Source organism: Ambystoma mexicanum, chromosome 3p, assembly GCF_040938575.1.
Source record: "Ambystoma mexicanum isolate Mex_15411 chromosome 3p, UKY_AmexF1_1, whole genome shotgun sequence".
NCBI lineage: Eukaryota > Metazoa > Chordata > Amphibia > Caudata > Ambystomatidae > Ambystoma > Ambystoma mexicanum.
This window is the reverse complement of record NC_090925.1, coordinates 1,051,063,835-1,051,208,013: the sequence shown is the minus strand read 5'-3', so window position 1 is coordinate 1,051,208,013 and position 144,179 is coordinate 1,051,063,835. Positions and strand designations below refer to the sequence as shown.

Below are 144,179 nucleotides of genomic sequence, written 5' to 3'. Positions count from 1 at the left end.
ATACCCGAGAGGTTTCTAAGCGCGGACCCGCTGTGTTGCTCAGCACCAGCTTGCTTCCAAGGCCAACGCGTTGCCCCGGAGCTATCCTCCTGATTCAGGAAAAAGTGCTCTGTTCATATGATGTGCAGCAGCGTGGAAACGGTCCAAGTGTAGCCAGGGAGATATCAAGTTGTTCTATGGCCGCTGTCAGTAGCTCGTTCAGCTATTTGCCTTGAACTTCTCCCTTCATAATAGTACATGCATCAGAAAGACAGGAAAAAGCAGGTTTGGGTGAAGCACTCACACCGCCAATGAGACAGCTTGGGGATCCTTTTCATTCATGAGGCGGATCGGAAAAAATAGCCATAAATGCGATTGCCCCATAAATTTGTAAGGCCGAGTTCGGCAGCGAGGAGAATACATCATATCCGCCCTCATATCCCACTCTCCCTTACAAATTCGGGTGCATGAAGGCCAGCATGGATTTTCATGCTAGCGGTAAAGCAATGGATTCCTGTGAAATCTTGCTGACTTTACCACCTAGAAACTGCAGGCCAATTTCATAGGAATCCATTGTACTTGCCTACCACAGTCATTAAATGCAGGGGGTGTTTACACTTTTCCACCATGTAATGGAAAAGTGAAGTGTACATGACGGCAATGCCTTTCTTACTCCTTACTTTTCCACTATGTGGTGAATATGTGGACTATTGCACGGAGGGGATTTTTTCCCCCAAAATGGCAAACGGAGGCGGTCCCCTACGCGCAATATTCGGTGAATCAAAATGGCCGACCTTGAGATCACATGGGCAGAACTGCCCACTCGCAGTTACATAACAGTTCAAATTAAAACTATGCTTTCAAAATAATTGTTTCATTTCAGTTTAAGCGAACTCTGCAGTGCTATGTGTGATTTAATAGCCACAATGTTCCGTAATAAATGTAAAACGTATAAAATAAATAAAAGCACCCATATGTAATGGACAAAGGGTCCGACTCTCGGAATTTTTTGCACGGTGCAAAGTAACCTTGCACTGTCAACAAACACCCTGATTCATGGACCACTGCAAATTGTATTTTTACAGTGCAGTCACTTGCACTGTGCAAAAGATTCCATGAATCAGGCCCAGAATATATTGGGCCTGATTCACAGATCGTTTTCCCATAGGATTGCACCATTATAAAATGCTTCATTGAATCAGGGCCATTATCTCCCCATATTATCTATAACAAAAATAAAATATTCTATAATGTTTTAAAGCACATTGCCCTTGTTGGGAATGGAAAAGCATGGGAGTATGCGCAGTTGACATAGTATTAAAGTGTGGTTTAGAATACCTGATAGCTGGGGGCAGTGGGGGGGGGGGGGGTATTCAATCACAAGCAGACATGGCTGTGTCCTCTGCGAGGCCGCTTGGCATGTCCCCCTCAGTACTCTCGACAGGCGGTTGCCCTGAGCTGGGAATGCATCCAGGCCCTCTCAGCGCCACTAACATTAATTAGATGGGAAAACTCGAGCCTAAAGGACTTGAAGGAGCCACTTCGACGGAGCAAAGTGCTGCGTCCCTCTGGCACTTTGGGAAGGACTTTGGTCCTAATTCTGCAGGAGCGCGCCGGGTTCCATTGGTGCACAACTAACTACCTCTAGATCAGGGGTGCAACGAAATCTACATTTCGGGGGGGGCTAACTGGTGATGGGAGGGGCCATTTCTAAAAACAGGGTGGGGATAAGTTGAAGGCTCCACCCCCTCTGTTCTACCCCCAAGAGTCGTCTGGTGTGGGGACCAAGTATCAAATAGTAAATTTTAAAGCACAATATGCCAGTAAGAATAAAAACGTTATTGGATTTAAAGACAACACACATGTAGTTGCTTTGATAATTTGTATATGCCATGGACAGCAACTTTTGAAAAACATTCTTGAGATAAAAAAGTAAATTGTACACCATAACACTTGCACATATAAGGACAGGCCACAGTGAGAAATGACTAGACTGGCTGCACCAAAATACCACCATAGCCATTTAATGACAGATGCCGTACCTACCGTATTATAGTTTCCCATTAAACATAAAAATAAAGAAATATATAATGTTATGCCACAGTTATAAGTGACTAGGCTGACTACCAAAATGCTATTCTAGCCACATAAAACATATGCCGAAGAAAAAGAAAGTGTGCACATAAGTAAGACCCCCCTACCCTCGGATGTCAAAGTACAAATAGGGCCTCATTACGACTTTGGAGGCAGCCATGGCGCTATTAGCGCTGCCTCCAAAATCGTGTCCGGGTTCCCTGAATGGTGAATTACCGGGCCATCCTGAGTTTGGAGGGCCCGGTAATTCCTCCTTCAGGGAACCCGGGCCTGGTCCATCCCCATTCCCATTTGAGCCCCCATAGGGCTCAATGGGAATGGGGAGGGAGCTAACAACGGGCCCACTCATAATGGGCCCGTTGTTAGCTCCCTGGTTCCCTCGAGGAACCCGCTATGGACGTCTGGATAAACCAGACATCCACAGTGGGTCCCGCGAAGGAACCTCGTAATAGTGCAGAGTGGGTTTAACAGCGCTGGCACCATTACTGGTGCCGTTAAACCAATTCCGCACATCTCATAATGAGGCCAATAATGTGGCTATATGGTGTCTCGCATCCGTGTGGAGAGGGATGATGTGAGCATCTGATTTTGTTCAGGCAGCTGGGCGATGGAAGTCATGAAAGTAGCAGATTTAATGTTTCCCTGCGTTTGTGCAAGTACATTTTTCTGATTCTGCACAGGCACAGTAACACTTTAATGCCGCCAGTTTCAGGAAAGGCTTCCCTCCTCACCTCTCTGCCAACAGTAAGTGCGCACATCAGCCTCTTCCAGGGATGCCTCTCGGTTAAGATTTCTGGGGTGGAGGGGCTAACCCTTCAAATGTTTAAATGCTGGGGCCAGCGATAACTTCAGAGAACGTGGTGGAGGGGAAAACGTACTTGTGTGGGGGGCATCTAACTACTTTACACATTCCAATGAGACTATTCTGGTGAAGCTTCAGCGTTAAAAGCAGCAAACTCTGTCCGTTACCTCTGAAAGCACCCACTTAAGGACTGCTGTGAGAATGAGTGGTCTCCTGTCCCCTCTACACCCTTCCAATCATTCACCCTGGCATTTAAGTGCTAACCCCACATCACAATTTCAATTGCCTAAAAATGTATGCATATGAATGCAGGTGCTGACAGTGAAATGTTTTATGTTACTAATTGCAGGGACTTGGTTAACAGCGAAGCCCAGGCACTGTTTAATGTCTGTGTCCTGTTCTGTCCGCCCAATGGATCTGTATGTCCGCCAGGTCGAGTCAACATAGCCCACATTTATGGGAGGGGACGGGCTAGAGCTGGTCAGCTCAATGATGTTGTGCCACTGCTCTAACTGCAGCAAAGCTGGGACGGGCAGCTCCTAGCGTCAAAGTAGAAAAGGTGGCAGCATAGTGCTCCCTAGTGTGGCTTCAGGAGCCTTCTAATTTGTGCTCTGTCCCCCCCTTTGGTGACGTCATAAAACTTCTCTGAACGACAAGCAATTACGTTTCTACAGACTATTTGCTTAACTTAAGGCTCTCTTTTGTTGCGATCTGCATCAGACATCATATATAAGGGATGTTTGGGCCATTATCAGCATGCAGGCTCTGGTTGGCCTACAGAGCAATAGGGCATTCCCTTAACCAAAAACGCAAAATGCTGGTGTGGGCCCGTTTTTTTTGGTCAAAGTGGGCCACTTTTTTGGCCAGTGTGGGCCACTTTATTTATTTATTTGAATTTGTATAGCGCACTTACAGCCCAGAGGCATCGAGGCGCTGTTACGTGAGATTGTAGGAAGTTTTGATTCACATGCTGACGGGCGACCAGGAGGTCTCTTGGTTAAGAGTACAAACTACATGAAAAACAGGTGTGATCAGAGTTACATGCACATAATTAATACAATGAAGTCATTTTTTCATAGTGATCATTGACAGTATACTTTCAGACAAAAAGCTTGGTTTTGATTAGTTTGATAAGTTACTTCACCATGCAGCTAATAGTTTTGACCAGTGTTGCTGAAAAAATATTCTTTAAATTACACAATTTGCACTACATTGTATCAAAAAACTCCCCTTTGGGTCCTATTCAAACAGTCTCCCACAAAAGTAATGAATTGCCATGTGTAACTGTGTGACACTTTTTCATTGGTGCCCGAGACAATTTTATTCCCCAGTCGCATCATGCTCACCACCCCCAAACCCTCCGTTTTCAGGGGTTGTATAGACCATAGCATACACTTTACTATACTGTGAATTCTCCCTTTATCAAAGCAGCTCATGTTTAAAAATTGACGTTGTCGCAAAAAACACTACCTGCCTATTTTCTGTGCTGTCTACTTTTCTTTTCAAACGGAGGGGACCTGGTCCACGGAGCGTTCTTCAATGGATTGCGCATTCTAAAAAGCTTTTGTTAGAGTCTGCGCAATTTCCAACTTTACTCTTCGACATGTTTACACAAAACGCGCTGTCGCGTGTATTTCGAGTCATCTCTTTTTAAATACGCAGGCCGGAAGCCCCTTGGGACGGTCAGAGTCTCCATTATAAGAACGCAAAGAAACGTGAAGCGAGTTGCCTGGGCGTCTGCTGACCTTTGGCCTCTCGGATTGTTCGCTCTCGTTTTCCGGGTATGGGAGTTGTTGATCCCCAGCCCGCGCTTCTTCCGACGGTCACGCGATCTTTTAATTGAGGGACTAATTTCGCCAAATCCCGCGCGGAAGAATCCTGCGAAGGGGGCCGGGGTGCGGCCTGCTGAGCGCTGCAGCTGCCTCCGAGCCGTCAGTGGCGCAGCAACTCTCCGCGCCCAGCACTAGGCCGCAAAGGAAGGCCTATGAAACGCGAGCCGCGGGCCCGAAAGAAATAACTTAATGCCCACTTGAAGCTGTCCCGATGTGTGCAAGCACCATAAGATCCCGCAAACAGCTGGGGGCGTCTTTTGCTAGCTACGTCCCCTAAGAAATGATACCCCCAGCTGTTTTTTGGGAGAAAGGTTAATCTGCTTAAGTCAAAAACATGACCGACCTCTCAACCAGTCAACCTCGTGTCCAGCGTCGATGGAAAGTATGCTGAAAGAATGATGTCAACCCCTGCAATTGCTATTGTGTGAAGTGAGACGCTGTCCCTGCCCTACACCTTTAAACACCCTCGACAAAAGATATTTTGTTATCACGTTATCCACCCCTAAACAGAGCGTGGTATTCATTTTATCACAATAATGAAGGATGATTGGTTAAGGCCAGGTTGTTTCGTGGGGCCAAACGGCAGGTGTAGGATTTGCGAGGCTCTGTGCAGCAAAAGACTGCGCCCCCATCATGATTTGCATACGTATTGACATCAGGGAATGTCAATCTCAAGGGCATCACGGGAAGTTACATCACAAGAAATTACCCGGACTAAAAAAAGGCAAATAACTTTGTGGGGTGCAACATTCAAAGTCAACTGAATAGTATGTATGCATGTATGTTATAATCTTTTTAACCATGATTGAGGCTTATGTTTCATAAAATAATGTACAATGTGGACATTAATTTTTAGGGCCTTCCCATTGTTTCAGACAAGGCACCGTGAGACAGATTGATGAGCTCAGGATAACACACTTACCTCAATAGTGAAGCCAGTGTTTGGCCCCTGTCTGAAATGTTTGCACTTCTAGCTCTGGGTGTTACAACTATGCGTTAATAACTGAAACCCTACCTTTAGTTCATTCATGAATGTTTATTTTAGACAATACTATCCATAAAACCACTACAAAAATGCATTACTAAAAATGATGGTGTTTGAGAGATGACTTGAAAAGTATACAAGTCGCATTCTAAACCAAATGCACAAAACCGTGAAAAGAAATATTGAAGCATTGTGTAAGATTACAGTTATATTGTTCCACTCAAATAAATAAAACTATTTGGAAAAGTAAAGCAAGCTTTAAAAACTTGTGGTTTAAAAAAGTGCTTCAAGCACTCGAAGGCTCACACTAAAACAATAGTGTTAGTTATCCGTTTATAGTAATTGTTTGGCACAGCCATGCAGAATGTTACTATGCACATTTAAGTCTTACAAAAAGCAACAGCTTGTGTGCATGCAACCAAGCATACATCACTGAAATAAATAAGCAAGTTGGTTTAAAAAAAGAGGGTTTATTTTGTGGCTTAGTATAAATGTCTAAGAGAAGGCACGTAGTTCAGTGGCTTACTGCAACTGTGCCTGTTAGGGGTTTGCGATGCAAATACTAGCACGGCTGTTAACACCCAGCATTCACATCTTCTTGGAGTTAAGTTGACTCCCCACCTACCCCCAAGGCCCTGCAAGTCACATGTGTTTTAGGAAGTGCATTTAAATGAACCTCCAGGACATCTCGCAAGGAGTTCGGAGAGAGTTAGCAGGGCCTCTAGTGAAAACGAGTCACACAGTTTGAAGCCTCCATACTCCACTCTCCAGGCCAGCTACTACAATATACAGGAGCAACAGCATGGGGCCCTGGATGACCTCACTGATTGCCCATGCCTAGGGCTGGCCCTGCACACATAGAGTCTAGACCGACTTCCAGACTCATACTGGAGTTCTGTACTGGTTTATCATTTGTATTTAGCATTTTAAGCACAAAGAAACCAACAAGGCAGTACCACGTCATACACTGGAGTTTGCCAGTCTTTTTTTAAAAAAATTTTTATCGTTGAAGTGTGTAAAATGGAAAGAGATTATTTGTAGATGGCTGCAGACAAAACAGTGAGTGGGTGATTGTGAGTAACTATGCTGTTTGTCATGGCCCCCTACGAAGTGTGACATTTGGTTCAATAGAAAGGAGATGCGTGCATGACAAGCTAGATGCTGCATAAAACCATGACTACAAGTAGATGACCGCATCATGCATTTCCTTTTGCTGTATATCCAAGTCTTTAAAGTAAAGTTGTAAAATCCAGGGGCGACATTTTTAGGCTGGCATTACTTTTCATGCTGGTACTAGTTGTATTCTGGTTAGGAAAGGGTAGGGGGGGGGGAGTTACAATCATACTCTTTTTTTGCTTATAAGAATGTATATATTGTCCGGATGGTTTATTATGCGATTGCTGTACTTTTCAAGTCTTCTCCACAAACTGTAATGTTATTGGTGATTTTTAAAAACAAACATTAACAAATATTTGCACCAACTAGCATTTGCAAATTATTTGGTTAGGTACCTAAAATGCCATCTGAGCGAACATCCGGGCTTTACCACCTTAACCAAAGTATGTGATTCTAGGCATATAATTTATCTCACTGTGCCTTAAAATGTGGAAATTGGGAGTCCCTACACGGGATTCAGTTCGTAGAATATGCAATTAAAAAGATACTTCACTCGTGGTCTACTAGCTTATAGTGTAACATTGACTAAGCCAAGCATTATGGCTTGTGGATAGTGAAAATGTGTTGTATATTTGCTATGCAAAGAAGCATGTGTTGTTTCCAAATGTGAGGGTGGCCTTGAGGAACTTTGTTACATTACTGGTTTTTGTAACTGATTGACAAGAGAAGCTTTTGTAAATAAAAACCTATTAAATTATTTTAAGGGCTGAAGAGAGGCTTTTGGATCATGTTATAGTTTTATTTGAGAAGAAAATAATTGCATACGTAGGCAACGTAACATGAATAAACACTTTTTTGGAAACAAAATCTAGGAGAGGAGCTTTATTTAGACAATAAGTCTACATCAGATAATGAAAGTGAATACGTTTTTGCAATGTTGTCTAAATTGCTGATTCTACGTATTACTTTTATGTAAAACCAGTATTTGTAAATATTGCAATTATTTTAAAATATTGCGACAGGGGTCATTCTAGTAGTTCACTGCTCCCTATATTGTCTATAAAAATGTCCTGGTTGGCCAGCTCAGTGTGGGTTCGAGTTAGAGTATGGGACCTGCAGATCGCCACAGATCTCCCAGCAGGTGCTCAGCCCACCAAGCTAGCTTACAAGAGAAAGGCACTATTTTACTATAGCAACAGGAACATCAATTTCCATTACACATGCTGGACTACAAATCCCAGAATGCAAAGAAAAAATCAAGCATCATTGGGCTACTCGGTAATTACACTTTAATGTAGGCATCACTGTGAAAACCTGGGGGAAATTGAAATATCGTCGCAGGTGTGAAATTGTATGGGAAGGATTCTTGATATAATAATGTAATACATAAATGTGTTTTTTTTAAAAAAAAGACTACCATATGATATAACGCAATGAAGAAAGTTCATGCCTACACAAATCTTTTATCAACAATATATTATATGGGAGTTTCAAATGAAGAAGAATGACAAGCCGTAGATCTGGATGCACTGTCTTCCTGCGGCAGAACACGCAACGCCGCCCGGTAGCATTGGCGTCCACTGTGGGCTGCAAAGCCATCGGGCGGCCTATGGTGTCCTGCGTCACCATTCCTCCTTCTTCTTAATTATCAGATGCATGGGCGGACCCACGCAGGCGCTTCCCCATCCTATAGGATGATGTGCACCAGACCCACCAATCAGTACTTAGCTCACATAATCTCACAACTCCTCCCACCGCCCAGTCTGCCTCACAAAATCCAACATCACACTGTTCCTTCTCCTGCCTCTCACCCCGTCACCTCCCAGCAAAGCCTTCCCACTCAGCTCAGCCGCACGCAGCGCAGACAACCGAACCCTCATCAATTCTCTCTCCTCAACATGTCTCTCACACCTAAGCAGAAAATGTCCCACAGTCTCAGGCACCCCACACACCGCATAATCCCTCAACTCACGCTTCCCTACTCGAAACAGACAGTCATTCAGCCCCACATGCCCTATCCTCAACCGATTCTGCATCACCTCCTCCCCCCTCCTCCATTCCAGGCTCCCCGCATCCACCTTCACCGACACTTTCCCACGAACACCGAACTTCCACCTGCCCTTCACCCCACTTTCCCACCTCTCCTGCCACTCTTCCATGACCCGTCTCACCACCACACCATTTACCTCATCCACACTCAAAGGCAGCCTCACATCAATCGCTCTCCTTCTCATACCCTCACCCGCCGCCGGATCCACCAACTCATTACCCAAAATGCCACTGTGACTGGGAACCCACGCCAACTCCAAATCCATTCCCCCATGCACACACCGATCAATCTTCCTCCTGATGTCCATAATCACATCCTTCCTATCACCATCCCCTGCCACAATCGCCTGCAACCCACTCAATGAATCTGAAAACATCACCACCTTCTCTAACCCCAACTCGCGCACCCTATCAATCGCCAATGTAATTGCCACCAACTCAGCCGTACAAATCGACACATCATTCGTCAATCGTCCCACTTTATACTCCCCAGTGCTTTCCAGATAATACGTGCGGACCGCGGTTTTCACCACAAGCGACTTACTCGCGTCACACCCCCGCGCCGCTTGACCTGCACGTAACGCACTTGCATCAGAAGACACGCGACGCCATGGACTGCCATTACATCATATGGTGCACAGGGAAGATGCCCGATGCGCCTTCAGAACCCTACGAGAGGCGACGCTTGATTTAGGGGTGCAGGCTCCTTTTCGTACCTCTCAGATTAATTCAAGACAGTGCATCCATACCAATGGTTGGATCCTGAAACTAGCGCGTTGGAGTCTTCACATTATTTGGAACCGGCATACTCATGCGAAGCAAGATTAATGCTGGTCTCAGCCATCAGAATGATGTTTTTGGTGATACAAAGTAATGCCAGAATTGGTTAGAACATGATTGTCATTCTTATCTATCTGCATGTTTTTGGCAATACCGAGTTACGCCATAAAGGGTTTGAATATTGCTGCCATCCTTATTAATTTGAAAATCTTACATATTGTTGATATAAGATGTAAACATGTATATTGTATTCATGAACCCCTTAACTGTCAGGCGATTATGCAAGTCTATGCAAAAAGAACGAGCATACTCGTCCTTGGCACTAGAGACTTCATATGTCACACGCTTTTTGGCAGGATTTCTGGGGTTATGTGTTTACATTTTTTAATTGTTGATATAAATAATAGTTGTTTGTAGGCATGAGTTCTCTATATCATTCTATCACATGGCAGTTCTTTTTGGAAAACACATTCATGGATTGCATATTGCTATATGAATAATCCCTCCCGTAGACTTCCACACTTCTGATGATCATTGAGCTACTCACCACGCATGACAAGCGACCATATGACTGCTCTGTGTTCGGTACCAGTTAAATGAGGCTGCACCCAACCCAGTCCCTAAATGGCATAAGCGCTCATTGTAGAAAACCTACTTCTGAAAACAGGCACCAAGAAATTGTGTTTATGGTAGAGCACTTAAATGACCACGAACAGCATTAAAATGTTAATTTAGGGGTACTCATTTTATCAACCCAGGAGAGATGAAAGACAGCACGCAGAGGTATGTTTAATTTTCCAGTTGGCGTGCTTTAACTCACCAAGCTACTTTTCTAGATTATTACTTTTACTGGTGAGTGACCTCTGAGTCACTTTTGTGCATGAACCGCATCTCATCCTTTCCACCATAAAGGCTTCTTCCAAAAAGCCAGGGGCCAGGTAAATGTTTTTGTTTCTATTTAATGCCCAATTTCTTGTAGTAGTTTTGTTGGTGTTATGTTTGCTGGCTACATTTTGGAATGGGGGAATACAAAACATTCAACTATGACTGAAATTCAGTCTACACTTACCAAGATGGTCAACCCAAATCGTTTAATTTTGGGGGTCTATTTTTTTTGGGCGTGCATTAGAGAGGTTAATCATTGAAAGGGTTCTGTACTGCTGGTAGTGGTAACGCCATGTAGAAGCCATGTCGGATTTACTTGAGAAAAGTAATTCAACTACCTAATTCTCTGTCACGCCAGTCCGCGAGGATTCCGCGTGACAAAGTTTACTGGACTATCACATCCAGAAAGTGTCTCTAAACAAGTAGCATGCATTGTCTAAAGATCCAAAGAAAAGTCTTTTTGAAGAATATTTAGAAATGCACTTCCCTACAGGAGAATTAAGTAGTCGAATTAATTTTCTCAAGTAAATCCTGCTGAAGAGCCACTGGAGAAGTGGCAAAAAACGTGTAGAGTTTGAGTTTTTCGTGAAGTTTTAGAAGAAAAAAAAACAACAATGTATATTTTGAAGTTCTTACAAACCTAAGTGGAGAATGAACACATTGGGATTACCAAAGACCTATTGCAAATCAATTGAATAAACAAATTGCTAAATAATTAACGTTACAAACAAGATCTACTAGTCGCTTTTTGTCAACCCAACCTTTTGATGTTCAACTTTTTCAGTAATGGGAAGACACAATTATTTTCAGCAGGTACATGACAAGTGACAGGAGAACCACAATTTCCCCCAAATTATCGCCAAAGGATAACATATGTCTGCAAATGTCCAGTTTTTGTCTTCTAGCCAAACCCGGATTTAAGGGATTGCAGCTCCCTAAGTAGTTTCACACGGATTCTGAAGACATACCTCTTTGTTGAAAGAACTTGTCACGCATTTTTGTGTGCTGATGCCGTGATTTGGTATTGGATAAGAATGTAGCCTTTCTGTTATTTGTGGTTTATCTTGTGAGCGCTGTGATCCCCCCGGGCTGGCTTGGTCTTTGGCAATATACAAATAAATAAATAAATGAATGAATAAATGCACGTGGTTGGTTGCATTCCTTTGCACACCTTCGCAGTTCACACTGGACTGCCTCTTCAGATGGCAGGATCAATACTTATTGGTGGTCCTATTCTGTAATGGCAAATGGATTGAAACACGGTAATAAGGAAGGCTTCCCAGATCAAGTGTGTGTGTGTATATATATATATATTCAGTGAAAAAACTTTGTTAAAGGGACGTTATGGTTAAGTTGCGCTACTAAAAAACCTAGGAAATTCAGTGAAAAAACTTTGTTAAAGGGACGTTATGGTTCCAAGTAAAACCGAAAAACCCTTGAAATTCGCCAGTTATGGTAAGCTAAGCAACCATAACTCGTGCCACCACCGTGCACTGCTAAGACTAACACCCACGACATCAAAGATGACATCACAAATGTCATTGATGACATCACATGTGTATGTACTTTTCATGAAATGTGTGTACAAGGGATTCTTATTATAGTGTTGCGAAAAATGTGTCAAGGATCATTGCAATAAATATCATGCCCTAATTAGCGCATTGAACGATTCATTGATATAAATAGCTTTCTATTATGGGGTTCTATCTAGTATACTAAGCTACTCATGCAGAAACATAGCATTGTGTGCAGCGTACAAGATGAAGGTATAATATTCATAATGTTAATATGTTGAATAATGAAATAATTGTTTTAATAGATTTTTGTGTACTGTGAAATATGTAATAAGTGCTAATAAAACCCATGTATTACATAATTGCATTACTATAGACAAGAGACAAGAACACATCCCAATATGGGTATATACAGGGAAAGTGAAGTTAGCAAAAAAGCACAAGTAGTAGCAGAAACAATTCATAACGTAACTGATTATTTTCGTGCAAATAAATGATTGCTCTGTTTCAAAGCTGCTATTTACCCTATGTATATGTATCACTTGATGTGATTGGACCCTAAGGAAAGTAGTGTGAGTACAATGTATACAAATATGACCATATACAGGGAAAGTACAGCCATAAAAAAACAACAGAACTATCAGAAAGTGCCGATAAGTCCATTGATTATCTTTATGCACAAAAAGGATTGCTGTCTTTCAAGCTTGTGACTTCCCCTATGTATATGTTTCCTATGATGTGACTGGACTCTAAGGGAATTACTTTAAGAACCTACTTGAAGGATAACCTACGTCTACAAATAAAATAACATTTTTAGTTTATGACTGTTACTGAAGAAAACCATGTGGCCCAGATATGTCAGCAAAAGAAAAGAGTGAGCCAGACATGTGATGTCATCAGTGATGTCATCAATGACATTTGTGATGTCATCTTTGATATCGTGGGTGTTAGTCTTAGCAGTGCACGGTGGTGGCGCGAGTTATGGTTGCTTAGCTTACCATAACTGGCAAATTTCAAGGATTTTTCGGTTTTACTTGGAACCATAACGTCCCTTTAACAACGTTTTTTCATTGAATTTCATCGGTTTTTATTAGTGCAACTTAACCATAACGCCCCTTTAAGAAAGTTTTTTCATTGACTTTCATAGGTTTTTATTAGTGCAACTTAACCATAACGTCCCTGTAACACATTTTTTTTAACTGCATTTCATAGGTTTTTATTAGTGCAACGTCACCATAACACCCTTTTCAATAGATGAAGACCACTAGCATCTTAGGTCCTCAAAGTGGGAACCCCGGGTGGTGTAAAAAAAGATTTTTCTTCCCAAACGAAGGAAAATCTTTTACGAAGATGGCCACCATGGAAAGGGAAAGCGGGGTGTATAAAGAGAACACAACAGGGCTTGAGCGGGGGGAACAGGGCACACACGGGGGGTGGGGAGGAACAGGGGAGACACGGGGCATGAGCAGGGGGTGGGGAGAACAGGGAAAACACGGGGCATGAGCGGGGGTAGGGGGGAATGGGAGGGAGACACAGGGCATGAGCAGGAGGTGTGGGGGAAAGGATGGAGACATGGGCATGAGCAGGGGGTGGGGTGGAACAGGGGAGACACGGGGCATGAGTGGGGGGGAACAGGGGAGACACGGGGCATGAGCGGGGGTGGGGGGGAGACACGGGGCATGAGCAGGGGTGGGGGGAGACACGGAGCATGAGCTGGGGTGGGGGGGAAGGAGAGAGACACGGGCATGAGCAGGGGGTGGGGACACACGAGGGAGACAAGGGGCATGAGCAGGGGGTGGGGGCAACAGGAGACACATGGGACATGAGCGGGGGTTGGGGGGTACACGCGGAAGACACGGGGCATGAGCGGGGGTGGGGTGGTACACAAGGAAGACACGGGGCATGAGCGGGTGGTGAGGAGAACAGGAGGGAGACGCGGGGGGTGGGGGGAACAGGAGGGAGACACGGGGCATGAGCGGGGGGTGGGGGGTAACACGAGGGAGATACGTGGCATGAGCGGGCGGTGGGGGAGGAACAGGGGAGACACGGGGCATGAGCAGGGGGTGGGGTGCACAGGAGGGAGACACGGGGCATGAGTGGGGGGTGGGGGGAACAGGAGGGAGAGACATAGGGCATGAGCAGGGGGTGGGGGGGCAAGAGAGAGACACAGGGCATGAGCAGGGGGTGGGGGGGAACAGGGGAGAGACACAGGGCATGAGCAGGGGGTGGGGGGAAACAGGGGAGACACGGGGCATGAGCGGGGGGTGGGGGGAACAGGAGAGAGATATGGGGCATGAGCGGGGGTGGGGGGCAACAGGAGAGAGACACAGGGCATGAGCGGGGGGTGGGGGATAACAGGAGGGAGACACGGGGCATGAGCGGGGGGTGGGGGAGGTATAGGAGAGAGACATGGGGCATGAGCGGGAGGTGGGGGGAACAGGGGAGACACGGGCATGAGCGGGGGGTGGGGGGAATAGAGGAGACAAGGCATGAGCAGGGGGTGGGGTGAAAAGGAGGGAGACACGGGGCATGAGCGGGGGGTGGGGGGAGCAGGGGAGACACGGGGCATGAGCGGGGGTTTGGGGGGAAAACGAGGGAGACACGGGGCATGAGCAGGGGTAGGGAGGAACAGGGGAGACACGGGGGCATGAGCGGGGGGTGGGGGGAACAGGGGAGACACAGGGCATGAGCGGGGTTGGGGGCAACAGGAAGCAGACACGGGGCATGAGCGGAGGGTGGGGGGGTAACACGAGAGAGACACGGGGCATGAGCGGGGGAGTGGGGGGGAACAGGAAGGAGACACGGGGCATGAGCGGGGGGTGGGGGGAGCAGGAGAGAGACACGGGGCATGAGCGGGGGTGGGAGGTAACACGAAGGAGACACGGGGCATGAGCGGGGGGTTGGGGGGAACAGGGCAGACACGGGGCATGAGCGGGGGGCGGGGGGCAAAAGGAGGGAGACACGCGGCATGACCGTGGGGTGGGGGGTGGGGGGGAAAGGAGGGAGACACGGGGCATGAGCGGGGGGTTGGGGGGGAACAGGGGAGACACAGGGCATGAGCGGGGTGGGGGCAACAGGAGGGAGACACGGGGCATGAGCGGGGTGGGGGCAACAGGAGGGAGACACGGGGCATGAGTGGGGGAGTGGGGGAACAGGAGGGAGACACGGGGCATGAGCAGGGGGTGGGGGGAACAGGAGGGAGACAGGGGGCATGAGCAGGGGGTGGGAGGTAACACAAGGGAGACACGGTGCATGAGCGGGGTGTTGGGGGGAACAGGGCAGACACGGGGCATTAGCGGGGGGCGGGGGGAACAGGGCAGACACGGGGCATGAGCGGGGGTGGGGGAACAGGGCAGACACGGGGCATGAGTGGGGGTGGGGGGAACAGGGCAGACACGGGGAATAAGCAGGGGGTGGTAACATGAGGGAGACACGGGGCATGAGCGGAGGTGGGGCAACACGAGGGAGACACAGGGCATGAGCGGGGGTGGGGGCAACACGAGGAAGACATGGGACATGAGCTACGGGTGGGGGGCAGCAAGAGGGAGACACGGGGCATGGGTGGGGGAACAGGAGGGAGACACGGGGCATGAGCGGGGGGTGGGGGTAACAGGAGGGAGACGGGGCATGAGCGGGGGGGTGGGGAGCAACAGGAGAGAGACACAGGGCATGAGCGGGGGGTGGGGGAACAGGAGGAAGACACGAAGCATGAGCGGGGGTGGGGGGAACAGGAGAGAGACACAGGGCATGAGCGGGAGGTGGGGGGGAACAGGAGAGAGACACGGGGCATGAGCGGGGGTTGGGGGGAACAGGGGAGAGACACGGGACATGAGCGGGGGGTGGGGCAACGGGAGAGACACGAGGCATGAGCAGGGGGTGGGGGAACAGGGGAGACACGGGGCATGAGCTGGGGTTGGGGGAACAGGAGAGAGACACGGGGCATGAGCGGGGGTGGGGGAGCAACAGGAGAGAGACAAGGGGCATGAGCGGGGGGTGGGGGGGAACAGGGGAGACACGGGGCATGAGCGGGGGGTGGGGGGAACAGAGGAGACAAGGCATGAGCAGGGGGTGGGGGCAACACGAGGGAGACACGGGACATGAGCTGGGGGTGGGGGGCAGCAAGAGGGAGACACGGGGCATGGGTGGGGGGAACAGGGGAGACACGGGGCATGATCGCGGGGTGGGGGGAACAGGGGAGACACGGAGCGGGGGGTGGGGGGAAAGGAGGGAGACACGGGGCATGAGCGGAGGGTAGGGAGGAACAAGGGAGACACGGGGCATGAGCGGGGGTGGGGGGGACAGGGGAGACACAGGGCATGAGTGAGGGGTGGGGGCAACAGGAGGGAGACACGGGGCATGAGTGAGGGGTGGGGGCAACAGGAGGGAGACACGGGGCATGAGCGGGGGTGGGGGGTAACACGAGGGAGACACGGGGCATGAGCGGGGGGTGGGAGGTAACAGGGCAGACACGGGGCATGAGCGGGGGTTGGGGGTACAGGAGGGAGACACGGGACATGAGCGGGGGGTGGGGAGTACAGGAGGGAGACACGGCATGAGCGGGGGGTGGGGGTACAGGAGGGAGACACGGGGCATGAGCGGGGGAGGGTGGGGGGCAACACAAGGGAGACACGGGGCATGAGCAGGGTGTGGGGGGCAACACGAGGGAGACACAGATCATGAGCAGGGGGTGGGGGGAACACGAGGGAAACACGGGGCATGAGCGGGGGTGCGGGGAACAGGAGGGAGACACGGGGCATGAGCGGGGGTGGGGGGTAACATGAGGGAAACACAGGGCATGAGTGGGGGGTGGGGGGGAACAGGGGAGACATGGGGCATGAGCGGGGGGTGGGGGTACAGGAGGGAGACACAGGGCATGAGCGGGGTTGGGGGCAACAGGAAGCAGACACGGGGCATGAGCGGAGGGTGGGTGGTAACACGAGAGAGACACGGGGCATGAGCGGGGGAGTGGGGGAACAGGAAGGAGACACGGGGCATGAGCGGGGGGTGGGGGGAACAGGAGAGAGACACGGGGCATGAGCGGGGGTGGGAGGTAACACGAGGGAGACACGGGGCATGAGCGGGGGGTTGGGGGGGAACAGGGCAGACACGGGGCATGAGCGGGGGGTGGGGGGCAAAAGGAGGGAGACACGCGGCATGACCGTGGGGTGGGGGGTGGGGGGGAAAGGAGGGAGACACGGGGCATGAGCGGGGGTAGGGAGGAACAGGGGAGACACGGGGCATGAGCAGGGGGTGGGGGGAACAGGGGAGACACAGGGCATGAGCGGGGTGGGGGCAACAGGAGGGAGACACGGGGCATGAGTGGGGGAGTGGGGGAACAGGAGGGAGACACGGGGCATGAGCAGGGGGTGGGGGGAACAGGAGGGAGACAGGGGGCATGAGCAGGGGGTGGGAGGTAACACGAGGGAGACACGGGGCATGAGCGGGGTGTTGGGGGGAACAGGGCAGACACGGGGCATAAGCGGGGGGCGGGGGGAACAGGGCAGACACGGGGCATGAGCGGGGGGTGGGGGTAACAGGAGGGAGACACGGGGCATGAGCGGGGGGGTGGGGAGCAACAGGAGAGAGACACAGGGCATGAGCGGGGGGTGGGGGAACAGGAGGAAGACACGAAGCATGAGCGGGGGTCGGGGGAACAGGAGAGAGACACGGGGCATGAGCGGGAGGTGGGGGGGAACAGGAGAGAGACACGGGGCATGAGCGGGGGTTGGGGGGAACAGGGGAGAGACACGGGACATGAGCGGGGGGTGGGGCAACAGGGGAGAGACACGAGGCAGGGGGTGGGGGAACAGGGGAGACACGGGGCATGAGCTGGGGTTGGGGGAACAGGAGAGAGACACGGGGCATGAGCGGGGGAGCAACAGGAGAGAGACAAGGGGCATGAGCGGGGGGTGGGGGGGAACAGGGGAGACACGGGGCATGAGCGGGGGGTGGGGGGAACAGAGGAGACAAGGGGCATGAGCAGGGGGTGGGGGCAACACAAGGGAGACACGGGACATGAGCTGGGGGTGGGGGGCAGCAAGAGGGAGACACGGGGCATGGGTGGGGGGAACAGGGGAGACACGGGGCATGATCGCGGGGTGGGGGGAAGAGGGGAGACACAGAGCGGGGGGTGGGGGGAAAGGAGGGAGACACGGGGCATGAGCGGAGGGTAGGGAGGAACAAGGGAGACACGGGGCATGAGCGGGGGTGGCGGGGACAGGGGAGACACAGGGCATGAGTGAGGGGTGGGGGCAACAGGAGGGAGACACGGGGCATGAGCGGGGGTGGGGGGTAACACGAGGGAGACACGGGGCATGAGCGGGGGTGGGAGGTAACAGGGCAGACACGGGGCATGAGCGGGGGGTGGGGGTACAGGAGGGAGACACGGGACATGAGCGGGGGGTGGGGAGTACAGGAGGGAGACACGGCATGAGCGGGGGGTGGGGGTACAGGAGGGAGACACGGGGCATGAGCGGGGGGGCAACACGAGGGAGACACGGGGCATGAGCAGGGTGTGGGGGGCAACACGAGGGAGACACAGATCATGAGCAGGGGGTGGGGGGAACACGAGGGAAACACGGGGCATGAGCGGGGGTGCGGGGAACAGGAGGGAGACACGGGGCATGAGCGGGGGTGGGGGGTAACATGAGGGAAACACAGGGCATGAGTGGGGGGTGGGGGGGGAACAGGGGAGACATGGGGCATGAGCGGGGGGTGGGGGTACAGGAGGGAGACACAGGGCATGAGCGGGGTTGGGGGCAACAGGAAGCAGACACGGGGCATGAGCGGAGGGTGGGTGGTAACACGAGAGAGACACGGGGCATGAGCGGGGGAGTGGGGGGAACAGGAAGGAGACACGGGGCATGAGCGGGGGGTGGGGGGAACAGGAGAGAGACACGGGGCATGAGCGGGGGTGGGAGGTAACACGAGGGAGACACGGGGCATGAGCGGGGGGTTGGGGGGGAACAGGGCAGACACGGGGCATGAGCGGGGGGTGGGGGGCAAAAGGAGGGAGACACGCGGCATGACCATGGGGTGGGGGGTGGGGGGAAAGGAGGGAGACACGGGGCATGAGCGGGGGTAGGGAGGAACAGGGGAGACACGGGGCATGAGCAGGGGGTGGGGGGAACAGGGGAGACACAGGGCATGAGCGGGGTGGGGGCAACAGGAGGGAGACACGGGGCATGAGTGGGGGAGTGGGGGAACAGGAGGGAGACACGGGGCATGAGCAGGGGGTGCGGGGAACAGGAGGGAGACAGGGGGCATGAGCAGGGGGTGGGAGGTAACACGAGGGAGACACGGGGCATGAGCAGGGTGTTGGGGGGGGAACAGGGCAGACACGGGGCATAAGCGGGGGGCGGGGGGAACAGGGCAGACACGGGGCATGAGCGGGGGTGGGGGAACAGGGCAGACACGGGGCATGAGCGGGGGTGGGGGGAACAGGGCAGACACGGGGCATAAGCAGGGGGTGGGGGTAACATGAGGGAGACACGGGGCATGAGCGGAGGTGGGGCAACACGAGGGAGACACGGGGCATGAGCGGGGGTGGGGGCAACACGAGGGAGACATGGGACATGAGCTAGGAGTGGGGGGCAGCAAGAGGGAGACACGGGGCATGGGTGGGGGAACAGGAGGGAGACACGGGGCATGAGCAGGGGGGTGGGGGGTAACAGGAGGGAGACACGGGGCATGAGCGGGGGGGGTGGGGAGCAACAGGAGAGAGACACAGGGCATGATCGGGGGGTGGGGGAACAGGAGGAAGACACGAAGCATGAGCAGGGGGTGGGGTGCACAGGAGGGAGACACGAGGCATGAGCGGGGCTGGGGGGAACAGGAGAGAGACACGGGGCATGAGCGGGAGGTGGGGGGAACAGGAGAGAGACACGGGGCATGAGCGGGGGTTGGGGGGAACAGGGGAGAGACACGGGACATGAGCAGGGGGTGGGGGCAACAGGGGAGAGACACGAGGCATGAGCAGGGGGTGGGGGAACAGGGGAGACACGGAGCATGAGCGGGGGTTGGGGGAACAGGAGAGAGATACGGGGCATGAGCGGGGGTGGGGGAGCAACAGGAGAGAGACAAGGGGCATGAGCGGGGGGTGGGGGGAACAGGGGAGACACGGGGCATGAGCGGGGGTGGGGGGAACAGAGGAGACAAGGTGCATGAGCAGGGGGTGGGGGCAACACGAGGGAGACACGGGACATGAGCTGGGGGTGGGGGGCAGCAAGAGGGAGACACGGGGCATGGGTGGGGGGAACGGGAGACACGGGGCATGATCGCGGGGTGGGGGGGAACAGGGGAGACACGGAGCGGGGGTGGGGGGAAAGGAGGGAGACACGGGGCATGAGCGGAGGGTAGGGAGGAACAAGGGAGACACGGGGCATGAGCGGGGGTGGGGGGGACAGGGGAGACACAGGGCATGAGTGAGGGGTGGGGGCAACAGGAGGGAGACACGGGGCATGAGCGGGGGTGGGGGGTAACACGAGGGAGACACGGGGCATGAGCGGGGGGTGGGAGGTAACAGGGCAGACACGGGGCATGAGCGGGGGGTGGGGGTACAGGAGGGAGACACGGGACATGAGCGGGGGGTGGGGAGTACAGGAGGGAGACACGGCATGAGCGGGGGGTGGGGGTACAGGAGGGAGACACGGGGCATGAGCGGGGGTGGGGGGCAACACGAGGGAGACACGGGGCATGAGCAGGGTGTGGGGGGCAACACAAGGAGACACAGATCATGAGCAGGGGGTGGGGGGAACACGAGGGAAACACGGGGCATGAGCGGGGGTGCAGGGAACAGGAGGGAGACACGGGGCATGAGCGGGGGTGGGGGTAACATGAGGGAAACACGGGGCATGAGTGGGGGGTGGGGGGGAACAGGGGAGACATGGGGCATGAGCGGGGGTTGGGGGTACAGGAGGGAGACACGGGGCATGAGCGGGGGTGGGGGGTAACATGAGGAAGACACAGGGCATGAGCGGGGGGTGGGGGGCAACACGAGGGAGACATGGGGCATGAGCGGGTGGTGGGGGCAACACGAGGGAGACACGGAGCATGAGCGGGGTGTGGGGGCAACATGAGGGAGACACGGGGCGGGTGTGGGGGAACAGGGCAGACACAGGGCATGAGCGGGGGGTGGAGGGGTAACACGAGGGAGACACGGGGCATGAGCAAGGGGGTGGGGCAACAGGAGGGAGACACGGGGCATGAGCAGGGGGTGGGGGGGCAACACGAGGGAGACACAGGGCATGAGCAGGGGCTGGGGGCAACACGAGGGAGACACGGGGCATGAGCGGGGGTGGGGGAACAGGGCAGACACGGGGCATGAATGGGGGTGGGGTGCAACAGGAGGGAGACACGGGGCAGGACCGGGAGGGTGGGGGGAAACAGAACAGACACGGGGCATGAGCGGGGGTGGGGGAACAGGGCAGACACGGGGCATGAATGGGGGTGGGGTGCAACAGGAGGGAGACACGGGGCAGGACCGGGAGGGTGGGGGGGAACAGAACAGACACGGAGCATGAGCGGGGGGTGGGAGGAACAGGGCAGACACGCGGCATGAGCGGGGGGTGGGGGGGCAACACGAGGGAGACACGGGGCATGAGCGGGAGGTGGGGGGGGCAACAAGAGGGAGACACGTGGCATGAGCGGGGGTGGGGGCAACATGAGGGAGACACGGGCCATGAGCAGGGGGCGGGGGCAACACGAGGGAGACACGGGGCATGAGCGGGGGGTGGGGGCAACACAAGGGAGACACGGGGCATGAGCAGGGGTGGGGGGAACAGGGCAGACATGGGGCATGAGCGGGGGGTGGGGGGCAACACGAGGGAGACAGGGCATGAGCGGGGTGGGGGGCAACACGAGAGAGACACGGGGCATGAGTGGGGGGTGGGGGGCAACACGAGGGAGACACGGGGCATGAGCGGGGAGTGGGGGCAACATGAGGGAGACACGGGGCATTTGCGGGGGTTGGGGGCAACACGAGGGAGACACGGGGCATGAGCGGGGGTGGGGGGAACAGGGCAGACACGGGGCATGAGCGGGGGGTGGGGGGCAACAGGAGGGAGACACGGGGCATGACCAGGGGGGTGGGGGAACAGGAGAGACATGGGGCATGACCGGGGGGTGGGGGGGACAGGAGGGAGACACGGGGCATGAGCGGGGGTGGGGGGAACAGGAGGAAGACACGGGGCATGAGTGGGGGGGTAACACGAGGGAGACATGGGGCAAGAGTGGGGGGTGGGGGGAACAGGGCAGACACGGGGCATGAGCGGGGGGTGGGGGTACAGGAGGGAGACATGGGACATGAGCGGGGGTGGGGGGTACAGGAGGGTGACACGGGGCATGAGCGGAGGTGGGGGTACAGGAGGGAGACACGGGGAATGAGCGGGCGGTGGGGGGCAACACGAGGGAGACACAGGGCATGAGCAGGGGGTGGGGGGCAACACGAGGGAGAAACAGGGTATGAGCGGGGGTGGGGGTAACACGAGGGAGACACGGGTCATGAGCGGGGTGTGGGGGGCAACACGAGTGAGACACGGGTCATGAGCGGGGGTTGGGGTGAACAGGAGGGAGACACGGGGCATGAGCGGGAGGTGGGAGGTAACACGAGGGAGACACGGGGCATGAGCGGGGGGTGGGGGGAACAGGGGAGACATGGGGCATGAGCAGGGGTGGGGGGGACCAGGGCATGAGCGGGGGGTGGGGGGCAACACGAGGGAGACACGGGGCATGAGCAGGGGGTGGGGGGCAACAGGAGGGAGACACGGGGCATGACCGGGGTGGTGGGGAGAACAGGGAAGACACGGGGCATGAGTGGGGATTAGGGGGGATCGTGAGGGAGACACGAGGCATGAGCGGGGGGTGGGGAGACATGGGGCATGAGCGGGGGGTGGGGTGGACAGGAGGGAGACATGGGGTATGAGCAGGGGGGTGGGGGGACAGGAGGGAGACTCGGGGCATGAGCGGGGGTGGGGGGATCGTGAGGGAGACGCGGGGAGTGTGGGGGAACAAGGGAGACACAGGTCATGAGCGGGGGTGGGGGGGAACAGGGGAGACATGGGGCATGAGGGGATCGTGAGGGAGATACGGGGGATGAGCGGGGGGTGAGGGATTGTGAGGGATATACGGGGCATGAGCGGGGGCTGGGGTGGACAGGGGAGACACGGGGCATGAGCAGGGGGTGGGGGAGAACAGGAGGAAAACATGGACATAAGCTTAGTGTGCAGGCGGCAGATCCCACTCCTCGGCCCTCTGCAGGGCACCGTGTGCCGATGGCGTGAGCGGGGGCTGTAGGAACAGGGGAGACACGGGGCAGGGGTGGGAGGACAGGAAGGAGACACGGGGCATGAGCGGGGGTGGGGGGAACGGGAGGAAGACACGGGCATGAGCGGGGGTTGGGTGAACGGGTGGAAGACACGGGCATGACCTTACTAGCAGGCGGCAGATCCCGCTCCTCGGGATAAACAAAGATGCCGGGCGTCTTTCAAAATAGACGCACTGCACGTTGCACCGCAGCCAATGGGAAAGCACGTAACATGTCTGTGGACACCACGCAAGCCGCTTGCCCAATCCCTGTCCTGTCCGCGGAGCGAACAGGGAAGTGTGTCCGCGAAGCGGACACCGATATCAAAAAAAATGTCTGACCTACTTATTGGTCATTTTTTTAAAAAACTACTGGACGGATTTTCACCAAATTTGCAAAAGCACGCTTTCTGGACCAAGCCGCTGATCCTGGTGCAAATTTGGTGAAAATCCGTCCAGCGGTTTGATCTGTAGGCGTGAGCAAAGTTTTTTTCCAATTCAGTCTATGGGAAAAAAAAAAATTGGGACCCCCCTATAACTTGCCACCCCGGACCAAACCTCACCAAACTTTGCAAAACAATTCAGAGTGGGCCATACACCTTTTTTTGCAAAGTTTGGTGTGGATTCGTCCAGGGGGAACGAAGTTATAAGCCGCCCAAAAAGTGCTCTTCCTATGGAAACAGCAACTTAACCATAACTACATGGCCACTACCGTGGACATGTAATTAATATATATATATATATATATATAGGTTGTGATAAATGTAAAGCTTTCCATCCGTCAAGCAGCTTTAATTTGAGTATTCTTTCACCTCAAAATTAAATTTCTCAAGTACCAACTTCATTTTTTTAATCCTCATAGAGCATTTGAATATAAACACTAAGGTACCAACGTTGCTTGAAGCATTTACTGGAGAAGTCAGTGTGCCAGCTGCAGGTCACACACGTGTATCCCGATGATCTTGCAAAGCAGGTCATCCTCCAGAAGCTAATGAAATGACTAGCATTAAGTCGGCTCATGCCCTTCTGTCTGGAGATGGGCAGTGACCAGAGGCACTGCTAGCGGGCATAGGCCCTCAGTTACCTTTCCTGCGCCCCGAAGAGGCACACTTACTGCAGCAGGTGGCACACACATGCAGTGGATGCTGGGAAAGAGGGGAGGAAAAACTAAAGCAACGTGCTGCAAGTGGGAATTCGCAGGTCTAATTTGTATTTCATTTTATATAGCGCCTTACGCCAAAGCTCTGTACATAGAATTAAAAACAGTACAAAAAGTGAAGTCAATATTTAAAAAACAGTATTTCAATAATTGCAATAATCAAGCAACCCCCCCATGCCAAAGACCCTTGTGCCCCCTCATCGGCCCGCTCGCAAACTGGGTAGCAAAGGGGATCGCGCGGGCAAAGCTACTAAGTTGGTTAAGGGGCATTTATTTAATTTTTCTTTGAGAACCGTGCTCACAAGTAATAATACGATGAGCAAGCTAAAGGACAATTCACTTTGTGGTGTGCACAATCAAAACGAATATAGGAATAAGCTCCCACTCTGGGGGCCTCACTGGGAGGTAACGGTCCTGGGCACCAAGATAGAAGCCTGAGTGAAGAGAGAGACTTCATGCTGGGCCCTGCCGTCGTTACCAACCCATGAACATGAAGCCACCAGAGTGGAGGCTTATTGCTAGTAGTACCCACAGGGTGCTGACAGCAATTTCGTTAGTGTGACACAACGGGTCGCAATGATAGTGCAACCCATTGATTCATACAAATGCATCATCACCCAACATGGCCGCCACGGACATAGAAGGTGAGGCTCCATGCAGAGCCCCCCTTTCATATCCATAGTGGTCACGAGGAAGGGGAGGTGCAGTGTGGCAGAGCCATATGACGTGAATGGGGGCTGGCAGATGAGGGAAAGGGAGGACAAGGGGCGGAGGTGCCTCCCCTGCTCGGGTTGCTTAGAACCCTGTGGTTCAATCGTTGGATTCAGCCCTGGTTTTGAGCAACCTGATTGGTTGACACACCCACAGAGGGCGCTAATACAATTATATATGGAGAATATATTTATAGTCTACTAAAACACGTATTAGAGGCATTTCGTGTAGTGCACAATAAAGAGAATCCCTCCAGGTTATCCCAAGTTTGGCAGGCAAACAAAACGATCCGCCCAGGATCACATAGTTTAGTCAAGTGGGAAAGCCTGAATGGGAGGCCGTTTTTTCTGGTGGTACTTTGCAATTGTTTAAACTCTAGACTACACATACAAATGACAACATTGCACAATACAAATCCCAGTAACCTCACATACTGCAACTTCAATGTCACAGTGGGGGAGGTATCAGGGGACCCCACATTAAAAGAAACAAAGCCTACAACCAAAGGGAGCCGAACTAAAGCTCTACTCGGTTAGTGTGGTTGATGAAACCAGATGAAACCCAACTCAAGATGCCTTTAACGTCTCTCCTGGTGATTGGAGAGTGTCTCACCAGCTCGTAGTAATTGTTTCATGTAGTCATGCCTTTTAAAAATGAAGCATAATGTTTATATAAATTGCACTGCCCAAAAATACTAAACATACAGTCATTTATGGAAATACAGTGGTGGTTTAAATTTTAAGAATATGATTTCACTTTGTAACAGGCAAGTTTAAAGGTTTGGAATATTGTGTTAGCAAAAAAACAGCAGATGTTCTTGTGGAGATTATATGACTTGCGATACAATTGTAAGCCCCTGCTTGAGCAAGTAACAGTGTGCTTCATCAAGAGGGAATTACACTTCATGCTATTTATTGAAGTGGTGTTCAGGGGATGAGGGAGGGGAGGTGATCTGCTTTTTTTTCTGGGGGGTGAACAGTGGTGGACCGGGAACCAAAAGAGGCTCTGGAAATAATTTTCTAAGTGGCCCCATATTACACATTTTCAGCAAGCCCAACCCTTTTCCTAGAAGAAGATTTGTAAATAAAATAGATTACCACACAAAATAGGCCTTCCGGGAAACCTCCAGAGTTCGCTATAGGCCAGTCCACCACTGGGGGTGAAAGCATTTACACCTCCCTCACATAAACGGCTCCACTGTCTCAGGCACAAAACCCTATAACGTGCAAAGTGAGATCAGGATGAAAGAGCCTCTGCTGGATTTGAGCTCTATTCCTGGATGTGGGGTGGAAAGTAAAAATACCCCAAAAGTACAGACACTGAATTTCAGAAAGCATGCAGAGACATGGGTAGTGGGGTTGGCCTGGGGTTTCTTCTGCCAGTACCTCCTATGAATCCTTGCAAACAAAGTTTGTGTCTGGTTTGATCTTGCCGTTTTGAAGTGTGTGGAGGATTCTTAGTTCTTTGTAGCGGCGACACAATACAGATACAGAAAACATAACAGGTGTATTTTGTGGGGTGAAAAGACAGCCCCATAGCAACAGGGATGGAGAGGACATGCTAGGCCCCTATTGTGAGAATGAAGTTGGCTAATTTGGAGTTCCATTGAAATATAAAAGCCCATACAAAACAGTGATTTTGACATGTGGCCCAGTGAAATGGAAAGAAATAATGTAAAACAGCAGCAGTGCACGTGGAAAAAAAAAACACCTTTGAACCACTATGCATTTGGAAGATAAAAAGGCGGAATGATGCCTGACATTTAATAAATAAATTCAAGTGACAGATTGCGTTTATCAGGAATAAAGAGACTTAATTTCCATCATATAAAACAACAGCCTGTAAAGAGAAAATCCTACTTCGTTTTTGTAAAAGTAAACACTGGTTTCCTATGTTAACTGTGGCCTATCTGTGTGCATTAGATTAATAATGAATCTACCTCTGTTGTAATATAGTAGAAAAGAAAGAATGTATTTATGAAAAGCAGGCCTAGCTATAATGCTAAAATTGTACATGTAAGCACATCTTGTCGATTTGAAGCTGTATTGTCTGGATCATGGATGCAGCTGGTGTTTTCCCCACTGAACAGAAAGATCTGTGCCTTTGAACATCAGACCTCAATACCTTTGGCTGAAGACCTATAGGAGAAGCAGGTCTGATTTTCAGTTTAAATGCTAAAATAAACAGAGAAGTAGATACAAATTATGGTATTTGGAGATAACACAGCCAGCAGAAATGACCTTTAAGGTGCTATCTCCCCATTAACTGTGCATTAGCTTCGAACAAAAACCTTTGAAGCCCAGGAGGGGAGGGCATGATCACATGGGCCAGTCAGATGCCCTGATCAGGTCATAGAAGAGAAATGTGTAGTAAGGAACAAGTTACTTACCTGTAACTGTTGTTCTCCAGCATGGGTCTGGCATGGATTCACATGCTCATGAATATTCCCCGTCGTCAGGCTGGGAATCCTCGGTAAAGAAAAAACCAGTATCAGTTTCGTTTCTGATCTGTCTTTCGTAGTAATAACCAATCACTGGTCTCTGCGTCATACTGACCACAGCCAATGACTGCCCTCTACCTAAGCACCGCCTCTGGCAGCCATCTTCAGATTTGGAAGCACGTGAAGTGGCAGTATGACCAAGTGAAGAGCCGCAGAGGGGTAGGCGGGAGGGTTCGCATGTGAATCCATGCCAGACCCATGCTGGAGAACAACAGTTACAGGTAAGTAACTTGTTCCTTCTCCAGCATGGGGTCTGGCATGGATTCACATGCTCATGAATAAAGAATACATAGCAGTACACCCATGCACAACCACGGGAGGTGGCAAAGGCTCAACATTAAGCATCACATCAACTCAACATTAAGCATCTTACCTCCTCACCAGGCTCACCTCAGGCGAACAGGTTGCGCAGCACTGCTTGGCCGACCCTGGACTCCTCCCTGGAATCCCGGTCGACGCAGTAGAATTTCGTGAAGGTGTGCGTCGACCTCCACGTAGCAGCCCTGCATATGTCCAGCAGGGGCACACCAGATAGGAACGCCGTGGTAGCTGCGATCGCTCTGGTGGAATGGGCTCTCGGACGGCCAGGCAGCGGTCGGTTTGCCAACCGGTGACAGCACATGATACAGCCGGAGAGCCATCTGGAGATGGAAGCCTTCGAGAGAGCCTTCCCCTGATTGACAGGTCCAAAGTTCACAAAGAGTTGTGACGTCTTCCGAAAACCCTTCGTGCGGTCCACGTAGAACTTCAGCGCTCTAGCTACATCCAGCGAGTGCAAAGTCCTCTCAGCCGGCGACGAAGGCGACGGGAAGAACACAGGTAACACCAAGGGTTCGTTGAGATGGAAGTCCGACGGTACCTTGGGCATGAAGGAGGGGTGCGTCCTGAGCACTACCCTCGTGTCGTGGAAAGTCAAGTACGGGGCCTTGCAGGAAAGGGCCTGGATCTCTCCCACTCGTCGTGCGGAGGTGATGGCCACAAGAAAAGCTGTTTTCCACGATAGAAACTTCAACGGGGCCGAGTGCAGAGGCTCGAACGGAGGTCCCATGAGCTTGGTCAGCACCACGTTGAGCTCCCACGCCGGGGCCGGAGCCTTCACCGGCGGGAACGATCTGAACAGTCCCTTCATGAACTCTTTCACCAGACGATGAGACCACAAGGACGTCCGGCCCGTGGTTCTGGTGTATCGGGAGATCGCAGCAAGATGAATCTTGATGGACGCATGTGCCAGACCAGCTTTGGCCAGCGTCAGCAGGTACGGCAGTACTTGGGGAGCCGTAATCCGTAGAGGGTTAATCTTCTGTGCGTGGCACCAGACAGAGAACCTCTTCCATTTGTGTCCATAGCATTTAAGAGTCGAGGACGCCCTGGCCTTTGCAAGAACCTCTCTGCAATCGGCCGGTATGTCGTATCCTCCAAACTCTAGTGCTGCAGGAGCCAGGCCTGCAAGTTCAGCGACTTCGGGTCGTGGTGGAGGATGGCGCCTCCTTCCCTGGAGAGTAGATCCGCGTCCGCCGGCAGCTTGATCGGCGGGGACGCTGACAAGTCCAGAAGGTCCGGGAACCATATCTGCCTCGGCCACGCAGGTGCGACGAGGATCATCCTGCACCGTGACCTCTTGAGCTGGTTGACGAGCCGGATTAGCAGAGGCAAGGGAGGGAACGCGTAGAGGAACAGGCCCTCCCAGGGGAACGAGAAAGCATCGCCCATGCTCCTCGTCTGGGGAAACCTGCTGGCGAACCTCCGGCACTTGGCGTTCGTCGCCGTCGCGAACAGGTCGATCTGGGGTGTGCCCCACCGTCGGAAGAGGCGATCCACCAGATCCTGCCGTAGTTCCCACTCGTGGCACGAGCGCAGCTCCCTGCTGAGTGAGTCGGCGATGGTGTTTTTTATCCCTGCCAGATGAAACGGCACCAGAAAAATCCCTTGGGCGACGGCCCAATGCCACAGGTCCTGCGCCTCCTTGGACAGCGCTGGGGACCTGGTTCCGCCCTGTTTCCTGATGTAAAACATGGTGGTGGTGTTGTCGGTGAAGATCCTCACCACCTTGCCCTTGAGGGACGGAAGGAAGGACCTGAGGGCCCAAAACACTGCACGGAGCTCCAGGACGTTGATATGTAGGGACTTCTCCGTCGGGAGCCAGAGTCCCCTTGCGTGCAGATTTTCGGTGTGCGCTCCCCACCCTTCCAGGGAGGCATCCGTGGTCACAGTCTCCTGGTGGGCTGGGGTCTGGAAGTCCATGCCCGCCGTCAGATGCGCGCGGGTGCCCCACCACCGTATCGCTCGTCGGAAACTCTCGTCGAGCTTGATCCTTTCCTCGAAGCTGCCCGTCGTCTGGATCCAGCGCGCATCCAGGAATTCTTGCAACGGGCGCATCCGGAGCCTGCACATGGGAATGAGGTAGATGCAGGAAGACATCATCCCGAGGAGGGACTTGATGGACCTCACTTTGGCCGCGTCGGCCACCAACATCCGTTGCACCTTGCCCACCAACATCCGTTGCACCTTGCCCAAGATGGTCCTGGTCCTCTCCTCCGACGGGGAGGCCAGAAGGGACACTGTGTCGAGCCTCGCTCCCAGAAACAGTGCGACTTGCGCGGGCACCAGGTGGGATTTGGCGTAGTTCACGGAGAATCCCAGGTCCGTGAGGAGTTGGACGGTCCTTGCCGTGTGGACCACGGCGAGCTCCCTCGTCTTGGCGCGGATGAGCCAGTCGTCCAGGTAGGGGTAGACGTGGATCCCCTCGCGGCGCAGCTGCGCCGCCACCGGTGCAAAGCACTTGGTGAATACCCTGGGTGCCGACCGTAGTCCGAAGGGAAGGGCTTTGAACTGGTAAGCCCCGAAGCCTCTTTGGGACGAGTTCGATGGCGCCCTTTCTGAGCATCGCCTTTACCTCCAGGAGAAGTTGAGGGACGTGAAGTTCTTTCCTGGCCACGGGGGGGGACGCGCGGGCACCTTCTTTGAAACTCGAGCGCGTGGCCCCGGGCCAGGGCGTCCAGCACCCAACGGTCGGTGGAGATGGACTCCCACACGCTGACGAAGCCCGCCAGCCGGCCTCCCACCGGGGTGCTTCGGTGGGGGCCCGACCCCAAGGCCGGTTCAATCCTGCTTGGACGCGGCCTTGCCGCCTTGACCTCCTTGGCGACGACGGCGGGGTCCGCTAGACTTGCCTCGTCCTCTGTAGGCCTCTTGCGACGACGAGCGGGCCGCTTGACGGTAGGAAGCGAAACCGCCGCCGGAACCTTTGGAGGCGCCCTTGCCTCCGCCGCTCCGAAAGGGCGTCCGTCGTTGCAGGACTCCAAGGGCCCGGGCCGTCTCAGTATCCGCCTTGATGGCCTGAAGGGAATCGTCCACTGTCTTCCCAAACAGGTTGTTCCCGTCGAAGGGCATGTCCAGGACTCTGGTCTGGACGTCCTGCCGGAAGTCCGTAGCTTTGAGCCATCCACGACGTCGAAGGCAAACACCGTTGCCCAGCTGGCGGAATCCAGTGTCGGCGATGTCCGTCGCCACGGTGATGGCGTGGTCCGAGGCCACCTCACCTTCCTGCAGGATCTCAAGGGCCTCCGCCCTCTTGTCGTCCGGCAGAAAATCCAGCAGAGGAGCCATCTTGTACCAGAGCTCCCTGTCGTAGCGGGCCACGATAGCCAAGGCGTTGGCCGCTTTAATCGTCGTCGCTGCCGACGAGATGACTCTACGCCCCATAGTATCCAATTTCTTTCCCTCGCCGTCCGGCGGGGAAGTCGATGTGGAGGCCGCACCCCCCCCCCGCTTTCTTCCTGGCTGCCGCGGAGACGACGGAGTCCGGGGTAGGCTGCGCCCGGAGGCATAGGGGGGCCGTGTCCGGGACCCGGTACTTTTTCTCGTACCGGTCTCTTCTAGCTGGCGTCGTGGAAGGGTTCTTGAGGAGGGAAAGGCCCTCATCCCAAATGTCGTCCAACAGAGGCACTGCGAGGACCGTCTTCCTCTTGGCCTCGCGCCGCTGATAAAGGAAGCCTTCCTTTTTCTTCTCCTCAGGGCAGAGTTGGAAAAGCTCGGAAGCCCTGGAGATCATGGAGTGTGGTGGGAGGCGACGACGGAAAATCCTCGTCGTATGCCTCGTCGTCCGTACCCGTCGCTGCCGTGTCAGTCCCCGTATCATCCCCTCGGGTGGACGGGGAGGAGGGCTGGAAGGGGCGCGACGGTTGAAAAGGAGGTGGTGGATGGATCCTTCTTTTCTTGGTAGGGGGAACACCAGAAGGTCCCGGTTCTGGATCCCCCGACGGGAGAGGTTCCTCCGTCGGTAACGGTAGCCTCGTCCTTATCTCGGAGCATAAGGACTGTATGGCCAACAAAATGGCCGCCGAGTTGTCTTGCGGCGCTGGCAGAGGGGAATCCGACGGGCGAGCAGGGGCCCCGTCGGTATCCTCGACGATGTCGTCGTCGTCACCTGCGTCGGGGTCCATTCCGACGGGCTGGCCTTCTTCCACGCCTAGGCCGTGGCTTAAGACCTCGATCAGTTCCTCTTCTGAGGTTGAGGCCGACTCTACGACGACGCCCTGCCCCCCCTTCTTCTTCCCCACGGAGGGTTTCACGGGGGTCCTATCGATGGGCACAAAGGAAGACTCCCTCCGAGGAGGCAGGGAGATTCTGGGCCCTGAGGTCGCCACCACTGGTGCAGCCACCACAGGCTGAGCCAGGGCCGCCGCGACCGTTTCGATAGAGGGCTTGGTCGGATGGATCAAGGCCTTCACCACCTTAGGTGCGCTCACCGCCTTATCCTTGAGGGAGGGGGCACTGCCACGCTCCTCCTCTGCCTTAGAGCTCGACCGGGGCCTCTCCAGGAGCTTCGCCGGGTGCTCGGCCTTCCTCTTACCCGACCCAGAGCGTTGGCTCGTGGTTGATGGTGCCGGGGAGGGTGCGCCCTGCCTGGCGCCCGTAGAGCCCGACCGTTCGGCGCTCCCGGTGCCAGCGGACTCGCGGTGCTTGGCCTTATGTTGGGCCCCCGTCGCCGGGGCGCCCTCAAAGGTCTTAGAAGACCGCTCGGATTTCTTCTTCTTCTCGCCAGACGGGCTCTTACCCTCCAGCCAGTTGGCGAGACGTTGATGGCGGTCCTTCATGGTTCGTTCCGACATGTTGCCGCAAAACGCACAGTCCTTCTCCACGTGCGTCTTGTCCTCATGAAGGCAGTAAAGGCAGAAAGAGTGTTCGTCCTCCTTGAAGACGTTCTGCAGCTGGCATCCAGGGCAGACCCTGAACAGCTTTCCGGGCGTCGAGCTTCCCTTCTCCTGGGCCATCTCCGAGACAGGGCCTGAGAAGCTTCTGGAGTCCTCCGAAGTGTAGCTCGACGAAATCTTCACCCTTGAGGGGCACAGATGAATCCGACACGGGTCCCCGTTGATCGGATGTAGGATCGGTGGAGCTTGAGGCTCTTTTGACCGAAAGAATCGAAGTTTTTGTAAAAAGCGCGAAAAAATAGCACTAACGCTCGAGAGCAATAGCACGAGGATCCCAACACATGAACGTGCGGTAAAAATCCGAAGATGGCTGCCAGAGGCGGTGCTTAGGTAGAGGGCAGTCATTGGCTGTGGTCAGTATGACGCAGAGACCAGTGATTGGTTATTACTACGAAAGACAGATCAGAAACGAAACTGATACTGGTTTTTTCTTTACCGAGGATTCCCAGCCTGACGACGGGGAATATTCATGAGCATGTGAATCCATGCCAGACCCCATGCTGGAGAATGAAGACCTCCGGTACTCCAGGTAAGTTCATAGGTTCTTTATTGTCCTTGTCCTGTACTCCTCAACAAGACAAGGGGATGGTAGGGGACACAAGATCACAAGGGAAACACCAGGCTCACCCCCACACCCATCTTCTCTGCTCACAGCTTTCTCTCTCTGACCTACCGTCACCTAGCTGAACACTTCCAACCAAACATTCCACTAGCAGATGACCTCACACGCACTGCTACAGACAGCTACTCTGTAAGCCAGATTACTACAAAATGCAACCTAAGAATTGGAGGGGGCTATGTGAAACTGAGGGACTTGAGGTGCATTGCCATTGACTAACATCGAATACATTTTCTGGAATAAAAAGTGCATCTTATGTCCCAGTGAGCTCATCCCGGTCTCATATTCAAGGGGATACAAAGCCTGTCTGGACCAGGTAAAAACACATTTTGTATGATGGATACAACTTGAGTTATGAGAAAACTTATGATATGATTCTGGCCTTCTCGTACTTCAGAGGGAATAGAAAGTTGTTGTGATGATAGCTTATGGAAGTAAGGTTTGAATCAGGAAGGGGCAGATTTGTGACTATTTCGGGTCAGGAGCAAATCGTGGAAAATGGTAGCTCCGCCCAGGAAGGGCGTGCTGAAATAAAATTAGTATTTTCTGACTCGCCATAAAATATAGAACTCAAAAATATATGTGTCTGTAATTATCAGAAAAAGTGGGGTAGCTGTCATGTTGTTAGATTTTAAGGATACTGAAGAAGTTAAACCCACTTATGTTGGGATGATGAATCTTTCTCCTCCCTCAGCCTCCATTATTCATACCCCCTAACTCCTTGTCCTATAAGCAGGCAGTGGGCGTATTGGGGGGAGGGATAGGGAGAGAGCTGGCCAATCCGTCACATGGAAAATATGGTAATAATGGAGTGTATCACCAGCCCTATAAGAGATCAGTTTTCTATCTGAGAGGGACTTACTTGCAAATCTTTCTTTGACTTTTTGACTCTTGGGACTTTTCTTTGGACTTTTGATTTTTCCCTTGACTTGCCAACTCCATTGCTAGAGGTAGACTGCTTCTGGACTCTTGCAAAGAACAAGCATAGGGACCGGAAGATCTACCAAGGCCTTTAACAATGCGTAGGAGACAGAGACTGGGACCTGCCATTTGAGGAAGTCTGGGTGCTGACCAGATCTGTGCTGTCATCAGAGGAGCCCTGCTGTTTCCCTGGATGCCCTATAATCAGGGCCTCGCATGTAAGTAGATTAATCTGAATGCCAAAAAAAGCGCGGGGGGGGTCTGCCAGTCTTAATCTCCATCTTGCATAGCGGGTAGGAGGGTGGAACTGGGAAGACCCTTGGCATATTTTATTAAATCTACTGCAATTTAATTTCACTATAGAAAATTACCCTATCCATTTCAATTGAATTGTGTTGGGAACTACCTCCCTTAATCCTTTCCAGTAAAATTGTGGGAAGAGGGGAGGCTGTGTAGATTCTTAGCATATTGAATTGATGTTAAATCAATTAATTCTCATATAGAAAATCACAGGATGAGTGCTGTTAGAGTTTGAAACTAACAAAGTTCATGCCCAGTGTGTTAGAGCCGGTATAGACAATAAAGTACTTGGGTGACTCTCCCTTTATGAAACCCCTGTCTTCTGTACCAAAGGGGGTGTCAATAATTCCCAAATAAGTAACCCTAAAATGCTCCTATTCAATTGAATGCAGAGGGTGAAAAACAATATTTCCCATTTATTTACTTGCATCCCAAAACGATTTTCCCAAAGCCCTGCATTTCATTGCCAAGATTTTCCCATTGAGTTCCTTTCTTGACTTTGCCTTTCAAATAGAAACCCCAAAACCATTTTGCTACCGTATTCCCACTACCTGTACCTTGCCTTCAAATCAGAGGGGTTATATCCAATTGATGCCTGGAGTTTGGAGGTTGCCGGGAGAAAGGAGTATTGTCCCAAACTAAGCAATCACTGTGTGTTTTGTATGTTTCCTACTGGTTAATTTGCAAGACATCTGATGTAAATTGTGACTGCCCCCTTCTGTGTCATATCACAACTGAAAGTCCTTTAAACCTGTGTTAGTCCATTTGTGCAGGAAATTTGAATTGGTGATATTGTGTAGTGCCACAGTATTGGTGGCTGATGTTTTGGTTGCTATTACATTTTGTCAAACCTTAAATAAATATATATTCTTACTATACACCAGCCTGGTTCCTAGCTCATTGGTGGTACAGAGGGTATTTGTTGGGGTGGTGCGTGACGGGTTGGAGGCCTCACTAAAGTTGAATCTGTATAAGTGCTTTGGGTGTGCGCCACCTTGCTTGGGGAGGGTTGGGGGGGAGGGGCGGAACTCCCTGAGTTGAGAGTGACCGCCTGATATATCCTGACAAAGCAGAGAACGCACCTTCAACCCAGTGAGATGTTTTGGAGCAGATGAGAGATGTGTACCAAACTCAATGATTCTCCTTTCATCCTGCTAGGATTCGAGCCTGTGACCATCAGGTCAAACACAGATAACTGATTGTGTAGGAGATGCTTTAGTCCACTGTGCCAAAGATCCATCTAACATAATATACTGACTGCTGTCAGAGGACTTTTGATGTGTAAGATCGTAAAAAAGGTTGGTGTGCTGAAGCGCCCAGAGATACGCAGAAGCAATTTTTGGAGCTGGCACAATACAGACAATGGGTCAGAGTTTATTTCCAGGGGTAGCCTTCACCGACTCCATTAGAACATCAGCATCTCTCATCGGAACCCCAAGCTAAGGAATTTGTTGGGGCCACTGAGGGTCAGAACTGATCATTTCTTGGGACAATTTCCCAAAATGTTTAGTGCATCTCAATAGCAAATTATGTTGGGTTTTGCAAAGAAACAAAAACATTGGCCATGTCCTCTGTGATGACAGCACCCAGTTAAATTCTCAGGAATAGCCACACAAGGAACATCCAAAATGTTAGGTCTTTATTAGGGAAGCGTTATGCTTGGAAAACCCATGATTGAAAATAATATCTTTATTTTATATCACAGATACTGTAAATTCAAACACTTAGTTTGAATATGGTTTGTGGTTATTTGTATTCTCTTATTGTTATGTCGGGATTGTATTTCCATCTGCTCCTCTCCAGACATGGAGTCTCACCTCCTCGATACTTAGACCATCATGTTGCCCCCGACTCGCTAGACACTGTCTGTCCCTCTCGTCCCTACCACCCTTTACAGCTGTACCCATCTCAGTGCCCCATTGTATCGCTGTTCCATTGTTACCTATGAAAAGAGCTCTGGTATGCATCTGTACTGTTGTATACCTCTTTAAAGCCTGTGTTGCTCCTCAAAGCTAGGTCAGCACTGAATAAATACCATAATATATTTTGGCTCACTGGACACGGTTTTAGATAATTTCCACCCCGATTATTTCGACCCCACAATTAAAGTTTTATTTTATAGAATAAGTTTGAAAATAAAACAGCCCAAGTAGAGCAGAGATACGGAAGAGATTGCTACTCCTTTCCCACCGTTTACTTTGATATATTTTAATTCTAGCTCTAAATGTCCCCCCAAGCTACTTTATATCTAAACTCACTATGTCACGTTTAAAGGGACAATTGGAAGCCCTATTTAGCCTCTGGAAATAAAAAAAAAACAAGTAATGCCCAGCATTACCAACACACATGGAATGTTCCGTCAGCAGCAAAGAAATTCAAAAGAAGTCAGCAGAGCTCCAGAATAACGTTTGCCCAAGGAGCCATAGCTTCCGTGGGCATACACATTGTGCAACACCTGTTTAGTAGCCAGCTTAACAACGAAGTAAAATTGACAAAAACACATCAGTACATGCAAAAGCTTTGACAAACCCAAAAACAAACTAAACAGATTTGCACATACTATTTTATTGCCTCAAATGTAGGCTGTGCACTTCCTCGGAGTGGGGCTGGCTTATGATTCACACAGTATGCCCTAGCAAACTGATCACTTACAGCTGTAATTTGCTTTCTCCAACAGTTTCAACATCCAAACGGATTCTGTTCCCCAATTAATTAACTTAGCAATGCAACTGTATCAGTGTCTCTGCAGTTGGACACACGAGCCTTTAGACAAAACTTCAATCTCCTTAATAACCTGGGCACAGCACGTTAATGACTCTACTACTTTACTGGACATACTAGGAATCTTCTGTGAATCAAACTGAGCAGAGTTCCTAAATTCATTTTAGGCTCCCTCTGGAATGATGGGCTTTGATCAAGGTTGTGCAAATCCATCACCTTGCTGAATTAAGGAACAACAACAAAAGGGGTGGCTTGTGTTCCATGTCTGCTACAGCTCAGTGTTAGCAACTATTTTAACTCCTGGCTAAATTGCAACTTCGAACATTTAAATACGGCTATATTCATTCAGACGCAACAGGTAATTGTCACAAATTGTAAAATCACTTGTCCATGATTTGTAATTTGGAGTTCAAATCTTTTTACCTGATGTAATCCATCAGGCACAAAATAATTGTATTCCTACAAGAAGCCAGATACACTACACACCTTGTATTTAATTATGATTTGTACAGAAAGAATCCATTTTGCATATTGAGCAGCCGATAAGCAGAGATTAACAGAATTGTCACTGACTGAGGTACATGTTTAAAATCTGTGGATTAATTTAATAGCAAAACTAAGAGCAGTTTTGAAAGTTTTAATTTGATTATCATTATCATTTTTATGGATGGATATTGTCCTGATCCCCTTTTTAATTGCTTTTCAAGGGAGCCCAAAATGATCACCTTTTTGGGGTCAAAATATGAATTAAAAAAACTAATTCAGTGATGTGGATAGACACCAGAGTAAAGATACTCTGAAGCCCCACTTGGATATGCAACTCATCAAGCATTTTAAAAACATCCAATTAGCAGCTTAGGTCCCCGCGTTCTGCTAAACTAGAAGAATCTCCACACATTTTACACTTGGGACTGTTAAATTAGGTCAGAATGTTTCTTCAAATGGAGCGTGGCCAAGATGGCAGGGGTGGAGCGCACCTTGTAAGCGCTGACGCACACCAGCCTCAAATCCTCACTCCCAGTATAAGTGGAGTGCCTATTATGCAAACCAGTAGGATATTTGTATCCCTTAGAGAACCCAGCTCTTCAGTTACAGCCGAGTTCCGCGACGGCCAGGACCAGCGGAGAAGCTCTGAACACCACTAGACACAGCGGTTGCAAAACCTGCTAACTCAACAGCGCTTGGGAGCCTTGCTGTTGGTAGCCGTGGGGAGCATGCATTGCACAGATGGATCACACACTAATGCAGTTAATACTGCTGATGCGTTTGACCCCTTCCCACAGCTAAGCTTGCTCATCTAGGTTAAGAGGGAGATCAGCGGATACATGAATTGTGAGGCTCGGGTGACAATCTGTATTAATTAAGGAGGCATATATAGCGGGCAATCCCCTGTGATACGTACCTGCTGATGAGCTCCGCTTGCCTAGAAACAAGAGATTGATTGTCCCTGCCTACGGCACACTTCTCTCTCGGAGGGGTATGTTTGCACCTCCACTGGCTCAGAGTGACGAAGGCACTGCTTCTTTATGAGGCCGTCAGAGGATGATAAGTTAGGGCAGGCAAATTTACTTAAACAAATGTGCTGTTCCAGAATCACAACAGTGATCTTGCTTTTAGTCCACAGGCAAAGCTAGCAAAGACGGAACTGCGCGTATCCAAAATCTTTGGCAGAGGAATATCAAGGGAGGTCGTCGGGACCATGTGGCACCTGCTGTTACAGTTCATCTACCCAACGCGAGGACAGGGAACAATGGAGGCCTCTCTAAATGCCTTGAAGGAAGACTTTAAAATTACTCTGCACACTGAAATGCAACTTCTGAAAGCACATCTCCCTATGGCCATAACAGAAAACAAAAATGAAATCGAACATCTGAGAAACCAGATCAATCAGTGAAATCTACTTTCTGACGGAACAAGAGTTGGTAGCATTGTCATCCTAAACTGTAGAAACACAAACAACCTCTATAAGTGTGAGATTTAAAGAACAGCTTTCACCATGAGAAAATCCAGATGGACCAAATATCTTAAAGAGGGTTCCAAACTAAAAGATGCAAATGGATGTTTACAGGCACAGTTTTATAATCTGATGGCACAAGTCCTGTGCAATGAGATATGGATTGATAGAGCACATAGGGTTGATCGACCACAACAAAATCCCGGAGCAGTACCAAGAGCCCTCTGGGTGAAATTACATAACTTCTTGGTCGAGGAAAGGAATGTCAGCGGCCTGCAAGAAAAACAGTATTTTTGGACAGCAATGTAAGTCATGTTAAAGGTAATCGAGTAGCGCGGAGGTCCCAGCGGTATCAAAGTACCTAGTTGATGAATAACATAACACAGGTGAGAAAACATTAAAAAAACAAAAAGGTTAAGCAGTTTCTTAACAGGCTAAAAATGCAAAGAGATTTTAACTGTAGGAGGTGGTGATTGCAATCGAAAGCATTCTAGACGGCAAATATTCAACCTCCAGAGAACATCACATTATGTTTGGGAATAGTCAAATGGGGTAAATTTGCTGATCTTGGATTCCTACTGGGAAAATATAAGAGAAACACATTTGTGTGTAGTACATTTGTATACTGACATTAAACCAGCCATGTTTACGTATGCTTAAGAAACTTAGGGCCCGATTCATGGAAGTATTTTAAAATGGCACAATCCCATTGGGAAATGCTCTGTGAATCAAGCCCTTGGTCTGAGAAAACAAAAGGAAAATTAAGTGGGAAATAGTTCCTCAGACAGCTAACATTAAATTAGTGCGGCCTACTTTAGGCAAACAGTTCTTACAAATCGTTATCTCACCATAAGTCATTCCACTTTCCCCGATCAACAAATGACTTGAGAAAATGCACATCCTTTGCTCATAAATGAGTGCTTTTATTGCCTTCACAGGTCAAATAAAGGAACAAAACCTGTGCATGCCAGAAAGTCAGCCAGGCGTTCAGAGGGCACTTGCCTCTGGTTTCTGAAGTAAATAAATGAGTTGGCAATGGATTTTTGTTTTTCTGGGCATTGCTCTGAAAATAGCGCCAATTAAATAGGGTTTGCAATATTAGAGCATGTAGATTATAGCACATTGCCTGCCACACAAAAAGTCCCAGTCCTGTTTACAAAGTAAGTTAATATTCACTAAAGAGAGGGAGGTTAAAATGAATTATAAAACATTCTTATACATTTACTTATATTCTGGGTTGATATTTAAAATTTGAAGAAAAAATACAAATAGTGTTTCCTCAAGTTCTCCTGGGAACATGATGTTCAGAAAATGACCAAAATCGGGATAGGACACTGTAAATGGCAACCCACCGCCAATCATTTCAAGATAATCAGCCAAGATACAAACCAACATGTTTCAGAGGATTGAAAATGGTCGGAGTGTCCTAGGTTAGACAACTATCACCCAAGAATCCTTAAATGTACATTACAATGCTGTTGAAAACATAGTTGGTTATAGATGGGACTGCGCTGTCTTTATGGAAGGCTTGACAAAAAAATTCCCATTCTAGTTGAGCGTTAGCAAAAATTGTAAATAGACAATGAAAATCACATAATTTAATGTGATGGATTGTATAAATGTACTAACTGACCTGAAAAGAGATAGGACACCATCTATTTTTATGGCACATGCAGGTACACAGAAGGCTGCCTCCATGGCAGAGTTGATCATATTAGGGTTTTTGTGAACTCAGAAAGCAGAGAGTTCTGATGAAGTTCACAGTCACTTTTTAACTAAGATGTATCCTGCGGCCAGAGCACTTGAACATTTCATATTTAACAAAAACAGCAAATAGTATGAAAGATTTGCAATTCGATTCAACAATAGAAAAAATGCTGGATACTGTCATGTAGTAGTTTAATAACTGAATGCATTCAATGAAACATGTTCAGAGGATTTTGATTTATTGATTTCAGTTATATTTTAAGTTCTGCAACTCACCTCAGATGCTGATCAAATAGAACCATCTCCTGATCAAATGGTGATAAACATGTGTATACACGTATCTTACATAAGTGTCAATAATGCCCCTGGAGAAGTTTTCATGGGTGACAGGGAGGTGTGCTGCTGGGTGTGGGCATGGGAGATAGAGTGAAGCTGAAGAATCCAACTGAATGATGGAGGAGGAAGCATGTGTTGCCATAGATTTAGAAATGGTTTATATGGTGGATTAAAAACATATATGAAGGTACACCGAACTGCTTAAACGAAAACCAAACAAACAAGGATGGGAAATCAAAAAGGGCTATGGCTGGTAGGATACAAGTGCTACAGGAATACACTCCTGAAAGAACTAGTCGCTAGCAGTGGTATGTGCTTGGAGAAATGCACCATTCATTTGCGAGAGTCCCCAAACCTGGTTCACATTGGTCATTCTGGATGATTGTTACATAGATTAAAAAAAAATAGTTTAGAGATCCAGTTCTAACATGCTCCACGAGTTACAGCTGAATAAGAAGTCCTGGGAAATAATGGTGTCTGCCCAAAGCGCACACCGCCAGCATCCAAGACATTAACTCTGGGTTCCAGACAAATTGTGCCACCCAAGAGAAACACATCTGGTCCTGCTGCATTACTATTGAACCCCTTAACTCATACAAATACTGGATAATATCCACTGTCGAAAGAGACTTGTGTTTCTTTTTATACTTGAGAAGCAAAGTCCCCAACATTGCCAACCACCTGTCTCCTCCATGTAGGCAAAGACATCTCCCGATTGAACAAACACCTACAAAGCCACTCTTGTCAATATTGGAGTCAGTCTGGCCACCTGCAGCTGCCATGCCCATAATCCGATCTGTTCAAAAAGTCCATCTACTCAGCTGTGGGATACAGACTTGTTTCTCCAGCTTAATGGCAGCAACAAGCAAGAACCTCCTTCGATAAAAGGGAATGACAATCCTCTTTATAGGTTCCATGCCTCACTCCAAACAGCTCATGAGATGTTCCAAGGCTCCTGACAAAACAAATTCCAATCCCACCACATAGTGTGTGTATGTGGTGCTTCATGAGGATGCTGCTGCGGATTTGCCATGGTCAGGTTGCAACTGAGCAAACCACTGCCCCAGGGTCTTCTGAACAAGGAATCAAGCCAAGGATTAGAGTTACCAAAAAGGAAAAAGCCTTTTCTTCAGGATGTACAAAACAGTCGAAAGAAAGAGAGCCAGGGCTAGGAATATCAGCAGTTTATCAGTCAGTTCCCGGCGGTTGTATTTCGTGATGAGTTTCCGTCCCAGCTGGATTGTTCCCGACATGGACTTAAACTCTTCGTTGGCCTCCAGGATGGTCCTTGAAGAAGTGGCTGCAAGGAGAAAAGGAGTTCTCAGATCAACGGTTATAACAAGACAGAATAACTGCATTTCTATCATCAAAGCCTCCATTTGTGAATCAGACAAAATGTCAAGTTTCAAGCTATTAGCCAGGCATACAAAGTCACTCGCCACCTCAACGCCACACTTACACATCTACCAAGAGTCAATTATCACTAGCCAGTGGAGAGTGTACATTTTCAGCACTTCTAGCAGTGATAGGAAGGATTCCAAAAGGGAATATAATTCAGATTCACTGGTCAGGTGTTTGGAGCAAAGTACGGCAGGTATGTTTGGTCCATCCTGTTCAATCACCTAATTTTTTCAAAGGTGTGGCAAACCAATGCATCAGTGGAATGTTTGGGTATTTCATGCAACATTTTGTCAACAGATAAACAGAGTTACGTTTTCTCTGCAGTTCTCGATGTCTTCTCTCTGGGAGGATATTAAGTGATTACATACGCCATTGCAGATGTGACTAAATCAGGGAATGTGTGCCTTGTCCCAGAGGAACCAGGGAGGTGAGGCCACTACGCACAACCCTCCCCTAGGTACAGAGCAAGCAGGGTCCCACTGGGGGTGACTGCCCCCTTTTGGGGACAAGGAATGCCCGATCAGAAACATCCGCCCTCACTTCACAGTCTGACCTATTTGTTGAATACATGGGAACTAACCAGGGCAACTATGGACAGGGCCCTTAAGGTGGGAGGCTTGGTTTCTGACCTGTACCTGTCGCCGTATTTTGATGGAAGCAAGGACCAATCACATTCTCCCTTCCATTCCAGGAAGGAACTTAAAAGTGCAGATGTTCAGAACGGAGGAGAGAATATGCTGTGGCCCATGAAGCGCAGGCATGCCGAGCCATGCAGAGGAGTCGTCGTGTGGCACAGACACTGAGGTGGGTGGAGACAGTGCGAAGGACACTGTAGTTTCAACGAAGGTGCAGACCCCAAATGCTGTGAGACCGCTGAGGCATGAAGCACCGCCACTGGAGAAGGAGAGGGGCGCCAGCATCCAGAATTGCAGACGTCGCCGCTTCCAGCAGGGGAAAGCCACCAGGAGCTGCAGTCTGTGTCAAGCCTGAGAGGGAAAGACGCAGATCTGAGATAGCTATAGAAGTCCATAGCCCTGAAGGAGCAACCCGAAGACAAACCCAAAGCACTCACAGAGCTAGAGAAGTCCATACCCCGCAGAGGCACGCCAAAAGACCAAAAAGGCAGTAGGCTGCAAAGGGCTAACAAAAGCATCGACAGACTCAAAAAGCCCGAAGCCCAGGAGGTGCTAGTCTAAGCAGTAACCCACAGAGAGGTGAACAAACTCGAGAACCATACAGAACCATACAGTGTGGAAGACACCCATAACCCACCCTGGGCTGGAAGGGGGTCCGCCCTGCGAAGAACCAGAGAGAACCCGAATTGGGCTGAAGAAGCACACCGCCGATTCAAGGACACCCCATGAGAGAACCCAGGAAGGTTCAGGAGAAAAAATAATTGGACGTGGGAATACTGAGCACCCCAGGTCAGGTTGACTTCTTCCTGGCGGACGGATACAAACCTGAATAAGAGAATGTTTTGAGAGAACTTTTGAAGACATTTTCTTTTTGGAGAAATCATAACCTTTTTCTTTCTTTGAGAGACATTTTCTCTTTTTTTGCTTTGGGAAAACCCATTCACTCGAACTCCCTGGGACTTTAATTACTAGGTGGGCAGGGAATGGAGGGGGGGTGCAGAAATCAGCAACCACTAAGTTCCCTGGGTAAAGCAACCCTAAAATAAGCATAAATCTTAGGATTTGTTTCCATCGTCTTCATTTCTTTAGCGTTACGTTAGTGATAGGCCAGCATAGGATTTGGACAGAGGACTGGACTTTTTTGTGAGATATCTTGATGAGCACCCCGTTATTGTTTTTAGTGTGGGGAGCGCATCTTAGTGCTAGGGCTTAGAGGAGGTATTTATTTGAGTTTACCAATAAAGGTTGATTGAACAGATCTGGGTTGTCTGCCCACAAATGTTTTGTTCATGGCTGGACTGCCCGCAGTGCAACTGCTCGGGCCCCCGTTTTGACCATTCATTAAATGCAAGCTATCCATCATTAACAGAAAATACTTTTTTGTTGCAACGAGGTAATTTGAGTTGTTTATTGTTTTACGTTAGTGTGAGGAGGTCAAAGAGGCAATGGAGAAAAAAGACGACACCAAAAGGTTAAACCAACAGGGCAAAGTCAAACTACATGTCCCATAACCCACCACGAGAAATGGAACCAAGGTGGGGGAAAGGACAGAATGAACAAAGGGAAGCATTATAGGTACAGTCCAGTCATACGGTATAGTGGCCAGTACACCCAGAGAAGTACAGGGCGGGACGGCCAAACAGGACATGGAATGGGGTGGAGGGGGGAAGGCAAACTGACTGCAGGTGTGGTAAGTGGGTGGGAAAGGCGGGTGGAGGCTGAATGGAGGGGAGGAACAGAGCATGGGTTAAAAGAAGCCCCAGGGAACTCACCAGGTGTCTTATTACAGCAGCAGCCCTGGCCGGCGACCACAGAGGAGTGGGAGGAATCCCCAGGTGCTGTACATTGGGCGTACTAGAAGGCTGAAAGAGCGGCATCGCAGAGATCCTCATCAAGAGGCAGACTCGCTGCCCAGAAAGGCTCGAGGAGCAGCATCAAAGAAATCCACACCCGAGGTGGACTCACTGACAAGGAACACCCGGCCGTAAAGCCAGTTCACAGTTTGTTTGTTTGGTTGAAAACCCAGTTGGGGGACGGCTGGCGAAGGAACGGAAAGCTAGAGCCCGAGAAAAGGAATTTATGCAAACTGTTTATTTACTCATTCCAAGAGGCGAGAAGCCTGAGAGAACATTCCTACAAACTCTGAATTGATTAACCCTTCACACCGCAACCCGGCTGAGCTAAAAATAAGCATGTTTTGTTGTTTATACTGAAGGGCTGGTGGAAAGGTTAAAGCAGCAATAAATCTTAACTGTTAACCCAGTATTCGACTACCGCCTACTACTTTACAGTTAGTCATATATAATTGCTTTTATAGAGTATTGCTTTTGTTTAACAGAAGGAATCATCGTAGACATTGACAATGTATATTTTGGTTTTACCACTCTTTTTTGCTGGTTTAGTTTTGGTTCCAACTATACATTATAGGTTTGACTTGGTGTTTCAGTTTCTTCAGTCGCTAATGTTCCTTACTTTGTAGACCTAAGTTAAGGCTGATTCATAATGTTTGTTCAAGTGATATGTAGAAGTATAGATTTTATGGAATGATATTTTTTATCTTATGGCTTGTACAAAAAATTTTGAACAAAGTATGTGTAAAAAAGATTTTTTTAAAACTGAAATGCACAATAAATAAAAAAATAAAATGCACTTTGCATCGGATCCTGAGTTGTGTTGGGGTAAATCCCCATTCCCCAGTGTACCCAATGTGGGGGTTCTTGGCGTTATTAATGCCGGCACAATTAGCACTGCGCTAATAGCGCTGAAAACGGGCAGAAATTGTGATTTTTACCTCCAGCTTAAAACTCCCATTTCCGCCCAACTCGAGAATGGGCGGATTGTTAAATGCAGCAGTAATAGCATTACCGTCGCAACTCACCACTCCGCCCGACTTGTGATGAGGCCCATTGTCAGTAGAAGAAATGATTAGATGACTGATGATATATTTATAAAATCTTTATTTTTAATACAGGATTTTTAAGTGAAGCAGGGGCTCAGTACCACTCTCATTGAAAAAATAGTTTAGAGCCAGGACTCATTAAATTGACATACATTTTAAAGGTTTTTTTAATGAGATATATCAGTAATAATTGTGTTTGAGTAGAGGATGTCAGTTTTAGTTTGATTTAACACCACCAGTTGAAGGAATTCGAGATTGGATGTTTTTAAAAGGAGAAAAAGAGATTTTATTGTTGTTATGTGTTATGTTGTGATGGTGCCCTGGGGAGGCCTTTGATAGATATCTATGGGATTGTAGGGTATATGGACCCCTGTTTTTTTAAGAGACTATATTTTCGAGTATTTTTGTTTTGGCCAAAAGGTTATGTATGATTAACCATGTTTGGAGCACATTTTGTCACTCTAGAATGTTTACCCATTCATTACCCATATATGGATCAGATTGGCCTCATTAGATAATTTGTTTTAAAATTACACAAGCCACTTCCCATTTTAAGGTTTTACTAGTTATTTTTGATTTTTGGGAGCTATGCCAGATACTTTTTTTTTTTAAGAACCTGATCATAGACATTATATTATTATCACATTAAAGCCCCGAATTTTCTTTAATTCCATTTAAAGAGTGCAGGTATCTTTATTAGTAATAGATGGGGCATTTCTAAAAGTGTGCACGTTGAGCAATGGAAAGAAAGCATTTTTAGGCACAATACTGTAAAGTAATTTGGAAAAGGGAACAGTGCATTGCCCAATGGGTTTACAACATATACTGAATGAGCACAGGGTGGTGCCTCACACCCTTGTATTAAGTAGCATAGAGATGACTGCAACAACTGGAAGGGTCTTACATGCGTAACCACATTATCAAAAGGAAGAGCAGATGCACACAGTTTATTTTGATAGAATTTGTAACAATAAGAAGGTTAGGAAGTACATCAGAAGAGGGAAATGAGAAAGTGATCGAGGAAGGAGAGGGAGAGAAATGGTGGTGAGAAAGGAAACATGGGGGAACAAAAGGGAAATAGAGATCGAAATGAGGGCACAGGAGAGTGCTACACTGGTCAGAAGAGTAACTAAGGACAGAACGACGGGGGACAGCATATCCCCCAATGCATAGTAAAGAATCATTGAAATAATATTCCCACGATCACACATGCGCCGAGAATAAAAGTACAATTATAAATGAAAATTATACAACAGAGAAGATTAATGCAATAGCAAGTGACACCAGATCAGGCACGGCAAACACTGAGTACATCAGGAATTAACAAAATTATAAGCACTTTTTGGAGTAACACCATGAAATGCGCATTGACACAAACATTTGTATTCAGAATGGGGGGGGTAATCATAATGAGTGGGAGCACTCTCACCAGCCCAAGACTGAAGTTACATATACTATATAGGGGACCACGATCTTTGTATACCATTATTACATTTTTTGTAACATATTAACAGATATATTGGGGAGAGATTTGAGTAAGTGATAGGGGATAACATGCACTATTTTAGGGATTAATTATCTAATTACACAAGGAATCACATTAGTATTTTAAGGCCGGGAACATAAAGGGGTGTGCCATTAGGGCAAAGAAGGATTTTTTATGGAGCACGCACCCCGATAAGCATGGTTTTCAAGAATAAAGGGTAGATTGTTCAGATTACTTATAGAGTTTTTATTTAGATAAAACATACTCATAGATGAGAAAGAAGGACCAACGAGTGCAAGCAAGCTAGGAGCTGTAGAAATGAGGCAATACAACTCAAGAATAGTAATGGCTCTTTGTGAGGAATAAGGATAGATTAATGTGACAAACAAAGAGTTGTTCAATGGAAGTTTATTCACCTTTTAAGGATTGCAAACAGGAATATGGAGGATTTAGCACAAGCACTGAGCAGGTTATGGACCAGTAATAATTATGATGAGTGATTTATTAGAAGAAGTGAAGAGGAGGGGAACTTGGAGATGTGGAAAGAGAGGACATCATGCACGAGTTTGGGAAAACATAGGGATATTAGGTTGGGTTTTGTCATGTTATGGCCATAAAGAGGGGGGAGCGACACACACAGAACATTAGATATACACACATATATATATATATATACACATACACACATATATACACATACACACACCACCCCCCACAATAGTAGTCAATATTTCCACAATGCAAGTATAGCACCAACTCAATCAATAGTAACCCCATGTCTTGCTAAACACAACATAGGAGAACATAAAGTGCATATCATTTTGTAGTATATTTGGAGCATATTTTAAATTATAGGGGAGTGGTCACAAGATATTAATGAACACACAGTAACATCCAACTGGCAGGTTAAGGAAGAAGGGGTTATGAGAAAAAACAATCAGAGCACTCCTGCCAGTGCACAGAACCGATGGCAGTAAGTAAGACATTTCTTTTTAAAATATATATATTATTAATTTTTGGAGCACAGGAGGAATTTTGATATGGCCTTAGTGGAGTATAGTGATACCCTTTCCTATAATGTTTCTTCTAATTGTAAGTAGTAATGGATGAAAGAGGGAGATGAATAACGAGAGAAAAGGTAGGTGGGATCTCCTCATTGATTATTATTAGAAGAAAGAGGTTTCAAACTGATAGCATTTCTCCTAAGTAGAGTGTAGTAGGTGTAGATAAAGTATAGAATATGTACAAGTATTGCCATATCTAGTGAAGAAGGTAGAGAAGACTCGTGGTTGTAAGGTGGAGTAACCCTTTTATGATAATGTCAATGAAAAGTATTGAAAATATGTTCGATATATGTTGTGTTTTAGTAAAGAAGAAAGAAATAATGGGTCATGAAAATGGTGGGCAAACATTGTATGCATATATGTCACACTTGCATTCATTTAAACAGTGAAAACGCCTTTCAGCGTCATGAGTAGGCATATTAGAGTAAGAAGGGCAACACTAAGTGCTAATTGTAGTTTTCTCCAAAATAAACACAGTAAAGAAAGAAGAGACGGTGGTCCGGCGACATCAGGAGGACTACAGAAAGAAGAGTACAGAGAAGATGTTCGGCAAAACAAAGAACGCTAAAAGCAGGCCTGCCAACAAATCTACATAAAACAGATAAAGCATAGTGCACCATTGCCTCCACTTTAAAAAGATGCGATTGCATTCTTCCTGGCCATGGACGTAAAGCGATGATCCCCCAGCATCATCACATTAATGAAATACACAGCGGCAAGGCCAATGGCCTACATGCAAAGAAAGGAGAAAACAAACGAAAAGTAAAGTACTGTGTAATTTGTTAGTATATCATGACATTTACCTCCATTTGGTTTCTACAGGAAGTGAAAGACATTTTATCCATGGATGCGCCAAGAAGAAAAAGAGTGGCTGAAGTAGACTGTTCCGTTAGTGTCATTGTTGGTCTCGTGTATGTTTCGTGTTTTATTTTTATGGTTACAAAAAAAAAGTGGGGGGGTCAACTTGATCGCAGGAGTGTTAATAATGACAAATCTGTGTCCAATAAGTTATATTAAGAATAGAGGAGAAATGTTTCCTTTATCAACTAAGAGAAGTGTTTGGAGATGATGTTTGAGCTCAGCACAGCACAAAGAATGACAACATGGGGCATGAACCTATGAAGAGCGTGGGGCAAGTGAGGGTAAAACAACATTTATGTGTTTGCTTTTTGGTCCTACGTTACAGGCACCCTCGGGTATAAGCATAGATGAACACAGGTGACACTAAGGTAAGAACAAGAGGGTGGGGAAGCAGTCATTCAATTAAATTAAAGAAGAGGACATTTAGAAGCAAGTGTTTTAGGAGTTAGGAGTACTTAAACAAAATAGAAGCATTCAAGTAGTGATGTTAAGGTTTTAGGAAGAAGTTTTGATAATAAAATGCACTTATTTTCCAGGAAACACACTCAGTTTTTTATATTTCAGATGCACAGAGAACACCTGCACTTCAAGTGACCTACAAGCAGAGAGAAATGCCCTAACTGTCATAGAAAAAAGGCTTAGGGGACCCAGCCAGATGCCCACTGCTGTTGAATTGAAGGAAACAAGAAGAGGAAACAATGCTCTTTATGGACTCCACCATTCCTATGTCCCCAACTATGACAATGTTCCCTTCACTGACTATTTTACTGAAGAAGACAATGTGTCCTACAGCATGGCCCTTATATGAACTAAGGGGCCCCTGAACATGCTGCAAGGCAGCCAGAACAAGCAATAATGGACTGATGAAAGATCTGTGAACCCGATATGGAGAAGAAAAGAGAACCTGATGGAAGATGTTCTAACAGAGGTTAAGTGAGATGATGGCCAGAAAACTCCAAGCAGCTGGTAAATGGGACAGGGACAAAGGAAATGTTGGGGGGTGGGGGAAGGTGGGTGTACAAATGTATACTTAATAACCTACTACTTAGAGGAAGAAAAGAGGAAAAGTGTAGAGGAGAAAAAAAAAGAATGAGCTGCTGGGTCCCCTCAGGAGAAAATATATAAATGTTGTTTAACGACATCTCCCGATTCTCGTAGTAGCAGAGTCACTCGCAGTGCATGTAAAATGAACGTTTAATTGGATAACAGGGGTGGAATCAAAATGGAAGTAAAGAATGTTACTTTCTGGGGATACATATAGGGCAAAATATGCTACATCTTTGAAAAAAGAATACACGTAAAATAGATTAGAAGAATATAACATGATTGGAGACACTATTGATTCTTTAGGAGGGTCTTTCAAGTTACCTCCCATATTTGAGATAGAGCACAGAGTTGAGGGGGTGACTGAGATAGGGATGCATAGGTACATTGCATGTGGAGAAGGGTAAATAACAATTATGCGGTTGAATACATCGACCATAGGGTGGAATGAAAAGGAGTAGATCCTCCCCCTCTTTGGTGACAGACAGGTGAAAATGTCATTCAGGACATGTGCCCCGCCTTCCTGTCTAACATTATAAAAGTGAGAAGCATTGTTCATTGAGACAGCCAGGCTGCCCTTATTATAGGCACTGCACAAATTCATTTAGGACAACATAAAAACAAAGGAATGCTTACATTGCGGACAACATACAAAATATAGACCACAGTTCCCTCTTACATATTACCCACACTCAGTCATTAGAAAAACATACTAGAATAAGGCCCATAATGATAGAAAAAGAATCCATTCCTTTCAACATGAATACCATGGTATGTATTATAGATGGCTACAGGCCTCAAAGCCCCATGAAAATTTAAAGTGTTGAATAAATAAGATAATATAGTGCTGTGTGCAACTCAGAAAGGGAGTGCTTGGGCAGAAGCCAATATGCAGCGATTCAGCAGTTTAAATAGCAGAATATATCATTATTTCAACAGTGTTGCTTATAAATGAAGCTGGCATAAAAATCATAGAAAAGATAAACCAGGAGGGGTAACCAATGAAAATGTGGCAGATAATCTATGACCTTGGGCACAATGTGCTAAAAGGTCTGAGGTAAATAAGTCATTCTGCAAACTGCTTTTTTTCTGGCTTGAGGGTCAAAATATATCTCGTGTTCACTGAAATAGAATGAGTCATTGCGACATGGAATAATAATGTCAGTAAATGGATGGGGAAGTTTCCATCTGTTTACCCAATGAGAAATGGTAATGCATTTCATGAATAGGAGTTTGACCAATGAAATTATAGAAGTTATATGAGGACAGAAATTATGTATTGTGTTTTGCCACACTAAAAGTGTTGTCTAAAATGTAAGAAAAGCTGAGATAATCTTTTTTTGAGCCTGTAAGAAGGGTGATTAAAACAAAATACTCTCGGCTAGTCGTTATCTTTGTCTGTCTTTTGCACATTGTGGGTTCCCTCCCATGGAGGCTGGCAACAGGAAATTATCCTAAGAAAGGACTTCTTTAACACAGATGTATTGTGATTTTTAATTGATTATGAACGGCTTTTTGTGTGAAAAGAAGCAGATGAATTACAATTTCTAATTGTTTTTGGAAAGGCTTTTTTTGTGAATACATTTATGAATTACACAATTGAAATTTTTTTAAGATCAAGTGTATGTATGTGCTATATTTATATATATATTACCGTATATTCCGGCATATAAGACTACTTTTTAACCCAGGAAAATCTTCTCAAAAGTTGGGGGTCGTCTTATACGCCGGGTGTGTTTTTTTTATAGGGCGGGTATATCCCAAACTCTATATTTTAACTGGAAATGTTGGGGGTCGTCTTATACGCCCAGTCGTCTTATACGCCGAAATATACGGTATGTATACATAGGAAAAGTTACAGATAGAATTCTTTGGAAATTAGGTAAAGGAATGATACATTTTGTCCAACAAAGATTAGTTGAAAATATATAAAATTATACGTAGATTGCTTGTAATTAATATGAATTCCTTTTTGCACAATTGTTATCTTGATTCTATCCCGAAAAGTTGGTTTCCCAGATATACCTCGGGTCATGGGGAGAACTTATTTCTAGGTATTTCAACTGCATAGACAAACAGGCGCAAGACGATATGGTTTGCAACTGAATACAATGGTGTTTAGTAATTATATCTCCCAAACTAACAGTGTTGAGTCCAACAATATTTTTTATTGCAGTAAACGGCAATCTCAACATAGTCTAGGACAAATGTAATTATATAATCAAACTCCAGCCCTAGAATATCCAGAGAAAATGCTGCATGGTGGGAGAAAGAAAACACTGTTTCCCAACAATATTATGACTGGATACAAATTATAACTGCCTCAAGTCAGAGGGCTAAGGAGGGGGTAGGAGGCGGGTGCTTTTGCATTTTTCTGTGGAGAGGTCCCATCTTCTCAAACAACAGCCTGGTCACTAGTGGATTCCTTGGCTAAAGCTGAATCGAGTAGGAAAGGTAGACTATTTAGAAAGACTTGCCAATTATATAACACGCACTGGAAACATCATTATCTTTTCCCTCGACTATTACATGTTTTATCCAAGCGAGTAGTACCGATTTTATTTATTGACCCAGTAGGGATTAAAAAGCTGTCCAGGCCTGACAGGATTTAAATCTACAAGATGATCACTTTAAAGCAGGACTGAGCCCTGCAGGTGAGTATGGAAGAGGGGAGCGGACAGAGGAAGCAGAACTTGCAGTGACTGCCACCATTTCTTCAGCATCCAATTTAAGAGCTTCAGCCACTATTAGGAGAGCACCTTCCTCAAGATAACTCTCCTGTTGGGGAATACTGTGTAAAATCTGCAAGTACGCAGAAACAACCACAGTGAGTAGATGAAACATTTTTTTCCTCCCAAGGATGATACAATGAGTATCACTTAAATTGGTAATGTCTTCTGTTATTTACAGAGCCACTAAAGTGTGGCAGCAAGCTTTTGACAAAAACATATTGCATTCACTGCAGCATTTCTTAAAAATAGCAAAGCCACAAAGAGACTCTTTACGGTTTAAATAGTTTGTTTTTGTTAATCTGTTTTTTTTTTTAAACTTGATTGTTCACTTCTCTTCCATATCTTTACATATTAGCTCATGCATTAGACACATTTGTTTGTACGGTAAATACAAACCGTATATATACGTTTTTATCTTCAAATGCTAAGACATGCCAATCTTTGAAATACACAGATGTACATTTAATGTTCATTCCCCAATATCATTTTAAAGAAATACATAAACAACTTCGTTTTGAAAAGAATAGCCTCCAACTAACAATCTACAGTGTGCTTTTGATGAAATGTTAAGGATGCCACCGCTACAAAAGAACACGAAAATAATGACGAAACTAGCACCAAACTTCAATAACACCCATTATGTACTTCTACCAATGCTTAAAGGGAGTACAGAGCACCTTGATTTTGCTTTGTGACATTTAGATTGTCTTCTTCAAAACAATTCACGGTATGACACAACATTAAAACTTCAATATGTACATTGCACATCTAGACACAGTTCAGTGAGGGGATGAGCAGTCAGCAAAAAATAAATAATAGGAATACAAAGTACAACTGAGAAATAAGTAAGCTAGTTGTGGATAAATAGCAGAATGCAGGAGTGCTACTTTGGCAATTAAAAGTTTTTTCTTTGGAAGGCAGAGCCAGGTCGGGTTCAAGATGGCCATGTTATCTTAAATCTCCAGCGCTGGCTCCCTGTGGGACATTCACACTGCGCTCTTGCATGAGGTTCTGACCCTATGAGCAAGGAATGAGATAATAAATTAGTAGTGCACAAGGTGTATGCTCTGCGAGTTCCACAGACACCTCATGGCCTGGAAATAGGGGTATACATTTTCCCCAATCCTGAGGGTTGATGGATCCTTTGAGTGACATTAACCATGGGGAGCTGGAGTAATGGCCAGCGAATGCGTGATTGAGATGAGATTCCCACAAGAGGTCCTGTAGGGTACAGGCATCGCAGGAAGCAGCGGTGGGTGGGTAGAGGCACAAGCTGTAGCTCAAGGGCAGCCCCCAAGCATGTGGTGCAAGGAGCCGCAGAGCACACGGACCAGAGTGCCCCTGGTGGAGCAACACAGGGAGCACCTAGAAAATAGATTCACCAGACAAAACATTGTAATCACAAAGACTGATCTATCTGAAGAAAGGGTTTGAAATTGTTGGGAACTATTTAGCTCCTAGTTACAGCCAAAGGGAACCAGGTTAACTTGAAACCAATAACTACCAGGGAGCTTCTTTTGACTCCTGTGGCAAGTGGTGCCATACAAACCTAGCTATGTGATATTAACTGTGTATGTTTGGCAATGTATATCGAGGAGAATGCCTTAGAGACATTTAGAGCATATTAGTACCCGGCGAGGATCAATGAGCTTGTAAAACGCAATCTCATTTGCCCTCGCCTGGACTTTACCTGCCCTAGAAGGCCCAGATCTCTGCACGGCCCGGAGTACTTCCCGTGACTGGTCGCCATGCAAATGGAGACTACGCTTGGGCCTGTAACTATGGACCCCAGGGGCATTACCTTATGTGGTAATGGCCCACAGTCTCGGGGCATATTGCCTAAATATAAAATGGACAAAAAGTTAGAGTTTGCATCTTACGCAAAGTTAGATTTGCTGCACACTAGCACCTGGTTCCCCACTGGTAGCTCCTGCCCCACTGACTATCCCGATACCCAGGAGCTCCTTTTTTCTCCTGGTGAACAAATCCCAATTTCGATCCCTGTGAAGATGAGAGTGAGAGCCTGGATTTGCAAGACAGAAGCCACAGGGTCACACAAATGTCTTCTATGGAGGGTTTTTCTATGAAGTTAACCATAGTGGCAAAAGAGATCATCAATCTAGAAGCAAAGGTGTTGATTTGTGAAGTTGGGAATAAAGAAACCTTGGAAGCCAAGGTACCCCCATTTTCTTTCATGCTTTCCAGGACGATGTGGATGGGTTCATCTTATACATGGAGAGCAGGATTTAATTGCTTCAGAATGGGACAAGGAAAGGAAAACTGAGGATCCAGGGAATACATCCAGCACTCTTAATGTCTGCCCTTTCTTTCTTCTTTTCTTTCTAATCTTGTTCTTACTCATCCTCCTCCAGGACCTCCAGCCTGTGCACCTCACATCACTCTACCTCTGTGCGAAACTCCAAAGTTTGGGGACATGGAGTGAGGGGCTTGGACAACTGCGTGTCAGGTCCCACAGCCCTGGATGTGAACCAGGACAGTGTGGTACAGCTGGAGGGTGGCCAACTGCTCGCAATTTCCCACTAGTGGTTTCTTTACTTCTCCCTTTCTTCTAGACAGCTCATACCCCAATCCTCTGGTCCTCATGTTCTCTCAACCAGAAATAGCTCAGCTCCCCATGTAATCTTATCCCAGCTACTCACACCTCTATCTCCGTTAGGAAAGATTTCTCTGAATGCAATTTTCCCTCCATAATTATGCACAGTTACATTACATTACATTACATTTCATTTGTTATGCGCGCTATTGACCCTAGGGCATAAAGGCGCAGACAACGAAAAGACATACAACACAAATGAGGACAGGCTTAGAGGTGAGGATCAAAGCATCCTCTGTAAATTATTCCACTATTCCCTGTAGTATGATGCAGTCTATTGGAGAAATCCACGAGTACAGTAGATCAAACAAATAATAAAGTCTTCAGTTCCTTCTTGAAAGATGCGAGGGAATAGTGACTCCTCAAGCTGATAGGAAGATTATTCCACATCGCGGGGGCCTTCACCATAAATGCTCCCTTTTTCCACCTTCATTGTTTTACATCTTGGCTGTATGATTTGATTAGTGAGGTCAGATCTCAGAGATCTTACATTACTCTTTGAAATTATGTGCTGTTGTAAATATTCAGGCATTACTTGTAGCCGGCATTTGAAAACTATAACCAGTACTCAATTAATCCTGGCTTCAATAGGTAGCCAGTGTAATGAGCGTCTGGCCACAGTTACATGGCTATGCCTTGGGAGTCTAAGAACAACTCTGACCGCCCAATTCTGTGCTACCTGCAATCTTTGCAGTTCTCTTTTGTTGATGCCCAGCAGGAGGCTACAACAATAGTCCAATTTAGCACCTATAATTGCCCTGGCTATGGTCTCAGCGCTTTCCTGCGAGATCATTGGCCTCAAATGTGCCAAGAGTCTGATATAATAGACTACCCCTGCCACCACTGATGAGACATGTGCTTTCATGCTTAAAGTCGAGTCGAGAGTTACTCCTAAAATTTTGTTTTTGATAAGGGAATAATGATGTCCTCCCCCAATTTAAAGGAGCTATATTCTTGACTCAACTTACTAATCGCCTTAGAGCTGCCGACTATTAGCAGCTCAGTCTTACTGCGATTAAGAGCTAGAAAATTATCCAACATCCATTTTTCAATGAGGGCAAAAACTCTATTCACCTCTGCCTCATCCTTTTTGTGATGTCCTGATAACTTGATAGCACATTGAGTGTCGTCTGCATAATTAGAGAACAAGACCCCCTTCTCCTGTAACAAAGAAGAATGGGGTCATGAACAGGTTATACAGACATGGGGACAAACTTGCCCCTTCTGGGACCCCATAAAGAACGGAAAGTGGACTAGCTTCAGCGGAGGCCGAGCAAACTCTACTTGTTCTATTCTCCAGGAAAGAGGCGATCCACCGGGCTGCTGAGTCTGAGAGGTTAGCCACCTCTTGTAGTCTTGGAATTAAGATCCAAAGGTTTGGTATTTGTGTCAGTATCCTGACCTGACCTTTTACAGTGGAGCACAGCCTTCAGCTGCACTCCACTGGGCTTTTGCTTGTTGTTACAGGGAAACCGACACGTCCTTCTCTCTTAGTCTTTCGACTTTGTTGCCACTTTTTGGTAACATTTAATCATTGTGCGGAGTACATTACTGTGCAGCGCAATGCGGTCCATGTGTTTTCTGGCCCTAGTCACCCTCTAAGGATTTTTTGGTGAGTGTCCAAGTGTGTCTAGGAACAAATTGATGGCAGTAGTATATGTTTCTCGTAGTTTTACTACTTTCTACCGAGCCACACCACACTTACTGCATTTGGCTCCTGACTGAAGCTAGTGTCCAACATGGCCATGCCACAAGGTATTTTCTTTGTTTCTTTGGCCATCAGGTCCCTTGGCCATCTCCCTGGTCTACCTGACCTGGGACTTCCTTATATGGGCATGCAGTCACCCGCGAAAACCGATCCTTTTGCGGGCTCCTGCAGGTCATGGGTGTAGATGTTAGGAAAGATTTCATTTATGTCCAATTTTCCCTCCATAAATGGACACCCCAATCATTGTTCTGCCTGTCGCATATGTGTGCCCAGGAAGAGGGCTGGAACTGTCTAGTTGCAATCCACACTGCTGGTGCCAGGAGGTCTGGACTGCCTGAATGACAGACCACTGTGGGTCGTGAATGGTCCACATCTGGGATGCCTGCAAGAGAGCAGATCTTCTATTGGAAGTCCTCAATTTTGACCCAAAGCTAATCTTGGATAAGAGAAGGGGCTCTACAACCATACCAGGTGGATCACCTGTGTTCTCACCGAACTACAGAAGGAGCCAAGTCTCCTACATGAAGAAACAGACTTGTGAAACCGCCGGAGACGCTTTGGAAGATTTTGGCACCCTTCGCCCTCTGCTGTCCCGTCGGACACCTGCTTTCTTTTTCGATCAAGAAGCCCCTCTGCTTACCACCGAACAAGCCCCTTCGGAAGTGCTCTGCTCGCGGGTGCGGCTAGGCCCGCCAGGCCAGTCCTGGCGGGCGGGAATGCACCCGCGAACAGAACTTGTAGTTTGCCGGTCCGGTAACTACAGTACTGGCAAGCTTATCGGTACCGTAGTTACCTGACCGGCAAACTTGTAATGAGGCTCTTCGTCTTGACTGCCTGCAAAGCTACCTAGATTCGTCTGGCTTGTCCAGAAGGTTCCCCTGTTTCACTAAACCAGAGGGTGGCCTCCCAAACTTCTGCCCACCAGGTCACAGTTTAGAAATCCATCTGAACAGTAGGTAACCAGGAAATGGGCTGGGACTGTCTGGTCCCAATCCAAACTACTGGTACCCGGGTGTCTGGTGTGCACGAGAGCATGACAACCCCAGTGGCCCCTGATTGGACCTCTGCTGGTGTGCATGCATGGGGCAGATCTTCTCATTGGTGGACTAGGTGACAGCCCTCACCTGACTTTGGATATAAGGAGAGGTCCTGCATCCATTCCAGTAGATCAGCAGTAGGTCAGATCTGAACTGCAGAAGGAGCCAAGTATCCCGAAGAGTCGAGCAGGCCCGAGAACCATTCTGAGACACACTGGAGCGGTCTGGCACCCGAAGCCCACTGTTGTCCCGGTGGAGCCCTGCTTTGCGCTTGATCTCTGAAGACCTGTGAAGGTGATCGTAACCCTTGGAGTGGTGGTTGCCTCTTGGTTTCCTGCCAAAAGAGCCTGTTCGGAAGTGTTTCTGGGCCATCGAGTGAACTGTCCAGCTCTCCCCGTGGTTACCGTGCAGGAGCGTCACCATTTCTAGTTTCGGCTTGCCAAATTTCACCAGCCTAGTCCCATTGGGTCGTGTGAGGGAGGCATGGTATCACAAGTGGACACTGACAAGAGCTGCAAGTTTCAAAACCTTTATTGATGGTTTAAAAGGGGTTGGTATTCTCGACCATCAAACAAAAAGAAAATGCAGTCCTTCGTCAAAATAAAATGGCCTACACTAATAAACCTAATGCCTGTCCCCTTTCTAATACAATACATGTGTAAAGGTAATGTGTAATGCAAAAAGGAAAATCAGTGTTCAAAAGAAATGTCAGTATGGCTGAGTAAACTCCCTTCCCCACGTTTTGTAGCATGGGGTAAGGTGGCACACTTGGACCATGTGACACACTCTGGCTTCGGCCACAAGGATGCAGTTTGTTTCGTGGACTAGGACCCACTTAACCTACAACGAAAAATCACTAGTTTACAGTACAACGCTGGTTACCACAATTCAGTACAGGTTTCCCTCTGCCGGGCTCAAACCTTTCAATCACAATTTGTGGGGGTTCCCTTCCCCAAGCTCCAATCACACCTTCATAGACTTTCCTCCATTGGCTCAAGCCTCCTTTCACTTTCCTTCTGCTGTCAAAGACTTTCCAAACTGCAAGGCTTTTGCTCTTACCTTGGCAGGACCACTTCGACCACCTTTCCCTATACGTCACTTTTTTCTCCTACACCAAGGCCTCTTGGTAAATTTAGTTTCGAGCACAGTACTTATTTGAAAGTTCAAAAATATCTCTCACATCCCGGTTTCCCTCTGCCGGGATCAAACCTAAGAGGTCAAAGACATCTGTCACATCCAGGCTTCCCTCTGCCAGGATCAAACCTTACACCAGTTCAAATCTTGTATCTCAGTTTCTTTCTCTTCCCACCACTTCTACTGCATTAGACATTTCAAAGAGACTTTTGATTGGGCAATCTTCTTTCGCCGGAACACTCTGTTACTTTGAATCGTCAATTTACAGTTCTTTACAACGGTTTTCTTTCTCTCACGTCTTATCGGCACATGCGCAACCTTCATTCATCCGATATAGTTGCCATCAAGTTTCATTTAACACAGACCAACTTTCATTGCTTTCATCAACTCACCAGCTGTGTTAATTAATTTCCGTCTTTTGCGGCTTTGATCCTTAAGTCAAGGATGATACCACAACTGCTGCTGCACCCCCCCAACTCTGCCGTTCACCCGGGAGGGTGGATGGTATCCTTGAAACACAAAAGAGGTTTGTCTCTTCTCTCTGGCTGGGCTTCCTTGCCCAACCTTCAAGGCCCTTCGGAGGCAACGATCTCTCACTGGGGTGTCCAAGGTTTCTCTGTACCTCGGTTCCGTCCCTCGGCCTGTCGCTCTGCTCCGCCTGGTTCGCTCTGGCCCTGGAAGAACTCCTTCTCTTGCATCGCCTTGCTCAGAGTGCATCTCAGTGTTCCACATTTAACCATATGGGGAGAACTAATAAGTACCAGGTGTTTGCAATTAGGATAAAGTGCCTGACCCTGCTGATCTTATTAGTGGGACATGTCCAATGTATTGCATGGATGGTGCTCCTTTTAGCCTCAGATCTCCTCTTCCTCGGCTCAGTGTTTGTGTATGAAAGGGGGTGGGGGGGTTCAAGGAAGTTGGAATATGCTACAAAATAGGATGGCACAAGGGTATTTGGAAAGGGGGATTCCATGTCCTCCCCCCCACTCCCTGAGGACCCCTCACCCAATGATCCTCCCGCACTTGTCCACCCCCTGGGTCTGCAAGGGTACGCAAGGGTGGCAAAGGTATGGCCAAACGCAATGGCCGTACCCTGGCCAGCCGAGTAAGGGATCCCCGGGGTCTAGGCAGTAAAACATCCTCTGGTTTTTCAGTCGCAAGATAGGAAACTGCGTCATACCGCGAGCGTTGGTGGCCCCTGCTGTGATATTTGGAAGGCGGGTTTCCCACATTCTCTCCTGCGCCCTGAGTCCAGCTGCACCTGGGATTTCTTTGTTCTTCAACCGAGACGGGAATTGTAGCTCTTGCTCCATACCTGACCTGAGTCTTCACACACAGCGCCTGAGAGCCAGAACGCTGAATCAATGGCGGGAAATTGAACCTCCAGCAACTACTCGCAAATCTGCCAAGTTTGGTCTTAATCCGAATTAAGGGCGGTGAGTACTGAATCTACTTACCGGTGGCCCCTAGTTCATCCATTAACTTTTACGCATCAAGGCTTGCTTTTGGTCCTCTCCTTGACTTTAGTGGCAACCGCTTCCTAAAGTTCTCTCAAAGTCAGGAACAGGTTTGTTCATTGCAGTAGATCCCCCTCCTGATGATTGGAACTTGTTCATCCCTTCAGAATCCTTGCTCTACCTTTTCCAGCTTCCTAAAGGAGGTACTTTGTGACTTTTACGCACAACCAGGCAATTTTACATGGACATTGTACATTGAGCACATGGCTCCACTCTTCGTAGGGCTGGACTTCTAAAGTTAGGTTTTCCATCTCTGATGGTTGTCGATGCTCTAAAAGTTGATAACCCTGCCTTATCTTGGAGGTCGTGCTTGAGATATTAACTTTTCGCATTGACTACAGTGATTGTATATATGGTACATAGTGTCTTGTCTCGTATTGCTGATTTGGTTATTTGTGTTTAATAATGGGCCTAAAAATTCTTGGTGTTTCACTGTGTGTGGTCATTGTGGACCTCTGATCACTTTCCCTCCTCTTGAGACTTAGCCTTGACTGGTCTTCAAGCTACCTTGAATTTGTCTGGCTAACTTCCCTGAAGTGTCCCCTGTTTCACTAACAACGGTGGCCTCCTAGAAATCTGTCCACCAGCCCAGAGTTTAGAAATCCATTCTAACAATCTCTTGACTAAATTCCCAATTACACCCGATTCTCCTCATGTTCTTTTGATCATTATCCTACACACATCTTCCTTTATCACCTCCTGTACCAGCTCTGCCCTTTCCTTCCAGTTCCTTCTCCCTTTGTGACCATCTCTCAACCCTCTATGTTCCTTACCAATCTTGCTCTTCTTCGTCTTCTTCATCCTTTTTAGCACCCTCCTTGCCCAATCCGAGATCTCTAAATGACCACTATCTCTTCCAGCTTCTTTAACTTCTTACCCCTTCTGGCACCTTCATCTTTGAGATCAAGGTTCCCTAGGTGTTTGCAATCTCTCCCTCCTTTGTTGCCCTTCTGGGCACCACCGCTATCCTTTGTGATCTCCTCTGACTCAATATAGCTTTTGATAACTTCTTCACCCTTCTTGCGACTCACCCTTCTCAATGATATTCTCCAATTCCAAACTACTTCTTGTACTTTCTTCACCCCCTAACAAACCCATCAATCCAACATCTTATTAGGACAATTAGTGCAAGACCCACAATGTTAAAAGAGGCACTCCTCCCAACCTGCTGTGTGGGTGATAGAAAATAAAGAATGTTGTAGCAGTGAGAGGAGCGAGAGAGGCAGAAGGAAAGTAGAGAAGATAACTAAGCCTTAGAGCCCAATCCTTTAGAGGGGAAAGGGAAATGAGCCTGCTGGGGCTTTGAGCAAGTAGCTGGATGGAGTAAGAGGATCTGGAAAAGGAGCAAAGAGAAGAGCCAGCTGGGGGTCATAGACCAAATCCTGGTGATAGTTTCAAGGCTGCCAAGCGGACCTGAAGAGAGTGTGTGTGGACCGGCTGGGTCTGGAACTTGGTAAGTGTTTGCAACCATAAGAACCTGACGAGAGCCTGCAGCAGGGGGAAAAGCCCAGGAGGACAACCCTTGGCTTTATAATTACTTCAGATGGAAAAGAACCAAAGTGTGGTGTGGTGCGTCCCATCCAGCGAGGGCCCATAGGGCAGGATGGGAAAACAACTGCACAGTTTTTCCCTGGTTATAGTTCAGAGTCCGCCTGGGCAAATGAGGGGTCGTACCATATACATTTTCATGCATGGAAAGAGTGTGAGCTAAGGCTAAATATACCTGGAGGATGAATTCTCTTCTGGACCTTTACCAAGCAAAGACACATTTTAAATATCCTGCGATTAAGTGCATCGATGGACAGCGATCCTGGGCGTGACGACCTTGGCATCTTGTGGTTCATAATAGGAAATTGGATTTAGGGCATGGAGTCCTTTTCCCTCGGGCCCCATTGCATGCTGAAGTAGTACTGTAGGAGCTCTGTCACCCTGCCCTGATCCTTGTACCTGGGCTAAGGTCCAAGAATCATAGTGTAAAGTGTATTGCCATGTACACTACCTTTACTAGGAAACCCTTTATTTTAACCTCATTGCACAGTCCTAGCTTTATCATACACCACTTTACATGTAAACATCCACCCTTTGTTCAAGTAAGAATAAAAGCAGACATATTCCAATTGGCACATGTTTTAAGTGCCCTCTTCCTCTTGACATGTGGTGTGCACAAACGCGTATCTGTTTGAAATCAACTAAGACACATTTTGAGTCAGCTTTCCACCAACAAAAGTTCCTGTAAATTTCCCATCCTTTTATTGTGCTATGCATGAAACTCACGATCAAACATGGACTTACAAATAAAGTCTAAATATCGAAAAATAATCCACATTTGTGTATGACACCGTAGTAAATATTTTTGATGCTATTTGAACGTTTATCCTACTGCCATTCACCAATTCTCCCCCGTTATTTTGGCTGCTAGGCAGATCAAATGGGTGGCAGAAAGAGTATGGAGAAAAAATCCAGATAGCTGCTTCCTTATAAAGGGTTAATAATAATAATAATTTAGCATTTATATAGCACTACGAACCCTCAGGTATCTGAGCGCTGCTTATTATTACCCACTGTGGGTGGTGCTCATTTATCGACCTCGGAAGGATGAAAGGCTGAGTTTGGCCCTGCCGGGATTCCAACCTGTGTCAGCAGGCTCTGCACGATGTCAAAGCGAGCTCTCTACTCGCTGTGCCACTTGACCGGCTGAGTTTCTAAGTCATATAAAGATGCTATCCTGGCTGCAAAAATAGCCATCCTGGAAGAGCGTATTCTTGGAGCCAAATCAAGCACCAGAGAGCTACTTAGAATCCTGAATGAGCTAAAAAGACAAAAACAAGAACCACAGTTAATCATGGACGACACTTGGTGTCAAAAGCTGCATGATAGCATGGCTCAAAAAGTTAGACAACATCTAGACAGTATCCCGATCAATACTCAAACTCCTCAGGTGGCGAGTGTAGATACTGGGACTCTCGACTCAAAGATGCTGAGTGCCTCCTCATTCAAACATGTCTCAGTTGGTGAATTGACTGCGTTGGTCGCCAACATTAAACCCACCCAATGCAAAGGCGATGTTTTTCCATCAACAAGGTGTCATGATGCCTACCTCTAAGGAGCCAGGCCGGGCCCAGCAACCCCAGAGGCAGACATCATTTTCCCCAGGGAAGTCTCAGCGGGCCCAAGTCGGGGCCCTTTGGACTCAGTCCTGGCGCCTTAGGCGCCAGGCTCATAGCGGACCCCAGTCCTGGCGCCTTAGGCGCCAGGCTCATAGAAGAGGATATGTGTTTAAGTGCTTGGGTGCACACTTACCTGATGCAGACCTTGCTGCTTCATCCAGGCCCTCTTGAGGCCTGAATGGGACTACTTAACCTGTAGGACTACTTCACCACCCGGGTGTGGTCGGGGAAGGATACATACCTGATTGGTGGAAGGATACATACCAGGAACTTCTTCCAAGGCTATTTAAACCCCACCCGAACAGCCACACATGCTTCGCGTTGTTCTGCACCTAGCAGCTGGACGCTCACCGTGTCAGCTCCTGCATCCTGACTTCAGCCACGCCTGCCAGCACCCTGGAACACCTGCAAGGGGAGAAAGTAAGAGAATAGGAGAAGAAAAGCCCTTACCTGCTAAATCTGCATCCCGGAGTCATTTCTCCAACGGCCCTGAAAAGGAAGACATCATTTTAAAGGCATTTCGTTTCGATCGCTGCAGCGCTGCATTTTACTCACCTTTGCAAGGCGCTTCCATCTTCAGCAGCGATCTTCCGGATTCAGCTACGCCCCGGCGCCTAGAGGAAAAAAGACAAGAACAAAGGTGAGAGGGAGAAAAGGAATAAGGAAAGCTCAGTTTCCTTCTAAGTCTTACCTGTTGGATTATTCCCACTGCATTTCGGGTCCTGCCGCTTCCTGGCATCTCCGGACCCCGGCCCCTATGGGGAAAAAAGACAAAGACATTGAATGAGCGAATGCAAAGACATTACCTGAGCGCTCATCCAGAACTGTTTCACTTCGGGTCGGCGCCATATCTCCGGCACTCCGAACCCCGGCCCCTAAGGGGAAAAAGACATAAGCATTAGCGCTTGCTGCAATTAGACAACGAACATTATTATTAAGCTTGAACTTTTGAACAGAACTTTTACAGCGCCTTACCTGAACAGTCAAGTTTACCTGAACTCCCATCAATCCTCAATCCAGTGAAGTAACTGGGTTTCAACGCGCCCCTGCATCAGAAGCAGGATGGAGAGCTCATCCTTCCAAACCCTAAGGTGAGGCTTCACAGGGAATCGTGGAGGAGGTATCGTGGAGGGTTGGAAGGGAGTGGGAGGCTTGAGCATTGTTCCACAGTTGGTAATACTCCCTTTTCACGCACAGGAGGGTATCCAACAAGCCAGGGAAGCCAGAATAGAGGGGCCCTTCCTGTCCATCTTCAGAGTCCTGCGCCTTCGACGCCGCGCCTCCGTGGGAACCAGGTGAGCGTTACAGAACGCGAAGCCTTACCACAATTTCCCACCTGGGCGCTATGGAGACTTCCGAGACAGATCAGCTGGCCCATCTTTTAGGGGAATTACGGGCAGAAGTGCACTCAGCCCGCCAGGAGACTAATGCTCTCAGAAGGGAACTAATCCTATCCAAGGAAAGAACTGATGATCTGGCCAAAAGGTTATTGCAGGGCCAGGCAGAGCACACTCCTTTACCTGTTTCCGGAGATATTTCTACAACAATGGGTTCGAATAACCCGGTACAAATCAATCTACCTGGACACATGCCTTTGGCCCCGCCGGAACGTTTTGCGGGGGATCCCAAGAAATATGCCGTTTTTATGAACCAATGCCGTTTACACTTTTTATGCAGGCCCGGGGCCTTCCCCAACGACCAGACCAAAGTAGCCTTTGTACTATCTTACCTCAGTGGCTGTGCTGCCGATTGGTCTATTCCATTGGTAAATCAGGATGATCCCCTTCTCCGGGATTTCCAGGGCTTCCAGGCCAGCATGGAAAGATTGTTCGCTCGACACTCGCAGGGACAGGCCCTTGACAACGAACTGCTATCCTTACGACAAGGTAATCAGGATCTTTTGTCCTATATCGCCACCTTTAATAGACTAGTTGTGGAAACCGGATGGCCTGAAAATAAAAGGATCACATTGTTTCATCGAGGCCTGCGCGGAGAGCTTAAAGATGTTATAGCTCAGATAGTAGATCCACCCCAGGCCTGCGCAGACTACATAGACTTAGTGGTTCAACTTGATCACAGACTTCAAAATAGAAAAGCAGATCGGCTCAAGTATGAAACCAGAGTACCTATCAAGACCCACGTTAACTCCAAGAGTACTGACGTTTCCGAACCTATGCAAATTGGCAGTGTTAAAGGACCATTAACGCAGACCGAACGAGAGAGAAGGCGACAAATGCAACTTTGTCTGTATTGCGGAACATCCGGTCACTTTCTTCAAAGTTGTCCAGTTAAACCACCCAAGAAGGTGGTTGGAGCCACTGATAACGAGTTATTGACACCTGGTTCGGGAAACGACCTAGCCCGACAAGCGTAGGGGTCCGCTTGCCGAGCTTGAAAACAAACTCTTTGACCTCGCATTTTGTCATGCCAATGGTGCTTGTGAACCCAAAACAGCCTCAGCAGTTGCATGCTATAAAAGCATACATAGACAGTGGAGCTATTGGAAATTACATAGACCGTGAATTGGCTTCCTGGATTAAGCTTCCTCTCCGCCCGAAAGTAACCCAAGATGTAATTACTACAGTTGATGGAACCGAAATAGCCTCAGGGCCTGTAACGCATTCCACAGTTGAAATCACTCTGGTGGGTCAGGACGGACATCGGGAAGCAATCGTGTTTGATGTGATCAAGGCCCCACAATTTCAAGTACTTCTTGGAATCCCTTGGTTAGAAACACATAATCCGAGAATAGACTGGCGAGCAAAGAAGATAACTTTTCCTGATTGTGAACCAACCTGTTACCCAAGGAATCCAGCTATGGGTCTAGCCTCTGTAACTTCCACCCCTGTACAGCTACCATCTGAATACCAAGAATTCCAAGGCGTTTTTCAGAAAGAGCAGGCTAACACCTTACCTCCCCATCGATCTTACGATTGCCAAATCGACTTGGTACCCAATGCACAACTACCTTGTAGTAGGATTTATGCTCTTACTGAACCTGAGAACCTGCATTTGCGCCAGTATTTGGATGAATACCTGGCCAATGGTTTCATTCGCCCATCAAAGTCACCAGTCTCTTCCGCTTTGTTCTTCGTACCTAAAAAGGAAGGAGACCTTAGGGCCTGTACTGACTACCGCGCCCTAAATCAGATAACGATTAAGAATCGTTACCCTTTGCCCCTGATACCTGAGCTTATCGACCAAGTAAAAGATGCTCGTGTGTACACCAAGCTAGATCTCCGAGGAGCTTACCACCTGGTACGTATAAAAGAGGGCGACGAGTGGAAGACTGCATTCCGCACCAAATTTGGGCTCTTCGAATATCAAGTAATGCCCTTCGGTTTGTGCAACGCACCTGCCGCCTTTCAGTACTTCATGAATGATGTTCTTCGGGAACTTATCGATGTTTGTGTCATTGTTTATATTGACGACATCCTGGTGTATTCCTCCTCAGAATCTGATCACAGAAACCATGTTAGGGCAGTTCTTGAGAAATTGCGCCAGCACAAATTATTTGCCAAGCTCGAAAAATGCGTTTTTCATACCACAGAAGTGGAGTTTCTCGGATTCATCCTAACACCTCAAGGAATCCGAATGGACTCGCGGAAAGTGGACGCCATTCTCAAATGGCCATCTCCTAGCTCTGTGAAGGGAGTGCAAAGCATGCTTGGCTTTGCCAATTTCTATCGAAGGTTCATCCCGGAATTTTCTCGAACTGTTCAACCCATCACAGCTCTCCTAAAGAAAAATAAACGCTTTGAATGGACTCTTGAGGCTGAACAAGCCTTTCAGGACCTGAAAACCAAATTCACCTCTGCACCTGTATTGAAGCACCCGCGCCCAGATCTCCCTTACATCGTGGAAACCGATGCATCCAGTTCGGCCATGGGAGCTGTTCTGTCGCAAAGAGACCCAGAAACTAACCAACTACACCCTGTAGCCTTTTGGTCCAGAAAATTCTCTCCACCTGAACTCAATTACGCAATTACCGACAAAGAACTACTGGCTATTAAATCAGCTTTCAAGGCTTGGCGTCACTATCTTCTCGGTGCAAGACACACCATCACCGTAATTACGGACCACAGAAATTTGCAGTATTTAAAGACGGCCAAAGCTCAATCTTCGCGACAACTCCGATGGGCTTTATTCTTTGCGGAATTTGATTTTGTAATTACCTATCGCCCTGGCTGCAAGAATGGTAAGGCAGATGCCTTATCCCGGATAGGCATGGAAGAACCCAATTCGAGTTTAGAACCTGTGCCAATCATACCGGAACAAAGAATTCTGGGCTTGACTTCATTGCAAACCATTGAGGACATCCAAGCTCAAGTAAAACAGCTTTTTGACTCTTCTGCCTTACTGGAATGGAGTCAAAAGGGTCCTCACTACACCGTTAAGGATGATTTACCCTACTTCCAAGAGCGGTTATTTCTGCCAAGTAAAGAATTGCAGGAACTTGTCATTACCCGTCATCATGAATCATTAATGGAAGGACACCCCGGTATCGCGAAAACAGAACAAAAGATCAAACGCCACTTCTGGTGGCCTTCTTGGAGAAAAGACAAAGTCATTTGTGTTGTCTTGCGGAATCTGTGCCCAAAATAAGAGTCAAAAGAAAAGGCCAGCCGGCCTACTTCAACCTTTGGACATTCCACCAGCACCTTGGCACACCTTGTCAATGGACTTTATAACTGACCTGCCTCCTTGTGGTGGTTACAACACGATTCTCGTAATAGTGGATCTATTCTCCAAAATGGCCCATTTTATCCCTTTAAAAGGATTGCCGTCAGCTTCCACCTTGGCCAAGGAATTTATGGAAAATATAGTGCGGTTACATGGTTTCCCTTCCATATTAGTCTCAGACCGTGGAAGTCAATTTATCTCCCACTTTTGGAAGAAATGTTGCCAACTAGCACAAATAGACGTGCGGTTATCCACCAGCCACCACCCCCAGACCGACGGACAAACCGAGAGAACCAATCAGACTCTCGAGCAATATCTGCGGTGCATGTTACACCAATCCGAATTGAATTGGAAGGACATCCTTTGGATTGCAGAATATGCATACAACAATTCATTGCATTCTGGAACCGGACAGACTCCTTTTTATACCCTGTATGGTCACCATCCTCGGACCTCTGACCTAGATCCACCTCTGACCCTGGAGATGCCTGCAGTAAATCACCTACATTCCACAATAACCCAAGCCTTCAAAGAAGCTACAACCCACTTACAGCAAGCCAAGAAAAAGTATAAAGAAAACGCTGATTTGCACCGAAGTAAAACTCCTCCTTACCAAGTAGGAGATCAGGTATGGCTAGCAACTAAACATCTACCCCTCAAGGGTCAGCGAACTTTTAATCCCAGATTCATTGGGCCTTACCCCATCAAAGCTATTATCAACCCAGTGGCCTTTAAACTCGATTTACCATCCAACATGCGGATTCATCCCGTTTTTCACGCATCTCTTCTAAAACCAGTACAACCTGGAACCAGACTGTCTGAGCCCCCAGGCCCTGTCCAAATTGATGGAGAATTAGAATTCGAAGTGAAAGACATTTTAGATTCCAAGATAGTTAAGTCGAAACTCTTCTATCTTGTTGATTGGAAAGGATATGGACCTCAGGAAAGATCTTGGGAACCCAGTAACTATGTTCACGCACCACGATTAATTCAAAGATTCCATCGAAGATTCCCGCACAAACCAAAACCCCTGGAGGAAAAGACCTTGGGAGGGGCCTTGAGGGGGGGTACTGTCATGATGCCTACCTCTAAGGAGCCAGGCCGGGCCCAGCAACCCCAGAGGCAGACATCATTTTCCCCAGGGAAGTCTCAGCGGGCCCAAGTCGGGGCCCTTTGGACTCAGTCCTGGCGCCTTAGGCGCCAGGCTCATAGCGGGTGCCAGGCTCATAGAAGAGGATATGTGTTTAAGTGCTTGGGTGCACACTTACCTGATGCAGACCTTGCTGCTTCATCCAGGCCCTCTTGAGGCCTGAATGGGACTACTTAACCTGTAGGACTACTTCACCACCCGGGTGTGGTCGGGGAAGGATACATACCTGATTGGTGGAAGGATACATACCAGGAACTTCTTCCAAGGCTATTTAAACCCCACCCGAACAGCCAAACATGCTTCGCGTTGTTCTGCAGCTAGCAGCTGGACGCTCACCGTGTCGGCTCCTGCATCCTGACTTCAGCCACGCCTGCCAGCACCCTGGAACACCTGCAAGGGGAGAAAGTAAGAGAATAGGAGAAGAAAAGCCCTTACCTGCTAAATCTGCATCCCGGAGTCATTTCTCCAACGGCCCTGAAAAGGAAGACATCATTTTAAAGGCATTTCGTTTCGATCGCTGCAGCGCTGCATTTTACTCACCTTTGCATGGCGCTTCCATCTTCAGCAGCGATCTTCCGGATTCAGCTACGCCCCGGCGCCTAGAGGAAAAAAGACAAGAACAAAGGTGAGAGGGAGAAAAGGAATAAGGAAAGCTCAGTTTCCTTCTAAGTCTTACCTGTTGGATTATTCCCACTGCATTTCGGGTCCTGCCGCTTCCTGGCATCTCCGGAACCCGGCCCCTATGGGGAAAAAAGACAAAGACATTGAATGAGCGAATGCAAAGACATTACCTGAGCGCTCATCCAGAACTGTTTCACTTCGGGTCGGCGCCATATCTCCGGCACTCCGAACCCCGGCCCCTAAGGGGAAAAAGACATAAGCATTAGCGCTTGCTGCAATTAGACAACGAACATTATTATTAAGCTTGAACTTTTGAACAGAACTTTTACAGCGCCTTACCTGAACAGTCAAGCTTACCTGAACTCCCATCAATCCTCAATCCAGTGAAGTAACTGGGTTTCAACGCGCCCCTGCATCAGAAGCAGGATGGAGAGCTCATCCTTCCAAACCCTAAGGTGAGGCTTCACAGGGAATCGTGGAGGAGGTATCGTGGAGGGTTGGAAGGGAGTGGGAGGCTTGAGCATTGTTCCACAGTTGGTAATACTCCCTTTTCACGCACAGGAGGGTATCCAACAAGCCAGGGAAGCCAGAATAGAGGGGCCTTTCCTGTCCATCTTCAGAGTCCTGCGCCTTCGACGCCGCGCCTCCGTGGGAACCAGGTGAGCGTTACACAAGGTTTAAGGAATTCTTCTCTAGTATTGCCATACCAGTGAAGGCTCTTTTGAATCTGTCCTTCCAGGAGGGAAATGTTCCAGACTGCATAAAGGAGGTCTGGATCAACCCCTTACTAAAAAAGGAGTGTTTAGATCCTATGGGCCCCCTTAATTACCATCCCGTTCCTGGTAAAAATCTTTGACAGGGTAGCTTGTACTCAGTACAACACATTTGTCGATGAAAGGGACCTTTTGTCTACCAGTCAGTCCGGATTTAGAGAAAATCACAGAACTGAAACAGCCTTGGTGGAAGTTAGAGCTATCATTGCTGAAATTGTTTACCAAGGCAGATTAGTTATGCTGCGGTTGTTAGACCTGTCCGCCGCATATGATCTTGTGGATCATGATAAGCTTGCGGACAGGCTAACTAAAGACAGAAAATGCACCAAACTAGCGGCTAATTGGCTTAGATCTTTCTCGGGTCGTAGGAGAGCCAAACTAGCCGTGGGGGACTAAGTCTCAAGAAGTCCTCCTCTGCTGTGGTGTTCCGCAGGGGTCTAGTGTATCATCTCTGCTATATAATATCTATTCCAAGTCTTTTTTTGATTTATTGGACAGTACGGGTGTTAAACACGCAAATCACACTGACAATACCCAAATTGTCCTGGAACTATCAGGCCACTATTAGGCAGATTTGCTTTTCAGTAGGGTGTTTGACACTATCAAAGACTGGATGGGAGAAAAACTCCATGGCACTGAACAAAAAAAACTGAGCTTCTAATTGTTGGAAGTCCAGTTAAACTTAAGCTACTAGGTCCTCAATATGAGGCCTTTCTTATTGGAGGGGACAGAATTCAGGTTTTCTAGCCAGGATAAAACCCTGGAAGTGATTTCTGACTGCCACCTTGATTTCAAGAAACATGTCTCCTATGTGACCTCCAACTGTACATATATGACCTAGCTCCGGTGGCAGATTAGGCCATACTTGTCGGAAGACAATAGGGTCAGTTATCCTCAGCAACTAATAATTCCAGGATGACTATTGCAATGGTCTTCTGGTGGGTACCACACAGGCTAATGTCAAGAAATTGCAAGTTCCTCAGAAAGGGGCCTTTAGAGTCATCTGTGGCATCAGACGACGAGATCCCGTCCCGGATGCCCGGAATGAAATGCACTGGCTGCTGATACAGCAGAGGGTTCTTTTTAAAGCGTTCTGCATGGTCTATAAATGCCTTGCTGTGAATGCTCCTGGTTAACTCAAATCTCGAATTTGCTGATTGCTGTGCAGACGGGCACTGCGGTCAAACAACAGGGACCCACTCTTGCATCCTCGCACCAAACTTAAAAGGTTTGGAGACCTGAGCCTCAATGCCTGGGGTCCAGGAGTTTGGAACAACCTACTCCTACCAATCAGACAGCTCCCCTCGCTGGCACAGTTCAAAAAAGCTCTCAAAACTAATTTGTTCAATGGTTGAGGAATCTAACACCATCCTCGTTTGTATATTACATTGACTCAGTCCTAAGGCCCTCTACTGTATTCTCTTATTGTTTTATGTCTGCATAGTCTGTAAGCACTCTGAGGCCTGCGGGCGAGTTGGCGCTTTTACAAAAATTCTATAGAATAGAAAGAAGGGGTGACCTACACAAAAATATAAATTCTAGATGCACCAGATTATGAGACTGGTGATAGAAACCTTAGTGTCCGCCTTTCTGTGTACATGAAATAATTGTGACTTGAACTTAACAGGAAGAACAAAAAACATGGGGCACCATTAGTGCAAATTCTTACGACCCGTACTCAGATTGAGTTTAAGTGACCCACACACTGGGCAATGGGGATCCCCTTAATCCTCCTATTAGCAAACTTGGAAGAGAAGTAAAGAAAAGCCATTAGGAGGCATGCAGACAGAACACATATTACAATCAATAAGGGTATCTCCAATCTAGTACACAATCTACTTCCCCCCCCCCCAAAGGCATTACCATACCTAGTGTCTGCACAGTCTCTTCACTCTGGCGAACCTGTTGTGACATCATCTTACTGATACTCATCAGACTTTCAGTAATATCGCTGGCTGCATCGGCCAGGTTTTCTTTTGTTGTTTTCCTAATAATTAAGATGAACAAACAGGGAATGGTGTGTTATTTGAATAGAAAAAGAGAATCTAGAACATTACAGCAGAGTAAGGCTACTGAACAGGTAGAAGAAGCAGCATATAGGGGTGAATAAAGGAACCAAGTAAAAGATATAGCGAAAGGTTGAAGAGGGAATGACAGGAGTGTGGTAAGGAAGAGTGAAGCTAAGACGAGAGAAGGGGGAAACAGGAAGGTTGGTTTTGGAGTAAAGAATGTGCATGTTTTAAGGGAAAACAGAAGAAAAGCAAGGGAGAGGAAATGGACAACAGCGAAAGAAGGCAAATAAAGGCCCACATGGAGAGTTAAGCACTAGCCCATAGGGAAGAGTGGGTAAGAGTGAACAGAGAGGAGGGTGATGGGAGAGGGCACAGAGGTACAAGCTAAGAATACACAGTAGGGAGCTGAGTTAATGCAGCAGAAATTGACTGAGTACAAAGAGGGTGAAAGGGGGAATGGGAAAGAGTAGAGAGCATAGGCAGAAGGGTAGAGAGTAGAGGAGTGAGCGGGCAGAGACAGACAGAGAAGGGAGCAGGTGGGGGAGAGAGGAGGGAGCAGGAGGGAGAGAGGGATGACCAGGCAGGAAGGGGGCAAGGTGGGAGCAGGCAGGGGCACAGGGAAACAAGGAAAGAAAGGAGAGGAAGCAGCCAGGGGCAAGAGGGGGAGAGAGAAGCCAGGGGTGTGGGTTGAGGGGGGGGAGAGAAAAGAGTGAGCTGCAGAGGGGTAGGGGGAACAAAAGAGTGAGCGGCAGGGGGAGATAGGAAAAAGTGTGCAGGGGGCGTGAGAAGACTGTGGGAAGGGGGAGAGAGAGGAAAGCAGGCACAGGGGCAGAGGAGAGAGCAGGCATGGGAGAGTGAAGAAGAATGGAAATGGCAGAAGGTGGAGAGGGCGTGTAAAGTTGGCCCAGTTTGTACGCAAAGTGAACAGAGCCAGGAGCTGACAGTGGGGAAAATAGAGAAACGAAGGTTTGAGGCAATGTAGAGCATCTACAATGAGAGGGGGCCAGTAGAGAGAGCGCAAGGGGGAAAGTCACAAGCACATGGAGGCAGTCACAAGCGCATGAGGGGGCAGTCACGGGGCAAGGGCAGCAAGTCATGAACGAGAAAGGGCAGCAAATCATGATTACATTGAAGGGGAGAAACTGAGGTTCCAGAGTGGAAGGGGACTCAAAGGACCATGCCGGGGTTGAGAGAAAGTCAAGACACCACAGGCGTGTGAGGGATGCTGAGAGAACACACCGGGTGTGGGGAGCTGAGAGAGCTCAAGCAAGCAAATTGAAAAGTCAAGAGATAGTTCAGAAATCACAGAAGACGTCAAAAGAGTACAGGGGAGTGGGGAAATGAGAGGGCACATAGTGGTGTGGGGGATTTAGAGAGCATTGTAGGATTTGAGAGAAAATTGAAAGAGCGCATGGGTAGCCAAAAGGGCTTGGAGATAATGAGGGATATGCAGGTGGAGTCAAGACAGCCTGATGGTATAGAGTCAAGAGCCAAGGAGCAGCTTGAATGAGGTCAAGAGTGGGTAGAAAGATGAAATGGCAGACAAAGGAGCGAGAGACAGAGGGGAAGATTAGACAAGGGTGGCCATACAATAAGGTGAAGTAGGAGGGGAGAGACGTTTTTTAAAAGAATGTGCCAAAAACATACTCTCATTACAGATTTAGAGGACCATGCATATGCTCTGAAATAGACATTTCAAAATTACAACCAAAGTCATATACTGGGCTTTGTTTATGGCACCAGGCTATTGTGCCGGCCTGTTACAATACCTAAATTCATCACATTTGCACACTGGTCTTTCTCAAAACAACTTATGCATTAATCATCTTCTGCCGTGTCCTACACAAACAACTTTATCTTCATTTGCACACAAATGATCATTTCAGATCCCTACACACCCAATCTGCAGCATAACAACTCTCGCTGAAGGACCCTCACTACGTGCCCTAACAGTTCTAGTAACAAAGTACTGCAACCTGAAAAAAATAGGGGGATCAATCAAATTTCATAATAACAAATCTTTAAAAGATTTTCGATTTCAGGAATATGGGTTGAAGCACAACATATGCATGGTTGTTCCTTTAAAGCAATCCTCCGATTATTTACTCTGCTGCTGCACTTTGCATTATGAAAAATCTTTAAGGTCAAGAGCTATGTATAAGGTCAAGAGAAATGACACTGTCTTGATGCATTACATAGCAGTGCCCCTCTCTGCAGTGTGCTATACCTCTTACAGAGGTATCATCAGTGAGTACAGTAATCCCTTCACAAGATTTTAATAGCAGCACAATAATAGCAGCACAAACAGATTCTCACCTCTGCCTGACAAAATCACCACCTTGCAGCAATTCGTCTTTCTCTGAGTTGTCAATGGCATTCTTGCAAGCTAAATTTGCCTTCCTCCACACAGTTTGATTGCTGAAATTGAAAGAAGAAATTGTATTTTAATCAATCATTGCACTTCATTTAGACCCTTAAGGCTAAAACAATTCATCAGCTTTTACATTAAGAACCATTTTATTTCAACAAGACCACTTAGTCCCTGGAGCTGCAGAACTTTACTGGTGGTTCCCTCCATTTTCTCCTTAAATGCTATGGTTAGCCCTGGTGCTGCCCCTAAATTAAGGGTGCAGCTACCATTGTGATGTCACTTCTGAAAGACCAGTCCTTAAGGTCGCGATTGCACAGGTGCCCAAAAATTACAACAAATACGGCTACAATACACAAAACTATTATTCCATTCTTCAGGAAAAGATAACTAAACAAAGAAAAACACAAAATAACACCACACACAAGGGAATATTTACACTTAAAACCATCTATGGTCTGGATTTGACCCCAATCGTAAGCACATAAAAGAAACTGACTTTGTATTTTAAAAACAAAAAATTGTATTGTTTTAGCAACTTCTGAAGCATGAAAAGCTGCACCAGCCGAGCCATGATTCGAGCTTATGGTCAGCAGGTTACTCTCATACTTCTAGAGAAATAGTTCAGTTCACTGACCAATCGTGTCGGTACTTAGTCAATCACTTTGACCAATACCCAACATGTTAGGTGCAAGATGCTACACACGCAATAGAAATAAGTTACTAACCATGACAATTTAACCCACTGCACAATTTATCCATGGATGCACACTATTTAACCTATGGCTCTTAGTAAGAAAGAACCCTCACCCCTTACAAAAAAAAGACAAAACAAAGCATATAGAATATCTCTACACTGAAATCCTATGGGAAATATTCATGCCACACTGTCCTTTCATATTAAAAATTGCCTTGCACAGGGGGACGCATGGATGACAGCAAACGGACTAAAACGCAAATCTAGCAAAACAGAACTGATGCTCTGTAATACTACAGGTTCTACCTCCATCACAATGCTTGGCCTGACGAGATGGGCCCTTACTGAAACCCATCAACCACAGCAAGGAATCGTGGAACGACAATAGACAACACCCTTACTCTTGATCCACATGTGAAATGCATCGTCAGAAGCGGTTTTCTCCCAGCTGGGAATTCTACGACGCATCCTGATGCCTCAATGCCTTTGGGTTGTTTGTGCACTTTATAAATGAAAAAAAAAATAATAATCTGGTCTTAATTAGCATTAAACCACAGGGCCATTCCCTCTTACACTATGCAAACAGCCTCCATCTCAAACTCCCAGATTACCCAATGAGGAAACTTGAAAGAGTTCAAAATGCAGCAGCAAGACTACTTTTCAGAATGAAGTGATTTGAACATATCACACCAGCATTACATATTTTCCACCGGATACCAAAAAAATAATAATAATTACATTAAAAGGCTTGTGCATCACCCATTGTTCAAGCCCCAGAGGGGGCACTCCCTCGTTCAGAATAGGTTTCAACAGGACACTCCTTCCAGAATATTTGGGTCCAGAAATGCTGCACTAGTCCCCAATTTCAACATGAAACGTCAAGGAGGAACCCCTTTTTCAGTTATTAGTGTAACACTATCCCCATGACACAACTGCGCAAAAGCTAATGTTAAAAATCATAAGCTTTACAGTTGCAATGTGGATGTTGACGTAACACCAACGTGTTATAATTGCATATAAAAGTGTAATATCAAGGTCACAAACTATCTAAACCACCAGTCAACACTTGTTTCGACCCTTTCTGGGTTCATTTCAAGGCCGGCAACTGATTTGCATTTTATATATAATGTCTACTCTTGGGAATAAACAGTCAGTATAGTAGTGGAACCTCCGTTAGGGCTTTGAAGTCCACTATGCCAGGGGGACACTCCCCTTCCCTGATTTTTCCAAATGCCAAGGGAAAAACCCCCTTGCCCTGGTATTTCCCTTTCCCAGAAAGCTGTTACCAGACCGGCAAACTATGAGTTCTGCGAGCGTGTGCCTTTAAACCCGGTCTGACCTGGCGGGGAGGATGGCACCCGCTCGCAGACCTTGACGGTAGCACCGGCACCATTATCAACAGTGCCGGTGCTACCATCATCCCCATTCCCATAGAGCCTTATGGGACTCGAATTGGAATAGGGAGTCATTTTTTACGGCAATCGGGACTTACCGGGACCGCCAGAGCTGGAATGCCCCGGTAATTCCCCAATGCCGGAAAAAACGACCCTGGCGACACCGGCACGACTACCGCCAGGGTCGTAATGAGACCCTTTGTGTGGGAATAAATGGATTTTTGAACCTTTTTTAATTTACAAAGCTCTGTTCTCCTCCCACCAACGTACCTCTTAATATCGCTGCCGCAGCCCGGTTCTCCTTCCTGTTTGCGGCGTCTCGCTCTTCCCCAGGGAGACTGTTGGCTTTTCCTGGCCCCCTTGTTTATGGTCCTCCTGCGCTTCCTACTGCTGGCAGATACACCATATACTGAAAGGCAACTCTGCAGGGCTCTCTACATCATGAGCGCTACTCACGTTCACAGTAGCTTCTTGCACCTCGGATGTATTGCTGACCGCTCTAGTTAAAGTTACAGTCTTCATTCAAACGGCCAGGTTGCTACTTCGGCATACAATACTTGCTTGTTGTCGGGCATTCACAAGTTCTCGCTAGCTCTAAAGTCAATCCGGCTTTTCTTATGAATGTGAAATTCATGGGGTTCTGTAACCAATTTTGTGAGAGCTGTGCAACACTTGCTCTATCATTTCCATTTTCGGGGGGGCCACTTCCTACCTCTTTTGCACTCACGTTGTTACTGGAGAACAAGCACCCTTGGAAATACAGTGTCCTTCTATGCTGCTTTGTGATACCGCGCCACCACCATAAGGAGCTCATGCTCCAGCACCACGCGGACACCGACCTTCTGACACTAAAGGGTGCCACATCTCAGTGTCATGGAAACCTGAGGTGTTTCTCCCATGCTATTCCCGGGGATCCCTGATTCAGGTGGCCAGGGAAGGGCCATCGCTCCTGGATCCCAACCCTGAGGGAGGACAAGTGAGTGAGGATCACCTGGGAAGGGGACCCTTGGAGACTGTTGGAGGATCACCTCTGGGCGAGACACAGTATTCCCCCTGTTCCAGTACATCCTTACCAGACATTCCCTCTGTCATTTCATTATGAGATATTATTGACAGAAACCCATGTGTTCATAACACTACACTTATCCCCTTCACCCTGACAAAAACCCACATGGTTTTTCCATGATCCCTCAGAGAAACAATTCCCATAATCCCTCCACACTGCTTTTTCCTAAAACAACTCAGACGACGAAGAGGCAAACCAGAGCCATGATGATTACCCATAGGCATCAATGTACCATGAGTTCCTATGGGCAATCTCCATTTTGTCCCGTTAATGAGGCCAGGCAACGTCAGGCCTCCCTTTACAATCATTCCCACCTGAAATCTGTTAAACTTCCAAGTCAGTATAAAAGGCAGAGCACACAGGCACTGGTGCACAGAAGCCAGGAGGAGCAAATTCCAGCTGAAGAGACCCTGGAAGGCCTGGAGGAAGGAGGGCTGCCTACTTGCTAGGCCTGTGAGTACAGGGAAGGCTGCAGTATGGAGAGGAAGCTGTGACTCCAGGCACCCAAACCAGGGGCAGCTGGTGCCTACCTGGCAGCACCTAAGCCAGAGCTCCTCCCCTGGGCACATAACTAAAGTCCAGGCCTTTGAGGGGCATGTGATGAGACCCTGGCATTTATTCTGTGAACTTCGAAAGGGGACCGAGCTCGAGAGGCCCAACGTTGGAGACTGCAACGTGTGGAAAAGACACGAAGGCAAGGAGCCTCCTGACACGACCGATGAGTCAAGAGAGCACAATGAAAGTCCGGTCTGTGTGTTGGGAGTGCTTGCAACAGCTACCGAGAAGTGAAGGTTACCTGCAAGATAATAAGAGGCAACAGAAAGAGAGCCCATTGTTGTGAACTATAAATCACAAATGCGAACTATCAGAGTGATCCAGCAGATAATGTATGCCCAATCGAAAGTCTCTGAGAAAGGTTGTGAAGCTGCAAGGCAGCGAGAAAGCTTGATGGGTCCAAGCCCAACTGAGGGAGACACACAAATGTTTGGTTGAACTTTTGCTTTGAATGGTCCAAGTCCAACAGAGGGAGACCAATTGTGAACTTTTGCTTTAAGAGGTCCGAGACCGACAGAGGGAGCCCATGGTGAACAGTGAACCCGAAAACATATGAACATGAAACCCCTAAAGAAAAAAGGAACTTTGTTGTTGTGTGCGTCCAAGGCCTTCTACGAACAAGAGACTTTTGAATGGTATCGCACGAGGCCCTGGCTTATGTACCGAACTGCATCCTTGTGCCAGAGAAGCCTGAGTGTGTTCAAAGCTTGAGTGTGCCACCTTGTCCCATGGTCAAAAAATGGGAAAGGGACCCTCACTGTTCAGTAATCCTGATACATTAATTTAGAACATGGTTTTCTTTTACATACATATTTTCCCAGCACATATTTGCTAAAGTAGTGTAAGGGCAGGCAATAGGTTTTGTTATTATAGGCCATTGTGTTTTGACAGACATCACGAGGACAGTTTTATTTATTAGTTTATGGCTCAGCGTGCTCCCATCTTCAGATATAGGGCCGGATGGGCGTTTTTCTAACCCATACTGTTCAATAAACACCCTTGAACTGTGCATCATTTGTGCCTGTCTTCACTAATCATACTATGTCTTCATTACAGCGTATGCAGACTTCTTGCCTGCGCCTCACCTCCAAATTGCTGTCTGTTCTGCTACTACCTGCTACTACTTCCCCTTCCTCAAAACCAGGGCTACTGCGTCTGTTATCCCCACTCTGGTTGTTTCCTCTGCTACTACCACACTTACTCTGATGGCCTTCCCGTCCTTCCCTCTTGTCGTCAGGCTTTTTGATGGAAATAAAAAGAGGACTAAAATGTTGGGGCTGAGAATCTACTCCTTGTCTCTCTATATGCAGTTTCCTTGTCCCTGTAGCCGGAAAGGGTGTTGTTGCTTTACATACATGCATATACCCACAAGGTATATCTGGGTTTAACTTGCAAGAAGAGTTGGGATTTTGTAGGAATTTGGGGGGTTTTGGCATTAGAATTCTGTTTCTTCTCCTTGATTCTGGGACGAGATCATCCGATTTGTCACAGAAAGCCTAAAAAAGAACATGGCTTTTCAAAGCCACACAACACTAGTTACAAAGTCAGGCATGTACACATTGAGACTTTGCTGTGATTGAGCAACATAGGGCACCACTGTATAAGGCTGCCTTCGTCAGAGTCCGTTGAAGTTAATACCTGTGTACAGTAACATATCTAATTTGAAGATACTGAATGCTCAACATACTGATGCAACAGCAAATCTAAAACAGAATGCGTCTCTAAAACACATATATTCAATGGCATATGTCCAAAAACATCCTCAACAAAAAATGTGGGTTTAGCAGATGCTGGTCCGTGACAAAAGAATCCAGAAGTAAAGATCGAAGCAAAGCAAGTTGCACTAGTCTCTCTTCAACACATGTTAATGTTAAAGTTACCTTCTAATCAACCACAAAAACATGCAAATCCACTGAAACACCCAGCATGGAAAATTCTAAAGAACCCCCTATGGGTATAATAATGCGAGCTATCTCACATGCACGTTTGAAAGTTTTTAAGTTCACAGTACACATTGGTAAGTGCAGGCTCCACAGTCCATCAGTCTAAAAGTCACGTGGCATAATGCCTGTAATAAGAAAAAACGCATTTCAGTTTGATTCAGAGGTGTATAATACACGCAGCAAATTCGAAATGATGGCAACAGGAGGGTGCTTTCTTGTTTGAATGTTGGCCATGGTGATAGTTGCGGGCCATATTGCAGAGTGAAAAACACTGGATGAGCACCGTCCAGAATCTACAGCACATCTATATACGTGTCTGAGTCATAAAGTGCCTGTAGTAAGTCTAGTAGTCTCTAGTAGTAAAAGCACCTATGTTTTAGCCCAAATAGAGTGTGTAATTATAGTGGACACACAAGGGTGCTGTGCGAAAACACACCCAAAGTCGAACGTACTTATTTAAATGTGTTCCACGGTGTGGGTGACACGGTCAGGATCACCAGCACTGCTATAAACGGAGCAAAATGGTAGTTCCAGACCAAACGTGGCAGCGGAAAACACTTTTGCTGCATTGTGGGCCTTAAATGAGCAAGGCCCAAGTGTGTGCCATCTTGTATTGAGTAAACCAGTGCGAATAAAGGTGGAGTGTGATCTGGAGAGAGCCTGTCCGGGAGCACTGCACGTCACCAATGATCATAATAATGCCAGAAAGATACTGCATATGGACCAGGTACATAAAAGATAAGAAATGCAGAAAACTAAATGTGCATTGTGAAACACTACTAAAGACAAGTGCGGACATCTTAGAAAATAGGTCTAAATAAGCGATGCATATATATTAATGTATACAATTATGGATATGTGGAATCACTGACCAACCGAGCTAGGCGGTAATTAAAAAGAATAAAACACATAAAAAACATGAAACCAGCCATGTCAACGCTGGAAACTAAGGAAGAAAAATACATGTAAAGGTCAAAAAAGTAGTGACCAGTTCATGATGTCACTGAGTCCAATTATATGGCTCTGGGTCCCCAAAATCCAGTTCTAGTCCAGTCTGCTGAAGTGGTGGTGCATGGAGCTACATTGTTCTCCACTTTTTGAAGTACCACCTATACAATGGGCTTCATTACGATCCAGGCGGTAAGGGGTTAACGGCGCCGTAAAAGGTGTCGGCGCCGTTAAACCCTTACCGCCTAATTACGAGGTTCCTTTGCTGGTCCCGACCTTAACGGCTGGTTTTACCAGGAAGGAACCTGCAAAGGGACTTTCGAGGTAATTACGGTACCGCAATTTGCAGTACCGTAATTACCGGCTTCCCCATTCCCATTGAGCCCTATGGGGGCAAAAATGGGAATGGGGAAGGGCCAATGGTGAATGGGAAATTACCGCCCCGCCAACCTTGGAATGGGTCGGTAATTCCGCCATTCACCATGGTGGAGTTGGTAAAATACCGGCATCAACCATGGCACTAATAGCGCCATGGTTAGCGCCAGGGTCGTAATGAGGCCCAATGTCCTTAGTTCCATACAATGGGCAACTAAAGGTGCGTTTAAGGTACTGGAACGGATCCTTGAGTGGTGCTCTCCAATTCTAGTGGCAGCTTTGCGGCTTGTCATGCTTATGTATCTCTTGTCACATGGACATGAAATCATATAGATGCAGTTTTTGTCCGACAGTTGGTGAAGTTTTTAATTCTCCATGTAAAGTGTACAAATATGACCCGACTATGTTTCTTTGTGAATGCACATGGTACACAATTGCCACATGGGAAATGGCCAATCACAGGATTCATACCACATGCTGCCGTGACAATGGTGGAGGAAGTCAGACCTCTATTTAGTGCATGAACTAGATTGTCTCTGATGTGTGTGCCCTGCGTGAATGCAAACCAGGGTTTCTCCCATTCTGGGAATCTAGTTTGTACCATCTCCCATGCTTTGTTGATGGTGTTCGCACTTTATGTCTAAAGCGATTGTATGTGGATACACAAACAATGCGCTGGCATGGTTAATTGGTTTGTAAATGTGATAACAATACCTCACGGTCATAATAGTGTGCTCACCTTTGAGATCCTTTAATTAGCTTGTGCGGGTATCCATGATCTCTTAATTGCCTGGCTTACATTGATACGGCATCTTCGTAATCTGAGACTGGAGTGCAGCTCCTGCAGTTTCAGAGAAATTGTCAGAAGGGCAAATTATCTCGCAAAGCGTGTGGTTGTTGACTTTTATACATCAACAGGGAATTAAGGTCCACTGGTTTGCTGTAGACGGACGCAAGTCATTTCCCCGATTCATGCTTAATAATGAGGTCTAGAAATGCTGACTGGCATTTGTTATGAACGGGTTTGAATACCGTGTTGGAATGACATGTGTTTATCCAAGTGACACATTCTTGGAGATAGAATGTCATCTATAAAGCTGTGCCAATGGCAGATGCACTCAAGGAACGGGTTGTAAGCAAACAGATGAATAGTTTTGAATTTGGACATGTATTGGTTGGCTAGGTTCGAGGGCTGGGGGGAGGTGTGCATCCATAGTCATACCGTCATACCCTTGATCTGCTTGTACAGGGGGCCGTTGAATATGAACTCGTTTTGGGATATACTTATGTCCAGTATTTCTACAAAAAAAATCTGTATGTACTTCAGTCAGAAATTCACAGTTAAGTAACGCCTCACTGCCCACTAGAAGCGCTTAATTCTGTGGTATATTTGTGTATAACGCTGTGCTATGCATTAACACGAACAATTCAGTCTTACGGTTGAAATCATATTTGTTAAGTGGTTCCAAAACTGAGCCATTGGCAGAAACGTTAGGCCTCCCTGGTGGATTTATTGCGTTTTTGTGCATTTTGGGGAGGGCATATAATGATGGAATTTTGGACCCATGCAGTTCAGAAATGTGTGTTCCTACGAACTCAAGAACCCTTGCCAGAGATCAATATTGGTCAGCTGCTCGACCATTTCTAGGATGGCCTTTGTAGGATCTTCTTTCAGAAGAGAATAGTGAGTGTTGTTCTGTAATAGATCATCTCCCATACTCATATTTCCCTAGGCTCATGACAACTATTCCTCCGCCCTTGTCTGCTTGCTTTATATTCAAGGAGTTGCTTGCTTTGATCTGTTGTAGTGTTTTCCTTTCTCCTTAATGAAACATAGGGTCTGAAAAATGTCCATCACTTTATTTAGTACCACATTTCCAAATGTCAGCCGTTCTGCTGGGGTCTCTGTCAATGGGACAGAAAGTGGAGACTTGTCAGAGTCCTGTGGCAGAATTTTCTGGTTCACTATGGTGTTTCTCAAAATATGATCTGACGCATCTTCCTGAAAAATTGCTGGAGTTCCATCTCTGTATATGTAAATGTACTGAACTGGGTTGGTACAAAGGTCAATCCCTTGTTCAATAATGATAATGTACTACTGTCTAGGGTCTTACTCAACAAATTGAACAATGGGGCTTGTTTGTTATCAGAACGTGAGTCCCTAGAATCAGAAAAAGTTACTCTTGTTGTATCTCCTGTTGTAGGGGTTATACAGCCAATTCACTGGAACACAATGTTGGGATACTCCCCTCGTACGATGAACAATCCCATTGTACTCCTAATTTACTGTAACACAATTCCAGAGTATTCCAGGTTTACAAAATGTAAGCATGTATCCAGTCTCCACAATCCCATTACTTGCCCAGATAGAGAATCCCAGAATATTCCGAGGTTGGCAACACAGTATACTGTTCATTTGACATTTCCAACAGTACTTCTGCTTTGCAATATGGTAGTAGTTTTCAGCATTTACAATATGGCAGGTATCCAATTTATCAACTCACAGAATACTCATTTTGCCCATCCATAAGTATGTTTCGATTTTGCACAGTAACCAAGTATACACAATTCCATCATGTTCAAGTACTCCTACCAATAGTTTCCCAATTTCACATTCCCAGTATATTTCCAATGGGACAACACCAATATATTCCCATTTTGCACCACCCCATGCTAGATTAACAAACCAGTATATTCCCGGTTTGTCAATCCCAGTTTAGCGTCTGTTCACTGGGCGCTATATGCCTGTGTCATTTGTGGAAAAAGTCTGCAGTCTTACACCAGTTCTTAGTGACACTGGGTACAATTCATAATCACATTCACACTAGCAACATTGTATCAGCCTACACATAAAGGATTACACGTACAATACCTTGAAATCCACCAAAGCAAGGTTTGGGCAAAATGGTAAAAAAAGAATGGTCAAGGAGTAGAATGCAGAGGGCAGGGTTCTGTCTGCATCGTGTACAACGTGATTAAATCAAGGATCCCCGTCTTCAGAGATCAAAAGTATGCTTTTTTTCCAAGTACATATATTAACACAAAGTCCATTGTACTGTTCTACCCAACCACAGCAGCTCAAAAAGGGGCGCCACACAAACTCTTAATATTTATACCAATCAAAGGGCCATTTCCCACCTGAGCATTTGTTTCCGGTGGTTCTCCACTTCTTTCAGTAGGGCCTGCTTCTCAGATTCTTTATCCTGTTCCTTGGCCATCTGCTCCAGTTCCTTGAAACATTCAAACAACAACGACTGAGTAACAGCATTTGCCAATGCAGTCAATAGATGCCAGCGTCCACTGCCTACACAGTAAATGCTTGTGCATACAAAGGAACTAAACAGTTCTTTAATGTGGTTATGTTGGCATTGCTTCAAACCTAGCAATGAGTCCCATCTTCCCATGTGCATCAAGGTTAAAAGGAGTGCTGTGGTGCATAATGTTTTTAGAAAGTTATGAAGGAATCATCAGTAGCACCTTCATGAATGACAAACTACATGTAAATGTGTACATTTGTCCCCAAGATGTCTCCAGCGGGCGGGAAGTCAGTCATTTTAGAAAGGCCCTGCTATGCTGCAACAATGGTTACAAAGAAGATTGATTTTTACAAGTTACGCTTATTACGAGTTTGGCAGAAAGTTCAAACGGGTTTACCGTTGCCACTACTTGGTCTATGGATGCAGGGATCGAAATTAAGATTGGATAAGCACGAGCCAAAAACAGCTGCTGGCTATCCAGCATTAACCAGTGGCCAGGAGCTACCACACCAGGACACGAAGCTAGTATCTAGAGTTCCGCAAATCTAACTTCCACATAAGATGCAAAAATATCATTGTGTACAGTATTTATGACCCCTTATGCTTTAAATTTTGTATAGATGTGTCCTAATGTTTATTTATTGTTTTTCCCAAACGGAGACAGTTAAATTCACAGAGACGTGTTTGTTCTGCATCAGTTGGCCTGGGGACACTCTTGCCTTCATTCACTCTTTCCTTGTGCCTCCTCATTCCGTAGAACTCTAGCCATCCCACCCCTCAGCTCTGCAATGGTATCCCTTCTCTTTACACTCTGCATCACCACCATCTCCTCTCTTTCTGCTTCTCTCCCTGTAATCTCAAAGGCCATTTTCTTTAAACCCATCACCTTTTAATGCCTCTATACCCTCAATGCCTCTTAATGGCTTGCGTGCCTTTCAGGCAGTTTATTCTTATGGCAGGGGTTTGCGACTCTCCACATTTTTGGACTACAACTCCCACCAGACCTAGTGGCTTAATCAATAGTGTAGGTTCATGAGAATAGTAGTCTATAACATCGGTCGAGGCGCAGTATGTAGACCCTTGCCTTATGTCTTCCAGGCATTTTAAAACTTTGTGTGACTAACAATTTTAAGAATGCCTACATTGTGAAGTGCAGATCAGTCTGTAATGTATGTTAATCGTTGTGCTATACTGGCAAATGCAGTATATACTTTGGTGCACTTGAATGTTTTGCCCACAGTACATTTAACGAGGTGTGGGCCTCCAAAACGCACATATTCGCTTTAGCCGCAGTACCAAGTATCCTTCCATGGGATACTGTGACTACACAGTCGTATATGCATCCGAATCTAGAAACTGACCAAGTAAACCAAATAGAACACCCTGCAAATACGCTCATTCTCTCCTGTCACAGTCAAGAGAAAGTCCTGTCAAATGGATCACGCAATGACTTGTGGATTCCAGCAGAACCCAAGCACAGAGTGGTTGAAATGCATATCAGCCTGCAATGTAAGTATGAAATGCAAGAATGGATTTCTGAACTCTGCTCTGGGGAACAGGTGTTCAGGAGGCCAACCTAGTTTAGTGAAACAGGGAACACTTCTGCGAAGCTAGCCAGGACAATTCAAGGTAGCTTGGAGAGCAGTCAGGGCTAAGTCTGAGGAGTATTGGAGGTTCTCTGAGGTCCTGGATGAGCACACAGAGTAGGACACAAGAATTACTCTTATACAGTAGTATAGTAAAAATATACAATTTATTAGGCCCTTAACAAACACACGTGAATAATGAGGATCACAGTAATAGCAGAGTATGTAAAATATATGCACAGTCACTTTTTGGTCAATGCAGGAAAGTGCGGATTCTCGCCAAAACCTGTAAGGCTGGAAAGCACAAAACTTTAACACAATGGCCACCTCCAGAAATGTATATCCCTACCTTAAGAAGTCCAGCCATACGAAGATTGGAGACTTATGCTCAATGTTACGTTCGTCCGTAAAAGCACCCGTCGATGCATAAAGCTCATGAGGGATAAACTTCAATGAGAAGGAGAAGTTGGAAGAGGACACTGGATTGTAAGGAATTCGGTTCCAAGTCAGAGGCGGGTCTGCTACGGAGAAAAAAGCTGTCCCCAACTTTCGGGCCACTATAGGAAGCAAGAGCCAGCCAAGTCAACACCAAGACCACAAGGGATCCTTTGTGTGTAAAAACGGTATGGATGAACTAGGGGCCACCGGTGAGTGGTGCGATTACTCACCGCCCTTAGCTCACTCCGGGCTCAAACCTGGCAGGTTTGGAGAAGGTTGCCTGGACTACGAAATCCCCTCCTTGGTTACACTTCAAAGTGCACACGTGCTGCGGGTGCAGATGGGGTCCGATTTAGATCAGTAGCTGTATCTCTCATCACAAATACAAGACAAAGAAAGCACTGATGCACCTGGTCTCAGGACACTTGAAGAAAGACGGGAAAGTCGTCAGCAGCGACTGCCATGTTTGCACAGTGACGCAGGAGCACCAAAGTCTCGCGGACTGGCGCACGATTCTCTCTCATGGCCCAAAGCAGTAGGGGCGAAGGTGCCTTGCAGTGCAGACTAGAGTTCTTCCAAAGCTCGAGCCGAAACTCGATGTAGCAACGCTCCAGCATGGGTGCCAAGGGACAAGCTGGTCAATCCATGAGGGCCCAAGGACACATCCGAGAAGGCTTGGTTGCAGGGCACCAAGGAGACACAGATTGATTGGTCCCACCACTCAGAAGGGTTGAAGCACCTGTGCACGTCTTCAGAGATCTACCGGGACAACAGTGGGCTCAGGGTGCCAAACCTTCTCTGCGCAGTTCCAGACAGTCCTTGGATCTACTTCGCTTCACAGGATACTTGGCTCTGTGTAGCGGTCGATTCAGACCTCAGGGTGATCAGCAGGTCTGCACTTAGAGTTCCTCCTCATATCCTAAAGTCCAGTGAGTGCTCTCAACGCAGCTGGCCAATGAGGAGATCTGCCCCACTCATGCACACTAGCAGTGGTCCAATCAGGGACCGCTGCAGCTCTCATACTCTCGTGCGCACCAGACATCCTGGCACCAGTAGTGTGGATTGGGACCAGGCAGTCGCAGCCCACTTCCAGGGTATCCACACATGTGAAATGCATTAGCCAACACAAAGGGCCAGCCTTTACAGGTGAATGCATGGCCAAATAAGAACTCCCTGGGTCATGAAAAGCAAGGGGAAGGCCAAACGGACGAAATGGCCAAAGGAGAAGAAAAAAGACCTTGAGGCACGGCCATGACGGACACTAGCCAGAGTCATGAGCTAATCGCTGTAAGCGTGTTATGGCTCGGTAAAAGTTACTATAAATACATGAAAAGCTTTTGCTGCCACCAGTCTACTCCTAGGCACATTGTCCAGTTACCAAAAAATAGGGCCCAAATACGCAAGGACCCCAGTGTGAGGTACAGTAATGTACTTTGCTCACTGAAATACAGTTACCAAAAGGTGCAACTAAGTCATAGGACTAAGGGAAACAATGTTTCACAGTACTGACTGACAGAAGGACAAGTCAGTTTCCCCAGAACAGTGAGCGAAAGCCATGTGGAGCGCAGCTGAAGGCAGTGCTTCACTGGCAGAAAGTCAGGTCAGGAGGCTGAAACAAAAAGCAAAACGTTGGGGGGGTAGGAGGGTCTACAAATATAGGAGGTAAAACCGCAGTAAGTTAAATTTTACCCAACAGTGAGGTCTCTTGAAATCACAGAATAGTTCAAGTCTAAAACCCGACAGCCCCCAAGGCTGCTAAGCCATACCAATGACAGATGAGTGCATTCCAAATGACTTGTAACAGTAACAGAGGAAATTCCATGCTAGTATTCCGAGTTTAAAGAACTGAAGAATAGACCCTAAAGTGTACCATATGGCCCACTCTCGTTTAACAGATTGCAGGGGAGAAGGTCCTCTTTGGATCACTTCCATGAGTCTCTTCAAATTCTGCTTGTTTTTTATGTTGCATTGGACGTTTTTTTCTGAGTGTGGTCCATCCATATCTCGTTATTGACACACGTCTTATTTGTTGCCCTGTGGGGAGCCCTCTGGCCACCTAAGGTGGTGGCTAAAGTCAAGGTGTCCCTTAGCTTCCCTAGATCAGTATTCGGACCCAGACACTTGTAACAGTTTTGGTTGATTGAAAAATACTTTCATATAAGGCTGCACATGAAGGTAGCCCTTTTGGCTTTCAGGAAGCCTCATTTTCCTAAAGCTCCGGAAATGGAGTCTCTAGTGTTGTACAGTCCAGAATCCAGGCAAATGCACTTGGTTGCCCTTGAATGTGATAAGAGTGGAGACCAGGAATTACTATTTAGTGTCCCTTTACTGAGGAGAGCTCAGGTAAGGTACTCATAAGAGATGTGCAGGGATATCATAAAGTGACTGCAAAGGGATGCATGTCTGGGATTACTAAGGATCCAAATCGCATTCCCATCTCCAACACTCGTCCCGCCGCTGAGTTTGCCAAGGAGAATACCTGCTACGGTTAGTGTTTGGGGGCAAGCATGGACTAGCTGTGCGACAAATGTTTGAATGGTGAGTGTGTGTATGACTGCAGTTTAGCGTCACCCTTTGCTCTTTGGTTTAGCACAGAAGCTGACGCTCTGCTCCGGTTACGCTCACCTGGTCTCTGCGGGGACATTGGGGCAAGGTTGCAGCACTCCCTGGAAGTAGATCACCCTGGTCAGGCTTCTTCCCCTGCACATATGCTGTGGGCTGCTACAATTGGTAACACTGCTCCTGCGTGGATATGAGAGATCGTGAGAATGCTGCTATGTGACTGTTGTCTCTCTCAAACCCTTCTTCCCAAACTGTGGCGAGCATGCGCCGAACCATATAGGCTCACCTGTTGATTAATGATGATGAGCTCTCCGTCCTGCTTCTCATGCAGCGGGGCTTCTTGATGGACTGAGTTCCTTCACTGGCCCATTGTACGTGGCAGCCCAGACCAGCTGTGGCTTAGGCACTCCTGATGGTAAGTGTCTTATGGCTTTAAAATATTGTGATGTTGATTCCCGATTATTGTCTGTGTCTTTTAATGATGTCTTTCTTCTGCTTTCTCCCAAAAGGTGAAATTGCGGCCCTGCAGTAGTTGCAGTGCATGAAGCGAGGCCAAAATGGAAGAGAACGGAGCCCACGATGCTCCGACAGCAGGGGAGTGTTGGTTTAAGTTTGAGCGCGAAGATTTGTCAAAAGCGCGACCTTAAACGTAATATATTTGTGAATTCTAACCTTGTCTATCTTTTTCTCTTGCAGGTGCCGTCTTCGGATGAATTGCTCACCATGCCGCGATGTCGGGGTTGGAGTGCTGCTGTCCGGTGGTCTTGAGATGGATGATGAATGCCAGAGTCAGCGTTGATGCGTGCTGACGAAAGCAGGTTCCAAGGTAAGATGCGGAGGCTGGTAGCTGGAAAAAGGTAAGATGCTGAGGCTGGTAGCTGGAAACAAAGGTAAGATGCGCTCAGGCGACGGTGACCGTTACGCTGCCATCAGTGCAGAATAACGCAAAGCGCTTGCATGAAGGCTGGGCGGGCTTATATAGTCTAGCTCTGGCCACGCCCATTAGCCATGGCTCACTGGCCCCACCCTGCCACTCCTAAAGGATGCTGCACATGCAATCCAGCTTTCCCCATGAGCCACGCCCGAATAAATGCACGTGGAAGTTCCTGCAGGTACAATAAAGTACTTTGCAGCAAACAAAGTGTGTCAGTTTACATTTGTTCATGAGCCTGGCGCCAAAGACGCCAGGACTGAATCCAGATGGCCCCTCTATGCTGTATTGTCCCAAAGGGACAATTAAAATGTGTGTTACCCCTTGCCTTCGTCCCCCGATGGTGCGGGGTCTGTGTTTCCAGGCCAGTGGCCACGACAGCTCCAAGGTATTTGTCAACTGGTACGATTCCATTCTGAAGCATTCACGAGAGACACAAACCCTAAGAAAGATGACAGAAGATATCCTTAAGCTCCTTTTGAACTCTGCAAATCCTGAGGGTGACACTCTGCCCCTTTCCTGACCAGAAAGAACAGGGTCCAGTGCACCTTCCCCCTAATCCAGCGGGGAAAGCTGGATCCATTGCTCCGACAGGGTTTTGAGGTCTATACAACTTCAAAGGCTTGCCAATGCGGCTTGATCCCTGAAACCTGACATTTGCACATGTGCTTATTTGCACAGACCTGCAACAGGCTCAGTTCAGTCATAGAACTTTGCAAATTAGTGTGACTATATCCCGCATAACTGGAGGAGGAAAGAGAAAAAGACTTTCTCTGTTGATTAAGTGGCTATCGTACACCTGCACCTGCAATAGCATTTTTTTTTTTTTTTTTGTTAGGCGCTTATACAGTACGTAAAATACTGTTTCAAAGTGCCCACAGGGCAGGGGGGTGGGGGGGCAAGGGGATGAAATGCATTACAAAACACAATATATAAGAGTAGTGACGGGACAGAGGAAGAAAGGACAAACCTACTATGCCTTGTGAGTAACGTGCAGCAAGAGCAAGGAAGAGGGCAAAGGTGCTGGGGAGTCCAAGCTCATGCGAGAGCCATAGATGAAGTGCTTGGGTTGTTGAGTGCTATATGGCATGGGTCCACGATAGAAGTAAGTGCGAATCTCAAGGGCGGAGCGTGTGCCAAGGCAAGTGCTGAGGGTAGACAGAGCTGGGCTAATTGGGTGTGGGAGGTCAAGGGGCCCAAGGATGCATAAGGGCCCCCAGACACCAATCACAGCAACTGTGGGATTAGCAGAGGAGAACAGGGAAGGAGGAGGTAAATAGGAAAGTCTTGAGGAGCTTTTGAAATTTAATAAAGTCCTGCTCAAGGCGTAGAGGCAGAGGGAGGCTGTTCCATAAGAGGGAGCCAGCAGAAGAAAGTGATCGACCACCTACCCTCTATGAACCTTAAATCCTGTGGTTCTTACACCATTTTGCACATCCTCACATTTTGAATAGATTTTCATTGTTTGCACAGACTCCGAAGAGACTAGTTAAAGATCCCTCTAAGTGGGTTAATTTTATGGAGTATCTTGCATAATCTGCTTCTTAAGTAATAGGGAAAAGCGACTCACCCTATCTCTCCGGCCAAAGGCTAGAAGAAACTGTTTAAACTTTTTCAGCCGATAAATGAACTAAACGTCCAGACGGCGATATAGAGGCAATTAATGCTAATGGCATAAACAAAGGAAACGTTGCACCTGTAATTGTGCACCTGAAAAACTTCCCTGAGCAACACACTGCAGTGTCAATTTTAGTGCTCCACATCTAACAATCCAGCCGACCCCCTGGAGACTGGTTGTGCGGGTGCCTCAGCCATACTGGTAACAAAAGGACACCCTAGGAGTTTGGGCACCAAGTGGGGGGAATAGAAAAGTAAATCCTCTAGATGTGGTCAAGGTAACAAACCCCCCTATTCAACTATGAAATCCCGGTCCAGCTTGGGGAGTTGCGACCGGCAAGGGGACCTGTAGAATGCCATCCTATCCCATGTAACATCTATAACGGGAGAGGGTACTCTAACCCCACTAAAGAGGGGGAGCAGGTGGTAATACAATCTCCCAAAGTGGGAAAGGGAGCGGTCACCCCCCAAATTATATATGAAGACCACCCTTGGTGCCCACAGCTGCCTATTCCAGCTCCAGGCGATCAGCCAGCCAGCGCCTTATGACAGGCGGTTGCTGGACAGACTGACTCCTCCCTAACTGATGCCCCCCAAGTGTGTGATATCTCCCTCTAAAACGGTTTTGTTAATTTGAGTGGGGAGGACACGTGGGAAGAAGATAATCAAGGTTGAGTTAAGGGAGGGAATAAAAGGGGGGAAAGAAGTGTGGGGGAAAAGTGAGCCGTCATGCGGTGGCCTAAGCCCAGTCAAACTCATGGGGGTTTGCGGGGTGACACTGATTTGGTTGAAGTCAAAATGCAAACTATTGACGAGTAAGACTGAAAAAACTAACTGCAAGTGTCATGGTGAAATAATGGCTGCTTTAGGTAACATCAGCAAAGAAAAGAATTATCTGAAAAATGGAGTTGCTAGATTGGTCACAAATGCAGCGGATGGGATGACTGACCCTGTTCAAAGAGCCCCAACCTATGGTACAGTAGCCCAATCGTCTGCCCCGAAGTCTGTAATAGGAAAGAATACATCTTACAGTAACCCTAATTCGAATGCCAATGAGCCTAGAGCTACAGTTCCCAAAGGGGCTGGCAGGCCGGTTAGACCAGAAAATAGTGGAGTTGGCAGAGCTCTAAAACCTGTGCTGGCTATACCCCCAGACCTGATCTATAGGAACAAGGAAATGGCCTGTCCTCCCTATATCGCTGTTGGCAATATCAGCTGCGGCAGACAACCACAAGGAATTTGAAGAAATACTGTGACTCACAGGGGGGTTGGGGGGGATTTGAAGAACACAATATAATAGCCGCTCAGCAGTCCGGCTTCCGACCAAATCACGGGACTGAGACCCCACTGTTAGCCTTGAAAATCATATATTGCTGGCATTGTCTATGAGGGTAACACAGCATTGTTGTTGCTTTTGGATCTGTCCGCCGCGTTCAACCTTGTTGATCATCAACTTCTGGCGTACAGATTAATCTCGGTTGGTAAATGCACCAAAGAGGCAACGGCCTGGTTTAAATCTTTTTGGGTCCACGGAATATGAGAGTAACTAAGGACAATGCCTTTTCTATTGTCTCTATTTTACTATGTGGTGTTCCCCAAGGGTCGTGTCTTTCGCCTTTACTTTTTAACATTTATTCAACGACTTCTCTGTGCTCTTCTGTCAGCCATGGGCATATATTTTGCCAATTATGCCGACGCTACGCAGATTGTCATCAAACTCACTGGCGAGTATCATAAAGACTTAGAGCGGTATCAATCACATTTTTGCAGAAATCCAGAATCGGATGCTATGAATTCTCTGGCTCTTAACAATGGCAAAACCGAGTTGCTTGTTTTGGGCACTCAGCTGCGGCTTAAGAAGCTGGATGTAAAATACGAGCATTTTCTGATTGGCCAACATGTTATTCAAGTATCAAAAACTGATCAAACCCTCAGGGTCTTTTTCAACCCTCAACTGTCTTTTAACCGGCAGACCAACTACCTCAAATCTTCCTGCCATTTTTACATTCAGCTTCTTTGGCAGATTCGGCCTTATCTGTCAAAAGAAAATCTTGCTCTGATTCCTGCTGCAATTGCGAACTGCAAGCTGGATTACTGTAACAGCCTCCTAATTGGTACGTCCCAGGCTAATCTTAAAACGTTGCAGGTGTTCCAGAATAGTGCAGTGTGTGCTGTGCTTGGTCTCAAGCGCAATTTGCACGTTTCTGAGGCTAGGCGCAGGCTGCACTGGTTGCCTGTTGAACAGTGGTTGCAGCATAAGGGTTTCTCTATTGTGTACAAATGCCTGCAGGGTGATGCCCAGTCTTATCCTACTGCTAGGATCAAAAAGAAACCCGTTTCCCGGAAGACGCAATCAAAGGGACGATGGAGAAAGCGGTCGAAGACCTTTTGCGCGTGCTACTAGGTGATCCGGGGTGGTCCCCGATGTTCCTAGTGGAGAGGGCACACAGATCACTGGCCCCGAAGCCCAAGCCCGGGGCATACCCAAGACCGATCACTACACGCATATTGAACTACAGAGACAGGGATCTGATCTTACGAACCTCCAGAGAGAAACAAGAGCTAAGATGGGAGGCTAACATCATACGCATCTACCCAGACTTTACACTGGCGGTCCAACAGGAAAGGAAGCTCTTTACTGGGGTCAAGAAGATGCTCCGCAATCGACAAGTGCAGTATGCAATCCCGTTAGACTTAAAATCCAGCATCAGAATAAAACATATTTCTTCAAGTTCCCTGAGGAAGCATTGAACTTTGTAGAAACACATATCCCCCCGAACAACGGACAACTCTAGAAGATGGTGATTAAGTAAGCTGTGGGCCACATCATTCCCAACGCGCCAATGACACAAGATGAATAGCAACGGGAAAGGCTCCCTATAGAAACCCACGTCCGGAAGCAACGAAACGTAATCTTCAAACGCACAGACACAACAATTGTAGACATCGCAATGTGTGAGAGGAATGAGACAGAACCGGTAATGACACTTGGACCCGATATCGGCACACGCACTGGAAACGCCGTAGCCCTCCCCCCCTGCAGCAGGAGCTTAAGGCATTGATGGGTGGGGAGGGTTGGACATCTGACTGCACAGTTGAAGTTTGGGGAACTGTGAGGGAGGGGGACCAGGGGATTGTTGGGGGTTTGATTTGCATTGAAGGTTGATAAAAGAAAAAACACACAGGTGGTAAACACGAAGGCGCTAAAGCATACAACGGATGATTATTGGTGCACAAACATATGCAACTACCACATAGATAATGGGTAACAAAGGTAGAGACGATATCAATTTGTTAAGTTGGAATGTAAGGGGCCTTGGCTCCAAAATAAAGAAAAGGAAGATTATGGCATATCTCAACAGGCAATCTGCTAAGATTTTATTCCTGCAAGAGACGCATATGGGTCCCAGTCAGTCCGAACAATTGATACCCAATTGGGGGGCTTTTCAATATTTCACAACATCCTCCAGACGGGCTAGAGGCGTCGCAATACTGCTACATAAAACACTACCGTTCCAACTCATAAAAGTTGACAATGATACAGAAGGGAGATATATGCTGCTCCATGGTAGCCTTTGCGACAAAGAAATAGTCTTCCTTAATATATATGGCCCAAACACGAATCAACAAGATTTCTACTCTTCGATCTTTGAGAAATTAGTGGGCTTCCCAACGGCTCAAGTGATTTGCGGAGGGGACTTTAATACCATTTTGAATGTACAACTTGATCGCACATCTGCCCAATCCAGAACATTGACAAAAGCAGCGCAGGCAATACTCATACATATGTCAGACCTGAATCTGAAGGATGCTTGGAGAACATTACACCCGCGCACGAGAGAATATACATACTACTCTTCAGTGCACGACATGCACTCCAGAATTGATCTATGGCTAATAGATACGGATAGCATGGCATGGGTCGTGGATTCCCGCAAACACCCTAGGACATACTCGGACCACTCCCCGATACAACTAACACTAACAATCCCTGACAGGCCAAATGAACGACCACTATGGAGATATAAGCCGGCAGCGGTAAGAGACCTGGTTTATAAAAATTCAATGGAACAATACATACAAGGATATTTTGATATAAACGAAAATTCGGTCTCAAACCAGGCTATACTATGGCAAGCGTTTAAGGTATGCGTCAGGGGACACTCGATATCCATAGAGGGAGGAATTCTGAAAGATATTAGGGGTAGACTAACCCGATTAGAGACACAAATAGCAACCCTATAGTCCCAATACACGCTCTCCTCCTCACTCCAGCTCAGCAATAAAGACCAAGCTTGAGGAATACATTGAAGCGGCGGATCAGGAGGTCAGATACTTCAATAGACCTGTTGCAGCGAGGAGATATGGGGAGGGGGAACGTCCCGGGAGGTTATTGGCTAGAACTCTGCGTGGTGAAAGGGGCCCTACGACCATACCCTGCATATTCTCAACGGATGGTAAAATAACCACCGACCAGGTGAAATTGAAAGATACATTTTACGCATTCTACAAAGACTTATACTCCTCAAAGAGCACCATCACAGAACCCGAAATAGAACATTATCTCTCCCAAATACCCACAACCCTTACAGCAGACGCCATTAGAGATGTGTTGGCGGAACCCATCACTGAAGCTGAGATTACTGAAGCAATCAAAGCACTACCCAACAGGAAATCCCTGGGCACGGATGGGCTGGGAGCTGAGTTCTATAAAGAATTTAGTCATATACTGGCGCCCAGACTACACGCGGTGTGGAAAGAGGCAGTGAAAAAAGGGGAGCTCCCAGAAACCACAAGAGAGACAATAATCACTTCTGCTGAAGACAGGGAAGCCCCCTGAGGACTGCGGGTCATATCGACCGTTATCCCTAATAAACACAGATGCTAAGATCTTAGCGAAGATCCTAGCTCTTAGACTTACACCGTTGATGCCCTATATGGTTCATGAGGATCAAGCAGGGTTTATAATGGGAAGATCCACAGCAACTAATATTAGACAATGCCACCAAATCATTGCTTCAAATCTCCCCCCCCCCCCCCCCCCCGAGACCCAAGGAGTGGCAGCCTCCCTAGATATGCGGAAAGCATTTGACACAGTCTCCTGGCCCTTTCTCTTCGGGGTGTTGCGTAATTATGGGTTCGGCCCACAATTTATAAAATGGATTAAAATTCTATACACATGATCCCAAGCGAAGATTAGAGTCAACGGATCATTTACAGATGTATTAGAACTGTTGGGAGGTGCAAGACAGGGCTGCCCGCTATCTCCGCTCCTCTTTGCTTTAATCATAGAACCACTTGCAGACATTCTCAGATCACGCTTGAGCACATTCGGGATCCAGACGGATGGTAGACTTCAAATTATAACATTGTATGCAGACGATATCCTATTATACCTAAGAGATCTGGACCACACACTCGGGAGGGTCCTGGCAGAAGTGGAAAAGTTCGGCGAATACTCAGGCCTACACCTTAACCCCAATAAGTCGGAGATATTCCCGCTGACTGACAACACAATTCAACCCCGTAACCTACATGGCCTCATATGGAGCCCGGTCCAAATCATATAGCTAGGACCGCTCAACTGTCCCGCTCCTTGAATTACAGTACACTGGCAGAAGCACTATGCATCAAAATGAAGCGATGGAGTGCCCTACTCATATCATTGATGGGGAGGATAGCGCTGCTTAAAATGATAATACTCCAGAAACTCTTCTACCTTTTTAGTACAGTTCCAGTGTGGCCTGGCCGTGCTATGTTTTCCAAAATCAATAGTGCCTGCATAGCTTTCGTCTGGGGTGGACATCCTAGATTAAGCTGGAGGGTCCTATCCGACACGTACCCCAGGGGGGGACTGATGGCACCTGACATGGAATTATACTATCTTGCGGCGCAGGCACATTACACTGCAAGCTGGGCCACATCCTTCATCAACCCAGGCCCTCCACTCCCCTCTACAGGGAGCGCACAGCGGTGTTGGCATTACAGAGGTTGACTAGGCCTACTCCCAAGCACTGCAAAAAGATAAATCCCACTAAGGTCACGATCACAGCATGGTCCAAAATCGCTGACATCTTCAATGCTAGTAAGCTATACCATCCAAGTATGGCTATCTGGGGCGACCCGCAAACACCTCTATCCAGTGAGGGTGAAGTGGCAATGCACTGGACCACGAGAGGTGTTACACAATGGGGACAACTATACTCAGAAAAAAACTTCATACCTTGGGAAGACATCAAGAACATAGTGCGAAACACGAATGTATATAAACAACAATATGACCAGGTGGCAGCCAGTGCACGCCGTATGTTTCCATCATTTCCGAGTGAACCTGTAGTCAATATGGCACTAGGATACATTTATACAGGGGGGACTCAGAAAATAACAGCCTCCACCTTGTATAAAATTATAGTACAGACACGACCGGAGGTGGTCCATGCAACCAAGGGCAGGTGGGAGCACTATTTGGGGCAACTGATAGAAGATCAAGAATGGTCCCTGATATGCTCACTAACCAAGCAGATATCATTCAACTCAAGATTTAAGCTGATTCATTATAAGATAACACATGGGACACACTACTCCCCGGCTAAGCTTAAGAAAATATACCCCACCATGCCCGGAACCTGCCCAAGATGCCACAGTGAAAATGCTAACATATTTCATATGTTGTGGGACTGTACAGAACTGAAACAATATTGGTCTGAGGTCTGCGGAGCACTGGATATGATGGCAGATCAACCAGTCGAGTGGTCTCCGCGAATATGCATGCTAGGGGCGGTGGGGAAAATGAGCCCGACGTGGCGTAGATTGTTAAATTTGAGTCTATTGATAGCCAAAAGGGCCATATTGATGAGGTGGAAGAATGTTCAACCGCCGACAATAGAAGACTGGAACAAAGACATGATGTGGGCTAACAATAACGAGGAACTGTATATCGACTCAGTGTTGCCTCCCTCCAAACCCAGGAACATATGGGCAAGGTATAAACAATACTTGACAGAATTAGCAGAACGGGAATGCCAGACATTAGAAGGAAACGAATTGGTGTAAGTTGTATGACCACTGAAAAAAATCGCCACAAATGTATGTGTATAACCTGTGTGCAAATATAAATATAAAGTTGTTAAAAAAAAAAAAAGGAAGAAACACGTTGGACGCCTTTTACGATCTAGCTGTAATATTTCTCTGGTCCAACCCCTGTCCACTTTGAAGAGAATTGGTGGAGCTAATTTCAATCTTTGGGCTCCTGCCCTATGGAACTCGATGCCAACTGAAAGCAGTTCATTAACTGTTTTCAAGAAACAACTAAAAACCTTCCTATTTGATATAGATTATGGGTAATCCCTCATTTTTTGCTTTGACATTCATCTCTACATCGCCATATTCTTGTAACATCTACTGATTTCTTCTTCTGTTGGCTTGTAGGAGGATTTCCGCTCTTTTTCCTGTCTCTTCTGGATTATTTGTTTTTGTTGTCTGTCTTTTTTTCCCCGCCGCCTTTGAGATAGATAGATAGATAGATAGATAGATAGATAGATAGATAGATAGATAGATAGATAGATAGATAGATAGATAGATAGATAGATAGATAGATAGATAGATAGATAGATAGATAGATAGATAGATAGATATGCTGTACAAGGACGCTTGGTGGGCCCACTGCCTTCAAACCATCAGTAATGTTCTCAACAAAGCCGCACCAGCCCTATTTGGAACATAAATGAGTGATCGACTCATAACAACCAACAAATCCTTGAAGTATACGGAGGACAAATACACCTTAGGCCGTCTGACATTATGGCCACACTAGGTCACCACATGGTTCGATCCTACCACCTATATAAACGACACCTATATAAACATATATACCACCTATATAAACATATATAGGAAACATCTACACAATGGTAAAAAGAAACATTGTCACAACAAGGATGTGACTTTTGCGCACTAGCATGTTTTCAGTACCTTCACATAAACCAGTGGGCTGGACAAATCTAGGACCACACCTCCCCAGCCCTTTAGCTTCAAGGCAACTAGGATACAGAACACCTACCTCAAAACTCCCCCCACGCATGCGCATAGTTGCTGTATGCCCCAACCACCATGGCAACTGAAAGGACGCCAGACTGTCTGACCCTTCCCCATACATCAGACTGCAACTAACAAATCCTTGAAAATAAGTGGGGTTACAGACAGCCATCTTCTTTATATATAACTCACCCAAAGGAGCTAATGCGTCCTTAAGATAATAATGGGGACAAAAGCGCATGCGTGTTAGTAAAGCATCACTCTGCGATCCACGATACAAGCGCGAAGCTAAGATATCTACTTAGTTACCCCGGCAACCGTCGCACAACAGGGGGCGCGCTGATCCGCTAAAGGTAACGAGACGGCTATAGACACGCTGGTAAGATCTTTTGATCCTAAATGTCTGCAATATTCATGACACTCAGGCTGAAGAACAGTCACTGACCTCCCGCTCGTATAGTCTCTCCTACAGAGCGACAGAGACCACAATCAAATACTAGGTAGCCCCTAAGCGATGTACAGGATGACGTGCGACACGCTAAGGTAATCTCACGGTAGTTCAGTTGTAGGTATTTGTCACACACCGATACCACATCACAACATTAAATGTGCAAAATATTGATCAAGGTTGTCTTCCAACTCTTTCCCACCCTTCTTGTCTCTCCAGCCTCAATCTCTACAGAGTATCGCCCGCCCTCAACACTGTTCAATGGTGTTCTCAAACTGTCTTAGAACAGTGGTCTATGCTCCAATTCTGACCTGCTCCCAGTAAGGTAATGTCTCAAAAGTCAGTGTGCAGCAGGGGACAGTACAAGCCCCAAAACATTTTAACCTTCACCAGCCAGCTGGTCAGGTTTTTAGCTTTACGTTTTTACACCCATAATAGGAAGACTACTAAGGCTGTACGCCGTAATTACGTACTACCCCATCCTTTTCCCATAACAGGGATACCCAATCCACGGTTCATATGAAGGCAGCTCCATTCTTTGCTCTGCCGAAACGGCACTGTACAAGGACAAGCCACACCAGCTCTAGCTCCTGACCACAATTGCAGCCAATTACTAGAGACGTCGACCCAGGATTGGTTATTTTGAGCATTATAACAAAATTCAAAAAAGGAATGCTAAATGATTGACTAGATACTCTTTGAACAAGTTGCCAAAAAAAGCACTGCGGGATAAGCACTGAAATATTTTTTTTTACCATTGTTCTTCTTGATGTCTTTTTTGTTGTTCTTGTTGTGAAAAGCCTAAATTAGGAGGCCAACACAGTAGTTCAAAATCAAGAATGTGCCTATGCAACATTTTGTCTTATATGTATATGTCAATGTACCATGAAGAATAAGCAAGGTATTATTCTTAATAACCTTTCCAGTACGACCACCACGTAAATGTCCATGTAATTGTCTGTTCGCCTAAAAACACAGCGCCTTGAGAAATAATCAGAGTAATATTCAAATATTTCCGCAACCTCTGCAACACTCTCTCCCTTTCCATTCTGCCCTCTAGCCCAACACACTCTGCCGGACATACTTTGGATGTTCTCATCACCTCAGACATCCACCTCTCTAACCCTCTCACTACTCCTAACTATTGGACTGACCACTTTCTACTCTCCACTCATCTGAAACTCTCAATCCGTCAAGCAAAGCCCCCCACCCCCATCACTGCCACCTACCTTCTCGGTCATTCGGCCCATGAAGCGTGTGTCAGTGGATGTCTTTGCCCCTACTTTCTCTGCTGCTCCTACTCCTGCAGCTGACACACATCCTGACAGAGCGCTTTCTAATCTGCATCTTTCTATTTCCAACACCTGGACATCCTCGACCCAGCCATGAGAATTCGGCTGAAACCTACCTCCACGTGCAACTCTTGGTATGATTCCGCCCTCGCCGTCCTGAAACGCAAGTGCAGGGTGGCTAAGAGGAAGTGGAGGGCCTCGGGCGCATTCTCTGACAAACTGACGTGCCGCCTGCTCCGAAGGCAATACAGGCGGCGTCCTATCCAAGAAGACAGCACACATTCAAGCCTGCGTCTCTGTGGCCTAACAACACAGCCAAACTCTATAAAATCTGCAACGGAACTGGCCAATCCTGTTGTAGTCTCTACCTCTCCTGTTCCCTCCCAGATCCTCTGTACAAGTCTGGCCTCTCACTTCTCCACTAATACTCAGGACATCCTGTCCTCTATCTCCTCTTCCTCTCTCGCCCCCCCCTTTGGCCATCCCTCCCTCTCCTCCTCCTTTCTCCTCTTTCTCTCTGACAACACCTGACAAGGTTTCTAGACAAGTCTGATCTATGAAAGTGTTGTCCAAACAGGTGCTCCCCTGCTCCTCCAGAACCATCAAGGACCATATTTACACCCTCCTTCCAGCCATGGCCCCCTTCTCAAGTAGCCATCTGCTGATCCTATATGCCCGGCAAACTATTGCCCCATCTCCATCATCCCTTTCCTGGGAAAACCCTTGGAAATGCTGGCCATCTCCCAGTTTACACTACACACTAATCTGTTGGTTGCCTCCATGACCATCAGTCTGGCTTCAGAGCTGCCAGAGGCATGGAAACGACTCTCTTGAACACCCCATGAAGATCTGCTCTCTGACCTTGATTCCAGGATTCATTCTTTCCTCATCCTCCTCGATCTGTCCTCTGCTTTTGACACGGTCAACCTCGCCATCCTGATCAATTAACTCCATGAGAACCTGGGCATCACGGATCAGGCCATGGAGTGACTGACCTCCTTCCTCTTGCACCGCTCCTCCCAGGTACAACTTGGTCCCCTTTTCTCTGCCACCTCTCTCTCTACCTGTGGCATTCCCCAGGGCTCTATCCTCTCACCCTGGTTTTTCAACCTCTACTTGGCACCTTTGGACCACTTGAGCTCTACCTGCCTTAATGCCAGTAAGACAGAGAGCCTTCTCACTGGGACCCCTGCCTTTCCTCTCTCACTCTGGCCGCCCGTCTTGGGCCTTCTTCCTTCGATACCTGGACCTATGCCAGGACCTATGCCAGAGGCGATCCTACCACAGAGATACCACAGAGATAAGGAGAGGGAGTCCCTAACGTCCTTGAGTGTGTCTTGTTCATTCAATCTCCCAATGCCTACCGGGCCTATGTTCTGGTCAGAATGTTCTTCTTCCACTTGCAGGACTGCGAGATCCAGTATTCACCACAGCATCAATAAGATAAACAGAAGAAAAAAGATGCCACAAAGAAGGAAAGCCAGATGACCAACAAATGCTAACGTGGCCATAGTGCCGAGACTGCACAAATAACAACACATGAAAAAGGACCGGGCCTAACAGGGTATTTAAACCGATGTACTGTGATAGCCTAGCCCCAGTGAAAACCTCAAGGAAAGAACTAGTAATATCAGAGGTGACAAAGGAGGAGAGAGCAGCGACGAGAGACAGAGAACGAAGAGTGTGGGGGGGTCAGGTGTCCTCCTAAAAATCACTGATCACATTGTGGGGCATCAGAAGATTAGAGAACTCTTACAAAGTCCTGGAGGGAGCAAGATGGAGAAGGCTACTGCCTTTATGCTCTAACCAATAGGATAGGACATATTAGACACTAAAAGGTTACCAATCAATAGTTGAATTGCATCACGGGGGGAAATTAGTGAAGCTTGGGGCAGCGTGAGGGAGCCCACGGGTGGTCAATGGACTAGTTAGGGATCTCCCATAGTTGAACCACTCTGCAGTCTGATAAATCAGAAAAAATAAAACCCTTGAACTATTTTCCTGATTTAGTGAAATTATTCAAGCCATCCGTGACACATGGGAATTTCACAGTTGTCACGTTCTACTTCCATACAGGCGGCCACTTTGGCTACCAAATACATATCCTGTCACTTTTGCTCAGTTATTCAAGCTAACAATTGTGCTTTAATTGACTATCAAAGACGCTAAGCATTGGGTCCAATTATGGAGTATGTTCAACTTTACCAATTCTTTTGGGCTGGGTTTCGGTGATGAAGGAAGTTAAAGGATGTAGATCAAACAAGCCAGGCAAGAAATGGCCACGACACATTCAGTGATCAAATAGAAGGTTGTGAACCTAACTTTGAACTTTATAAGTTTTCAAAATTGCAATGAGCTACCTATGCTCTATGTATATTTTAAATGGCAGGGGCTGACAGTTCAATTTAGAGCGCAGTCACAGAGCGGTCTTTCTAAGTCGATCTTTTTTGTTTTAGGTCTATTGAAAACGATGTTTTCACTTAGTATGGTTTTAAATTCAACAGACCAGTGGCACTTTGATGACTTTCATAATACGTAAGACGAGTCACTTGAAGTGACAGCCCCCTAACTGGAAAACTGCAGACTCAAATATGACCGTAGCTGAGCAAGAATGCAATGATCACCAGGATATGTATTTATGCAGGACAAGCGCTTCTCACAAAAGTTGAGAGTGAAGTGCGTTTGTGATCAGGGCAGGAAAACAAAAATAAATTAATAAGGAGCCTCTAAATAGCCCAAAATGTCCTTAGAAAAACGGAGATCAATAGCTCTCACCCATTTTATCTTTGACTCCTATGTATTTTTATCGATAACTTTAAGACAAAACTATTGGTGTGGAATACTATGTAGTAGAGTGGCACTCTAACAGCATTTGATACATTAGGTCCGACAAAGCAGGCTCAGTTATCTCCATCACGTGTTCTTTTGACAGGCAGTTCTACCTGTAAAAACAAAGGTTTGTCTGAAAAGTAACTGGCCAACATAATCAGAAGATCACAGATATCAAACTGCTTCTGCTGTAGTAAAACTTCCTAAACACGTGTGCCTTCAGGAACTTGATTTTGAAGCAATATAGCAACACAGCGCAGAGACATGAATTAAAGCACCAAAATGGTATTTTTTGTACCGAAAATGCAAAGCTAGTAATAACACATTATTGTTTTGTTCTGTAAAGAAAGGGTCAACATCAATAGTAACATGCTATTTGCTGCATTGGGGTAATTTGTAGAAAATGATGTAAAAAGTTGCAATGTAAAAAAAAACATCTGAATCCGGGCGAGCAGGGGAGGGACGGTGGACACATGTCTGCCTATAGAAAAGCCAAAACTGCAGAAGCGTTGGACCCACCTGGAGTTTGAGCCGAAGATGCTGAAACTTCTCCTTCATATTGGCATTTAATTCTGTGAGCATGGTCATAGGCCCTGGACAGTCCCGGATATCCTGCAAGGTGATACAAGCAAAGTCAGCCTCGTCTGGGATACTCGCCATGAACGGCACATACAGTTATAATGCACACAGTGTGACATGGGAATAGAACAGTGAAGTGGAGTACATTTCTCTCTCTGAGTGTGGTGATCCATTTGAAATCCCGGGAAGCGACCGATTGCCAGTTCAAATGGCAACTTAGTAGCCGATTCCACGACAGGTCTGTGATGCCCACTTAACGTGGCAAGTTCTTTACAGCTACAGTCTGCCATTTTTTGAACAGTGGGAAGGAACTGCACAATCGACAGCAAGTGCATATGGTGCGCAAGGTCCAAACAACTGAACGAGAGTGGAAGGGGTTGGGGGTGTTGGGGAGTGGTACGGGCAGACTCACAGTAAAGCTCTAATGAGCCTAGATTTGCCATTTCAGAGAGGCTAGGTTCCGGCTGGGGACTCTAAATGGGCGATTCTTGCTTCTGCTCCGGAGGAGTGCCATCTGCCCACAGCAATCACTTGTGCCAGCCTGATCTCATGAGCAAACTGCTGATTATGTCTCTCTTTTCTAACATGCCTCCATCTTCTTAATGCATAAAATCCAGTCACAACTCAGTTCCCTTTTCTTTTCATTATTGATCGCTTCGTGATCTCTTTCTAACCTTTGTTTCTACATTTTTTAATTTAGATTGTGTTTTTGTACCTGTTTTCTTTGTTGAATATCAGCCAGGAACTCCCATTGGTAATATGATCTTGGGTCCAGGCCAGGCCCCGCTTTGCACACCTGGCCTGCCCCTGGCAACCCATCGCACCTGGGGACTGTTTTTCTGTATCCCTACAGTCCCCCTACCAGCAATTATTTCTGCTCTTACCCTGCACTTGCCACCATCTGGCCGCTTTTATTTATCTTATTTATTCTTCTATCCCTTGCACTACACTTTTTCCCTCTCCCTTCCCCCAGGCACTTGCCCTTTCTCCCTACCCATGCACTTGCGCTATCTGAATGACACATGGCCTAGTAGGATCGTTGTCTGTTTCCCACTGTTTCCCCTCCCTTGCCTCGTCACGCCCTAAAACACTTGTGTATGGGCGCGTTATAAATGTCATATATCATATTATATCACTACACGTGCAACCATCTTATCACAGACATGTTTTTTGATCGTGAAAATGTTGATCTAGAAGCTCCCTGACAGCTACCTCACTCAGCCCTTCCTTCCCCTCGCACGTGAAAATGCCTTCACAAAGAGGGGAAAACACAATGAGGTGCTCACATTAAAGCATAGAGAAGAGGAAGAACAAAAGAGAGTAAGTGAGCTGGAGTGAAAGAGTGCTGGATCAGTGTATGATACACCAGGTAGAGCTAATTTTATGCATTTGTCTATGTATAGTGATGAGGTTTTCTTGTGCTGAGCCACATTACTCCATGAAGCAAGAGAGTATTTTATACAATGTATGTGTTGTGTCACTGGGTCTAGCTGTGTGATTTTGGGTGGGTTAGAGCGAGCAGAGAAGGGGTTGCTATTGGATTGGATGTGTGAACTAACCTGCGAGTTGGTGTTGGTGTTCAGTGTGTGTTTGGCATGCAGGTCCAGTGGCAGGGATATTTTCATCCAAATCCATTAGGTTCTACATGATTGAAACAACCCTCATTAGGACCTTTGACATTTGGTCGACTTATTTTGAGCAACCTTGGCCAATCCCCCTTTTTCTTTTATGGGGTGTCACAGTCACAGATATATGTATTTGGTCGACTCGCTCAAAATGATTCGACCAAATAGTACAACTACCAAATTTGGTCATTTTAATTCACTGCACATCCAAAATATGTAGATTGTGTTTGGGCTGTTGAGGATTAACACAAATTGGTGTTAAAGGGCTAACCAGTACATATTTGTTCTGGGTCCCAATCATGGAGTCTAAAGAAAATTGCGCAATTCTAAACAAAACCCCTGATAATCCTGTGCCTCTGCCTACTTATCTGGCCAAATTGGGCCATCATAGTGACAATGACGACCTTCAGAAGTCCTATAAAATAATAAAACACATTTAACTATGCCATTTTGTTGTGCCTGGAAGCCTTTAGGTATGGTTCAGCTTGCAGTGTTGGTCTAATTATACTGGCTAATCCTCCTCATTAGACTAGGCCTCCTCCGTAATCACTAATGAATTTTAGTAGCACTTTCAGACCATATAGCAAATCTGCCTATACTTTGTGTAATACCTAACCAGCCCCTCCTCCATACCTTACTCGCAGTGACATAATGCCTCCACCTGCCCTTCCAAGCCTAATACTGGCTAAAACACAACACCCTCCCGGAGCTCACCAATGGTTCTAGAGGGTTGTGAGTATGACAACAAGAAAGGGGGCTTAATGTAAAGAGAATTACTCAATGTGATCAGGTCATTACCATTGACCTATCCAAGTGTCAAATTAATCACTAATGATGACATAACAAATAAAATAAAGTGTTGTCTCTTAACAAATCAGAAGAATATTACAAAAACACTGGGATTAGAAACAAGAAAAATCGCACATCCCTTTTTCTGGTGTAAAACTGATACCTGAACCTGAACCTGATAATGTCAATTCTGCTCAAGAACCCAATATGCTTCTCGTTGAACCTTGTGCAATATCGGGAAGCTGCATATGACAGGACTCCTAAGCCACGATGATGTAAACTCGGATCCACCTGCCCAGATATAGAACCAAAGGTTTCATGCACTTTTTACACCCTTCAAAAGCCATAAACAAATAACCATCATTACAATCCACCTTTGTATTGTCGTGATGACACTAAACTGACCGCTTAACCTCCAATGGGTGGAGACACATTTCTTCGTCTGGCCCAGAATCCTAGCATAACTCCAGGAGAAATCCATCCCGATTGAAATGAAAGGAAGACCACATTTTGGGCAAATAACAAGAACCTATTTTAAGGATTAAGGCATCTGGGTTGACTGTAAAGTAGGGGAGCCAACAGACCAGTGTTCCAGAAGCAACAGATACTAAGAACAGAGTCTTACATGAAAGCAGATTCCTTGGGCATTCCTGTAAAGGCCAAAGCTGGGACCCTGCAGAAATGTCAGGACCAGGAGAATGTGACATGGGGGTAGACGAACCTTGCAGGGGGAATTTATAAGAAGAAATCCATTAAATAATCTAACTACCAAGGGGTCCAATACCGCAATATCATCCTAAGAGAGCCTACATGTTTTGCTAGACACCCACTTACTTTGAGAGTGGAAAAAGCCAAACCATTCTGAAAATCCCCCAAAAGATAATCCAAAAACATAGCAGTGGCACAATCTACTGCACAAACAAATTTAGATTAACACCAGTTAGCTTTCAAAGGAACTCCTATGGTGGCAAACGGAAGTCTTAATAGAAAATTGAAGTGCCTCAGCAAGCAGCATATCAGACAGACCCAATTTACACAGCCCCACTTTCTCAGTAGCCAGACCGCCAATTCAGTTCGGTGTTTGAACAGGCAATACCTGGAAGCCTAGAAGGGGAGGAACTAGACTCAATGACAATCTCTGAGAACTGGGTGGGTTCACTAGAACCAGGAACCAGTGCAAATCCATACAAGAACCATGACGCGGGGGGCTGGAGGGGGACTGTGGTAAAATATCATTTGAAATCCTTGCAATACTTTTGACACAAGAAAGACATAAAAAAAACATCCTTGTCAGCTTTCCCGATCTGCAACTGGGCCAATCACCTTCTTTGTAAGGAGCATCGGAATGCTGAGCTAGAGAGCTTCCGCTTTTTCTCGGTGAGCTACAAGAGGAGTTACAATGACCGCAGACGCAAGAGGAGCAGAGCTAAATTCCAACTTGTACACCGGCCCTACAATCTGGTGGGCTCAGCTGTTTTTAACTATCTCCCTCCAGGGTTGGGCAAAGAAGCATTGCCAGCCTACAGTAAGGAATTATTTTTGTTAGAACTGATAGAGGGGAATAGAAGTCGGCTTTGACCCTCTTGAATGGGAGACCCACCCTTAGCTGGCTCTTGTCCAGCCCCTGAAGGTCTCCAGGTCCATGGTCTAAATAGAAAGTTCCTTGATTAAGTATCTTCACTCTGTAGTGGGTAGTGCTGCTTTCGATCCTCAAAGGTACTTTTTATACCATCCAATGCTGGCAGAAACAGCCGCTCTCCTTTAATGGCATATGAGAAACAATGTATTATTATTATTATTATTATTATTATTATTATTGTATTTATTGAATGTGGACCTAGCTTTGAGAAGCAACAGAGTACTTTACAGAGGTATACACCAATACAGATACATAACGGAGCACTTTTCAGTGGTAACAACATAACAGATATACAGATATACATATGAAATGCCTGAAGCAATGCCAGGTAATTCAGAATAATGCCGTTAGGACAATCACGGGTCGGCCAAGGAGGGAACACATCACAAGCGATAGGAAAGATCTACACTGGCTGGCCATGGAGGAGAGAATTACTTTTAAATCCCTCACAATGGTCCACCGATGCTTGTATGGCAAAGCCCCAGCGTACTTGAAAAAACACTTCAAGTGGCATGAACCATGTAGAAATTTAAGATCCTCCAATAAAGGTCTTCTCCAGACAACCCCAGCTAAAAAGCAAAATGGCCTGGGCAAGGCCTTTCCAAACAGAAGCATCCATAAATGGAATGAACTGCCTGTATACTTGAAATTAGAAACCAACTACATACTCTTCAGAAAGAAGTTAAATACCCTACTCTTTAAATAAACTGGTTTAGCGACCTCTCTCAGCTCCCCATGATATGATCTTCTGTGTGTCTATTCTTGTCCCGTTTTTGTAATCTCTGTCCTGTCTTTTTGGAATGCGCTCTGATGCCTGCGGGCTTTAGCGCTATATAAATAAATAAATAAATAAATAAATAAAATAGAGGAGGCTAGGATACAGAGGAGGGGTACAGATGTACAGGGTGGCGGGGGGTGAGAGGCAAGTCTTCAGTTCTTTTCTGAACTGTAGCAGAGAGTCTGATGCCGACGGGAAGGAGGTTCCTTAGTACTGAGGCCTAGGCAGAGGCTGCTTGTTTTTTAGTCCTTTTCTTTTTGCAGCAGAGGATTCCAAGTCTGCACGTGTCCTTGCTCCTGGTAGTGCGTTATCTGGAGATGCAGAGTTTCTTTGCAAAGTAGCTGGGTGACTTGAGGGTGACTGCCCTATAGATGATGCAGCAAGACTTGAAAGTGATTTGTGCATGTAGTGGGAGCCAGTGAAGGTCGATGAGGGCCGAGGTGATGTGGTCTTATGTGCGCAGACCCTTGAGGTGTGCCACAGCATGTAGGATACTTCTCAGGGGCACAAAGGAAGAAGACGGGAGGCCTTTGAGGAGTGCATTGCCCCCATCCAGGGGGGATAGGACCAGTGCTTGAACGGTGGATCTAGAGCTGTTCGGAGGGAGAAAGGGCTTGACCTTTTGCTTGAGGGGGAGCTGATACCAAGCTGTCTGAGTTTTCTTAGCTATGTGCAACTTGAAGGAGAGGTGTTTGGCGATGTGGAACCCGAGGGACTTGGCGCAGTAGGTGAGCTCGGGTGTGAAGCCCTCAGAGTTCATGCTTGATAGCCTGGTCTGTATGTCTGGGTGCTGGGTGTTCAGTGTTATTGATGAGGAGTAGGAATTCGGTCTTGGGGGGGGGGGGTGGGAGGGTTTGAGCTTCAAGAATGCACTGGACATTCAACACTGGATCAGTGAGAGGCAGGTTTTGAGCCGATGGATGTCCTTGAGGTATAGCTGTGTGCCATTGGCATGTTGGTGGATGTGGAAATTGTGTGTGGCTCGGAGGGCTCTCAATGGCTCCATGAATAGATTGAAGATCACTGGGGAAGAGGATGGAACCCTGCAGGAGGTTGACGGGTAGCACTGGCAATCTAGAGGATTCCATCTGAACAAACTGATTGCGGTTGTCGAGGTAGGACTTGAACCAGAGTAGGACAAGATTGCTGATCCCCATACGCTGATGTAGGGTGTCCATAAGTGCCTGGTGGTCTACTGTGTCGAAAGCGGCTGAGAGGTCAAGTAGATGGAGAAGGCAGAGGTGGCCTTTGTTAAGGATGTTGAGGGTGTCGTCGGCCACCTGTATGGTTGCTGTCTCTGTGCTGCATGTGGGTCTGAATCGGATTGGTAGGTTTGGAGGAGATTGTTGGTGTTGCTGTGTTACTGCAGTTGTGCAGCTACCGCTTTCTGGATGATCTTACTAGGAAGGGGAAATGGGTGATGGGGTGATAGTTAACTACGTTGTCAGGATCCAGAGTGGGTTTCTTTATTAGAGGGAGTTTTGTCTTCTAAGTAGCATCTTTCCAACAAACAGTTGCTATGGTGTAGTAAGTAACACAATACACGGCGGGGTGGATCAGTTACTTCTTTATTTGATCAACCTGTGGCCAGCGTTGCTCCAGCTCCCACCGAAACTCTCTGTAACTGTCGCTTCCAACTCCCCAACGTAGGTAAACAAACATGGAATATGGAGTGCCTTCATAATATGAGCTATTTACAACACTCCTCCCCCCTTACACACTCAAACAAAACAGATACACCAGACCGATGCACAATAAACAACCACACACACAGACCTAAAGCACAAGAATAGAAGGAGAGGAAAGGGGGAAGAAGAAAAAGGAAGACATCAGCGTGCAATAGCACCAAGAACAAACTCATTGTATTTAGAGGGAAACCTTCTCTCCCTAGCCGGGTTAGTCCTGCGCATCCCAGAACCCGAGTCACACACCCTGGGAGCCAGTATGGTAGCGCCCCTTCGAACAGGGGTTGCAGCGGAATCCACCTGACCCGTGATTGTACCCTCCAGGTACACACTGTCTGCACTTCTTACACTTTCAGTAATACCCGTACCGCCACCATCAACAGTAGAGGAAGGTAATACTTCACGACAGCCACCGTCAGAAGACGCACCAATGCCATCGCCAACCAACATGCCACTCGTATCCGAAGGATCTTCCCCACCCACTAAAGTGCCACTAGTGTCCGAGGAATCACCCTTCCCCTGGACAACGCCACCCCTTTTCACAACAACAATCCGTCTCAAGCTCCATCTGGAGCCATCGTCCAGCTTTACATAACCACGCCCCATCTTGGTCACAACACGCGGCTGGATGTATTTACTCAAACCCTTGGCTACAAACCTTGGGTTCCTCACAACCACCTGATCCCCAACCTCTATCAGCAAAGGTTTCCTGAGTCTTAACTGCCCCTGCCAAAAAGACATCTGTTTACGACGCACCTTATCCAACACCTCTCCCATGTCTACTAGTGACTGACCACCACCACCAAGAGCAGGAATCCTCAATTTGGAGCCAGGCTTCCTGCCCCTCATTAGCTCGAATGGGGACAAACCTGTAAGAGCCGAAGGTGTCAGCCTATAAGATTTAAGAGCCTCAGAAACTACGCTGCACCATGGTAATCCGTTGGCAAGGGCTAATTGTATGGCCCCTTCACGAAGTGGTTCATGCGCTCAACTAGCCCGTTGGCCGCCGGATTATACAGGGACACCCTATGGTGACGAATTCCCAAATTTGTGAAAAACTTCTGCATCCCACTTGACACAAACTGAGAGACATTATCCGTGACCATACCGGCAGGAACGCCCTCCCTATCGAACACCATTGACAGAAACTCTACCACCTTCTCAGTAGTCGCGGAGGACAGCGCCGTGGCCTCCACCCACTTGGCGGTGTAGTCTACCACCACCACGATGAATCTCAAACCGCCACCCAAAGAATCTATGGGCCCCATTATATCTACAGCTACCTTGGACCACACATCTTTGGGGACCTCCACAGGATGAATGGGTTGGGTAAGAAAGCGGGAGGAAGGCGAGCATTGCTGTGCTGCATATTTGGAGAACACTGCGCATAAGGTTACACAATTTTTGGGACAGTACACTTAGGCACAAGTCTCTTGGAAAGCTGCAGAGCAACACTTGGGCACAGCCTTTATGTCCTTGGAACAGAAGAACAAACACCTAAAGATGTGTTGTGGGCTTCCAGCACCTCTGAAAGCAGTTGAACAGTTGCAACGTATAACGAACCTTGACAATTTAATGTTATCGTGTGCACAGTCACGTTAGAACTTCCCTTGGGACCATCAAGGGTTAACGCCTGCTCTGTGAGCGTACATGGGCCGTCTTGAGCAAATTTGGCCGTCTCGCTCGCTGATAGGAGAGCGGAGGCTGCGACCGGGCCCCGCCCCTCCTTTACCTCAAGGCGATCGCACTTCACTGGCACTAGCTAAACGCAGGGGAGCGGGGGCAGTCCTTCCCCAGGGTGGAGTTATGTCGCACTCCAATTGGATACGGCCTCGACCCCGCTCCTTCCTATGACAGGGGGCGGGGAAAATATTCAGCTATGGCTTCCCCTCACCTGCGGTCCGTCGTCCAGGCACACCAGTACGGTGCCACACTCGACCCAGGCAGGGGAGCGCAGCTTGCTGGTGCGTCGTTCATTGAGCAGGCAGTCTCCCAACAGCAGCGCCGGCTGGCAGGGCTCTGAACGAGGGTCGGGCAGTCTCCCGCTCCGGAGGCTCAGCAGGACATCGAAGTAGGGCAGCCAACAGTGATCGCTGGGCAGCAACACTGGCGGGAATAAGGCGCGTGGGTAGACAGGTTGATCCCTCATTGCCAGTGTAGTAAGTAACACAATACATGGCGGGGTGGATCAGTTACTTCTTTATTTGATCAACCTGTGGCCAGCGTTGCTCTCCGTTTAACTGTTGCTTCGAACTCCCCAACGTAGGTAAACAAACATGGAATATGGAGTGTGGAAATCCACCAAGGTGGAATTCCACACCTTCATAATATGAGCTATTTACAACACATGGCAACGGGCAGTATTAAATCCACTGCTATGTCAGATGTGAACGGTACTTGCTGCACCAGACTAGCCAAGCGTTCTGAGCAATTACCCTCCTGTTCAATGTATCATACATGCGCTGAAAGTCCTGTCTAGCTAGCTAACTGGGCCAAATAAAAAATAAACATGCCCAATCTAAGAGACTTATGGATCCCACATAGGCACTTTACGGCATAGTCTGCCTTTCTGTCCATAGCATCTCTAGGTACCATATCCTCAGCAGCCATCAAAGCCTTGCCTGCCAAATTTGGGATCACTCAGTGTAAATTAATGTTTCCTGAATTACTGCAGTTGCCACCCCGCCCCCACCGAAAAGCGTATAAAGCGTAGGCACAAGATCCTTTGGCAGATTCTGTCATTCCCCTGTCAGGGTTTTCTGAACCAGATACTCTTGACTGGCCAGCATCTTATCTGCTGAGACAGTCTTTTTACTCCCCTTTCTCATTAGGGGGTTTAGAAAACTCAATTTCTTCAAAACATGATCCATCAATTTTCCTCTGCAATGTATCTTCCTTTAGCATATGAGTCATTCACTTTCCCACCTGGACAGGTCTTGATACTCACCACTTCTTGCGAAATTCTCACTGCCTGGTAAAACTCCTCCTTGGTTTTGGAAAGACAATGAGAGGAGATGCATCATGCTGTTTTGGGGAACCCTTTGAAAACCCTGGATGCCCTTAGAGTTCCTTGATCTGGCCCTGGAGCAAGACTTTAAGCGGCACCTCCTTCACTAATAAAGTCTCCTTCTAGGAGAATGCCTGTGGTCTGTGGTGCAGGGTTTCGAAGATTCATGATCCCATTCCATTCTGTTCACGAGGATGAAGCCTCCAGTACACAATACTAGACATTAATCCCACTTACCCGCTTTCCTTTAGATCCTCCAAATGCAGAAAAGCATGCTCTTCTGTATACACCACATTGCCTAGCAACGGTGCGCTGACACACAGGCGATGGAGAGATACTGCCGATTAAAGCTAGTGCACAGGCACAACCCCTACACCCCCCATTTCCAGATTAGAGCCTCCAAACTCCTTCGACCTTCCCTCTAGAGCTGCAGGAAATCAAAGGTCGGGCATCAACACTACGAGAACTAAGGCTGCAATTATAGCGCACAATGCCACCAATGTGCCAGTCTTCAAAAAGCCCCAATGCACTGTCAGGGGCAGAAACCTTTGGTTCCAGAAGAAAAAACGCAGGAGGTGACAATGTCACCACCTTCCTATACCATTGGGTACGGTAAGGGACGAGTTGGTGAGGTCATGCTAAAAGGATAGGAAGATTTGTTATAGGTTCTGAGAGAGCAACTAAGCCTCATTAGTGAGGAATATGAGGGTGGAGGTCTAGGTATAATACGTTGTGTTCATGTCTTCTCACTTACCCGTAGACTTGCTTATGCACAGCATGATTTGTAATCCAAGCAATTTACCGAATGTGCATAAACCGGGTTGCACACACTGGGCAGGTTCCAAGGTTGGGATTGGAAATACCACGAAGTTTAAGAATATATGGAATGTTGATTGGGTCACACCTCTACACTACGTATTATTGGACCCTACACCTTTCCGATCCAACTTAAAGCATCAGGTTGGAACCAGTGGTACCCAGGGTTAATGGCCAGGACCACAAAGTTGGCACAGAGGAGTTCACATGGTGAGGTGGGTGTCACATCCTGTCCTGCATGTCAAGTCTGGATTTGACTGAGAGGTTCTGTGATTGACAGGGTGTTGAGTTGCCATGTGTAACTGGTCTATATGTGTCAGAACTTAGCTGCTGGGGGTGCGACTGTGCTGGTGGATGGCTCCCTTGTGATTCCTGCAACTTACCCGTATACCTGCAAATTAAGTGACTGGAAATAACCTAACAATAAAACTACATTTCTACTACCAAGAGGTGTGCTGAGCATCACTGGACGACGATCGTCTTTATTACACAGCAATGAGGCGATGGAGGAATTCGCAGGGTGTTAAGGGAGCATGGAAGTCTCACATTAAAGGTCTCACCACGCTCTATTTAGAATTTGTCAACTTAATTTTAAAAAGTGACTGCGAATGGTGGGTGGTCGTGGATTCTGGAGTATGCTTTATACCAGATGTAAACTGTTTGCCCACCTAGACCTAGGGGAGCACGGGACAGTCGGTTTCTCAATAGTGTCTCTTTCTCCCGCTCATCCCTTTCTGAGAGGCGTGTTAGAGGGTGCACTTATATGGGAGGAAGGGAAGATATACCTGTATTGCTGCCTTTATCTCCAGGTCGCACTTCACCAGATCCTGGTGGCAAATCCGTACGTGGACATCCGAAGCCAATGCCGCCGCCATCTTGACTTCGGGACACTGACAACTACGGCGAGCGTCAGAGTCCAGAAAGCAGAGGCGGATACACCAAGGAAACGCGCTGCCTTGCGATAGATTTAAAGTACAGAAATAGTTTTACTGTCTTTCCGCATACAGAAACTGTGTCCACAGTGCCATCTTTTGGCTATAAAGAAGAACTGCGCAGAAAGTAACTTAAAGAAACCACACCATAGAGATAATTGCACTGTAGGTCACAAGGTTCTTGTTTGGGGCGTACTGGGGTACCACCAATGAACACTATGAAAATATATGTTCAACTGAGCATACAGGCACTTTTGTTTCTGCGCAAGGTAGTGGCTAGGTAGTGGCTGTTTCCTGTTGTTCAGATGGCTGCTGATGCACAATTCTTGTGGGTATGCTCTGAACCGGAGTAAATAATAGTTAAAGGCTGTAAAATTGTGCAGTTCAGCGCTCAAATCCTTCCCATAAAGGTTCACCAATTAGCGAAATTTTAGCAAATAATGATCCTTTTTTCATGCTCGAATGATGTTTTATTGGTGTTTTAATTGTACTCTGATTTACATAAAGCTAAAGCCAACATGTGTTTCGACCAAGACGGGCTTCCCCAAGGCTTCGTCAGTGACAAGTGTGATAATTGTCAAATATTTGGTGCCTCTTTCAGTTGTCACCCGCACCTATGGATATGTGTGATTAATCATGTCATTGTATGGTTTAAATTGGTTGCTGATTTACTTTACATTGCTTTAGTATTTATTTATTGTAATGCGCCAACTCGCCCAAAGGCCTTAGAGCGCACAAAGAACAGGACACAAACGGACAACAGAAAAGATACAAGGAGGACCACCTAAGGAGAATAACTAATTTACTCCTTTATTGAAGAGATAGGTCTTCATTGCATTTTAAAATCGTGCCAAACAGGGGATGTTTCTTAAAGTGAGTGGTAGCTTGTTCCATACATGCGGGCCCAAGAATCGAATCTAACTCCCCCCAAATCGAAGTAGTTTGTACCGTGGCAGAGCTAATAATTGGGAGTTGTTCAATCGTAAGACTCTCCAAGAGGGTGCCAGCATGAGTCGATCAGAGATGTATCGAGGCGCAAACCCATTGAGACATTTGTGTGTCAATGTCAGTGTTTTGTAAAGGACTCTGTTCTTTACTGGCAGCCAGTGAAAGTAACGCCTGACTTGATATGGCTTGATATGATATTATATAAGTCATTACTAACGCGTCTGTAAACAAATGTTTGTAGCCACGACAAGACAACCAAGGGAAGACAGAAGGAGGACAAAACAAACAATCTTACTAGACCTGTGTCATTCAGATCATAAAAGTGCGACGGGGAGGGAGGAGAAGACATGAAGATGTTTTCCGAGCTCTCGAACAGCCCTATTCTGTGTGGTCTGAAGCTTCTTTACATTTCCAGCGTAAATGCCAGCCAATAGACCATTACAATAGTCAAGATTAGAGTTGATGAGGGCTGAGGCAACAAGATCTCTTCTCCTCTGCGAGGTATGGGCAGATCGGCCTGAGCAAGATGCTGTGAAAATGAAATATACCCAAGGTTTTGACATGGGGAGGCACTGGGATAGAGCATCCAGCAATCATAAAATGACTATAGCAGGAGTCAAGTAGTTTTTATCCTAGGTCCGACCCAATGATCAACAACTCTGTCTTACTGTCGTTAACAGCCAGTGAATTCCGAGCCATCCAGGACTGAATGGAAGCATAGATCTTATTAACGGCCATGGTGTCAATGGCATTATCACCAGACAGTTCTAGGAGACTCTGTGTGTCATCCGCGTAGTTCATGTAGCATACTGCCTGGCTGTCAAGTAGGTCAAACAAAGGCCTAGTATTGTCACAATCCTACTCACCTGCCACCCAACACCGCTACATGCGCCTCTGTCTTTATTTCCTTGTTTTACCGCTGCAGTTTTTGACGAATCTAATTGCGTGTTCCATTCCAGCTTTTGGGTTAAACCAGCAGACAAATTCTGGGACATATATGCTGTCCAAAAGGCAGCGGGCTGGAGGAGGCATACTAGATACATTTGTTTGCAGCAAGCTACTAAGAGCTGCAGAGGGCCTGATTGCATTCACCTGTTCCAAGCTACTGCAGGCTAGTCTGAAGAGAGCTGGAGAGCTCTTGATTAGAAACCACTGCTGCTACTGCTGCAGGCTACTGAAGCCAGGGCTGGGCTTAATTGGACGCAGCTGCCAGAGTCTGCAATCAGCTCCACCCTGCTGGCCTGCTGGCTGGGAGGGCCTTTATAAGCTCACTTTGAACAGACGCAGTTGTCAGTCAACTGCTTCCACTGGGAGTTTGTGCTGGTGCTCCTGTTACCAGTTTTTGACCTTTTGTCATGATGCCTACCCCCAGGCAGCCGGACCAAGCCCATCAGCCCCAGGAGCAGGAAACTAGACATTTAGTAAAACCTCAGCAGCCCCAGCTAGGGGCTATCTGGGTGCAGTCCTGGCGCCTCAGGCGCCAGGCTCATAGTAGGAATCAGTCCTGGCGCCTAAGGCGCCAGGCTCATAGTCATTACTTACCTCAGGCAGACCATGCTGCAAATGACTCCAATCCAACATGAAGCCTGAAAGGGACTATTTTTCTACAGGGACTATTTTTTACTCGGGTGTGGTTCTAGGGACCTCTTATCTGGGACTACTTTTGAGGCTATTTAAACCACGCCCGACCAGCAACACACCCTTCGCGTTATTCTGCATCCAGGAGCGTAACACTCACCGTGCCTGCATCCAGTCTTCTGCCACGCCCGCCTCGAATCCGGAGCTCCTAAAACAAAGAGGAAAGAAAGGGACAAGGTTAGAAAACGAACTTATTTCTATTCCACACCTGATTCTGGATCCATCTTGTCTCCGGACCTGTAAAGAACATCATCTCTGCACGCTCCGTACCTCCAGCTGCAGCGCCATACTCGCCAGTCTTCACAGCATCCTTCGGGTCGGCGCTGCCTCCATCATTTCTTTGCCGATCTTTGGCACCTAGTAGACAAAAGAAAACCACAAGGTGAGCCGAGGGAACCAACAAATATAATTCTTACCACCATAGACTTACCTGATTTACCACCGGAGGCATCCTTTTGTGACTCTACATATTTTCACGTGCCTCATCTGTAAAGAGAGACAAAACAACACGTTTTCCTCGTGCAACATTTACCGGACAGCGCCGGGTAATACAGACTCTTACCTGAGCGCCACCAGCTGCCACAAGAGCATCTTTTCACGAGCCAGCCGCAAGACAAGAAAGAAAGGGGGTAACAAGAGTGAACATCGGACATATTGAACTCTATGAACTTAATACTTACTGGTCCTCACCAGAAACCTCAGAGTCAATACTCTCCGGAACTCGCCCGAGCCTTCAAACCAGTGAAGTAACTGGAATCGGCGCGCCCCTGCAAATCCACGCAGGATGGAGAGCTCATCTTTCAAGAATATAAGGTGAGATTGCTGTGAGGGCATTTCGGAGGTGATTAGTTGGGGAGGACTGTGGGGGTGCCATCACTTGAATCCACAAGTGGCTAAATCCATCTCTCCACTTGCAGGAGAATATTTCTACGGGTTAAGCAGACAAGATTAGGAGGGCAGATCCAGTCAGTCATCGCTGCACTACGCATCACGTGGGTGGAGACCGAAGCTGTCCGTGTCCGACCGACGCCCCTGTGGGAGCCAGGTGAGCGTAACACCTTTCCTGGAAATCATCTTTTGGCCTTTGACTTTGATTCCTGTTGCTGTTGATGCTTGCAGCTCCCTCTCCAGTCTGCTGTAGCCTTCTACCCTGCTCCTCTGGGCTCCCACCTGGCAGCTCTGCCACACTCCGCTGACTTCCGCCCTGCTCCTCTGGGCTCCCACATGGCGGCTCTGCCGCACTCCGCTGCCTTCTGCCCTGCTCCTCTGGGCTCCCACCTGACGGCTCTGCCGCACTCCGCTGCCTTCCGCCCTGCTCCTCTGGGTTCCCACCTGACGGCTGTGCTGCACTCCGCTGCCTTGCGCCCTGCTCCTCTGGGCTCCCACCTGGTGGCTCTGCCACACTCCGCTGCCTTTCACCCTGCTCCTCTGGGCTCCCACCAGGCGGCTCTGCCACACTCCGCTGCCTGCCGCCCTGCTCCTCCGGGCTCCCACCTTGCGGCTCTGCCACACTCTGCTGTCTTCCACCCTGCTCCTGTGGGCTTCCCTGCCTGGCAGCCTTGCCATACTCCTCTGCCTTCTGCCCTGTTCCTCTGGGCTCCTTGCCTTGCAACCTGCCTGTTCTAGCTTCTGATATCCTATCCTGTCCTGTACCTGGTTATTTCTTTCTACGCTTCTTTCTACTTGTATACATCTTGGTCCACTGTGGTGCCTCGACTTGAATCCGTTTTACAGTGTGACCCTGGGTTGGTCTCCATTCAGATCAGATAAGGGAAGACTTCTGTTGCCTTCATGTAGTCCGTTGAAGTCGTACCAGTCTCAGTATATGGTCTTTCAGTTTTACCCTTGCACTGAGTACAACAGTTTCCTCGGCATGCCTAAGTCATGACGTTGCTGTATGACTGTTGTTAAGAGTAATCTGCTGGTACCTATCCCAAGGGCTTTCCTTAATCCCTGGAGAACCCTTATCATATTCCAGTACACCCTTATTTCTGATCAATCCATGTTGTCCAGTGTACTTGCTTGTCTTTGCCTTTACTCTGTCTCTTTGTTTACAGCCTGCTCCTGCAGTTCCTGTGAATACCTGTTTCAACTAACAGCTTGGTATGTACCTTTAATCTGTTATATGCTAGCATTGTCTCCGGAATCTCCCTTAATCTACTTGCATACAGTGAGAGATAGCCTCTGCCCTGTGCTCTCCGCTTAGACTTGTGACAAGTATAGAGATTAAACAATGTGGGAGAGACACTCGAGCCCTGTGTAACACCACAGGTAAGGAGGACAAGGGAAGCTTTAAAGTCACCCACTGCCACCAAACCCAGGCAGGGACCTAAGAAGGACTTGATCTAGGCTGCAGCACTTTCTGCAAACGGCCAGTATCAATCAGTCTTCTGATGAGCAAAGAATGATCCAGAAGATCAAATGCAGCAGGTCGAGAAGCATCAACAATTCAGTACAACCACGATCAATGATGCCCACAATATCAACATCTTAGCACCAAATATTTGAAAATTCTCGCACTTGTCACTGATGAAGCTTTGAGGAAGACATTCTTGGTCGAAACACGTGTTGGGTTTAGCTTTATGTAAATCAGAGTACATTTAAAACACAATTTGAGCATGTAGAAAGGATAATTATTTTCAAACATTTCGCTAATTGGTCAACTATATGGTAAGGGATTTGAGTGCTGAACTGCACATTCGTACAACCATTAACTATGAGAATATAATCAAAGGTAGTACTCCAGAAGAGTCTGCACAAATTAATAAGAAACCAATTCTAAAAGCACTAACAGGTTTAGTTTCTTTAATTGAAAATACATTTTGCTCTTTTTGTAAAAAGTGGTTATTGCCTGGGGGCCAGCCAACTTGTGCACATACACAACATATGTTCACTCTGTTCTGCAAAGAAATGTAAATGTCTTCCACCATGACTGACAGTTCCAAAAGAATACAATGGTTTCCCGTCTTCATGAAAAACTCCTGCTGCCCAGCCAAAACCACCCAAATCCCCCAGAATGCAAAACATGTTAAAACAAGCACAACAATTTTATGCCTGGTTTTATCATCACACGTTGCATTGTGGGGGAATTGATTGCACCAACATTTGGAATCCGTTGCAGTTGTACAAACAACTGATAACATTAGGCGTACGTTGTTTAAACCTGTTTTATCACCTATGGAATATTCCTGGTTTGGCTGGGAAAGTAGGGCAGGGAAGAGGATTACTGTTTTTGACTGCCATTCCTGCCTTGCCTGTCAAAAACAAATGGTTTTCCAACAGCAAGTCATTTTCATGCTGCTGGAAAAACATTGTGTAGCGGGTGATGGATCTATCGCACTTGGTGTGAGACAGGTGTAGGCGGCAATGGCAATACACTTTTTCTTACATATTAGTACTTAAACCACCTCTTACCTTTCACTGACAACCCCTGTTTACCTAAGTTTCTGAATCACCCTGAGTGTGCTGATGTAGGGAAAGGACTTGGTCAGGAAAGGCAGTAGGCATAAGGATTCCTCTAACCCCCTAGGAAGCAACCGCAGGTTAGACGAAATATATACTACACAAGAAAAGGCAAACCAAGGAATGCTGGTGTACGTTTTCTTCAGTTGTTCAGTGGACTATAGCTCTTAGCTTCAACCCCAGTACACTAGCAGTTTTCTACTTTTATATAAAGAGGGGTAAGACATTTCATACTAGAAAATGCTAATACTATTCCTAAGCAGCTTTATTTTATGTTATTTTGACATTTGTTAAGTGCACCAAACCCGGGGGCATCTGGCCCCTGGTTGCAAGGAAAGCTTAGTTGCAACAGGTAAGGAAATGCAATAGGTACTTTGATTACATTGTATAAATTAGTTCATTACATTTACATTGATAGTGTCGGTTGCAGTAATGGTTGCAGGAGATGGTAAAATAAAAGGTGCATATATTTTGGCTATCACAACCTATCTAGGTTAAGGTTAGTGGGAGAGTATTCCAGAGCTTGGGAGCAATCTCTGGGTAGCTACTTCCCCCTGCTTTCTGTCGCTTGTATCTGGGGATGACAAGTGAGTGGGAGTAGGCATCATGGGGAGGTCTGGTTGACTGGGCCATAGTGATTTTCCTGGACAAGTAGGTAGGTGTGGTGTTAGATATGCATTTGTGGGTCAGGGCTAATGTTTTAAATGTGTTAAATGTGATGCGTTCTTGGACAGGGAGCCAGTGTAGGCTATGTCTGGCTGCAGAGATGTGGTCTTTTTTGGGGGATATTTAGAGCTGCTCTTACGGCATTGTTTTGAATGATCTGCAGTTTTTTATTGCAGGTATTGGTACCTGCAAAAGGGGAGTTTCAGTAGTTCATCCTGGATAGGATGAGGGCTCTAGTGAAGGTAATACAACTGTCAGTAGACAGGAAGGGTCTGCAGGCGTTGATTAGGTTAACAGTCTAAGCTGCAGCTGATGTGATGGAGTTAACCTGTCTGGTTAAGGAGAGAGTGGAGTCTATATATATAGTCCCATGGTCTTTACCTCTTTTGCGACAGTAATGGTGTTACCATCTATGTTGAATGTTTTGTAAGAGTTTTTGCATATCTTTAGGTGTGATTGTGTGCCAATGCGGAGTAGCTCTGTTTTTTCGTCGTTGAGGCATAGTCCTTGTTGGGCCATCCAGGCCTGGATGGTATGGTAAAGATTGCTGAGTGCGATGGAGTCTTTGTCGTAGTTTCTGGAGATAGGTAGGAGGATTTGGGTGTCATCAACGTAGTGTGTGTAGGTGATGCCCAAGGCATCAAGGCAGTCAAAGAGGGGTGAAAATGTTGTACAAGGTCAGTGAGACACATGAGCCTTGAGGCACTCCACAGGTGACCGGTGAGGGTGGGGCTGCCGCAGAGGCGGAGAACACTCTCATAGTGTGGTTGGTAAGGAAGGACTCGATCCAGGCGATGGATTTGGGCAAGAAGTGGGCAGCTGATAGGAGGTGTTGGCAGAGAATCTTATGATCGACCAGATCAAAGGCTGCTGAGAGGTCGAGGAAGATGGCCAGGTTGCCGTTATCTTTGATTTTGTCCATTTGGATTTTTAAATGCAGGAGGGCAGATTCAGTTCCGTGGCCAGGGTCAGAAGCCCGATTGGCGAGTGCCGAGGAGTTTGTGGGTTTCAGCTGCATTTATAATTGAAAAAGTCCTGATAAAGTGCACTCTATGTTGCAAAAAAATATATACAAAAATCCTAACTTGGGAGATGGCCTAGCCAGGGCTGTCTCAGGGTCCATTGTGCTACAGATAGCCTTCTCGTGTGTTTTTATATGGTACAGGCAGGGCAGCAGTAGTGTGGATGGGGCACCAAAGTTCTTTTAAGTCGGGCTACATATCCCAGGGGCGGCCGGCACATTAACAGCTGAATGGGGGTCCCTCAAGAGAGCCCTAGCTGGCCATATACCAGAGCAAAAACAAAGAGGTGATGGCTGGAAGGTTTAGAATTAATCTTAACCACTGGCAATGCTCTGGGCAACCCTCCAGACCACCGTTCTTCGCCTGCCAAGCCATTACAGAAGGGAAAGACCATATGCAAATCAGGCTTGGCCCCACCCCAAAAGGGGCGGTCCAGCCCGAACTGCTAGGCCACATCCCTTCTGCACGAGACCACAAGCATCCCCAAACATGTTTCGCCCTTGTTGGGGCTCATCAGTGAGGAGTAGCTTGGGTCTCTAGGCCCAGCAGGCACGGGACCCACGTCTGGGCATACCCGTCCCACTCGGGGTGACATAGCAAAAACAAAGAGGTGATGGCTGGAAGGTTTAGAATTAATCTTAGCCACTGGCAATGCTCTGGGCAACCCTCCAGACCACCGTTCTTCGCCTGCCAAGCCATTACAGAAGGGAAAGACCATATGCAAATCAGGCTTGGCCCCACCCCAAAAGGGGCGGTCCAGCTCGAACTGCTAGGCCACATCCCTTCTGCACGAGACCACAAGCATCCCCAAACATGTTTCGCCCTTGTTGGGGCTCATCAGTGAGGAGTAGCTTGGGTCTCTAGGCCCAGCAGGCACGGGACCCACGTCTGGGCATACCCGTCCCACTCGGGGTGACATAGCAAAAACAAAGAGGTGATGGCTGGAAGGTTTAGAATTAATCTTAACCACTGGCAATGCTCTGGGCAACCCTCCAGACCACCGTTCTTCGCCTGCCAAGCCATTACAGAAGGGAAAGACCATATGCAAATCAGGCTTGGCCCCACCCCAAAAGGGGCGGTCCAGCCCGAACTGCTAGGCCACATCCCTTCTGCACGAGACCACAAGCATCCCCAAACATGTTTCGCCCTTGTTGGGGCTCATCAGTGAGGAGTAGCTTGGGTCTCTAGGCCCAGCAGGCACGGGACCCACATCTGGGCATACCCGTCCCACTCGGGGTGACATAGCAAAAACAAAGAGGTGATGGCTGGAAGGTTTAGAATTAATCTTAACCACTGGCAATGCTCTGGGCAACCCTCCAGACCACCGTTCTTCGCCTGCCAAGCCATTACAGAAGGGAAAGACCATATGCAAATCAGGCTTGGCCCCACCCCAAAAGGGGCGGTCCAGCCCGAACTGCTAGGCCACATCCCTTCTGCACGAGACCACAAGCATCCCCAAACATGTTTCGCCCTTGTTGGGGCTCATCAGTGAGGAGTAGCTTGGGTCTCTAGGCCCAGCAGGCACGGGACCCACGTCTGGGCATACCCGTCCCACTCGGGGTGACATAGCAAAAACAAAGAGGTGATGGCTGGAAGGTTTAGAATTAATCTTAACCACTGGCAATGCTCCGGGCAACCCTCCAGACCACCGTTCTTCGCCTGCCAAGCCATTACAGAAGGGAAAGACCATATGCAAATCAGGCTTGGCCCCACCCCAAAAGGGGCGGTCCAGCCCGAACTGCTAGGCCACATCCCTTCTGCACGAGACCACAAGCATCCCCAAACATGTTTCGCCCTTGTTGGGGCTCATCAGTGAGGAGTAGCTTGGGTCTCTAGGCCCAGCAGGCACGGGACCCACGTCTGGGCATACCCGTCCCACTCGGGGTGACATAGCAAAAACAAAGAGGTGATGGCTGGAAGGTTTAGAATTAATCTTAACCACTGGCAATGCTCTGGGCAACCCTCCAGACCACCGTTCTTCGCCTGCCAAGCCATTACAGAAGGGAAAGACCATATGCAAATCAGGCTTGGCCCCACCCCAAAAGGGGCGGTCCAGCCCGAACTGCTAGGCCACATCCCTTCTGCACGAGACCACAAGCATCCCCAAACATGTTTCGCCCTTGTTGGGGCTCATCAGTGAGGAGTAGCTTGGGTCTCTAGGCCCAGCAGGCACGGGACCCACGTCTGGGCATACCCGTCCCACTCGGGGTGACATAGCAAAAACAAAGAGGTGATGGCTGGAAGGTTTAGAATTAATCTTAACCACTGGCAATGCTCTGGGAAACCCTCCAGACCACCGTTCTTCGCCTGCCAAGCCATTACAGAAGGGAAAGACCATATGCAAATCAGGCTTGGCCCCACCCCAAAAGGGGCCGTCCAGCCCGAACTGCTAGGCCACATCCCTTCTGCACGAGACCACAAGCATCCCCAAACATGTTTCGCCCTTGTTGGGGCTCATCAGTGAGGAGTAGCTTGGGTCTCTAGGCCCAGCAGGCACGGGACCCACGTCTGGGCATACCCGTCCCACTCGGGGTGACATAGCAAAAACAAAGAGGGGATGGCTGGAAGGTTTAGAATTAATCTTAACCACTGGCAATGCTCTGGGCAACCCTCCAGACCACCGTTCTTCGCCTGCCAAGCCATTACAGAAGGGAAAGACCATATGCAAATCAGGCTTGGCCCCACCCCAAAAGGGGCGGTCCAGCCCGAACTGCTAGGCCACATCCCTTCTGCACGAGACCACAAGCATCCCCAAACATGTTTCGCCCTTGTTGGGACTCATCAGTGAGGAGTAGCTTGGGTCTCTAGGCCCAGCAGGCACGGGACCCACGTCTGGGCATACCCGTCCCACTCGGGGTGACATAGCAAAAACAAAGAGGTGATGGCTGGAAGGTTTAGAATTAATCTTAACCACTGGCAATGCTCTGGGCAACCCTCCAGACCACCGTTCTTCGCCTGCCAAGCCATTACAGAAGGGAAAGACCATATGCAAATCAGGCTTGGCCCCACCCCAAAAGGGGCGGTCCAGCCCGAACTGCTAGGCCACATCCCTTCTGCACGAGACCACAAGCATCCCCAAACATGTTTCGCCCTTGTTGGGGCTCATCAGTGAGGAGTAGCTTGGGTCTCTAGGCCCAGCAGGCACGGGACCCACGTCTGGGCATACCCGTCCCACTCGGGGTGACATAGCAAAAACAAAGAGGTGATGGCTGGAAGGTTTAGAATTAATCTTAACCACTGGCAATGCTCTGGGCAACCCTCCAGACCACCGTTCTTCGCCTGCCAAGCCATTACAGAAGGGAAAGACCATATGCAAATCAGGCTTGGCCCCACCCCAAAAGGGGCGGTCCAGCCCGAACTGCTAGGCCACATCCCTTCTGCACGAGACCACAAGCATCCCCAAACATGTTTCGCCCTTGTTGGGGCTCATCAGTGAGGAGTAGCTTGGGTCTCTAGGCCCAGCAGGCACGGGACCCACGTCTGGGCATACCCGTCCCACTCGGGGTGACATAGCAAAAACAAAGAGGTGATGGCTGGAAGGTTTAGAATTAATCTTAACCACTGGCAATGCTCTGGGCAACCCTCCAGACCACCGTTCTTCGCCTGCCAAGCCATTACAGAAGGAAAAGACCATATGCAAATCAGGCTTGGCCCCACCCCAAAAGGGGCGGTCCAGCCCGAACTGCTAGGCCACATCCCTTCTGCACGAGACCACAAGCATCCCCAAACATGTTTCGCCCTTGTTGGGGCTCATCAGTGAGGAGTAGCTTGGGTCTCTAGGCCCAGCAGGCACGGGACCCACGTCTGGGCATACCCGTCCCACTCGGGGTGACATAGCAAAAACAAAGAGGTGATGGCTGGAAGGTTTAGAATTAATCTTAACCACTGGCAATGCTCTGGGCAACCCTCCAGACCACTGTTCTTCGCCTGCCAAGCCATTACAGAAGGGAAAGACGTGGGTCCCGTGCCTGCTGGGCCTAGAGACCCAGGCTACTCCTCACTGATGAGCCCCAACAAGGGCGAAACCTGTTTGGGGATGCTTGTGGTCTCGTGCAGAGGGGATGTGGCCTAGCAGTTCGGGCTGGACTGCCCCTTTTGGGGTGGGGCCAAGCCTGATTTGCATATGGTCTTTCCCTTCTGTAATGGCTTGGCAGGCGAAGAACGGTGGTCTGGAGGGTTGCCCAGAGCACTGCCAGTGGTTAAGATTAAGTCTAAACCTTCCAGCCATCACCTCTTTGTTTTTGCTATGTCACCCCGAGTGGGACGGGTATGCCCAGACGTGGGTCCCGTGCCTGCTGGGCCTAGAGACCCAGGCTACTCCTCACTGATGAGCCCCAACAAGGGCGAAACATGTTTGGGGATGCTTGTGGTCTCGTGCAGAGGGGATGTGGCCTAGCAGTTCGGGCTGGACTGCCCCTTTTGGGGTGGGGCCAAGCCTGATTTGCATATGGTCTTTCCCTTCTGTAATGGCTTGGCAGGCGAAGAACGGTGGTCTGGAGGGTTGCCCAGAGCACTGCCAGTGGTTAAGATTAAGTCTAAACCTTCCAGCCATCACCTCTTTGTTTTTGCTATGTCACCCCGAGTGGGACGGGTATGCCCAGACGTGGGTCCCGTGCCTGCTGGGCCTAGAGACCCAGGCTACTCCTCACTGATGAGCCCCAACAAGGGCGAAACATGTTTGGGGATGCTTGTGGTCTCGTGCAGAGGGGATGTGGCCTAGCAATTCGGGCTGGACTGCCCCTTTTGGGGTGGGGCCAAGCCTGATTTGCATATGGTCTTTCCCTTCTGTAATGGCTTGGCAGGCGAAGAACGGTGGTCTGGAGGTTTGCCCAGAGCACTGCCAGTGGTTAAGATTAAGTCTAAACCTTCCAGCCATCACCTCTTTGTTTTTGCTATGTCACCCCGAGTGGGACGGGTATGCCCAGACGTGGGTCCCATGCCTGCTGGGCCTAGAGACCCAGGCTACTCCTCACTGATGAGCCCCAACAAGGGCGAAACATGTTTGGGGATGCTTGTGGTCTCGTGCAGAGGGGATGTGGCCTAGCAGTTCGGGCTGGACTGCCCCTTTTGGGGTGGGGCCAAGCCTGATTTGCATATGGTCTTTCCCTTCTGTAATGGCTTGGCAGGCGAAGAACGGTGGTCTGGAGGGTTGCCCAGAGCACTGCCAGTGGTTAAGATTAAGTCTAAACCTTCCAGCCATCACCTCTTTGTTTTTGCTATGTCACCCCGAGTGGGACGGGTATGCCCAGACGTGGGTCCCATGCCTGCTGGGCCTAGAGACCCAGGCTACTCCTCACTGATGAGCCCCAACAAGGGCGAAACATGTTTGGGGATGCTTGTGGTCTCGTGCAGAGGGGATGTGGCCTAGCAGTTCGGGCTGGACTGCCCCTTTTGGGGTGGGGCCAAGCCTGATTTGCATATGGTCTTTCCCTTCTGTAATGGCTTGGCAGGCGAAGAACGGTGGTCTGGAGGGTTGCCCAGAGCACTGCCAGTGGTTAAGATTAAGTCTAAACCTTCCAGCCATCACCTCTTTGTTTTTGCTGTGGCCATATACCAGAAGCAGCCCGATATTAAGTGCAGCAGCAGGGAGGTCCAAGTAACTTCCTTTCACCCGTGCCACATCTGCCAAGAGCAGCCCAGGCATTCACAATAGTCCCACCTTGGCAGGGACGGGCTCAGCAATAGTCCCGCAGCGCTTCCCACCTTCTCTCGGACAGAGTGGATTACTCTGGCAGGCGGGAGGTGACAGTGATGTTGGGTGCTTCCTGTCCCAACGGAGAGTGACAAGCGGTGTTGAAGAACGGAGAGTGACAAGTGGCAGTGAAGAAACTGCAGCGCTCCTCCTGGGCCACAGGGCACCACAGGTAAACAAAGCCTGAGCCACGGTGGTGATTCAGTGAGCAGAGCCACTCCTGACAGTGGGGTACGGCTTTGATTGAGGCAGGATCAGCCAGTTATTATTGTTTTTTTATTTCATGGGGCTCAGCGGAGAACAATGCTTGACCCTCTGGTGTGAGGGTTGAGCTTTCTCGACGTGACATTCGAAGTGACTCTGCTTGCACCATTGAGAGCTTTTTCTTTTTTAGTTTGTTTGAAGGGTTTCCTGTATGGCACGCAGACAGGGGACCCTTCCATTCATTCTTTTCACTGGGGCCTCTTTTTGCACAGGCCTTTTTCACAGAGGTTAACAATTGGATTCCTATGGAAAATGCATGTTTTGAGTACCTGTTTAAAGCAGGTGGATTCCATAGAAATCAATTTTTAACATGCTATATCCATAGTGAGCACTCATAGGTTAACAGGACATGTATTGTATTTGTCAATTCAATATTCAACGTTACATAAAACATTTATAGCGCGCCCTTTCCCCATTTGTATGGCCTCAATGCGCTTTGTGGTTGGAATGCCCTCGAGGACCGAAGTCCATGTGTGGGAGATTCTAAGAGTTAACTTTAAGATGCATGTGTGTATTCTGCCAGGTTAGGACTCAGGTGGGCTGGCTAGGCTCCAGTAAGCAATCCGGAGGTCAGGCACGTGGGCGGGTGCTGTTGGTGGTTTAGGATAGAGTGCTAGTGCTGGAGACTCAATGTGTGCCCAGCTAGACCGAAATGTTTCATAGGTTGTCGCTGTATACTAATGGCAGAGATATTAAGGCATGTCAGGGGGCTCAGTGTGGACGGCTATGTGAGCTGCTGGACCACATTTGCAGAGCCATAGCTGCTTTCTATAGTACATGAATGGGTGGCCGTGCCTGCGGCCCGTGTCCACAGACATGGTGCAAGTTATACATGCCTTAAACTGGGATGGAGTTCATCCTCGATGGGAGAAAAAGTGCATAGAAGGGGAACAGGAAGGGCACATATTTTCCCCTCCTCTGGCATGAGAAGACGGACTGTGTAGATTAGGCATCAGTCCATGATGTATATAAAAATAAATAAAATAACCTGTGAAACATCATCCAGCATCTGCATATTCCTTCAAAGCAGAAGAACTGGCGAGGAGGAGGAAAGAACAGATGATGCGCCAGCAGATAAGTGCTGGCAGCCCCTTGTTCCTGAAGGAATTGCGCAGTAGCCGACTGCTCTGCCTGCCCTGTAACATGTGCACTATACTCTCTTGAAACTGGCAAAGCCAAAACCATTTTCTTTCTCTATGATCCATGGAAGTGCACGAGCCAGGGAGAGAGCAAAACCACAGCCATAAGAGATGACGCGGCAGCTGCAATTATGTTAAGGGAGGTGGCCCGGAGGGAAAGCCGATAGGCTGGCATGCACACAAAAGCCCATAGGGTTGGGTGTATGTCCCATCAAGCTCTGTCCAGGGCTCATATGTGTAGGTACTAGATGACAGTTCAAGCTGCAGTATGTATTATGGATTGTTCAGCTAAAGGCTGTAGTATGCGTCACATGGGTAGGCCAAGCAGAATTGTAAACACCATATGGTGCTGGAGGGTGTGCGGTCGGGAAGTCCATTATTAATGTAACCCAATAAATGTACCATGCTGACTTTTCGGTCTAAGGCTCGTTGGGCCTCATGAAAACTTAGCTGGTACGGTAATAACATGCCGTTAATTCTGTTTACTGACATGTTACAGCACCGGCAACGTACAAGGTTGCCAGTGGGGTGGCCGGAATTAACTCCAGCTAACAGCTAGAGGTGTCACAAGTCTCTCCCCTTCTCACCTGCTTTTGTTGTTTGCTTGTGACGTTCTGTGAAGTCTTCTTTCTCACGGTCCGGGATTTGTACAAACCCAAGCGTTGGTCCTCGGATTCCAGCGTGAGGTTCACAATCCAACTCCCGGGTACGTTCAGATATCCAGGGCGGATACCAGGAAGGAAAGATGTTCGCACTCGGGGGCACAGAAAGCCGTGACCCGAGGGCGGTTGAAAGTCCAGGAAGTTCGGAGGTAAGGAAGAGGAATGAGAGGAAGGAAGGGGGGATTCAAGGAACCGGGAACCAGGAATCAGAAGAAAGCCCAGAGCGAACTCCGGCAACACACGTCCAACTACAGCAAGCGGTAGCGTTGAGACGCGCAGAGCCGTGGGGGCGTGTCTGTTTTGTAGAGCGTACAGCGTGGAGCGTAGAGACTGGAAAAGCAGCGTTCCGTTTCAAGCGGCCATGTTGGAAGGATCACTGTATTCAATCCCCTATGGGTCAGGGACCAGGAAGTCCAGAAGGGAGCAGACGACGGTTCATGACAAGAGGTAATTCTGTCACCCTACGGGCAAAAATAGCCCGCATTACCGGCAACCCCCCCCCATGGAGTCATATGGGACTACTTGGAATGGGGATTAACATCCTTAACTTGCACTTGTAATCAGGCAATAATTTGCCACAGAGTGTCAGTAATGGTGTTACCAGTTGCCGGTATCCCAGCGGTAATAATGCCATGATACCGGAAACCTAGAAATGACTGTCATTGCCTAAAACCCAATAATAACCCTGCAGTGTTCGAGGGCCACATTTTTGGGACAGGGATATTATGAGAGTTTCCCTGACCATTTCTGCGCACCTGTATGGAAATAAACAGTGTTTCTGCCTTTGCAGCCTGGGTTGACAATTGAATAATTTGGTGATGTGCTGTGGGATTCGTCGGCCCATAACACTCTGCAATGCCTGCTATGCATGTCTCAAACTGCCAGCATCACAAAGGAGAACCTCAGCTGATATTGCCCGTGTCCCAGTGCTCCAGCACCCAAAACTGGCACGTGCACATATATGCCAGAGCAGTTGGTTTACAGTCAAGAAAGAAAGAATCATTTCTTGGCATTGCGAAGTTGGTTTAGGGTCAACAATAGCAAAACAATTGTTTAGCTTGCACTTCTAGGGAAACTATTTTGGTTTTTCACTAAAAGGCTTTTGTGCATATCAAATATAAACATACATTTAAAAATCAAACATATTTTGTATTCATTGGAATCTGTTGGTTCACAGAGAGAAAGATGATAAAGAGCAAACAATGTCCTCTTTTATATAACAAACAAATGTGTTATACTTGTGACGCGAAAAATCTTCATTCTTCTAAATATAATTTGTTTTTAAGCACTAGCACTAGACAAGTTCTCTATAAACAAGTATGTGTAAAGACACATGGGCTCATGGACGTCAATTTGGAGTAGCTGGAGGAACCATCTGCTAACCCTTGTAATCTCCTTGGTGCGCCCGGCATTGCATCACCAACCCTTGCCATGTGATGTCATCAGGACCAAAGGGAGAGTGATGTCACTTCCTGCAATGTCTTCAGATATGTGATGTCACTTCTGCTACCACTGGCAGTTTGGTTAATTGACATCTCTGCATGGGCGTGGTCTCAGTTTCCAGGGTCGGGTGAGGAGCAGTACCATTATTACATCAAGGGTCAAGCACAGGCGATGCAAAGGCCTATTCGTCATTTGCAGCTGAATAATTTATATCTCTGATAATTAACTGAATGCTAATAAAATAATAACATTGAAAATATAGAAAGTATGCTATAGAGCCAAAACAAAACTAACTTACAAATCATAGCAAGCCCTTTGGCCCCAACTCTCTCAATATGTCTTCCTAAATTTAATGAGTCATACTAATGAAAAAGGAAATAAAAGTACATTGAAACACCAAGACAGTTCTAAGCACTGCAAGGAATACCACAGACCACTCTTTACATATCATGATATGGCCAAAGCTTAAGGGGGAAGAAGGTCTCTCTTCTGCCTTTGACACGGTCAACAATGTTATACTGCTTAATCGTCTCCATGATAACCTGGGTATCACCGATCAGGCCCTGGCCTGGCTGACTTTGTTCCTCTCTGATCGACCCTTGCAGGTCCAACTTGGGTCCTTCCTTTCCTCTATCTCATTCTCTACCTGTGGTGTTCCCCAGGGGTCTAATCTCTCTTCCTTGCTTGTTCAACCAATACCTGGAACCTCTCACCCACCGCATTGCCGCTCTCTGCTCCAACTTACAGTGCTATGCGGATGACACTGAGCTCGTTTTCAGGCTCCCCTCTGCCACCTCTTCTCCTTCTCTCATCTCTGACTGTCTGTCTGCTATCCAGGAGTGGTCTACCGCCAACGATCTCTGCCTTAATGCCAGTAAGACAGAGACTCTCCTCATTGGCACACCTGCACCATCCTTTCCTGTCACGCTCTGGCCGGTCTCCCTTGGCCCTCTTCCTGCTCCCACCTTTGAGGCTAAGAACCTCAGGGTCATCTTTGTCTCCACACTCTCCTTTTCTCCACACATCTCTGATATCTCTAAGAAGTCAAACTACCAACTGCACCTTCTCAGAGGTATTCTTCCTTTCCTCTCCTTCACCCAGAAGCTCACTGTCTCTAGAGCTCTGGTTCTCTCTAGGCTGGACTACTGCAACAGCCTCTTTCTAAATCTGGCTGCTTCTACTCTCCACCATCTGCAACTCATCCAAAACAGGACTGCAAGACTTGTCCTTGTCCTCAAGCCCAGGGATCGTATCTCTTCGCTCCTCCACCTCCAACTCCCTTAGGGTTATTCGCTTCTCCAAGCAACAAGTTGGTGGTAGATCTCTTTCTTCGGCTGGGACCTCCCTCTGCAACAGCCTCCTTTCCTCTGTGACACTTGAGAAGAACCATCTCCGGTTCCAGAAGCACCTCAAGACCTTCCTCTTTGCTTCTGCCTTCTCTCTTCCTCTCCCCTGCTGATTTCCTGTCTGATACTGCACTGGTCACATGGCTACCCTACGATTTTGGGCCCAGGTCCCTGCCCACACAGTTGCACAACGGCACTGCCTACCGGCAACCCTTGCACTTGGGTCTGTATCTGTAACCCTACAGTCCCCTACCTGCACTTTTGGACACCTGCTGTCTGCACTTACCCTTGCACCTGCCACCTGCTTGCCGCACTTCTTGTTATTGTTTTGATCCCATGTACAGCACTGCCCCGCCCTTTTCCCCTCTCACTTTTCCCCTCCCCCCTCGCTTGCACTTGCGCGATATCAATGTCACTTGGCCTAGTAAGATCATTGTCTCTGTCCTCCCTCTGTTGCGCCTTGAAACACTTGTGTATAGGTGCGTTACAAATGCCATATCATATCAAGGTGTTGAAATATGCCCACAAATTACCAAGCCATTTAGCTTCACATCCTATGAGGAAAGTCATCAATAACACCAATGACCCGGTTCTATTTCTCTTTTGTATTTTTTACTCTTTTGCTCCAACAAAAGCAAGTGGTGAAAACCGGGCTAAAAAATGGTGTATACTACCCATTCCGCCCATCAGAAAATAAATTATCATAATATGTATGGATGACAAGTGTCCTGGAGGATTGAGAAACCATTTAAAACTTTACAGACCCACATTAAGAGAGTTAATGATGTGACAAAGTAGTCGGGGGGTAGCACAACAATTCTGATTACAAAGGTAGGTGTCAATAACAGAAGAAGGTTTCACTTTGGCAACCACAAGACCAAGGAAGAGTAAATGAATGTCCTGGTCATAAACATAAAGACATTTCCTTCCAAGAGTTTCTGCAAAGGGATCCATCCACCCCTTCTTGAGTGTCCAACCCCGGCCTTTGTCTTCAGTGTATGGGTTTTCAGGGTTCATGAAACCTCTTCTGGAGAGTATCGTGCTAGGCCTTCCAAGACCAGGATGCTCTGTGCTTGGACAAGTCGACAGGTCTCCTCCAGCAGGTTGAGACAATGACTGACTAAGTCTTCTTGGGTCTGACCCACTCTTCCCAGCTCTTGGGATGGGGCATGGGCGTTCTCCATTGGGTGACCACCTCCCAGCTGAAGGGTCCTGATCCCTGATACATCTCCTTGCTCACTTTCCATAATATAAGCTTCCTGGCCCCTGATGAGAATGCATAATCTTGTATCTCCTCCTACTGTCTCTTCTTTTTGTCCTAGATCAACCTGGTCCTCCGAAACCCCCCTCTCCCTCTCTCGCTGGAGAGGGGGTCTGTCCCCTCCCATCTCCTCAGGTATAGCAGTTCAATCTCCCCTCTAGCTCCTCCCTCTCTGCCACAAATGTTAAAGGCTACCACCTCCTTCTCCCTTTTGGCCTCCTGAAGGTACTTCTCCTTCAACCTACCCACACTCTCTCTATATACAATAATATGGTATCAATCCTACTCCAACCTCCTCACAAATCACACTCATTCTGTGATTGTCTGCCTCCTCCTCTACCTAACATCTCTTCTCCTTCTCATGACAACTTTCTCTTCCTCTAACCTTCTCCTAAAACTCTCACTTATACTCGGATTTTATGCCTCCTCCACTCCAACAACTCCTCTATCTCTGAGAAGAACTCTCTTTTCCTCCATGTGAGGTTAGTATCATGGAAGGAGAAACAGACACAGATTCAACATGTAACAAAAGGATTTAGTAAAGAAAATGTCAGGTTGGAGTAAGGCCTAACTTGCCCTATGCTACAGTGGTATTTCCCTATCCAAAGGAACTAAGGAAAGTCTGTGTCCGTAAGGTCACCTAAAAAGTCTGTCTCTGTCCAAAACCTGTGCTTGGCCTCACAACTAAGACAAAACAATGTGTAGGGAGATCATACATAAACTAAGCAGTGTTCCACCTTTGTAAATGTCGGGGTGCCCTTCCCCAAGTTCAATATAGTTTCAGGGCAGCACGTCTTAAGGTTCCCTTCCACAAGATCATTGTCAAAAAGATGTCACAAAAAAGAAAGAGAACTGTGTTTCCGTAGTTCTTTACAGCTCAGGGTTCCCTTCCCCAAGTCTTATATGCACCAATTAAAGTTCTCCTCTTTACACAACAGCAACTGTCCTTGTTAGCATATACGGGTTCTGTGGTCTTGGCGCAGTTGCTAGACCAAACTGTCCACCCTTTACAGATCACGCAACCAGCAACCTTGAATTCACTTTCAACAGTTATTTTTTCACAAGTAGTAGTTCTCTGGTCTGGGTGCAGTTGTTTTATCACAAGATCCACCCATTACAGGTCATGGAACCAGGAACTTCAAGCTCTCTGTGAGTCGTCCAATATGCAGCTGAACCAATGGTGTCTTAAATGCAATTCCACAACTTTACCAAGCAAGTGGTTTCTTAAATGCAACTCCACAACAAGCACGTATTCAGCCTTTACTTCAACTCTGCAATCAGGGTCTTTCATTCAGCTTGGTTTCCAATTATCTTTCAATTCAAAGTTCAGTCTTAGCAAGATGGCTATTTTTAAGGTTCAATGTTAGCAGTTGTGCTGTTTCACATAACTCCATATTCAAAATTATTAGTCTTTGTCTTCTTTTCACGTGAGCATTTAACATATGCAGGCTTCACTTGTTTCCTTCCATTCAGTATTTTAATAAGTTTAACTTTGCTTGTTTCATTCAATTCAGTATTCAATAGGTTCAACTTTGCGTAAATCATGCAGTTTGGTATTTAATAAGCGTAACTTTGCTTACTTCCATGGACTGCTATTCAATTCACGGTCCCTTGGAGCGCCCGGGTAACTCTTCCGTCCCCGGCATTTCCTTTTGATGACTTCTTCCCGAGCGGTTAAGCCTTTCGCTTGGTGCTTCATTCAGCACTCGCCAGCTCCTGTGCGTAGCTCTGCCTCTGCACCCCGGCAGCGCCTGCTGCCCGCCTTCCTGTCCGAGGGTTCTCCCACCAGCAGGACTCTTGGGACCTTAGTAGGCGGCTTAGCGGCTCAGCTTCGCGCACTCCTGCACAGCTACTTCCCTGGCTGCTTCCTCTTCTTCGGTTCTCTCTGCTGTTGCTTTCTCTGCTGCTGCTTTCCCATATGCATCAGCAGGCCACCTTTTATACACCTGTGGCCCTTCAATGGGCTGCAAGTGTACTCCATTAATTAAGGTCGCATGACCCAGATTACCATGACATGCCTGACCTTCATGTATCTTCTTCGTCCCAGTAACAAAGTGGTGTCTATTACTCTCAGTTGCTTCTTCCTTGTCTCAGTACTAGAGTGGGGAAAGTATGTAATGTCCATAACTCTCAGTTGTTTCTTCCTCATCTCAGTACTGTTAAGTACCCCAGAGGGGAATAAAGGGGAACTGCTCTATAATGACACATAAAGGTCAAGGGAGGGTTAGGTGTGTTCTCACGAGGATTAAGAAGATGCTGTGTTTTGTCCCAAGGTACCTCATCCCCAATCATTCTCCTCATTTTCCTACCATGTCTGTATGATAATATCTCCTACCCTTTTCAGAGATAAGGGAACATGGTGAACAATGTCCCATAACTACTTCTGGGATAGGGGGTCCTTCCTGAAAGGAGGCTGAGGAATACGCTGTCGTACCTAAGGGCATTCCACGTCCGAACCCTGAGGACCCTCCATCCAGGTGATCCTCCCTCGCTTGTCCACCCCCAGGGCAAGGATCCAAAGGTGATAGCCTTTCCCTGGCCTCCTGCATAGAGGATCCAAGGGGAGTAGATGTGAGAACACCCTCAGGTTTCTCACATCCAACACCCTCCAACCTCTCACTCCAGCTCACTCTCTCCCTGCTCTCTTCTCAGTACGCCTCTCTCTTGCCACTCTCCACCAAACTCCTTGCTGCACTGCTACTCAAACCTCCCAAAGTGCCAGACTGAACTGTCTGATTTTATTAGTAGGGTCTCTCCTGTCTTCGAGTGATGCTAATGATATTGAGGACGGCTGTGTACTGACGGTTGTGCTGTTCTGTGATTGGGACATGTGTTGCTGGTCATATGAAGGGGACTGCCATGAGGCTACATTAAAGCCTGTCGACAGTACAGTTTCCCTCTATCCCTCTGGAACCACTGATTGAATTCTCTGTTGTAGTTTCAATCTCTCTGCTGTCCCAGTATGTGAATCGGGAGTGAAAACATTGTCTGGTTAGCAAAGCAAGAGGCCTGTTACAGTTAAACTTCCTTTGTCACAGGGAATGTGCATGTTAGCAATCCTTGTGATGCTAGGGCAATGGGCTTTGTTTGTTCCCTTGACCCCATGTTCCAAGGAAATCACTTCATTTTTGGAGTGCAACTTTGTAACTGCAGGGCTTCCGTGGGCTGCGCACATAGGAGGCACAATGCAATTGCAGAGGAATACATGCATTTTATCACTCGTTACAGGCTCTGATATGTTGCAACTTCGTTCTCTCAAAGCAAGAGTTTTCCTTTCCTTCGCTGAATATCTGAGTGCTGGTTAGGAATATTGAATGGCTTTCTTAGTGTGCTCTCCCTTATGAAGGGGTCGTTCTAATGACTATGGGCATCCTCATCTCCATGTGGTAGTCACTGGTATGGGTTCGGGTGGTGGGATTGTGAGTGCCCCTATGATTATCACCTTTGTGATCCTGCATATTAACATAAGCAGCAGAGTTGTGAATGTCCCTGTGGTCAGCCCTTTGGTGGTCTTGCATATTGGTAGGAGTGGTACGGGCTTTGACTGCACCTGTTAATACCCCTTTGGGAGTCCTGCCTATCTGTATGGAGTACACATTCCTGTGACTGCCTCCTGACTTGGGGAGGGGACGCAGTGAGGGTGGCCACAGTATGCCCAATATAGTTCCTCTGATCTCAGCATCCGCTCAGCATCCGCTCGGGCTGGCACCCAACCCCTTTGACCACCCCACTATGGGTTCCCAAGGTTATGTAAGGGACTTCATCACACATCTCCCCTTCTTCCTTGGAACTTTCCCCTGGAGCCTCAAATGAATAACGGGTCAAGTAGTCACCATTCACCTTTGTCAATGTCAGCCAGTGAATCCCTGAGGAGGTGTATAGTTGTAAGGCCACTATCCATGGAATCACCCTGGTGTAGATATATTTGGCATTAGAGAGCCAGGTGAAGCATTTGTGTTCCTCATAGAAAACATTTTAATAAAAAGACAAGCATGTTTTTTTAATTTAAATAATTCAAGCATTTTTGCAAATAGTGTACATCTTGAACAGCTCACAATTCTGGCCTATCAGGTGCTACTTAGGGTAATGTATAACCCACTGTCAATACTTACGTTAACAAGGTGTAAGAACACCAAATCCTCGAGAAATAGGCAAAAATCTGCCGTCAGAATAATTGCAGTTGCAGTTGATCAGCCCACTGTGGGCCTCCTCTGAGAGGGCGACCTTTCCTGTGAAACACCACTGTGTCCGTTAAAACTAAAATGGACGGGACGGAGGTTCACATGAAAGAGCATAAATACCACCAGGTATTCACCGGGCTGCAAGAAAATGGAGGATAGTTTTAGTACCGTAGTATGTTTCTAGAGATAAATGAAACAAGCAATAAGGCAATAACCTGAGTCACACTGGGATGGGCTTCAATGTAAGGAGGCTGGCTGGTGGCAAAACACTTCTAACTTGGATCAGGATTCTTGTTGGGTTTCCCAAACCGCACTCACAGAACAGGGAAAGAAAGGTAGAGGAAGGCCTAGGCGAAAGGAGAAGGGAGTTAATATGGTCAGTAAGGACCTGTTTCCTGGGCAGCATGAGGGTGCTCTAACGTTAGACAGAGTGCACTCTGATGAGCCAGCAGAACGTCCAAAGTTCAGAGCACACTGTCAAGTAAGGCAGAAAACAAGAAGCCAAATCCGACAATGGAAAATCCAATAGGCAATCGGTGGAGCAGAAAAGTTAGTTTACCCAGGAAGTCAGCAAAGTACAAAATCGTAATCCAAGACGAGTCGTAATTCACAAAGCAGGGGTTAGTAAGGGAAGACAAGGCCAGAATTTAGATATACGGGACAGGGAGACAGAAAGGACTTACTTTAATCTGACGCGCTGGCAGAATTAAGTTCTAGCTTCTGTATGCTTTTGTGTTGTCTGTGCCAAACGTAGTGATGTGTATGTTTGCACCACGTATTGGGTGGGTGCTGAGTGGCCGTGGCAACGGTGGAGACGCTCAGAATGTCTACGAGCGTTGTGTAGTGTGAGGTCGCAGCATTGGTGCAGGTGCCATAGCAACCACCAGGAGCGTCAAGTGCGCTTCAGGGAACCGTGCCGCTTATGTAGAAAGCGGACACCGTGTTCACGAACCGTGACACCCACAGATTTCCAGACACTCTAATTCAACAGTTCATTCTTTAGTTCTTTGCTCTGGGGTGTAACCTCACACTGATCAATAGGCTTTGCTGCTATACCCCAATCCGATTTTATGAGAGGGCTGACCCTAAGCCGATTCAGTGAGGGGAAGATGTGTTGGGGAAGGTGTCGGAGGTAGCTGGTTGCTCTAAGTGTTAGTGTGGCTTGCCATCTGCAGCACGGTGGTGGGTCCTTTCCTCTAGCTTATCCTGTTTGTGAACTCAGTGGCGGTGAGGCAGCTGCGCCAGGAACCGAGAAGGTGCTGGTGGGTGTGTGTGCATCTCCATTACCCACAAGGTGTTGGTGGGCCGGGTAAGTCAGCCAAGTGTGAGGCTCGGGAGGTCCTGAGGGGGTGCTGTCTCATTCTTTTCATTTGGCGTCCACGCTAGTCACCCACCAGAAATCCCTGGAATCCAGGGGGCAATTCGCTATTGCGTCTCAGGTGCTTTCTCCTGTGAGTGTTCTGCCTTGAGTGTCTGATCTCGGGCACAGTATGCTTGGGGGAAGAAAAGGAAAAACTGTAAGTAAATGTAAAAACGGCTTACCAACAAACCAGACGTACTTCGGTTAAAGGAAGTGTGTACCTTGTCCCCACCACGACCGCAGTTGGCTATTTTATACACTACTCCCAGATCCTCTGCTCCAGTTGCTAGGATGGTTCAGTGGAATACAGTGGACTCCTGGGGTTACTCCCTTGACCACCCTGGCATCTGGGAGGGATTGTTTATCTGAGGTCCTTGCATTAGGTACACGCAGAAGGCAAAGGCTGTGTTCATAATGGGTGAGCTGGTCTTCGGAGGTCTGTGACATGGTTGTTTTAAAAACAGCTGAGATGGCTAAAGTTGAGCACTCCACTTTAAATGCAGGGGATATCCGTGTGCCCTCCTTGGCTACTGCAGTCCCCTCTGATATAGGGGTGCTGAGACTATCCCTGTTCCCCAAGTCCCTCCTGCTGTGACAGATCCCTCTACCTTGGATGATGATGTACAAAGGCAGGTTACTCCTGGCCAATGTGTGCTGGTAAAGGCCAATATAATCAGGGAACTGAACTTGTGCACACACTTTGTAGACTTCTGAACTTGGATGGACTCCCTTGACAATTGTGTTGGGAATTACCACATAATCAGAACGGGTAAAATATGCCAAACGGATCTCACCCTTTCTATAATGAATCAAGACTCTGGTCAATTGAAAATTGGGGGCCAGGAAGCCTCCTTACAGGGGAAAATGGACCAGGCCTCACAAACTGTAC

The 144,179-nt window shown here is 47.6% G+C and overlaps 1 protein-coding gene across 1 annotated transcript; it reads right to left on the bottom strand.

Moving 5' to 3' along the window:
• Positions 1-41,317: 41,317 nt before the first annotated feature.
• BNIP1 (BCL2 interacting protein 1) lies at positions 41,318-118,211 on the bottom strand. The gene is made up of 6 exons (XM_069652416.1): positions 118,060-118,211; positions 106,876-106,968; positions 86,501-86,592; positions 76,333-76,434; positions 73,873-73,991; positions 41,318-42,778 (listed from the first exon to the last, which is right to left on the bottom strand). The coding sequence occupies exons 1-6, from the start codon at positions 118,147-118,149 to the stop codon at positions 42,582-42,584; spliced, it is 693 nt and encodes a 230-aa protein (XP_069508517.1). The 5' UTR covers positions 118,150-118,211; the 3' UTR covers positions 41,318-42,581.
• Between the last annotated feature and the right edge of the window lie 25,968 nt (positions 118,212-144,179).

What these genes read in the sequence shown, in the direction of transcription:
- BNIP1 (XM_069652416.1), bottom strand. Translation starts at nt 118,149, where the DNA reads ATGGCGGCGGCATTGGCTTCGGATGTCCACGTACGGATTTGCCACCAG. An exon ending in CACCGGAAACAAATGCTCAG is followed by an intron (nt 76,435 to 86,500) that starts GTGGGAAATGGC and finishes TTTCAATTTCAG; the next exon opens with CAATCAAACTGTGTGGAGGA. An exon ending in GGTGATTTTGTCAGGCAGAG is followed by an intron (nt 73,992 to 76,332) that starts GTGAGAATCTGT and finishes CTTAATTATTAG; the next exon opens with GAAAACAACAAAAGAAAACC.